General features: G+C 39.8%; 1 protein-coding gene across 1 annotated transcript; it reads left to right on the top strand.

Moving 5' to 3' along the window:
• Positions 1 to 36,606: 36,606 nt before the first annotated feature.
• Positions 36,607 to 102,258, top strand: NCEH1 (neutral cholesterol ester hydrolase 1). Its single transcript, XM_036930889.2, has 5 exons — positions 36,607 to 36,922; positions 84,715 to 84,943; positions 86,828 to 86,897; positions 96,081 to 96,252; positions 98,646 to 102,258. Exons 1-5 carry the CDS (start codon positions 36,689 to 36,691, stop codon positions 99,261 to 99,263), a joined length of 1,323 nt encoding a protein of 440 aa, XP_036786784.2. The 5' UTR covers positions 36,607 to 36,688; the 3' UTR covers positions 99,264 to 102,258.
• Positions 102,259 to 110,950: the final 8,692 nt, after the last annotated feature.

The raw sequence follows: 110,950 nt of genomic DNA, 5'->3' as shown, positions 1-110,950 counted from the left end.
TTGCATGAGCACTTCTCCCTATATGACCAAGTCTAAAATCACCATCAGGTTTACAATTTGGTCCTAGCCTACCTATTCAGCTTCATCCACTAGAATTCCCTAAGTCCTCATACACTGTGATTCTCCAGCCACATTGTACTTCTCAGAATTTTTCAAACACAGATCACAATTTATTCCACACCTACTTATATTTATTAAGTGCTCAATTCTCCACCTACCATATCTTTCAACTTCCAACCCACCACTCTTGGCTCATTCTCTGTGGATTTCTCGGAACCTCTCATGTATAAAAGGACTGATCCGTTATCTGTATTTTCATATTACTTTGCAAATGTCTTACTTCTTAAAGATTTAACAGGACAGTTATGCACAGATTTAGTGCCAATATGACTCTGGACTATGAAAGAAAAACTTGTGTTTTTTTAAGATTCCCAGGACTTAAGAGTTGAAATGTTAGGCAAGCAGGGAATAAAAAGTTAAACAGATTTTAATCAATTAAAATTGGGGTTGTTATGTAAGTTTACTACGTTAAAATAAATGTCCAGAATATTGGGCAAATGTAAGAGGAACCCCCACCACCGCCATTTTTACCTGGAGGTACATATCTGATCTATCTCATCCTTTCCTTTGATTCAGATAAATAAAATACACAAATATCTTACACAAATAGATTCTTAGCAAAGTAATAGTTTAAGTTAACTGTATGCTGTAGAAAAATAATAAGGTATCATTAGCCTGATTTCTGGATGGTGATACTAAGTAGTGTGAAGATATGCACACTAACAACAGACCTAAGCCCAATTGTTAGGTGCAGGTGCACACTTCAAAGTCCTGGCTCAGCTTCCAGTCTCAGCTCTGTACTTAGGTTAGCTTCAGTTTTCACATTGAAGAAAGATGTAATACAAATCAAATACAGTTGTGATGAAAACTAAATAGATGTCTTAAATTCTCATATAATATTCACAATGTGGACACTTCTTACACTCTTACCATACATCATTGTCAATTCTAACATTCTCCAAAGGAGTGCTCCAATAGTTATTAATAAGAGTCTTTATTTAGAATCAAAGTTAAATTCCAGCCAGCCCTTATTTGTTGTTTTAAGTCTCACACTTAAGTGATTTCAATGAAAAAAGACTAGGCTATATATGTGCTTTCATTCAAAGTCTCCTTAAAAGAACATTTGTTTTTTAATGTCAAGAGATGAACTAATCTGATTTAAGGAATGGAAGAGGAGGGAGATTTTAATAAATCAAAAACACTGTATGTTCACATTTTTCTTCTCTGCCTCTCTGCTTAAAGTCCATCAAAACAGGTGACTAAAAATTAAAGTTATCTCTGATGATACTGTATATGATCAATTTATTGCCAAAACAGCTTCAAAGTTTAGAAATAAAGAGCTGCATCGTAAATTGATGACATAATAGCCAACACTCTGATTAGAAACTAATCACTTTTTTATATTCATGCATTCTGTAAATTTTGAAATGAACACAATAGGATCAGTGTTCATAAATCTATACAGTTTGTTTTTCATCCAAGAACATACTCAAGGAGCTTCTGACTAAACTACAACACATGCTCCTTTTCATTCCAAGGATAAAATAGGTCCTTAAAGCAAATAATTCACTTTAGGTTTACTTTTACTTATTTTTCTAGGCAATCATCTGTCAAGAAGGAGGAGCTAAAAAATGCAACATTGCGTATGTTGGTGATTTTACTGACAGTAACACTGCTCACATTACATAACATTACAGCTAACAAATAACATTTATTTAACGCTTAATATATGGCAAACATAGTTCTAAACCTTTTACTTTAACTTTTGCAATAATCCTAAGAGGCAAGTACTGTTATTATCATATTTTTTTAAAAGCCTGGAACAGAGAGGTTAAGTAACTTCCCCTAAATCACAATGTTAGTGGTAATCAGGGATTCAAACCCGGTCTGATTTCCAGAGGTTAAGCTTTTAACCACTAAGCCATATGTATCTGTATCAGGGAGGATGGTGTCGGGGCGGAATAGGCTGGCATTTTTAAAAACTTCCCACAGAAAAGAAGCCAAGAATCCTCGAGTGAAACCACTAAGCACTCTGAGATAAGCCCCCAAAGGCTGCAAGCTGCCAGCGCTCCGAGCCGCAGCGGTTTTATCAAGACACCTTCCCAGCTCCCTGCCTTCACCCAGACACTCTTCCGGGAAACCTCTCTAACCAGGTGGGCGGTGAGGATGCCCAGCCACCTGCGGACCTCGGGCCCTAAGCCGCGTCACGGCCTCGCTGCGGGCAGTGCGGCGGGGAGTCCCCAGGGCCGGGAAGCCTGCACCGGGCGCTCCGGAATTCGCGGTCACCGGGGCGCGGCTGTCGGACCCCAGCACAGCGCCCACGGCTCCGGGGACGCTGGCTCTTTCCCACCTCCCCTACCCACACCCAGAGTTCTCACCACTCTCAGAAAACGCCCTGGAAGTTCCACCTCTTCAGGCGCCGGGTCCTCTCACCGTTAGCGCCATTCCTCGCAGCGGCAGCAAAAACCAATTCAAAAAAGTGAACCACTCTCTCTAAAAGCCATGGCGATTGGCGCGTGATGTCAACCTCCTTCCTATAGGCTGGAGTCTCCAGAGGGACGGTGATTGGTCGCCACTCTTCTCCCGCCTCCCCTACGCCTCCGAGCGATTGGGTTGAGCGTGTGTTTCAAATAAACGGCTCGGACGTCGGAAGGTCAAGAGTGTTTAGAGGAGTGCCCGGATGCACCTAGGAGGCGGTGGGCTGGCTCCCGGGCTTCCCCTGAGGGCGTAGAAAGTGTGTTTGTGGCTACCGCTGGTTTACTCCCTAAACATCCGTTTTCTGAGGAAAGTTGAATGGGTTTTCTCTGCCAACTTTTCTTTCTTAAGCGCCACAAAATCCTTAATCAGTGTCTCCACAGGTGAATTTTTCCCGGCTGGTTGCTGGGAGTTCTAAGATCTTCCTGCCTGTATACTTTTGCATCAGGGATGTTACTGAGAGTTGAGCCAAGGGGTTTTGACTTTGGTGGTTGTGTTGACTTGGCTTGGACCAGAGACACAGCTCGGGGGCCCTCCAGGTGTACTTCAAGTCTGTAGCCACTTAATTATATCCTGATGTATGTAAAGCACTCACTGTGCTCTGATCTAAGGAAGTTAACGGGTGATTGGAATAAATTCTTAGTGTTTCTCGGACTTCTAAAATACAAACTTTAGTTTGAACATATGAAAAAAAACCTAGGAGGTTCTAGAATTTCCTGGAGCCTAAGTAAATTGCTTCCTGCTGCCGCCTCCCACCACCACTAGATCTCTTGTTACTTTCCTCTAAAATCTAACACAGAATGTATCATTTCTCCTGTAATTAACTATTCTTGTTATGTAAAACAATCTATTCAATTTCTAACTATAACACACAATCTCAAGAAAAATACACCTCCCCCAGATAGGTATTGCGTAGTTCCCACCTAATTGCTGATTAAAGGAAGAAAGGGAACCCGTTGCTAAAACCCTAAACCCAGTAAGAAGACGAAAACGTACACTTTGAAACGAAACACTTAAAACATCTCAAACCGATCGTGGGAGTTTACATAGTTTTTTCCTAATTTTGTCAGGCCACGTTAGACATGGAAAGTTTGTGATGCAATCCACAAAATGATTGAAACAGTCTGCTAATCACCGGTTTCCCTGTTGATGAAAGAAAATTTGCAGTCTGCCCTTCAGTAGAATGCCCTGCTAACCGTTAAGGCAAAAGAAGAAAAACAGTATTGAAATTTTACTTTGGAATGTGCTTACATAGTTAAACTAGGGCGTGCCCAGCATTCCAAAAGTTCTCGTCACTGGAAATATATTATGCTAGCGAGGAAAGTGGCATATTTTCCCTGTGCACTGCCCCCTGTTATACAAGCCTTGCACCCAACTCTAATGATCAGCTATACGGTATCACCGCACAAATTGTTTGCTAGCATAACAAAAGCTATGCTTGATTTCTTTGCAGGGATATAAGGCAGTTTGACTAGCAAACAGGCAATACGATCTGTTTCCATTTCATAACCATGCAACCTCCTTTTCCATTTCCTAGCCATGTTAACTCAAGCAAGACATTTAACCTCTCTTTGCCTCAGTTTGTCCTTCTATAAAAGGGTACATAGTGCTTACTTTATAGTGTCGTTGTTAGGACTCATAGAGCTAATAGATATATAATTAAAACATATTCTAGCATATAGTAAACATTCAATAGATGTTAGCTGTTAATACTACTACTACTTTTGCTATTAGTTATTTCAGCTGAGGCCCTAATAGGACTGGTGGTTCTGTACACTGCCTTCTCACTCCTGATCACAGGAGCAATGGCACCTATGCTTCTGTTCTCTGCCCTGCCATACACCTGCCACAACCAGCCCCTCACCCCAACCAGCTTGATGCAGGGAAGACCTCCACTGCTTTCTTTTCCTACCACCGGGAGAACATTCCTTCTTCTGCACCAAAACCTAATCTCCTTCTCTTAAGGGAAACCATGCTGTGCTCATGGCCCTCTTGCTGCTGCCCTTAGCCAGGCCTCTGTCCCCTTCCAAGGCAGGTCCTAGCTAAGATTCTTAATGTTAAATGTTAGACTCCTCCTCCAGTGCCTTCAGTGGGAATATAGTTATTAAATTCAAATGTCAAGGGGACAAAACTCTTCAAAGTTTGAAGGGGGAAGATAGATCAAAATGAAAAGTTCCTTGAAACAATAAACTATCAACAAATTCTTAAGCGCCATCCACAGCTCCTAAGATGCTGAATGAACAGATTTCAGACACAAAATGCTAAAGGAATTGAACTGAATTTAAGTACTTAAAATACTAAAGTGTGTGACCTATTTTCCCCAAACAATAAAAGAATTTCTGAGGTCGGGAAAATGAAATGTGGAAGACAGAACTGCTGAGATTCTCCCTTTAGAGTATCTACTTCCCCACCTCCGTCTCCAAATGGGGTGACCCTCTGGACCATCTTTCCTGTCTCCCATCACACGCTTGTTCCTTCTTGTTTATTTTTCCTCTTTATTCATATTTCCCTTCTTTCCTTTCCCCCCTTGCCCCTCCATCTCCATCATTTTTTGTGTTGTTTTTTTTTCATCTACACTCCTTCAGGGCAGCAGAGAATGAGGAGTTAGGAAAGTTAGTTTGGGGTTATGGAATATCTTTCTCCACCCTATGTCCACCCTCATCCACAAATACGCACATTTCCCATGCAATCATTCTTCAAATGCGGAGTGAACAAGATTTCTCCCACCTTTGTGCTTTGTAGTTTGCACTCTACTAATAAGTAGTATATCTAAAAAAAACTACTAAATTTATTGCAATAAATGGGCAACATTTGTTGTAGTGGACTTTCATTTTATTACCTAAAGTTGTGATTAAATATATTACAATTTTAGACACTATTTTAAAATGTGAAATGTTATCAACCAATAATAGTATTTTTTAATACATTTAAATATTTTATCGTAGGATTGTGTTTTACCGTAACTAAATATTAACACTGTAATGTCATGTAGATTTCATGTAATTGCTTTTTCTCCTTCTACCACCATCCTTACCCCATCAAAGCATTTACGAAGAAAATAGCTACATATAATGCCATACTAGGTACAGATACAAAGATTCAGTCTTTCTAAGAAGTTATCACTTAAGATTTTTATTTCAAAAATTTTTTTAAATAGCAGTGGAATTCTGTTCATTCTTGGAATTATTGAACATTTCTAACTAAAATACCATATTACCAAGTTCATTATAATACAGCATCTTCTAACCTGTCAGCTCTGCATTAAAACAAGCTTTAGAAATTATAATCACTCTGAGCCAGAAGAAGCTTTTGCACACCTCAATAGTCAGTAATTAGGATATGAATCGTTGCTTTATTCATTAGACTATAAATCACTTGACATAGATTTGCAAGACTGTACAAATTTAGCACTTAAAAGTTTCACTTGGACAAATAGAATTAGCTTTCCTTGATGGAGCAAGAGGTTTCCAAATATGATGAGGATATTATTTCAAATTATGTAATTTGATTAGTAAAATTTTAGATGTGGAAAAAAATCTCAGCTCATTAGTCCCATTCTTTATTTTACACATGAATTTTACCAAGGCCAGCAGCATAGAGGTTATATTTCTTTACCAAGGTCAGGCAACTAGTTAGTGACAAAACCAAGATTGCACTTCCATTCATCTTTTTCCATTAATCTATTCTTCTTATTAAAGATACTAATATTATATTTTATATTACACTTACAAAAATACTAATATCTTTATTCATAATATTTACATTTTTTACCTTTGAAAGCATTAAGATGCTTTCAGTTCCGTAAAAGTCTTGTTCACCTATGTATCTCCAGCACCTGGCACATAGTACCTTCTCAGAATTTGTTGCATGAATAGCATTGTAATTGATCTCCAATAATCCATATTTCCCTCTTCTAAACCATCCTCCAGTCTGCATTCAGAATGACAGTATGCAAATCTAAACCATCATATCACCACCTTTTTAAAACACTTCAATCCTACTAGACCTCCATGGTCTGACCTCTAACTGCATTGTCAGCTTTATTTACACCATGTTACCTTTCTTTCTCTTGAATTCTATACCTGCCTTCCTTCCTTCTCACGCATTTTTGCACTTGCTTTTCTCTGATCTCCACTCCTTTAACCTAGAGTAGGCAACTTCTCTTCCTTCAGCAACTGCTCACATACCACTGCTGGGAAGGTCTTTTCTAACTACCTACACTTTCAAAAAACCCCATTTTACAACCCCCGCACCATGAGTATCTCTTTTGTGTTACTTAGCAAAGATATGACCAATATTTATCAAAGATTGGGTTAATATGTGTTTCCTCCACTATCTGAGCTACCTGAAAGTAGGGAAAATGAATTTTTTTCACCATTTTACCCATAATGCCTAGCATGTAAAAGGCACTCAAATATTTGTTGAAATAACAAGTGGACGAATGAACGAATGAATGAATGAATTTTTATTATAACATCAGTATTTTTCCAAAGATACTAAAGAAAGTTTCTATTATATTTTTATCTAACCCATTATTTATGACAATTTTTTAGGACAAATTAAGTGGCACATTTCTAAAATTTATGAGTTTGTATCAAGGATAAAATAATGCTCATCTTTAATTGACATTTGAGTCAATTACCAAGAATCAAATAACTTTTGTACCACAGTTAGTTCAGCCATGAGTGGAAGAGAGTGCTAATGGTACTACACTGATTCAAGTTAAGACTTGACAGTGGCTAAGAACATAGATAATTATCTATATTAAAACTTTAATTTTCCTACAACCTACACTTTCATACATTATTCACATGGGCAGCTATGCCTCTTCCACACCTCTGACTTTAACATCTGAGGTATCCCAAAGTGATACTGTCTGCCAGGTTCGTTTTTGACAGCAACTCCTCCTTTGTAGAGCAGTATTTGCTACAATAATTTGAATGCTTTGATTGTACTTAGCAATAGTTTTATTGCTGCTGTTCATATGACTGGAAAAATGGAATTTCTAGTGAAGTTGAAATAAAAATGGAACCCAGGTTATCAAAAAATGGTGGAAATTTGAACTTAATTTTATGCCCATTTGACATAAGCAGAGTAACTGTGATTTAATTGTGAAGGAAAAGTCACATGTAAGAAATAATAGAAATGCATTGGGGAAGAAATGTAAAGGTGAGATACAATGTTGCAAATGATATTCAAGTGCATAACACATGTAAATCCTGTGCATAGAAAAATTAACTGTAAAGAAATACATGAAATGTTCTTAGTGTCTGTATCTGGGCAGTAGCATTTGGGAAAATTATTTCCCCCTCTCCTCTCAGTTTTTTTGGTACTTTTCCAATTTTCTATCATGAGCACTTTAATGGACAATTGTTTTCCTGGCTATTGAACATTTAATACTTCCTTCCTAATAATAGTCTGATTTCCCTTTTGAGGAATCTCTCATTGAATATGGTTTTAGTGAGAGGTAATGATCATCTGTTACTGTAAATCTGAATGAAGCCACATTCTCTGGTCATGATTAAAGCTCAGCCAGTCAAATGCTCTCTCATAGGACTTTGAATTTTTAGCATGTGCTAAAAATATGGAAATGGTTAAAGATCATGTGTTCTATTAACAAAAGCAGTATGCAGACCAGATTCTCTGTGTCCAATAATCTTTGCTGGTGTTTCTACTGTCTGTGCCTCTGGAACTCTATAGCTCCTGCCCACTTCCCAAGGCTGATCTTTATACTGATTCTCTGAATTTGCAAAATAAATTAAATCTTTGGGTTTTTTTTCCTTCAAATAGTTAGAATTGATTTCTATTTCTCGTGACCTGGAATGCCATGATGTGTTGCTTTTATAAACCCAAGTCATGTTGGCGCTTCCTTTAAAATATATCCAGAATTAGGCCAGTTCTTATCCCCTCCATTACCCTTTTCTAAGCTACCACTTCTTTCACCTGAATCACTGCAATGTCCTCCTACCTCATCTCTCCAGTTCTCCCTTAAATCTTCACTCTTTATTCTCAATAAAGCAACCAGAGTATTCCTATTAAAACATAGGACAGATCATAGCACTCTGCTCAAAACCTATTTCTTCCATACTAAAGCCAATATTCTCACAATAGTCTTCATGACCCCACACAGTCTTCACTGACATCATCACCTTCTTTTCTCCCCCTCACACATTTACTTACCTCTTGCTATACTGCCCTCCTTTGCTACTGCTCAAACATATGAGGGATGCTCTTAATTCACGCGGTTGCCTCTTATTTTATGTTCTTCCCTCATACATGCATGACTTGCTCACTCTTCTCCCTCAATTCTTGCTCAAATGTACCTTCTCAACCTAGGGGATCTCCTCACTCAGTATCACTGTCCCTCCTCAAGCGCTCCTGGTCCCCTTTGCCTTACTCTTATTTTATAGCCATTATGACCAAACATATTATATATTTATTTGTTATGTTATTGTTTATTGTCTGTCTCTCTTTACTAGCATGTACGCTCCATAAAGGCAGAGAGTTTTGTCTGTTTCATTCCCTGGTATATTTCCAGGGACCAGGTCAGTACCTGCTACATAGTAGGTACTCAAAAAATTTCTGAATGAAAGAATAAGCAAAAGGAGAAAGAATGACGGAAGGAAAGATACTCTGTTTGTTTTTACTTTTTTTTTTCCTCTTTGTTGTTCTTTAGTTTTTTTCTTTATTTTTTCAATTTTTTTTTTTGAGTGGGGTAGAAAGATTTTTAAACTTTTTAAATATTGCCTACATATTATAATGAAAATTTAGCCTTTAGTTTATCAGCTGTCTACAGCTTTTTGAGTATTTCTCCAAATGAAATACCACAGTGAACACCAATACATAAAATAGATAAAAGCTAAGCTGAACTGAAGTAGGGTGAGATCCTGATTTGCCTTCATAGAGACACTGCAGCAACTCAAGTTCTTCCAGAACACAGAATTTAAAAACCACTGACCACAGAAAATTGTTTCTGAGATAGAATCTAATCTCTAGACCTGATTAATACAAGGAACAGAAAAACGTAAGTCATACCATGGGGGTGCAATAATCAAGATCTAGACTTACAGAAACTCTACAAGAAAACCTGGTTTCTTCACCAAACAAGTTGTAAAGAGAAAATGAGCAATAAATAGTAATCAATAGATTAGACTTGAGACATATAACCAAACACAATATATAGATTTTTTTTTGATCATGATACAAACTTTTTTGTATTTAAAGACTCATATCCAGAATAAAGAGCATTCACAACTTAATAAAATAAGCAAACCAATTTTTTTTTAAGTGGGCAAAGAAATATTTGACAGATACGGTACCAAAGAAGAGAAACAAATGGTAAATATGCACATGAAAAGCGAATCATTATTCATCAGGGAAATGCAAATTAAAACTATATTCAGATACTACTACACACCTATTAGAATGGCTATAATTAAAGATAAGAACGGTCAGTACTAAGTTCAAGAACAGTCAGATCTAATTTATAATGGCAAAAAAATCAGAACAGTGGCTGCCTATCAGGGGATGGAGAAAGGGAATAAATGGAAAAGGGCATAATGGCAATGGCCATATTCTGTATCTTGATAGTAGTTGGAGTTACATACATATATGTATTTGTCAAGACTCAACGAATATACACTTAAGACTTGTGCATTTTATTCTTGGAAAGTTTACATCAAAACTAAACAAATATTTTACTCTAGTTGATGATACACATGTTGAAGTATTTAAGGGAAACTGTACAGATGTCTGTGCTTTGAAATATGTAAAAAGAAAAGTGGATGAACTGATGGATAAGTAGAGGGATAAATACACACGATAAAACCAGAAATAGTAAACATTAATGTTATATAATCTTGGTAATCTGTAAATAGATGTTCAGTGTAAAATTAGTTCTACTTTACTGTATGAAAATCTTCATATGACAGAAAATATCTGATAAAAATTCATTTTAAGATATGAGAACATCAAAGAAATGTGAATGCAGACTGGGTATTGGATGACATTAAGGAATTACTACATTTATTTTTCTGTGTGTGATAGTGGTATTGTGGTTATATCCTTTAAAGAGAGCTTGTCTTTTAGAGATATATTTCAAATTATGAAAACCAGAGTTTTGATACCCTTGCCAAGTTTTTCTTTGTTCCCCAAATTTATATTTTTTATTCATGTAACTGAACTTAGGGGTTTCCCAGTTGTCTTCTTTTTTCCTACAATCATAATACATTGACCCTGAATATGATATCTTTACTAAATCCTGGGGCAGAAATAGAGCAAAGGAGTGACTGTTAGTACAGGAATTTACAACCAATGGGATGTGAGCTCAAAGGCTCTGGGACCCAAGAGAAGTTTTAAACCCACAATGACTGAGCTACTGAAATTCTAGCAAGTATACAGAACCAAGTAAATTGTGAGATGCTATGGACCAGAGAGGCAGGAAAAGAAATTCCATATTTTGGGCAAAAAAGGTGAAATATAGGAAACTTAAAATTCAGGCAATTGTATGATTCCAAAAGTTCTTAACCTTTACTGAATAGAGAACCAACCAATGGGTACCCTATGATATAGTTTGTGAGTTTTTGTGAGGATTGTACAAAATCAGATTAGTGCTTAGAACAGTGACACATAGAAAGCACTCAGTGAGTGCTAGCTATTACTATTATTATTTATTTGACAAATATTTATTAAGTATGTATTATACAGCAAGCATTGTGGTAGGCACTGCGGATAAAATTATTAGACAAATTGATGTGAACTTCCCCTCTAGAGCTCAGAGTCTTTGGTGAACTCTATCTAGACAATCCCCATTCTATCACACTGCTTTCCTTTTTGTACAACTGGAGGTCACAGGACCATATAGTGTTCTAACCATCCATAATAGGTAATTTTTCTGTTAAGATATAAAATAGAAAAATGCTCCCCTAACGCATACTAACATGAAAGTTGTGATGCTTGATATAGTCACAAACGTGACTATATAAAAAAAAACTATAATATTTTATCTCTCATTATTTTTACCTTCTCTTTCACACACAGTTGAACTTATGTTATAAAGGCTAATAAAAAAATTAGACTATTTTCTCCTTCATTAAGCATAATTTCCTTTAATTTTTCATTAACATTTTGCATGCTCCTCTTTTTTCAGATTAAATAGAGCTGTTATGTATAATATCATAGAGTTGAGAATATCAATATTTTCAAATTACATTCTTTCATTTTCCTAATTAAAATCCTTTATGTTTGCTTTCTTTTCTGTTTGGCATGAATGTGACTGATGAAGGAATTGATATATATTAAATCACTGCTCTTGAGAACACTAATGTGAAATTGGAAGCCAATACATTATCATATAATAGATACCTCTAGACAGTACTTCTATATTGTTTGGTTTTTAAATTGTGAACATCGATTACTTTTAGAATATAAACTTGGGGAAAAACAGCCCTGATTGTGCCTTTGTCCTTATCAAACCTTTGTCTTCTTATTAGGTAACAATAGCATTCATCCAAGCACTTCCCTGTGAATATTCAAGGGCTTTTACCAACTTTACCCCAAGCAGAAAGAACAATGTTTTCATGTATGAAAACAAGGAATATAAGTTCAAAGACCCATTTCCTGGAAATTCTTGGAATACTTACAGTGGAAACCACAGTTCATATATTTGTCCAGAATTTTAAATAAAAAATTAAACCATCTACCCATAAACTTTAGAATACTGTGAATCTCAAAACAACACATGAAAAAACACAAAAAAATTGAGCCGCCATTCTAGAGTCTATCCTAATATCTTTCTCGAATAGTGGTTAATTTATTTACTCTTTTAGATCCTTAGAGATAAATCAAATGTGTTTATCACAAAATTATCATAGGGAAAGGAATTTTTTAGTAAAACAGGCTTTGTACTTCCTCAGCAAGCTCTTTATTGGTTTCTTGAACGTACTTTAGAATTCCTCAACACAGATAAAAGTTTATTATTGGGGTGCAGTTCCTCTTCTTGTACCAGGAGAAGGGATTTCAGCATAGGCTTTGTTTACTGGGCCATATAAATGATGGGCTAGGTTCTAGTTCACCATCCTTGGCTTATACCACATTACTGGGCTTTACCAATACTTGTTTCACTTGGTGGTCCTTGGTGCTCCACAATACTGGGGCCAAAAACCATCATTTTTTTTAGTGTTCTAAATTACATATATATCTGCCTGAGATTGCTACTCATCAGGATTGGTGGGAAATTAATCCATCTTGTTTAGTTGATTATATAATGAGAATGAGGATAAAGCAGATGGGTTTCACCCCCTCTCTAGGATCATAAATACCTGGGACATCATATATAACCAAAAAAAATTGAGGGGAAAGGATTCTGATCTTCAGTCCATTTTGATCACCATGTTAATTACTGATGCCTGCAAAAATTATTTGCTGGCAGCCCCCTCTGCTCCTTTTATGCCATGCTTGGACAAGAGCTCCTTTTATTCCCCCAAATCAAGACACTTGGTGTTCAGTCCCCAGGCATCCTCACATTGCCCCTACTCATTGGCAGGCCCTGTTTTTTCCTTCTCCTCGAGTGCTACGTGGGAGTGGGTCTGAGATCTTCATCACTCTCAGAACTGCCTCCACCATGTTTCGGGGAAAATACACTCAAAGTCAGACCAGAATCCATCTTCACCCCTAATAACTGGTCTCTATCTTATCCCTCTTTCCTTTTCCCCTCTAGAACTTCTGAGACATAAATGGCTTACTTCCTTGAGGATAAAAGGGGAATGCTAATAGTATCTTCAATGTCATGGAATTTTTCATAGCCTCCTCTATGTACTTTGTTTAATGCTAACTTACTGCACTAATTGTTTAAACATGAGTCATTATAAGATACTACATCAAAACAAATTAAATATAAACATTATTTACTTAATGAAACATTAAAACATACAAAGTTTCATAATTATTAGTTAAAAATTGCAAATCTCATATATCAGATTTCCTTAAATATTACATACACATTTATTTAGCTAAAAAAAACAAATTATACTGATTACAAAACATATTGCTACTTTTATACTCCAAACAGTTTAAAAAGTATTAATACTACAGATTTAAATTTGCTTTTCATTATTTCTATTCTGTTCTCATTATTTCTCATTCCTCTTAGGGGTTGCCTTCCTGGGGTTACAGAAATATTAATTACTTTGAGGGTTAGAGTACCAAACAAAAAAATAAAACCATCGATGCAAGGGCACCAAAGTTACAGATTCTGGATTGTCAGCTTATTGGGCCTGATTGTACCTAATCTTCACTGCTGATCTCCAGGCTGTACTTCCTTTCCATACTTATTTTTTTTATTGCAAAGATTCTAATGTGAAATTTAGGATAAGGTATTTTGGCAGAGCAGAGTCAGAATCAATAAAATACAGCAGGGGATAAGTCATGGGATATCAGAGCTAGAGAAAACCTTAAAATCTGTCTCTTCTCCCTTCATTTCCTAAATGATGAAAAAAAGAAAAGGTATCAGATACTGGCAACAAGGAGATTATGAAGATAGCCTTTTTAATAGCCCAGGAATCATGAGTCTATGGCCATAAACAATAAAAAAACAAGGCAAATGTGAGAGGCAGGGTAAACAAAATTGGAGACTTGCTGGTGACTGATTAGATGTAGGAGAATAACAAAGTTAGATTGAAGTGCAAGTTCCTGTAATTGGTAACATGCTACCGGGAGTTAATTTTATAACAAAGCATGGTATTTTTACAGTTGAATTTGCTTTGTTTCTCATGGCAGTAAAATTAGAGCCACTGAATGGAGTGACAGCCATTAAATGGTTCTACCTTATATCCCGAGCAGGACTGGTTATCAAATTGGTTTTTCTTCACAGGCAATAATTTTAGGTGTTTTAAAACAGTGCTCAAAGTGTGGTCTGCAGATCAGAACCAGTCTATAAACTTATTGATTCACAATTAGATAAGTCAGAAATTTTAAGAAACTTTAATAGAAATTTAACATTGCTGTGACATCCAAGTGCATGATCAGAGTAATGTAACAAAAACATTGGTCTAAAAGCATCAAAAAGGACTCTGGTCCTTCATGGACAGTTTGAGAAGCTCTGTTTTCAGAGGACAAGAGAAGATTCACAGAACATATCAAGTTATAAAAGCAGGTGAAAGAACTATATTGTATAAGACTGTGTGCATATACACATTTATCTATAGTAAAACTGGAAATAAACTAACCAAAAAATATTAAATAAAATAACACATACAAAATACATAGAACATTGTCTGGAACATAGAAATAATAGGTGATGATGATGTCAACACTCAACGATGAGGATGCTGGCACTGCTCTGCAGCTACCAGTCCGATTATTGCTGTTCTATAACCATCAAGGATTTCAATTCTATTCCAAAGCTACTGCTATCAACTCCACTATGCTTACTGGTACCTGGCTACTGGTGCAGGTCCCATCCCAGGGGCCTCTGCCTTATCATTGTGCCATTCCAAACACATATTTGTCATTGATCATGGATTCTTCCCATGGCAGGCAAGCCTCCTGGCTCTTCCTCTTTCTAGGTCAGTTTCAACAAGAGTTAACAGGTCATTAAGCCTATAGAGAAACCTGGCACAACCTAGGCAGCTTAAAACTAAAAATGCAGAGAGTTGCTTGCGAAAGTCAGCTTATATCTTCCTTGCACTCTTACCTAGATTTACAACAAAATACAAATTTATATAGAGGGTTATACCTGAAAGAAGTATAAGAAATCACTTAGTGAAGGTTAAGGAGTAAAGCTTTGGTAACAATATGTCTGAGGTCACAATCCAGCTCTGCCATCACTGAACTGTGTGACTTTGGGAAGTGACTTAACCTCTCCTGAGGCATTGATAATATTTATATTTCTCTTTCAGCAGTGACTGGCACAGCATATGCTTGATAAGTAATAGCTATTATTATTGGCACAACTCTCCCATTGACATAGGAAGAAACTAGGTCAAATTGGTCTATAACTGAACCAGGACTAGATGCCAGTCATGTTTCTCATCCCTCAGGCTGCCTGCCTTTCAGAACTCTATTCTGCAATTCTATAAATTCCTAGACTTGCCTCAGCAATGTGTTTATCTTGTCTTCTTGGAAAACATGGGTGAAAAATATATATCAACAGTATATATAAGTGAATGTGCACTCATTCATCTAATTCTGAAAATGCAGTGGTGTGGACCTGTAGATGGATAGGACAGGGTAGAAAGAATAAACGCAACTCAGTTGTAATTCCTGAGGATCCAATAGGTACGCCACCACTAGCTAGCCTCCATCTCCAGGAATTCACATGTAATGAGCTGGGTTTATAAAATATTTAAAATCATCGTAATTGTGAACTTATTCTGTAAATGGCTATATCAGGGCTTTCAGTAGCAAACACAGAACCAACTCACTCTTGCTAGTTTTCACAGAAAAGGGCCAATCATTCTCAAAGGCTAAAGCAGCTAAGCGATACCCAAAGCCATGGGGAGACGGTCCACAGTGCCTCTGAGAACAATGAGCACAGATGCTACCACCAGCTTTCACCTCTGATGCCAGTGAGAGCCCCATGCCTTGCAGCCAGACTGCACAAGGCTTCCTTCCTAATGATGCTCTTTTGAGTCAAAGATACCGGTAAGTGCTGCAAATGGCAGAATCTAGTGCACACACTGGGTGTCTTAGATATGACAGAGACTGGGAAAGTGACATTTAAAGTTTCCAGCTTGCAGTCTTGGGATTCACAATGTGGGAATCACCAACATTTAGAAGCAGTGTTTAGAAGATTCTGGGAGGCCCCTATGAAGCTCAGGCAGTGAATGTTACATTCACATGTCCCAAACATATCACTATGAGGTAGATGAAGAGTCAGATAATTTACCTTTTAAACAATATGGAATAAAATGAATATTTCTGGGGAGCTCTATAGTTTAAATTTTTCCTTTTTATTCTCTTTCCCTCCTACTCTCCCTGTTTATCTCCTACTTTTCTTCCTATTCTCTCTCCTTTTTTCCCTTGTTTTTTCCGCTGAATCTATGATTTCTCTAAATATATTTGTCAATAATCTGTGTAAATGATAATTGTCACTAAACTTAAAGAAAGTGTTGAGTGAATTTACCAATTTTACTTAATAATATTACCAATATTACTTCATATCATTCATTCATTCAAAATATTTAAGCACCTGTGTGTCAGGCACTGTTCTAGGCACTAGATATACAGCAGTAAATAAAGGGCCAAAATATCTCCTTAGTAGATAGAATTAGAATTTAAATTACTTTAAGACCTTATAAAATGTAATCAACAAAGTAGGATAAAGTTCAGTAAGGGAAAAACTAAAGTACAGTACTTTATTTTCAACAATTTTCAACACAATAAAACTCTAAAATAAGGACTCTCCAGACATATTATAAAACAAAACAAAATAAAACAATGGGCAATTATTTTCTATGAGTCACTAATGTCTTATATGCTTTTAAAAATTGCAACAGTTTAGCAATTGTAACTCCAGGGGGGAAAAATCCCGGGGCAAAATACTTTTGAAACTGAAATCAATCAAAGGGAGAAATAAAGCTAAGAAACCTGTTTATTTTTCACAAGCAGTTGTCTTGTCTCTCTCTTGCCCATACTGCAGCAAAAGAGGGCTCCACCCAACCTTTCCGGTCCAGATAAACCCTCTGCATGCCCTGTGATTATGTAGAGGGACTAATTCTCTCCACCCCTAGGAAACACCTATTGATGTTCATATGAACTAAAGCCAGGTGAGAGATTCTGGAAATATTGCCATTTTACCCACAGCAATCCTGTGTATTATACCCCTTTAAAATCTTTCTAGTTTTTTCCACCCCTTCTGCTATATCTTATTCAGAGTCCAAGCTCTTCCCCCTCAGGTCCTCACTTCCAGACTGACGTGCTGACTTGCCTCCTGCCCTGCCCACAATAGCAGGCATTCACTAACAGAATGGTCTCTTTAAATATGTAGATCTGATTATGTTACTCACCTTCCATTAGAGGTCAGGATAAAGCTTAAATACACCTTGATAATCAAGGTTCTTCAGGACATATTTACTGCCGCCTTCCCTTGCCAAGGGGCAAGGATTGCCCTGCCTGAGTTGTGCATGGACCCAGGGTATTCATTCTTTACAAAGCTATATATGCACACTTTGGATCAATGATAATTTTTCAGGATCTGGGTCTCCTTTCTCAAGTTTATGAAAGGTTTCATTTAGAAAGACGATGATAATTATTTGTTTAGTATCTGAGACCATGCAAGATTGAACAATCTTGTACTAACAAGATTAAACTGAAACAACAGGGATTTTGAGAAGAGAAGAGTTTTTCTGTTAGATTGATTAAACCTGAAAACAAGTTGTCAAATTTCTAGAGGTGTTTAAAAACAATTTTGTTTTGAGTAATTAGATACTAATCTACTCAAAGGCAAAAGTTGTAGGAAATAATTTTTTAAGAAACCATATAGCGGAGGAGGCGGAGCCAACATGGCTGCGTGAGTAGGACAGTGGGAATCTCCTCCCAAAAACATATATACTTTTGAAAATACAACAAATACAACTAATCCTAAAGAGAGACCAGAAGACACAGGACAACAGCCAGACCACAACTACACCAGCGAGAACCCAGCGCCTGGTGAAACGGGGTAAGATACAAGCCCCGACCCGGCGGGACCCGAGCACACCGCCCCCGAGTTCCCGGCAGGAGAAGAATAGGCAGAGCGGGAGGGAGACGGAGCCCAGGACTGCTGAACACCCAGCCCCCGCCATCTGGACCAGAGCGCAGACACAGTGCATGCGTGGGGTCCTGGATACTAGGGAAACAGGGCAGCAATACCTCTGAGCAGGTGCCGAAGCTGATGCCCCTGTGACAAAGAAAAGCGGGGACTTTTTGAAAGTCTTAAAGGGACAGGGATTTAACAGCTGGATGGAAACAGCATTGGTCACAGCCCAGTGGCTGGGAATTACAGGGAAAACCGCCACACTAACCCCCTGGGCAACAGCTCTGAGACCCCTCACGGAGGTAAACAGCCAAACAGCCCCCCCCGCCCTCCCCCACCCGTCCATTACCCCTCCGGGTGCTGCCTAAGGCAAAACACACCCACAGAAAGGCAGAAAGGAAAATTCTTACACTTAAGCCAGGAAAGACACAAAGACCCAGCCTACACGCAATTACACAACACAAGCCACTAGGGGTCGCAGTTGTCCCAGTAAAGAAAGGCCAGTAGCAAGTGAAAGGTTTGGCCCTCCCAGCTGACAGTCAATAGCACCTGTCAACATGAAAAGGCAAAAAAATATGATCCAGACAAGACTAACCCAGACAGCTTCGGCATCTGCTACATCTTCCCCTGAGAAGGAATCTGGGGAGATAGATTTAGCCAGTCTTCCTGAAAAAGAATTGAAAACAAAAGTCATAACCATGCTGATGGACTTGCAGAGAAATATGCAAGAACTAAGGAGGGAGAATACAGAAATAAAACAAGCTCTGGAAGGACTTCAAAACAGAATGGACGAGATGCAAGAGACCATTAATGGACTAGAAAACAGAGAACAGGAACGCAGAGAAGCTGATGCAGAGAGAGATAAATGGATCTCCAGGAATGAAAGAATTTTAAGAGAGCTGAGTGACCAATCAAAAAGGAATAATATACACATTATAGGGATTCCAGAAGAAGAGACAGAAAAAGGAATAGAAAGTGTCTTTGAAGAAATAATTGCCGAAAACTTCCCCTAACTAGGGGAAGAAATGGCCTCTCAGACCACAGAGGTACACAGAACTCCCATGACAAGGGATCCAAGGAGGACAACACCAAGACACATAATAATTAAAATGGCAAAGATCAAAGACAAGGACAAAGTATTAAAGGCAGCCAGAGAGAAAAAAAAAGGCTAACTACAAAGGAAAACCCATCAGGCTATCTTCAGACTTCTCAACAGAAACCCTACAAGCCATAAGAGAATGGCATGATATACTTAATGCAATGAAACAGAAGGGCCTCGAACCAAGACTACTGTATCCAGCACAAATATCATTTAAATATGAAGGAGGGATTAAACAATTCCCAGATAAGCAAAAGTTGAAGGAATTTGCCTACCACAAACCACCTCTTCAGGGCATCCTACAGGGACTTCTCTAGATGGGAGCACTCCTAAAAAGAGCACAGAACAAAACACCCAACATATGAAGAAGGGAGGAGGAGGAATAAGAAGGGAGAGAAATAAAGAATCGTCAGACCGCATTTATAATAGCTCAACAAGTGAGTTAAGATAGACAGTAAGATAGTAAAGAAGCTAACCCTGAACTTTTGGTAACCACAAACTTAAAGCCTGCAATGGCAATAAATTCATACCTTTCAATAATCACCCTAAATGTAAATGGACTGAATGCACCAATCAAAAGTCACAGAGTAATAGAATGAATAAAAAAGCAAGATCCATCCATATGCTGCTTACAAGAGACTCACCTCAAACCCAAAGACATGCACAGACTTAAAGTCAAGGGATGGAAAAAGATATTTCATGCAAAGAACAAAGAGAAGAAAGCAGGTGTTGCAATTCTGCTATCAGACAAAACAGACTTCAAAATAAAGAAAGTAACAAAAGACAAAGAAGAACATTACATAATGATAAAGGGCTCAGTCCATCAAGACGATATAACCATTATAAATATATATGCACCCAATACAGGAGCACCAACATACCTGAAACAAATATTAACAGAACTAAAGGAGGAAATAGAATGAAATGCATTCATTCTAGGAGAATTCAACACACCACTCACTCCAAAGGAGAGATCCAACAGACAGAAAATAAGTAAGGACACAGAGGCACTGAACAACACACTAGAACAGATGGACCTAATAGACATCTACAGAACTCTACATCCAAAAACAACAGGATACACATTCTTCTCAAGTGTACATGGAACATTCTCCAGAATAGACCACATACTAGGCTACAAAAAGAGCCTCAGTAAATTCCAAAAGATTGAAATCCTACCAACCAACTTTTCAAACCACAAGGGCATAAAACTAGAAATAAACTGTACAAAGAAAGCAAAAAGGCTCACAAACACATGGAGGCTTAACAACACGCTCCTAAATAATCAATGGATCAATGACCAAATCAAAATGGAGATCCAGCAATATATGGAAAGAAACAACAACAACACTAAGCCCCAACTTCTGTGGGACACAGCAAAAGCAGTCTTAAGAGGAAAGTATATAGCAATCCAAGCATATTTAAAGAAGGAAGAACAATCCCAAATGAATAGTCTAATATCACAATTATGAAAATTGGAAAAAGAAGAACAAATGAGACCTAAGGTCAGCAGAAGTAGGGACATAATAAAGATCAGAGAAGAAATAAATAAAATTGAGAAGAATAAAACAATAGCAAAAATCAATGAAACCAAGAGCTGGTTCTTTGAGAAAATAAAGAAAATAGATAAGCCTCTAGCCAGACTTATTAAGAGGAAAAGAGAGTCAACACAAATCAACAGTATCAGAAATGAGAAAGGAAAAATCACGATGGACCCCACAGAAATACAAAAAATTATTAGAGAATACTATGAAAACCTATATGCTAACAAGCTGGGAAACCTAGGAGAAACGGACAACTTCCTAGAAAAACACAACCTTCCAAGACTGACCCAGAAAGAAACAGAAAATCTAAACAGACCAATTACAGCAACGAAATTGAAGCAGTAATTTAAAAACTACCAAAGAACAAAACCCCTGGGCCAGATGGATTTACCTCGGAATTTTATCAGACATACAGGGAAGACATAATACCCATTCTCCTTAAAGTTTTCCAAAAAATAGAGGAGGAGGGAATACTCCCAAACTCATTCTATGAAGCTAACATCACCCTAACACCAAAAACAGGCAAAGACCCCACCAAAAAAGAAAACTATAGACCAATATCCCTGATGAATGTAGATGCAAAAATACTCAACAAAATATTAGCAAAGTGAATTCAAAAATACATCAAAAGGATCGTACACCATGACCAAGTGGGATTCATCCCAGGAATGCAAGGATGGCACAACATTCGAAAGTCCATCAACGTCATCCACCACATCAACAAAAAGAAAGACAAAAACCACATGATCATCTCCATAGATGCTGAAAAAGCATTTGACAAAGTTCAACATCCATTCATGATAAAAACTCTCAGCAAAATGGGAATAGAGGGCAAGTACCTCAACATAATAAAGGCCATCTATGATAAACCCACAGCCAACATTATATTGAACAGCGAGAAGCTGAAAGCTTTTCCTCTGAGATCGGGAACAGGGCAGGGATACCCACTCTCCCCACTGTTATTTAACATAGTACTGGAGGTTCCTAGCCATGGCAATCAGACGAAACAAAAAAATACAAGGAATCCAGATTGGTAAAGAAGAAGTTAAACTGTCACTATTTGCAGATGACATGATACTGTACATAAAAACCTTAAAGACTCCACCCCAAAACTACTAGAACTGATATCAGAATACAGCAAAGTTGCAGGCTACAAAATCAACACACAGAAATCTGTGGCTTTCCTATACACTAACAATGAACCAACAGAAAGAGAAATCAGGAAAACAACTCCATTCACAATTGCATCAAAGAAAATAAAATACCTAGGAATAAACCTAACCAAAGAAGTGAAAGACTTATACTCTGAAAACTACAAGTCACTCTTAAGAGAAATGAAAGGGGACACTAACAGATGGAAACTCATCCCATGCTCGTGGCTAGGAAGAATTAATATCGTCAAAATGGCCATCCTGCCCAAAGCAATATACAGATTTGATGCAATCCCTATGAAACTACCAGCAACATTCTTCAATGAACTGGAACAAATAATTCAAAAATTCATATGGAACCACCAAAGACCCCGAATAGCCAAAGCCATCCTGATAAAGAAGAATAAAGTAGGGGGGATCTCACTCCCCAACTTCAAGCTCTAGTATAAAACCATAGTAATCAAGACAATTTTGTACTGGCACAAGAACAGAGCCACAGACCAATGGAACAGACTAGAGAATCCAGACATTCACCCAGACATATATGGTCAATTAATATTTGATAAAGGAGCCATGGACATACAATGGCGAAATGACAGTCTCTTCAACAGATGGTGCTGGCAAAACTGGACAGCTACATGTAGGAGAATGAAACTGGACCATTGTCTAACCCCATATACAAAAGTAAACTCAAAATGGATCAAAGACCTGAATGTAATTCACGAAACCATTACACTCTTGGAAGAAAACATAGGCAAAAACCTCTTAGACATAAACATGAGTGACCTCTTCTTGAACATATCTCCCTGGGCAAGGAAAACAACAGCAAAAATGAATAAGTGGGACTATATCAACCTGAAAAGTTTCTGTACAGCAAAAGACACCATCAATAGAACAAAAAGGAACCCTACAGTATGGGAGAATATATTTGAAAATGACACACCCGATAAAGGCTTGATGTCCAGAATATATAAAGAGCTCACACGCCTCAACAAACAAAGAACAAATAACCCAATTAAAAAATGGGCAGGGGAACTGAACAGATGGTTCTCCAAAAAAGAAATACAGATGGCCAACAGACACATGAAAAGATGCTCCACATCGCTAATTATCAGAGAAATGCAAATTAAAACTACCATGAGGTATCACCTCACACCAGTAAGGATGGCTGCCATCCAAAAGACAAACAACAACAAATGTTGGCGAGGCTGTGGAGAAAGGGGAACCCTCCTACACTGCTGGTGGGAATGTAAATTAGTTCAACCATTGTGGAAAGCAGTATGGAGGTACATCAAAATGCTCAAAACAGACATACCATTTGACCCAGGAATTGCACTCCTAGGAATTTACCCTAAGAATGCAGCAATCAAGTATGAGAAAGACCAATGCACCCCTATGTTTATCGCAGCACTATTTACAATAGCCAAGAATTGGAAGCAACCTAAATGTCCATCGATAGATGAATGGATAAAGAAGATGTGGTACATATACACAATGGAATACTACTCAGCCATAAGAAAAGGGCAAATCCAACCATTTGCAGCAACATGGATGGAGCTGGAGGGTATTATGCTCAGTGAAACAAGCCAAGCAGAGAAAGAGAAATACCAAATGATCTCACTCATCTGTGGAGTATAAGAACAAAGGAAAAACTGAAGGAACAAAACAGCATCAGAATCACAGAACTCAAGAATGGACTAACAGGTACCAAAGGGAAAGGGACTGGGGAGGATGGGTGGGTAGGGAGGGATAAGGGGGGGAGAAATGGGGGGTATTAAGATTAGCATGCATAGGGTGGTGGGAGAAAGGTGAGGGCTGTACAACACAGAGAAGACAAGTAGTGATTCTACAGCATTTTGCTATGCTAATGGACAGTGACTGTAAAGGGGTATATAGGGGGGACCTGGTATAGGGGTGAGCCTAGTAAACAAAGTATTCATCATATAAGTGTAGATTAATGATACCAAAAAAAAAAAAAAAGGCAGTTCCTGTGTGGTGACCTCCAATGAATTCTACACAAGGGTATAAAGGGCATATAAAAGTGTAGGCAAAGGGTCTGTTTGTGTTTATACAGAGGATCAAAGCCTAATTGGGCTACCCCGAAAATGAACTAAGATACGATATGAAAAAGAACTTCCAACATCAGCACTCTAGGGAAGACTCATGCCAGAAGATGATCATCAAAAAACCCCAACAAAGATCCATGCACAGCTACAGGTGTAGATGCACTCATCCCACCAGTTTACGGACTTGCCATAGGAATGAAGAAGGAGATATCTAAGCTGGCCTGTGCATTCAGTAAAACAACAAATTTGACTGGATCTATACTGTTGGAACTCAGCCAAGAATTAGGAGCAGTGCAAACTGTAGAGCTCCAAAGTCTTACAACTACAGACTATTTACTGTTAAAAGAACATATGGGATGTGAACATTCCCCAGGAATGGGTTATTTTAATTTGACTGAATTCTCTCAGTCTGTTCAAGTTCAGTTGGACAATATCCACCATATCATAGATAAGTTTTCACAAATGCCTATGGTGCCTAACTGGTTTTCTTGGTTTCACTGGAGATGGCTGGTAATTACAGGTATGCTTTGGTTACATAACTGTACTTGTATTATGTTAGTGTGTGTGCACAATTTAATTAGTAATTTAAAACCTATACATGCTGAAGTTACTCTACAAGAAGATATGTCAAAGAAATAATCAGTTTTCCCAGGTTTTCTTCCACCTGCTACTTCTATAGCTTTTCTTCTTCCTTCCTAATTACAACCCTTTAATAGAATTCATGCCACATATCGAATTTACCGAATATTATAATTCTTCCAAGTGGTAAAGACACCTCAAGACAAATGCTGGGCATAGAAGCCACAGGGCATAAATATGCAAAGAAGTAAAAAGCTAACCTTTTCAAACAATAAGGCTTCTCTCTCACTTGCCAACTTAACATTTCCCTGTATGGCCCCGGAAGATGACTGGTTAGCCAGAGACGGGTAAGATTCCTCAAGGGAGGAACAACCTAAGACAGGCACAGTCACAGGGGGGCCATCAGGTGAGAAATTGGGGATCAACAGAGGTGAGGCTTAGAACCTCACCCCCCCTATTCTGAGAGAAATCTTCTGCATACGTGGATGTTTTATTGCCCGTGTCTAGCTTGGATTAACACATAGTCTACAGGCACACACCTGATCATCTACATTTGCTCTCTTACAATACTAAACTATGTTTTCTACCTTTATCTTGTATCTACCTACCACTTCAGCATTTTATTAAAAATAATAATAATAAAGAGAGAAATGTGGTATCCACATATAAATCAAGTATAAAAATCAAGTGAGTATTCATATTTGAACTGACTGTTTATAGTTCATAATGCATGAGCAAAACCGAAAGCTTCTGTGATGACTGCCCTTGTAATGTTCACCATGTAACTTATTCACTATGTAAGAATTTTTTCTCCATGTAAGAACTTGTTCGTTATGCTTCAGAAGATTGGAGACTGATGAAAATTAGGCTTGGGGTGGATTAATGATTGTGCATTGAGCATTGACCCCTTTATACAGAATTTTATTGTTGTTAACAACCATTTGATCAATAAATATGAGAAAGGCCCTCCAAAAAAAAAATATATATATATATACACACACACACACACACTTGCAATTGTAAAATAAGTAAGTAATCGGGATGTAATGTATAGCATAAGGAATATAGTCAAAATATTGTAACAACTTAGTATGGTGATAGCTGGTACCTAGAATTATCATGTATATAAATGTTGAATCACTGTGTTGTACACTTGAAACTAATGTAATACTATTTGTCAACTACCCTTCAATAAAAAATAATTATCTAAAAAAAATATATAAATAAAAAAGAAACCGTACAGCACTGTGATTTTTTGTGGTGGCAAATTTTGTTTTTCCCCACTTCTGTGCCTGGCTGAATTCTTTTTGCTTCTTAAGGCTCAAGAAAATGTTACTGTTTCTGTGATCACCTACCTGCAACTGGACGAATTAATTGCTGCTACATTGGTGATCTGGCAGTACTAGACTCAAATATGGTGCATAGTGGCACTTCTCACAGACTATTATTCTTGTGTTTTGCTTCCCATAGTGTATTATTTTGAGCTATGCAAGTCTGTCCCCTCCTTAAAGGCAGAAAAATCACCTCTTTGTAAACTTACTGCCCCCTATCATAATGCATGAAATATGGTGTGCATTCAATATATTTTTTGCTGGATTTTACTGAATTGCAAATTAGTGTCTTTAATGCACTGTATCTTGAAGTGTTGAGGTTTTTATTGCTGAATACATGAAGGTGGCTTGTGAAATGATACATTGCTTTACAGTCACATATCTGTATTAACTATGACTTCTCAGAGTATGAGCTAAATTCAGTATTTTTCCAAAGTCAAGTATTTCTGTTCCTTAAAGAATTTTTAAAAAGCATTGTGTTAACTAGTGGTTACCAAAGGGACTGGGTTGGGGAGGGTGCAGGGAGGAGGAAGGGAATCAAGGGCCAAAATAATTCACAATCGCCATATAAATTGGTCATGGGGATAGTAGTACAGCACAGAGAATACAGTTAATGATTCTGTAACATCTTACTACCTTGATGGATAGTGACTGCACTGGAGGGGGTAAGGAGTTGATAATATGGGTAACTGTTGAACCACTGTGTTATGTATTTAAAACCCACATAAGATTGTATATCAATGATACTTATATTTAAAAAAAAGCATTGTGTTAATAAAAACTGGTGAATAGCAATGAAATATTTAAAAGTTTACAAAACCCCTTTAATCACCAGCATCTAAATGAGATGTATAATATGCACCCATATTTGGCATTGTTTTGTTTTAGTGAGCAAATATTCTTGGAATATAGTGGCTCATAAGCCATCAACACAGATCCAACAATCAGTTGTCTAAAAATTGAAATAAAGACATAGGAGAATTAACCTTGTATATTTTGAATCTTGATATTCAATAAAGGAATGGTATTTTTTATCATTAGACTATGCCTTCCATACCGCACTATAAGATCTTTTGATTTTTCCTTTATATCTCAGGATCTAGCACAGTGACACAAACTCAGTAAATATTGTTAAATAAATAAGTAAAAATCTGAATATATGAGTGAGACCAAATAAAAGTCACACTTGAGGATGACAGTAATATAATACAGAAATCACTAAAACTTAATTTCATACTTTTTATACAGAGAGAAACTGCACTCTAAGAAATAAAATACATTATATCATTATCTCCTATGATTGTTATGATCTGTAACCTTAGCATTTCCAAGAGAGATATTTCCAATAAAGATCCTGACTTTAATTTTAGTTGAGCTATATTTAATTTCTGAGGTAACCAGAATATTTCTCTGTCTTGAATGCTTTCTTACACACAATGCATGATGTCTAAAAATTCGACCACTAAATATAAATATGTTTAAGGTTTGAAGGGTTGCTTCAAAAAACTAGGGCTTTTAAAAATACTTTTTACTTGTGAAGGAAGAATAGAGAAGTTATTCTATCCTAAAGAAAGACTTAAAGAAAAAATACTCTTTGATTAGAAAATAAAAATGAAATTACAATTACTTTGTTTGTATTTTACATTACTAATTTCTTCCCATCCTCCTTATCATTACTATGAAAAGGGATTTAAGGGGTAATGTTTTTAAGAAAGTAGAATTTGTCATTAGAACATTGGGTTTAAGTCCTGATGCTGTTTACTCTATGGTGCTAAGCAAATCACTTAACTTATTTGGGCCTTAGTTTTCTCATCCATAACACGGCTTAAAAAATAATTTTTATTCTACCAATCTCACAGAATTGTGTGAATTAAATAGGAAAAAAAATATGCAAGAGCTTTGATCACTGAGAGCTATAGAATTAGAATCTAGACAGTAGTACAACAGTAGTGCTAGTGACTGAAATAAGGAAAATAGAATCTCCATGTTAACATTGAATGGTCTGGCCAGAAAGTAGACAGAAAAGTACCAAATTCCAATCAGTAATTAATTCCTAAGTATGGTAGCTATTCTGGCCTTAAAGATAGTTTTAGTGTTGTTTCTTCACTTTGCTACAAATTCTAGCAGTTATGGTAACCCATGACCTGGCTAAAATGAAAGTTTAGTCTAAAAAGTCAGAAGGTGTTTTGTTCAGCAAGGAATGTGTAGGAAGTAGGTCTTTTAGAATGTCGAGAGTTACCGTAACAAAATTTGATTGTTGGAGAACTAGCTTGGTTCCTGTCAACTCAGTTTAGTTGTGAAAAGCACAAAACACATGGACTTAGATAGCCTGGAAAGGATGAAATTTCATAAAAACAAAAATGAAAAAGTTAACATAAAAGGTAATTCTTAAAAACTTGTGAGATGCAGTTATTGTAAGGTAGCTGATCAAAAAATTTCTAAAATCAATGGAACCTTCATTTAGTAGAAATGGGCCATCATATGCAAAAAATCCTTCAGTATATGAATGTGTTTCAGACTGGCCAGGGAAGTAAGTCTCGTCTTACTTAATTAGGAAAAGAATGTATCTTCTTTTGTTGTGTGCTGAGATATCTACCACTGATTATAGAATTGATCTTGCAGTTCTACTCATTAAGTAGGGCTCTATTTATAAGGTAATTTATAATGAGTTAGTCTTGAGTATTGCAAAAGCTGAATGATCCATTTTAGTTAAGGAAAGGAAAAATAATTTTAGGCCAATTAGGCCAATGAGTCTAGAAGAGTTTAATTATGCTCCATGTTTCTTCCAATGATAGAATTTCTGGCCAAAGATACATTTCTGCGATTTGGTTATGATCACCTATTGGGCTAATACTATATTTTAATCATTCCTGTTTTTTCCCATATAAATTACTTTTCATGATAGCTCTTAACATTTTTTCATATAAAAGTACACTGTTAGAGCCTTTTTAAAAGTTCCTTTTGGAATATGTTTAGCCTCTATTTGCATTCTCATATAACTGGTAGCTCTTAGAGCTAGAAGGAACCTTTGAGTCCCTAGGTCCAAACTACTGTTTTACAAAGAAACTTAAAGTCAAGAATGATAAACAACTCTTCCAAGGTAAAATGTGTTCTTTCATATACAGTAACAATAATAGCATTATACACAGCAGTGATAGTAGTATAACTCCATTCGGGTTTCTGTACCCGATTCCAATGAATGTGTTGTGGGGGGGTCTTCCCACGCATAACACCAAGCAAGTCTTAAACACCAGCAGGGTGTCCAAGAACTCAACTCAATTCTGCCTGGAGACAGCACCAGATTCCCCAGGTTAAGAGCTCCATCCTACAAGACTACCCTCTACCCCCAACTCCAGAGGCCAGTGGTAAGCCCCAGGCTCTTACCTGTGCTTCTGACCTACCGGCTACAGATTGGAGGTTCCCACAACCTCCCCCTTAGGTCCGATTAATTTTCTAAAGGGACTCACGCTACTCAGGAAAATGCTTAATGTTTACCAGTTTAATAAATGGTATCGTAAAGAATACAAGTTAATAGCCAGATGAAGAGATACATACATAGGACAAGGTCCCAAATAAAGGAGCCTCTATCCTCATTGGCTTTGGGGCCTAGCTTGGTAACATGTGGGAGCATTCTGGTTCCGCAAGCATAGATGCTCTACCCAACTGAGATGCAGTATCCTAGAGAGCAGTAAGCTCTTCTCAAGGGGTTTCGTGAGGGCTTCATTGCATAGCCATGACTGACTAAATTATTGGCTCTTGGTTGATTCAACTTCCAGCCAAAAGTCTCTCATTAACATGACAAACATCCATTTCACCTTGAAGACTCTGCAGTGTTTTCAGGAGCTGTGGATAAAGACTAAATATACCCAGGAAGTATATATTTGGTCATCTGAAAGACCAAATATGTATTTCTTATGACTCATTTTATTGCACAAGGTCGTATAGTCTATGATAAAGCCAAGTCTTGAATACCAGCAGGGTGTCCAATAACTCAATTATGACTCCATCTGCCCAGATTCCCCAGGTTAAGAGCTACAAGACTGCCCTCTACCCTTCTTTCTACTAGGATAGAGTATTTGAGGCAAATAGAGGATTGTTTTATGAATAGAATTTTAAAATTAAATAAAAAGATATAAATAGATGTAACTTTCAATGAAAGTCCAGGTCTATCTGGACTAAGGTGGTTTTCTTTGGCATCTTTGTGAACTTCTAAGTTATTTTTAAAACATTATTATAGAGCAATGAATGAAGAAAATTGAGAAATGCAAAGTATTAGAAGGAAAATAAAATAATTTATAGTTCTACTATAGAAACACAAATGCATTTGAGGTTGTGTGTATTTCCCTCCAGTTGTATTTAAATTATTTTGAATTGTTTTAAATATAATTGTTTTTATAACATATATTCACTTACTATAACCTAAGCAGTTGTCTATGGTAGTGTACTGTTCTTTAAGTAATTTTAAGTTAGGTGTTCCATTTATATTTAGACATATCTGCCTATTTTAATATATGGAAGAAACTTATTTTTATATATTTATTTTAGAATAAATCTTTTTCAGCAAGAAAGCATTGATATAATTTCCAAGGTGTTTAAAAAAAATTTTTAAATACCTAATCTTTATTAAGGAATATGCTTTCTACATATTCATACTATAGAATCATTTATAAAAGGAAAGTGGATACTATCTATTTATCTACCTTTGCTAACATCTGTATGATCTATTCTATCTTTATAATTTTTTGGAGGAAAAAGAAGACCCTAGAAATTATTTCACATCCCTTGACTCTTCTTAAGGTTAGCCACTTTCCTATGTGTCTTTTTAATACTGTATTTAATGCTACATTAATACAAACATTATTAAATGTAATTAAACATTAAAATATAAACATTATTAAAAATCCATGTATAAAATACAAACTTTAAAATAGCAGGAATTTTAAATGTTTAAACAAATGCAATAAAAGTCTGTCATATTATGTTTTTACTATGTATAGCAAATTATTATACCTGAGTTACAAACTACAGGGGAAAAAAGTCCTAAAACAGCACTGATGTGATATCATACAGTAAGTTGACCCGTTTCCCAGGAGCCTTAAAATGACAGCTTGCTAAATTAATTGTGAAATACTGCTTTTAATGACACACATTCACATGCAAAAAATAAAATCCTACACACTTAAAAGTGTCACTTACCTGGGCCACACCTTTTCCTGTGGGAGGATCCACCAAGGACACCAAAGAAACAATTACTTCTTTGGAAAGCAAAAAAGTTTTTTAAAAGTGGAATGTGTCTCATTTAAAGCAATGTATTTATTGGTCATAGACCCCAACTTGTATTGCAGAGCACCTCCCTCCCTTGGGAGTACCTGATCTAACACTTCAAAAGATTTTTTTGGTTTCATATGTTTTCTATTGACTTTAAACCTCTGATTTTTACGTTTCATTTTTTTTTATTTTAGATTTTTTTCATTTTTATTTTAAATGGTAGGGTGTGTGTGTGTGTGTGTGTGTGTGTGTGTGTGTTTGTGTGTGTAAATGCCATAGATTATTTGGGCAGAAGCAGGCTTAACGTTTCTACAAAGCAAATAGCCACCAACACAGGCTATGATCTTCCCACATACATTCTTCTCTTATCAGGCTGAAATCTGAACAGTACAGTTATTCTTTTGAGTTACAAAACAAAGTATTACTTCTAAGAGGCCATTAGTCAGTTACAAGGTGCAGGACTACTGGTAGGCATCCCCTACTCTCACCCACCCTTTGCCTCATTAACCTGCATTAGTTATTAGATTAGATGTTAAAAAGAAAAGCCTGAGGTTCAGAAGATGAGCAAGGGGAGCAGAAAACCCCCTGTACAGAAGTTGCCCAAAATATCTCAGGAGGCCTGGGGACCCCATACACAGCCATTTTGGGGGAAAGGGGCAGGATGCCCTGCTAAAGTGCTTCCATTACCTGTTTAACTATTGGGTAATGGACTGGACTGAATGTGCCACATACCCTTCCCAAATTCCCTTCCCTTCCCAGTACCTCAGAATATGATGTTATTTAGAATCAGGGTCATTGCAGACTAATTATTAGGTAATTAGTTAAGATGAGGTCATACTGAAATAGTATGAGCCCTTAGTCAAACATGACTGGTGTCCTTATGAGAAGATAAGAGAGACAAAAACCAACACACAGAGGAGACAGCCATGCAAAGATAAGAGGCACAGACTGGATGCATCTACAATCCAAGGAACACCAAGGATTGCCAGGAACCACAGAAGCCAGCACAGGGCAAGAAAGGATACTCTCCTAGAGCCTTCAGAGACATCAAGGCCCAGCTGACATCTTGGTTTTAGACTTCTAGCTTCTAGAACTGTAAGACTATAAGTATCTCTTTTTTTAAGCCACTCAGTTTGTGGTACTTTGTTACAACAGTAAAAGGAAACAGTTACTATGGGCATGACCCAGGAACCTGGAAGATGAGGCGTAGGAGAGGACCCTGAGCTGTGTTTATGATGGGAGGAGGAGGCAGTGTGATGTTCTCAGTCAGGGAGCAGCACTGCTCTTTTTCTGGAAATGCCATAAGCAGGCCCATGCTGGATTTATTTTATGAACTCTTAGATATTTGGATGGTTGCAAGAAAAAGAAAGACTTCCTTTTGTTCTTTGAACACATGCCAAGGTTTCCTGTCTTAAGTGATCATATTGCTGACCCCACCAGCAAAATTAAGTTTTAAATCATAATCAGGTGAGAGCATTATGCAAATTAGGCACACACATTATAAATATTGTAATTCACAAACTAATTTTCTTCAGCATAATATGTAGTTACTTTGACCTAATCCATTGTTTAACACTGCATTTAGAGCATATTGCTAAGAATATTGCTGAAAATAATTCTGAGTATCACAGGACTGAATTCATCATCTTACTTCCAAGCCTGATTTATAGCTAATATTTCTTATGTCAGTGACATTACCCAATCCAGAAACTTTGAAATCATTCTTAACTCCATCCTCTCTGCCCTCTCAAGAATCCAGTTAGGAAAGCACACTGATTTAACTTCTAAATGATTTATTTCACTTGTACTATGCATCACTACCCCATTTCTGTAGATCAGACAGTTCCCTTTCTGCTATTCTGGGCCTTTTTGGTCGACTTGTCCTCTTCTTTCTCCTGAACAGTAAATTCCAAGGCCCATAGGCCTGCTTTTCTTTCCCCACACCCTGCATTCTGAGCTTCTCCCTCATTTGGCTTCAGTTACAGGATGAAGATTCCCACACTTATGTCCCCAGCCAGATCTCACCTATGAGCCCCTGACTTGTATGTCTAGGAGTCTACTTGGATAGATTTCTCAAACCTAAATACTCCATGCTGAATTTCTCATTTTCCTTTAGACCTTCGACTCTTCCACCATTCTTAATCCAGTTGCTTCAGTGAGAAACCTGGAAATTCATCCTGACTACTCCTTCACCCTGCTCCAAGTCCACCTCTTATATATCATGCAAGCCCATTACCATCACTTGATACAAGTTTAAACTAGTATCATCTCTTCCTTGGGCACCTTCATGGCAACACCTTCCCAACAGCTTCCTCTGTTTGTCCCCTACCAATATTCGCTCTACATTGTCACTAGATCTGATGTAAAACTTTCAATACCTCCCTATTGCCTGCAGGATAGTGTTCAGACTACTGGGCATCACATACACGGCCTTGCACTGTGTGACCTCTGCCTAACTCTTCAGGTTAAATACCACCTCTCTTTGTTTGTTGCTCCAGAAATGTTGAACTACTTGTGGTTCTGTGTTCACACCACATTTCAGGACTTTTACATGTGTCCTTCTCTCTGCTTGGGACCGTCCTGTACCTGATGTCCACCTGTACCCTCCTCTTGAGCCAGCAGAGTCTGCTCAGCCATCATCTTTCCTGTGGCTCTTCCTACTCCTTTCCCCTCTGTCTCTGAATATTATACATATTTGTAATAATATGTTTATCTGACTTTCTCTTTGACTAGAGCAGACACTTTTTGTGGGAATGGGTCAATTTTCATCAATAGACCACCTACCACAGTGTCCTGCAGACTGTGGGACTCAGTAAGCATTTGTTGATATAAAGTTCTGCTTGTCCTTGGGCCAAGCCCACTTCACATGGCATACACAGTATATGACATTTAGGTAAATTTTGTAAGTAATAAAAATGAAGATTTTGTTAAGCAATGATATTGCTGTTATATAACTAGGAAACTTTAATAAAAACTAATTTAATATAATAAAAACTAATATAAGACATAGATAGAAACATCAATTGCTTGATTCAAATCACACCTTGTTTCCTTAGCAGCAGAACATTTTATTGACTTCTCTTTTTATCATCTTTCACAATCTATGAGTATGTCCTCTCCTAGCTCTAAAATATGTCCTAAATCTTCCCCTTTTCTCCATCCCACTGTTACATTGCCACTCCAGCCACCATCACCTCTCATCCAGATTACTGAAAAAGTCTCCTGACTGGCATTCTGTTCTTTACTAGCACCTGGAATGCTTGTTTTCAAATACAGATGAGATTTTGTTACTACCCTGTTGCAAAGCTGTGAATTGCTTCCCATCACACCAGAGTGTTCAGCCTCTTTATCATGGCCCACATTGAAACGATCTGCCCTCCTGCACCCATGCCACCTCTCTAACTGTGCCTGAACTACCACCCCTTGCATGCTACTCCTGTCTCACTAGCACTGTCTGATCCTTGACATCTTAGGTCCTGGTCCTCATTAGTACCTTAGAGCCTCTGCTCTTGTTTACTGGCCTCTAGATTCCTACATGACTGTTTCCTTAGTTATTTAGATATCAGTTCAAAGGGTATCTCCTTAAAGAGGTCCCTTTCATCACTCAGTTTAAGGCAGCAAACAGTCACAGGGTGTCACATCACTCTGTTATATTTTCTTCATAGTCCTAATCACCTGGCAGCAGAGTTGATTGGTGAGGCACAGGAGCATGAAAGCCAGACTCTGTCAGCTCCAAACCCAGTTACACAGCTCACTAGTAGGTGTGTGTCTGGGCAAAGCATTTCGTCTTTCAATACCTTTGTTTCCAGAATAATATTTCTTACTCCATAGAATTGCTGTGAAGATTAAATGAGCTAATACATTCAAAGCACAAACCACAGAACCTGGCTTATTGTAAGTGCTCCATGCATGTTAGCTATTATTATTTGTATATTTACTGGTTGGCTCTCTTTTCTGTACCTTACCTATTCTCACTCCCCACCCACCACCACCATCACCACCAAACATATAAAATCAAAAAGGGCAGAGACCTTCTGGCCTTACCCCCACTCCTTTATTTCCTAGTGTGGGCCAGGTATATTTGTTGAATAAATGTATTTATTGGAAACAAATGATGAAGGTGTTTATCTCAAATTGGTCTTATTTTTTACAATTCTCAAATCTACAGAAAAAGCACTGAGAATTGTAATGGTTTCTTCGTTCCTTCTTTGTTTCTGTCTCTTACTGCACCACCTCAGGAAAGCTCCCTGTACTGGGATACCAGAGAAGTAAATATTGGGTCTATCACTTACAAACTAGATGATGAACAAGTTGCTCTGGGCCCCAGGAGGCTCATCTGTAAAACCGAGATTGTTACTACTGGCTGAAGAGGGAGGAGAAGTCAGGTGTGGGGCTTCTGTTGTTTGTTTGGTCATCAGCTCTAAGATGCAAAATTATATGTACCAGGTGCTATAAGGCCTTGACCAGTAAGTTTGGAATTGTCCTCTTATCACCTCCTTAAAACGGTTCTTCCAAATGTTTTCCTTCTGGATCTCTGATTGTAATTCTGCTCCTGAGGTTCTCTTTGCGATTCCATACCCCACCCCATCTTTAATAGGAAATCTGGATTCACATGATTTTTCTTCTAACATTGACCCACTGAAAGAATTTTTTTCAGGTGGTGTTTCCCCATTCATTTATTCATTTATATTATCAGGGTTTTTATTTTATTCAGTGGTTTATAGTCCATTATCATTTATTTTGATGCTTAATTATTCCAGCTTTAGGTATTGGGGACCCTTCAAGCTGCCACCTGTGTCCTTTTGACCGGTCGCCATCATTTTTGAGCACTTCATTATCTTCGAACACAACAGGCTCATCTTTACCTACCCCAGCTTTGGAATCAGCCAAGGAACCGTGTGAAGAGTTGTGTTTCCTTTTATTGGAGAATGAGATTTGGAAACCAAGACTTGGGTGTTAGATGCACTACTGGCTTGTCACTGCTTGAATTGTGAGAATTATCTTTTTTCACCACACATCATCTAGAATTTACACTCCATTGCAAGTGGGGTTCTAGAAAACAGTGGATTTTTAGGATCTTTCTCAGTATCTCCATTTTGAGTCAGAATGGCCCACGTGCTTTGGGTAGAGACCCATCACACCGACTCTATTCAGGGTTTCCGTTTGGGAGCCTTCAGGAGGGCGCCCTTGGCCACAGGCGTGCTGTACAGACCTGTGTCCTCCAGAGTCCGCTGTGCGGCGCGCAGCGCAGCCCCAGAGCTCTCTCAAACCTGGAGTGTGTGCTAACACTTTGCAAGGACGCAGGAGAAGGGGTACGTCAGCGCTCCGACTTCCTCCTGACGCCGCCTCTGATTGGTTCCTGGGCATGTAAGAAACGGGTGAATGAGCGGCTGGCACTTGCAGAAACTTGCTGGAGGTCTTGAGGTGGCATCTCCCCGACCTCCTCGTCCACACGCTGGCGAGCCGAGCCGGGGGAGGATGAGGTCGTCCTGTGTCCTGCTCACCGCTCTGGTGGCGCTGGCCGCTTATTACATCTACATTCCCCTGCCCAGCTCCGTGTCCGATCCCTGGAAGCTGATGCTGCTGGACGCGGTTTTCCGGAGCGCACAGCAAGTGGTGAGACGCAGCCCAGCGCTGATTCTCTCTCCCTGGCTCTTAAGCAGTATTTGAAGAGGGAAGCAAAATTTCCGGACCGTGTCCCACGAGAATGCTTATTTTTCTAACGCAATGAAGCGATCGCTTTTTAAGGTGGTTCAATCTGGCATTTTCAGGGTGTCGCATTTGTCTCCCTTAGCTACCATCGGGCTGTCTCTGTGTCTCCTTGTCTGCGTTGGTGACAGGGGTGAAGTTCTAGAATAGAATTTGACAACAGTTTAATCCTTCATCTGCGCTAAATATCCCCGTTTTGGGTTTGCAACGTCAAAAAAAAAAAAAAGACAGTTTTTCCAGCATTTTATAAACTACCCCCTCTCCTATTTTCGTGCTCCTATACGGGCTGGCAAAGAGTGAATTAAAGGTTTTGGTAAGACTGTGGGAGAAGCAGGGTCTGAATCCAGGAGATGCAGCGACCTTAAAAGCAGAAGCGGGCGCGGGCTCGGGCTCGGGCCGGCTGACAAGGTCCCCGACTGCGAAGCTCGCCATTCCCGAGGGCAGCAGGGAGGGCCTCCCTAAGTACTTGAGGGACGCATGGATGTCCTGTTTCTTGTGTGGCCGGTACCAGATAGTCCAAGAAAGGAGGCCAGGCAGCCTGCCTGGCTGGAGGAGAGGTGGTGGGTGGCGGCGGCTGCTGTTTGCATGATGCATTTGCTTTCTGCCTGCCCTGCAGCATTTGTATTAGGTCCTCGGCTGTGGAGGAGATAACCTTTGCCTGAGTTCACCCGGGCAGGGTAACATTTCTCTATACTTGCCTTTCTTTTCCCCAGCAGACAAGAAAATATAACTGTTTCTGCTTATTTTATGGCAAGAGGCATTATTTTTAGTGCCAGAGATTCTAAAATCTAAATTACAATCTACAGCCAAGGCCGAGCCCTGTGATGGAACAGTGTTTCTAAGCAGCCAACTCTGACTCCTAATGCTCCTCCAAACCAAGTCTCTTCCTTTTCCCCAACCTTGGGCTTCAATCTCAGGTTATTTTTGAAAACTCCTCCCCTCCCCACCCACCCCCTCCCCCACCAAGGAATGACTAGAGAAAAAGAGGGAAAAAAACCATGATTTTCTGAGAGGAGGGTTGATGTTCCTTTTCCCTGTCCATTCTAATAATGTGTAGGATTAGTCTTTGAGGCTTTGTCCTGTCAAAAACAATCTTAACTGGGGAATTGTAGCATATTCCTAGTAGGCATTTGCTTCTCTTGAATCCTGCATGTTCTCCACCCCCAAGTCTCCTGTTGTCTCTTAGGAAATGCCTGTGAAGCTCTAGGTCCCCTCCCTTCCCGCCTGCTTACTGTAATGTTGACATGGTAGAAGAAATGGCCATCCCTTCTCTAGCGTTGGTTCCAAGAAAGGCAGTTTTTGTGTAGGAAGCCCTGCAATGCTGCTCTTTCTCCAGAAATCATATAATTTGGTAGTTACATCCTTCAAAGATTCTGGACTGCAATAGTATTTACCTGGGGATTAAATAGCCTTCTACAATAAGAATAAAGATTAATAAGAATAAGGAAAACAGGAAAAAAATCAACCTATGTTGGCCATAGTGATTATTCTTAATTTTCAGGTCACCAAGGAAGTCTGCCCCATCACAAGTAAAATGGGAAAAGCTAGGTTTGGAGAAAAGCCTTTCTTCCCCAATTAGGCTGCCAACCTATCAAAGGCAAGGCTTTTAGACTCTATGGTCCCCTACAGAATGTTCCCTCAGACGGTGTTTGGGAATGATTAAATTAACATGTGTAACGCCCGGTCACAGAGATATATGAGGTAACAAGTATCCTCGCCTGACACCGTGGCCCGGGAGTGGGCTTGCCCTCATTGCTTGTCTTCTGAGTTGTGAATTATCAGAAAGGTGATTCAGACAACATGGAAGCCTAATCTACCCAGTAAAACAATTTTTATCATTGTCACTTCAAATTGTTCAAGGAAAAAGACAATGTGACTTGACATATTGTAAGTAAATAAGAGCATGAGTGCTAGAGTTATACCTTCTCGACTCTCATTACAGTCAGGTCACTTCATGGCTGTGAGGCCAGGCAATTTACTAAACTTCTCTGATCCTCAGTTTTCCCTGTAAAGTAAGGAGAATAGCGACCTTATAAGGTTGCTGTAAGGTTTAGGAATGTATTTAAATGCCTGGAGCTTGTCATCATATTCTGAGTTGTCCCAAAGGCCCACTATTGATGGTAGAGGAAATCTGGCAGATTGCCTGACTTTGATGCCACAAAAAGCAAATGTGAACTAGAAGGAACTTACCTCATTGAAACCCGGAGAGCTACTGCTAATTGCATGGCCTAAAGTTTGTTACCCAGATAATTCTAGTTCAAGCTGATAGGCTCAATTACAAAAGCAACTGAAGCTACTTCAGAGGGGAAGCTTGGCCTACTTAATACAGTAGGCATGTGCCCAGCAACAAGAAATACAAATGCTACTTTTATTCTATTGTCATTAGCAAATGCTTCACCCCTGGGTGCCCCTTCTTATCTCCTTTATCTATCTTGTGCAGATGAGTCAGGTTATTGAGATTATGTTCACTGTCCTTCCTTAGAGTTCTCCAATATATCTAAGAAGGAGCTACTTGAAATGTTGAAGTCATCTCAAACACAGATGCTACATTAGGATCATTTAGGGAGGTTTAAAAAAAACCCTATTGCTCAAGTCATACCTTATACCAAGTTCATTCAGAATCTCTGGGAGTGAGTTCCAGGCATCAGTGGTTTTTAAAAGCTCCCCAGGTGATTTCCCAGTGTGCAGCAATATTTGAGAACCATTGTTCTTTGAGGTAAATAAAATGCATTGCAGATAAGGTATTTTCATTAAACTGCTCAAGTTAAATTGCACACTTACTGCTGGAAGTGAGCCCCTTTATATTAGCATGGCTTAGTTTATCAGATTAATTTGTTGATACTTTGGCTGTAAGCCTAAGGGGATAAAATACTAGCTAGGCAAATTTTAGTATTACAGGAAAGCCATCATAAACCTCTAGTAGTAGAAGAGCACAAACAAGTAGGTCTGGGAAGGGCAGTGGAGACAGAGGTTTAGACTGGGCAGGAGACTAGATGGACAAAAAGAAGGAGTTTGGGAACCTCTGAAGACTTGTTTCAAAGTGCTATTCAAGCAAATATTTTTAAAAATGGTAACCCCAGTACAGATGCAGATACTGAGGAATATACATTGCTGAGTTTGGCAATATCCATATAAACAAAGCTACAGAAGCATATTTGTTCTTTGACCCAGAAATCCCTCTGGATGAATTTCTGCAATCATGGATATAGACAAAGCTGTAGCTGTAAAAATGGAGACATTTTACAGGATCAAAAACCTTATTCACCTAGCCTAAAAAGCATTGCTATTTATGACAAATATGGGAGAACATTCAGCAAACTTTTTTTCTCTTTTTTTGCAGTAGCACTTAAAAGAATGAAAATGTAACAATAAGAGGTTAAATTATGACAAACCCATATTTTGGAGTCCTATGCAAAAAAATTTAGGTTGTTAAATTCTTTATTATTTTACTTTATTTCACATTTACTACAAGAGATTTATACTGTACATTAAGTGGGAAAATACCACAAAACAGCAGATGTGCCATAATCCCATTTAAAATATCTGTCTCAAACCATAGTTTTGTGTGTGTGTGTGTGTATGCACACACACATAGAAAAAGCAAAAGGGTTATAGTGATTTTTTTACCCGCCTGGGCCATAAGTGTATAACTTCAGTTTTCATATCTGTGTATTCTAGTGATTCTAGGACATATAGTAATAAATTATTATTTTTTAAAATTTTGTAGTAGGTTTCCTACATCTAAAGTAGAATTGATGTGCATACAGATAATAATTGATTATTTTAGTAATTGATCTATGAAGAAAATAATCAGGTTTCTTTAAAAAAGGCATTCTGTATTCCCTGATACAGCCATCACAGTGGCATGCTTCCTGCTCAGTCACTTGCATGTAACATAGATTGGAAGCCTACTGGGTGAGGTTTTAGGGAGATGCCAAAATGAACTAAAAGTACAGCCTAGTAGAATGAACACGCCGTGTTAACATACATAAGCATATACATTGTTATCATTGTTATATACATGCAGCGTATATATTAATATATGATGAGCAATACTAGATTGCCTTTTTTATAGGGGTTGGCTGAGAGAAGGTGGGGGGGAGGAGGGTAAAAAGGCCATTCCAGCCCAAAGGGACATTCCAATAGGAGAGGATGATACAGCTAAAGAACTAAAAGTGGTTTAAACTGGCTGGAGCATAAAGTTTAAAAGTCAGAGAGGTGAGGCAGGAAGGTTAATAAGATAGGAGCTCACAGGTATTGCAGAAGTGGTACAATTAGAGAAGCTCATGGGAGGGAGAAATTAGGTACAAGAGGGGTGGTTAAGATGGTGACTAAAGATAATAGTATCTGAAGGTAATTCAGAGAAAGAGCTTGCCTTATCTTATCTTGATTATTTCCTAAGTTACTAGTTCTTATACTATGTATCATTTTGGTAACATGATGTAATGCAGAGATTGTTGAAATGTGTATTTCTACTGTATATGCCCCCTTTTTCTTATGGATGGATGACAATGATCTTGGACTAGTTGAGCAAGATTTTTCATCTTGTAAAATATCCCCAAACTTGTTGAAATCTGAAGTGCTCTCTCCTGAATTTTCTGTACATGATGTACCTTTGGGCTGTGTAGGTGTGGTTTAAATGACAGCTCAGCTAGATGCCATGCAGAGTTCCAACTTGCTAACCTTTTCTTTACCACTTATGAACTGGAATGTTTACTAATGCCAGGTAAATTTAAATTGAAAACAGTAAGTAATAACTTTTCTCTATCACCTTCCAGACTAGCTTTGATATGTATTTCTTTATATACATTAGAGATCGCACCAACCACAATACTTTTTAGCTGACTTGAAGGGATTTTCTTCAGACACCTAGCAGCAGAAAGCCTTTAAAAATAGCTTCAGGGGCAGTATTTAGTGAGTATTAGTTCTGACAAGTGAGCAATCTGAGTTGGTCTCTGTAGAGAGCACTTTCTGGTGGAGCCAATCAAACATTAAGGTGAGATTGATTTCAGCTACCAGGTGTGTTAGAAAATGCCTGATGCATAGCTTTCCTTTTTGTTTGTCCTAGAACTCTGCAAATATGGCCCTGAGCACAAAAATGCCATCAATATTTCTTTATCTTAATAGGATATCCTATTTGTGGCTTGAGCTTGATTTGAAGACATTTCTGTGAGATGTAAAAATGCAGTAATCATTCTTAAACATTCTATTAATGCATAATTACTTGTTTTAAAATAGTGAATATATGTTTACTTTTACTGCCAAATGAAACCACTTGGGAAATATCTACCACTTATTTTCTCCTTCACTTTATGTTTATAAAGAATTAAGAAATGTATTTCAATTTACAATGGCAAACCTAGGTATATTCTCTACCTAATCTGTGGCATATCATGAAATGTTAACAATCTGTCTTCCAGTGTTTCCAAAATAAAATTAAAGTCTTACCATTCAGAAATCATCACTCATTCAATACATATTAACACTAATGCTAGGAACTGGCAAAACAAAAATGAAAAAGACACTGAGTTCACAGTTGAGTGAAGAGGAGATAAACCCATTGACAGCTACAAAGAGAAGGAGACTTATGATAGAGGCATTTATGGGTTGCTGGAAGAGCCTTGAAATGGACATGTAATATAGACTCAGGCATTGGGGATGTTTCCTTTTCACATTAACATCTAATCTGAGTTATCAAGGCGGAGTGTTTACAGTAAAAAGTAACATTAATAAGCATATAGTATTTACTCTGTGTGACCGTGCTGTCTGCTTTGATGCCATTCATTTAGTCCATGCTATAGTTCCCTAAGGCAGGTATTCTAATTTTCCATCTTAAAAAGGAAGAAACTGACATGCAACGAAAAGTAACTTGATCAAGATGACAGATATTATAAGTGGTGCAATAATGATTCAAGTCCAGCCTGTCTTACTCTCAGCTCAAGAGCTTCACCATTGTACCAGATGGCCTTTTCACAGGAGCTAACTGAGAGAAGGTGGGAGAGCAGAAAAGGGGAAGAAAGGAGGGTGAAGAGGTCATTCGAGTTGGAAGGGACATTCCAATGGAAGAAGATGATACGGCTAAGGAACTGAAAGTGATTTAGCCTGGCTGGAGCATAAAGGTCAAAAGTCAGAGGTGAGGCAGGAAGGAAGCACAGGCCAGATAATGCAGGGCTCTGTGGGCCAAGAAAGGAGCCATGGAAAGATGTTTAGCAGGGAAATCACAGGGTCAAATTAGTGTTTGAGAACAGTCTTTCACAGTGGCGGGGTAGAGACTAGAGTTTCAGAGAGCAAGTGAAGATGAGAGGGGAGAGCATGAACTAACACCATGGGATTGGTTAGGAGTGCAGCTGACCAGGCTTGCTGGAGGGAGAGTACAGAGTGAAGGAGAGAAAAGAGTCAAAGATGTCACCTGGGACAGACTGGGGAGTAACAGGGTGAATGGTGACAATGACCCTGATTTAGGAAAAGGAGCATATCTGAGAGTGAAGATAATAAGAATTTTGGACCTAGTTTTGACATGTCTCTGGCACAAGTCCAAAGATAGCTGTTCATAAATAGCTTGCGTACACAAGACCAGTCAGTGCTCAGGAAGGCTGGAGAGAGCTGGCCTGGAGGCATGGATTTAAGTGGCCAGTGAATGGGTGGTGGTGGAAGTAGTGGGAACAGGTGTGTGTGGAGTGAGCAAGGGGGGGCGGGGATTGAGAGATCCTACCAAGGGTACTCCAGGGGGATGGATACCAGTGGGAGAGGAAGAGGAGGCAGCCCCAACAGAAATGAGACCCTAAGTACATTACTTTTTATTATGCCTTAGATTTATATAGCACTAGGTTTTACAGAGAGTTTCATTTATCTCATTTTATTTTTACAATAAAGAACTGGTTGGCATTAGTCAAGTGAGGAAACAAGTTCATAAAGGGTCAGTTACATCCCCAAGATCACATGATTATTTATACTGGCAAGACAGGGACTGGAATCGAAATCCCTGGACTCCTAGTTTCTGCTCTCACTGCTGGGCCAGACTGGTGTGAAGCCAAAGTCCTGCATGATCGATTTGCCCCTTTCCGCCTCTGGCGCTGTCTCTCTGGCAGGCCTCTCATAGCTGTGGCCATGCACATGGGGCTGCTCATGACACCTTGTCATTAGCGCATTGTATCCTGACCTCTTGGTGAGCTCCCGCTGTTAATTCTATCTACACTAGTGTTTCCCAATCTTTTCTTCATGCCACAGACTTGATTACATTTGTAAAGTGTGCCAAGGGAAACTGGAAGGAATATGAGGTGAATCTGTATGGGCTTGAATGACAGAATTCTCAAGATTGATAAAGAGAATTATACAAATGGTTTTCAAATAGAATGCCAACTCTGATAAATTTTGAATACTTAGAAAAATTGGCTTTAAGTTTTTACCTCTCTAAAATACCTAAACATCAATATTTTGTGGCCTACCTGTAGCCCATTTGTGGCATACCTATTGGGAAGCTCTCCTCTAGTCTGTAGCTATTTATACACATTTATTATAATTGCTATTAAATGCACAGATAGTCCCCAAGTTACATATACCTAGGTAGCCATGTAATTTATTGTCCAGGACATTTTTTTTGAGAGTGATATAGGCTGCTATTAATCATCATGCTAGAACAACAATTTAAGCCAAAATTATTCCCAGACAAATCTGGACAGATGCTAGGCCCACGTTTATTTGACGAGCAAGCATTCATCATAATTAAGTCAAAGTTGTGGAATGATACCTGTATGGCCTGGTCTACTTAAATCTGAATGTTAAATCTGTATTGAGCCATCCCCCATTGCTCACCCACTGGCTTCCTGTCCACTAAGACTAGTCTGCCTAGTGACAGAGTCAAAGTACAAAGTTCCTTAGCTGACACTTAGGGACTGCTACAACCTGGTACCCCTCTGCTAAATCTAGCCTTGAAGTGTTTCCATGACAGTCTACACACTTGCATCTGACACCTTCCTCCTGTTGTCACCTCTACCTTGCACGCCTTCTCACCCTTACTTTGACAAAAATCACATCTTTCAACACCTACTCCGAAATCATCTCTTTTGGAAACTTCCTCTTTTTCCCCAGTCAGAATGAATTTCTCTCTCCTTTATACTCTGCTAGCATTTTTTCTTTTATAGCCAGCCTTTGTATGTTTCTTCCCTTATGTTGATATTTCTTTGTGTATATGCTTCCCACCAAATCTTAAGATTTCTCCTCTATCATAGACATAATTTCCCTCTCACTGTTTGAGTGTTTTTTTTGTTTTTTTGTTTGAAGATCATTCATTATAGAGAAAATAGAAATTCATGGTTCTGCTTTCTTTCAGTCTTACTCCATCTGCTCCAAGAGGCAGACTTAATGCTTCTGTGTGCTTCTGACTCTGAACTTACCCCAGAATGGCTTTCTGATGTTCTTTGCAAGTTTTTTTGCAAGCCTTGCTGTTTTCTGGGTTTCTAACTTCCTCATAATGTATTTGCAGATTTATGCTTGATTTTTAAATTGTAATGAATTATGTTTCTGTTTCTAGCTGAAGGTTAGTTACAATTACAGGCCATTTCCTTAAGAGATCATTGGCGAATTCCATATTCATTTGATAACATCCACCTTTCTGTTTCTCCTCTTGAATTGATGAATGCTCCATGAGAAAAAAGTTTGACCCTCTTCTTTGCTGCCTGTCCCATAATTTTGTCCCTCCCGTGGGACTCAAATTACCTTTTCTTTGACTGTTCTGAAGTCTGCTTTTCTAAAATGCGAGATGTTTATCTCCCTACTCCTACTTCATGCGTCAGTTCTAAGACAGGGCCAGTCTGTCCCAAGGTTTCAGTCACTGCATTTCTTGGCACAGTTCTTCCCTTAGTGAGAAGCAAGTCCAGAACAGCAGCAACAATCAATAATAATCTTGACATTCATCTCAAGGCAAGGCAGTCCTACTTATAAAAATAATCTGCTTTTAATTGAGTACTAGAATACTAGAGTAGAATAGACTACTGATGGATATCTGCATAATAATGGATCTATTTACTGAGTAATAAACAGAGCCATCATGTGAAATAGTAATAAATGTCCTCATATAATGATAAAGGAAGCTCAGTGTGGATAAAGTGAAGGTTCCTATGGCCAAGATTCTCACCTTGCCCTGGTCGGCTAGCTCACTACACACGTGTGGGCAATACATTGCAATTGACTCAATATAAAGAGCTCCACCCAGTGCTCTGGTGGCACGGCTGCTGCAATGCTGCAGGAGAGCAGAGACGAGAATGGAGTGCTGGCACTGCTGAGGACAGAGACTGAAACAGCTGCAGGGGCAGAGAGGCCCAGAGGCAGAGACTGGCCTGCTCCATGCAGACTTGCTGTGAGTGGATGGGATTCTAGTGATTGACCTGACTTCATAGGAATGAAGTTGGGTATAAACCCTTTCACCCCAAGAACGTTCCATTGTCATTTTTCAGTCTCATTGAATCCATAGTGAACTTTCCCAGGGCTGAAACCCCCTGGCAAGACACTGAGCAAGGTTAAGTAACTGGTTCACAGACACGTGACTGCCTAGTGAGGCTGCTTGTGAACTAGGTCGCTGGATTGTGTAGCCCTTTCAACTGTATTCCACAGCTTCCTGTTATGATTGTTCAGTCTCCTCTCCTCCCCTTACACTCCACCCCACACCCTCCACTCTGAAATATTTTGTATTAGCTGTGCAATCCACAGTAAGAAAGCATCATGCAGGGAAGGAGTGTATTATGTATTACAGATTTTAGTCCTCGAGGACTTTGTATCACACATTAAAAAGGGTTCTATGGTTAAATAAGGCTGGGAAATGCTGATTAAACAGTTAAACAGTTAATCAAGATTTTTTTTCATTGTAGAACATTTCAGAATTCCTCCCATACTAATGTGTATTTTGAATCTTAAAGGGAACATAGACTGAGTCCTAAATTTAATTGACTGGAGATCTTTATACCTTGAGTGTCATGAGGTTTTTATAAAATATTTACCATATTTTGGGGATCATTTTTGTAGTGTTTAAGAGCATGGATTTTGCAATCAGGGAGACCTGTATTCAAATCCAGACTCTGAGCTATACTAGCTGTGTGACCTAGAAAAGTATATTTAACCTCTGGTTTTGTTTCCCGATCTAGGAAGTGGTCATGATACTTAGCCCATGAAGTTATGTGAAGATTGCATAAGAATATGTGTATAAAGCTTTGTTATTTGTCATCCTCATACCTTAACTAGTATGTAAAACACTTGGAACAGTACTTGGCACATAAACAATCTATTTAGTCCAGACCTGATTTTTGGCAGTTGTGTACAGTACACTCCACTAGTAATGTACTGGTTTTTATTCTTTTATTTTCACCATTATTTTTGTCAGTCTCCTACTGCTCTCAGGTTAGTGGATCTCAGGACAGGTGTAGATCTTAACCTGGACTGCTGTTGACTGTGGCTACTGGGTTAAACCCTAGATTTGGCCCTTACTGGTTTTGAGGCTCATTGGGCAAGTTACTTAAACTCTCTAAGCTTTAGTTTCTTATCTATGAAAGTAAGATAATGACAGTGCCTCCCTCAAGGCTTACTGTATGGATTCATTGTCATTGTATTTATAATATTCTTAACACCATGTTTGGTATATAGCAAGAACGAAAACCTCTTCCTATGTTTAAATTTTTGGAGTCCATGGGCTTCATTTGATGATGATCCATCTGGATACATGAATCCTCCTCCTCCTCCTAGCTAACTCATACTGTTCTAACCAATCTTTCTAACAACCCTGGGACAAAAGTACTGCTATTATTCCCGTATTGTAAATGAAGAAATTGAGGCACAGAAAGCTTAAGTAACTTGCCCAAGGCACATGTCTAGAGCCAGAACTCTAATCAGGCACTCTGGCTTTGGAGTCAGTGCTCCAAAAGTTGAAGAAATTTCATGTCTCTTAGACTATAACTGTCTTATGTCAAAGATCTCCATGGGACTTTGCCAAGGTATCAGTTTGTTTTAGAATATTATGTGCCACCTGAAAAGACTTCCTTAGACTTTAGGTACCGAAGGTACAGTTTGTTATACAGAGTGCTTAACTCGAATTCTGTCCTAATGCTGGGCTATCTTGCCACAGTGCAAAGGTAGTGAAGAAGTACTTGTAAGCAGGGTTTATATTTTCCTCAATAAAGGGCTTTGGATTTGCTCAAATGATTGCTCTCTGTTGGGCCCAGAGATCTCTCTTATGACTACGGAAAAGATGACTTTGACTTCTAAAGCTATTAAAGGTAGGTGTCTTCAGTTGACCACCATAATAGAAGAAATTTGCTGTGGCCTCTATCAGTCATTAATTGAACAATCATATGTGCCAGTCACTGGGGTTATAGCAGTTCACGGGACAAAGAGAACTTAGCCTTCCTAGAGCTACAATCCATGCCAAAAATATGTGATAAGTAATTATGTAAAGGAAAATATGGGACATATGAAGAAATGAGTTGGCAGGTCAATGGCAACTGGAATCTGGGAAAGACATGAAATCCCCAAAGGAAACAGTGTTGACTGAGAATAAAGCAGTTTTAAAGTTGCCAAGAAGAGATAAAGACAACAAAGAAGACAGAGCAGTCAGGGAAAAATGAGGAGAACTGGGAAAATAATGACTAGTAAACCACCAACGAGGACCAGCAGGAACGGGTGGTCAAATGTGGCATTCTCCAGAGACTGTGGAGCCAGAGGATGGACTCTCGTCGGCTCATGTCCTGGTGGGCCCCTCGGTGTGTCAGCCGGACCACGTGCGCCCAGATGACTGTGCCTTTTCACATTTCAGTGCCACAACCTGTAGCTGTTTGTTGGAATGGCTTCAGGGCTGTTTGCCAAAATTATGTTTTGAAATTGGCAGTATTGATACCAAACTATCATTTCTGGCATGAAATAGCCGAAATATACTTGATAGCTTATCATTAAAACCTAAGGTGGAGGTTACATATGGATATTACTAAGGTACAGAATAATTTTATATATAAATAATAGTTACATATAGCTATATAAAACCACTTAGTACATTAAATATATATATATATTTCTTTAAAAACAAGGGGAAGAGAAAAGTAGAGAAACTCCCTCTTCCCCAAATAACTAACTTTAAATTATATTGTTTGGTTTATCTATGTAGAAATGTATTTTAAAATTTGGACTCTTGCAAGCTAAATAGCTTTTCCTGTCTTCCTCAAAATGAGGTTCACATCAGAAAAGTGTTGAAGTTGCTTCCTTGTAGAATGACACCTATTAATTCTGTTGATAGTTGTTTGTCATTTAAATGCACATACTATACTTGTGTCCAGGACAGTGGGCCAGTATTTTCCCGGACACCCAAATGCCAGTTTTGGTTCTTAACAGGCACAGAAGCTCCTACTGACCAAAACCAGTAACTTGGAAGTCTCATTTCCTCACATAGCCAACTGAGATTGTATACTTCTGCAGTTTAAATGTATAATCTTGGATGAAAAGAAAAATGTTGTTATTAGTTAAGTCTACAGAAGGAACCTGTTTTGAAGTGATTTTCAATTATTCTAAAACCAAACATGATTTCCTGATTCCATGAAAGCATATTGTTAGGCAAATCATATAACTTTAACTGCTTAAAAAATTGGACTTTCATTTGTTTATTGTCAGTGGTTAAAGGTCTTTATGCCATTCTCTGTCCCATTCCCCACTCTGGCTTTCCCCCCCTTGTTTTCAGGTTTCAGAGAATGGCAAGCAACCATTGGAAGCACTTTTAACTGTGATCCCTCAAGCTGGTGTAATAAAGAGTGGTGGTTTTATGTGAAACTGGGTTTACTAAGTAACCTAAGCCAGGTTTATTTAGGGACTTTTTATAAACACTGAAGTTATCCTTAAATGTACAGTGTTATACTGTTACACCTCTTCCTCTTTCTCTTCACAGAGGAAAACCATGTATTATTTGTTCTCCAGAACAATGATTTTGAGCAATTTATTGATCACCCAGAATGTGCCAGACACTGCTGAGATCTTGAGGTGCTCACATTCTAGTTCAGAAAACCAAGAACATGCTGAGTGCTGTAGTGGGTGGTTCATGGCGGGTGCTGGCAAAGGACACCCCTTTTTGTATGTGTCGGGCACTCAGGCAGATGATCCCAGAGGAAGTGCTGGCTGAGCTGAGTATGAAAGGGTGAGAAGAAACACATGACACAGTTGGGGAAAGAGGGCTTTCCAGGAAGACAGCAGTTGGCAGACCTGAGGTGGGGTGACAGCACGGCACATACGGCGAGCTGTTTCTACTGAGTTCCTGAAAGGTACAAAAAGTTTGAAGGAGAGTTTTACATTTGTGAACCATGGGTGGAACTAGTCTGTCTTGTGTTGTTAAGATCTATTTCACTGTTTTAATTATGGTTTCTTTAAGTAAGTTATGAGGAGGATTATGAAAGCACACAAATACTTAAGGTTTTTAAAAAGTGCTTCTTGATGAAGTAAACTTTAAACTACTTACTAAAAAATGTTCTCTGTTCCCACCCTGTAGAGTTAGCATTTAAATTTTGGTGGCCAAATGTGAAATTTGATGGAAAACAGTTTGTTTTTCTATTGTTATTTGATTTCAGTAGCTTTTAGTCTTTGCCTGACTTAACGTTTTTGTTGTTCTTGTTATGTCCCCAATGCAATGCTTCAGAAAGTCATTCTTTGCTTGAAGTTTGGAACAAAACACTGCAGCTTTTGGCAGCTGTGGTGCCCTACCTGAGACAAAAGGATCTTGCTTATTCATCAGAGGGGTTGGGCCCAGGGTTAGAGACCTTGTCTTAACCACCCAGACTAGTTTCTGTCTCACCCCTATTTTCCTCTCACTCCACCCTGTTCTTTCCCTTCATAGAATATACTGCTGTTGGTAATTGTTTAATTACTCCTAAGTCATTTGCCTTCCTAAGTAATTCTGTCTCCTTTGCCAGGCTGGAAGCTCCCTGAGGGGAGGGGGCATGTCTATGTGTACCCAGCTCCTAAAATTACTTGGCCCAACGTAAACACTCACATGTTTGCTGGGTGAATACATGGTGAGTGACCCAAAGTCCCTGGACAGCTTCTACAGTAAAGAGGGGGTGGTGATAACATCCTGACAGGAAGTATTCCCCATACCTCCCACTTTTCAAATAAGGCCTCACCGGCAGAATCAGCCAGCAAAATGTGCTCACTTTTTGCTTGGGTTCATGGAGAGCCCAAGTTGGAAAATGAAAGGGGCAAGCTGCCTGCTTTTTCAGAAAATGCTGAAGCAACAGTGAAAGGAAGCATTATCAACAATATATTCATTCAACAATTATATGGAGCACTCATGGTGTACCAGGCAGTATGCTGGCCTAAGGAAAAAAGGTGACGGAGGTAGATGTAGAAACTGACAGTGACAATATAATAAGTATCAAAAAATAGAAGCTTGAGTCAAGTACGGGAGAGCATTGAGGCAGGAGCAGCTGAGGAGTGAGCTGCACAGGGTGCCGAGGAGGAGGGGCTATTTGAGATGAACAGCAGAGGATGATAAGGAGTTTGGTTGTGAGAGGAAGCAGGAGAAATTCCAGTAGCAAATGAACCCTACAGTTCAGGCCTCTGTATCTTTGAGGAAAGTATATACTGCATGGGCAAGTTGTCAAGCTTTTTGTGTTCTGGGAAGGTGTGTTCTGGGAAGTGGTGTGTAGGGATATGAGTAGGTAAAGGGTGTGTTTGCACAGTGGGTGGATATCAGAGGGTGGAGAGAGTTCTTTAAGTTCAGGAATCACTGGCTTTCACAGCTGCTTTAAAGAAGCATAATTCCTTTAGGAAATTGAAGGACTGAATTTTTTTCTATATGTATCGTAAGAGGCATATAATGCTACTGAAGATACAGAAAATAGAAAAGCTTAACCACAATCTCTGCTTAGTACAGCCGTCACTTGCTTTTTGTTCTATTTCCTTTCAACCTCTCTGTTTATGTATAAGCTGTCTTACTCTTTTAGATGCTATGCTGTACATACACAGGTTTTAAGCACAATTTAATTTACTTATAATTTACTAGATGGGTTTACTACATTATTACTGTGTAGTATTCCCTCTTTGTAGTGGATGTATCATATAGCATGTGCCATTTTTAATCTAACTCTTTCTCTATCACCAGAAACTTAGACTGTTTAGTTTCTTGCTATTATAAATAATATTACAGTGAACATATTTGTGTATATATTTTTCTATTTTTAAGGTTTTTCCTCAAGAAATTCCAATAGAACTGTTAGAGCAAAGAGAATATCAATCCTTTTGACCATCCTGTTTCTGATTTCCAAGTTATTTTCCTGTTTAGATGCATAATGGCAATGTGAGGGAATGCCAGTTGTGCTATGCTCCTTCCAGCTAGAACTCTTGCAATTGATTTTTAAACACATATTAACTTAATAGCTTAAATGGATACTTTGTTTAATTTTAGTTTGTTGACATGAGAATTCTTGTTCATTCCTTCAGTGACTATCCCACATCCCCTTTGTATCAGCTCTGTTCTGGGGGAAAAGTACTAAATAAGTGTAATTCCTACTCTCACCCTATACTTAAGGAAACCTCCATGTTAAAAAAAATACTTGAGAGGTTAAATGTTTTTGCAAAACTCATATAACTGGTAAATGGTGAAGAAGGGATTCCAGCCTAATCTTTTAGTTAGTCTCATGGTCTTTCTAATCTGCTACCCTACCCTGCAAAGGGAAATATTGGGGCTTGTTAGCAGAGGGCCTGTGGCTCCAAGTATCTTTCCTCTGAGCTTCATGTAATGACGATGCCATTGCTAATACCGAGAGCATCAGATGATTTCTTTAAGAATTTCATTCCAAGCCATTTCATAAGGTACACATGCACATCAATCTCATTCCTTAATAGCCTCACCTTGTTGATGAAGAAATGCAATCCTCGGCTTCATCACACACCTTGTTACCTAGGGGAACTTCGGCTTTCCCAGGAACTAAATTCAACCCCAGGGAAGCTCCCAATTAAAGGTATATAAACAAAGGAATGAACCAAAGTCTCTGAAATCAGTTGTTAAAAAAAAAGTCAGTAGTAGCAACGCTGGATCACACATATGAGCTCCCCACTTCTTTGCAAGGGTTAAGACATTTACATGCCCTAGAGGTTTTGGTTTTCAGTTTGTATGAGGATTGTCAGCTTCTACTCCTGCTTATGTTGTAGGGCCCTGCATGTCCAGGACACCAGTGGGTTATCACCAAGTGTTTAGTAGCCTGTCAACATCTGTCAGCGTCAAGGAGAGGGGCCAGTGTTTCTTGGTGCCATGTTGGGCACCTATCATTGTAACACCCTGTTCTGACTTCCTGGCATCCTTGATGGGAACTAAAGGAGACAGCATTTAGGCAGCTTGGACTTTCATATTTATGTGATAATGTGATGTGACATATTCTGAACATATCTCTTTTGTCTCCTAACTCTAAGCCAGTTGATCGTGGCTTGATAAAGATAAAAAAAATTAATCTTTATGCCCCGTTTCTTTTGTAATCTCCCAAGAATGACCACAATTACTTCTGACAAAAAAATCTACTCCAGTCGAGGAAAAGGAAATCTGTGAGTTTTGAAGGGAAAAGAAATTTTAAAGAAACAAGTGCAGCAGCCTCTGTAGCCCATGAGAGAGCCCATACATGCCATTCAGAATTCACCATGATCCCACATCCATTGTCATTGCTCTCTAATTAAATTGCTTCTGTGCATCATCATACTTTAAAATATAAAACAAAACCAAAGAAAGTCAAATATTTCTAATTCGATGTCTTGGTTTTGTTTTTATTTTCCAGGTTTCGGGATAGAACACTGTCAGTGATCCATATTGTTTGTATTTTTGTATGAAAAAAATGTGATTTTTCAAACAACCAGCTTCAGAATCAGGATATGTTATTTTTGCCCTACATCTATATATTAAACATTTTAAAATTCATTGCCGACACTTAAAAATGCAGGACAGTTCACACAGTGATCTGGGCTTCCTTCTTCTCATGAAAAATCAGGTCATCTGGCAACATTGGGCCGGAATTTCCACATCATACAATCATGCAGCTGCTGGGGAAGAGCAGCAGTTTTTTCCTAATTCAGGGCATTGTTTCTCCAGTTTGGCACAAGCCTCCCCACTCCCTGATGTATTATGCATATTTTACTCATTTGCATTAGCTGCTCTGGCCTCTGAAGACATGAATTTATGACCTATGATCTACAGTTAACAGTCATTTACTCTTTCATGTAATTAACAAGTATTTATTGAACAATTTTCATTTTGCGCAGTGTTCCAAATGGTTCCTATGCCAAGGGGATTCAGAATCTATTTGGGGAGATGAGACACTGTTGCATTGCTAATAAAGTAAGACAGAAACATAAGCCTAAAGATGTCAGGAGGCAGTAAGTACATGGGTAATTTTCAAGTGGGCAGTACAGTTAGCAAGGGCTGTGAAATCAGAGCAGAGTGAAAACTGAACTAGAATAACCCTGAGAATGTTAAGATCAAAGCTATATGTTGATGAATTGTTCAGAATACATTGCAGGGGGGTTGAGGGAAGGGAGGGGAGAGGGAAATAATGCAAAATATGAACAGAAGTTGGTACGAAGGAGCATTTGGGGGAACTGTGAGTAGGCCTGTTTGGTTGGGTAAAGGAATTGTTCAGAAGTGTATGGGCTACTAATCATCAGTGAGAACTATCTGACATCCATCCTTTAATTCTCTCCATCATTGTTCCTTCACTTTTCAATTGTTCTGGAAATCCCCAAACAGACAGCATGCAGTTTGTACAAACACTGGCCCACCTCTCTTTACACAAAGCATGTTTCCATTTTCTTAAAACTCCTCCTTTGGGTTAATTCTTCCTATTTATCCCTCCCCCCAAGAAAAAAACGGAGAGGAGACCTTGATTAATGACATAGTGAGGTCTCTAGAATCAACTGGGAAAACTTGGCAAAAATGAAAAGGAAGCATGGAGGGGAAGGAAGGGCAGTTTGGCATTTACCACTAAACTTTTGGAGGGGCCCGTGTTTGCCCAACCCTTTGACCTAATGATGAGGAGCCCCATCTGAAAAGTCTCATCTTCAAGTTACCTCCTGACACTTTGTTCTGGGCCTGGAACCCCTGAGAAAGATCCTTAGGAGGGCTTTGCAGGTTCTTGTCCCAGTGTTTAGTGTTGCATAGAAGTGTAACTGAGGAAACCGAGTTACAGGATCAAGCTGAAATAAGATCAAACATCCACCTTCCCCCACAGGCACACTGTGAACATTTGCAGTCCATCTTGGGTCAAAGGGTTGGATATTGTGTGTGCTGAAGACCAGAAAGAATTGGATCCAGCAGAGGAGAAATAATGCTTTTCAAGTAGGTGCTGGCCTGGGCCAGAGCTGGATTGGAGCCCAAGCTCTGGCCCCAGAATAGAGCTGACCTTAGTAAGTCATTCACATGTGGGTTCTGTTTTGATTTGTAAAGGGGGCTGGACTAAGTAAGGTTTAAGGGAAGTTCGTAGGTGTGAAGAGATTAAAGACTAAGTAGAGTTAAATAAATGTCTCATTTTCTGCTGGGACTTGTCAGTCTCTCGAAGAAGCAGTTGTGCTTGTGAATCTCACAGAGAAGACTTGATATACAGACATTTCCCAAACTCAGTCCATCATAGGATCACAAAACCCTTTACTCTTTGTGCAGAATTATCTCTTCAAACTGCTGTTCGAAAGAACTCAGCTTGGGAAAAGCTGCTTTGTAGTTTTCCTTCCAGGTCTAACATTCTGTGTAAAAAGGCAACAGAAGCCTAGAAAGCCAGACATGACAAAACAAACAAAAATCCTCAAGGATCAGGTCACTGGACATACTAAAAAGACTGCAGAAAGCAAGGATTCAGCAGGATGCTGTTGAAACATGGATATTTTAGCCCTAGGTCTGGGAGGCAGATGGAATAGTAAGGTGGGAATGTGGAATTAAAACACCAAAAATAAGTGCAGAGATAAGTGATTTTGCACTGCAGGAGACTAAAAGAAAAGTTAAGGTCACAGAAACTTTGAGATAAATTGGAACTTCTTTTTAGTAGAGATGTAAACCCTGCTGCTAGGATCTGCTGTCTCAGGGTCTAGTTGAAACATGTCAGTAGCTGGGTGATGTGGGGCTTGTCACCTCACCTCTCTGAGCATCATTTTCTTCAGTTTTCAAGGAGAGTCTATATATGTGCACTCTTTAGGTTTTACAGTTGTGTGAAATTGTTTGCATTTGGTTTAAATTAGTAAGGATTGAGCCCTTCTGAAAGGGATTTGGTGAGCCAAGAGGTATGAAGAAATGAGGGCTGAGAGATGAAAGAGAAGTAGGTCAACAGAAGCCCTTTACAAACTCAGAGAGGGTGAAACTTTAATGGTGCTCTGTGCAACTCTGAGTTTCAACTCCTGGGCTTTCTCTTACATAGACTGGATGGTATCTGCTGGCTTCTTAAGTTAATGTGGCTAAATTTCCCAAATAAACCCACGAGACATCTGAACCAGATTGAATTCTCATGAACTCTCCTAAGGAACTGATGTACTTGATTAACTTTCACCCAGATGTATACTTTTCTGGTTAGTAGTCTGGATAATTGCACCTTGGTAAGCTGCCAGTTTTTGTTTGTTTGTAGTCTTGTGACACTGTTTAGAATTGATTTTCTTGGGCACATGCTAAGTTAAAATTAGACTTAATAATCTCATACACAGTAATGTATTTCTCGGTAGTTTCAGATATATGGGAAGCACCAGTGTATTTCTTTTTCAAGCATTACATGCTTTAAGTGTGATTATGGACAGTCATTTGGTGTACACATACTGTATACCAGGCAAAATGCACTAAGTGCTAGGGAAGAAGCAGTGAGCAGATGCACCGTTATTATGTTTATGACCTGTGTGGAAAGGCACCTAGCTTCAAACAAAGAACTACTGCCTGTTGCAAACATTCTTCCCCTCATTTTTATTTAATGACCCTATTTGTTTTAAGTCATACAAGAATGATAAAATGGTAACTTTCAGAGAAGCTTTACCAGAAAGAAAATATGCTTAGACACCTTATTTACCCAATGCCCGATATGGGAGGAGGAAAATGTTTGATAAATACTAAGTTTTATTAACACCACAGTGGCAAATAATTTATGCTTATGTCCTTATAAATCCTGGGCCATACACAATTCAAAACTCACTATAAAACTAAAAGTCTTCAGACTGAACATGTTCTTCCTGAAAATCCTTTAGTGCTGTATGCCAGTCTATCCACAAGCAAAATGTGATTGTGAGCCATTTTGTATTTATATAGCAAAATAATGAGGGCACAACTAATGCAAAAAAACTTAAACCTTTTCTACTTCTAAGCCGGAGGGGGACCTGGGGGACACAAACTTGGATTGGGGGTTTTCCGGCCTCTTAACAGTATTGTTCTGATCCCGACACAAGCTTCCTCAAATCCATCACTCTCCTCTCAAGTAAAGCTGATCTCTAGGTTCTAAAGGCAGCATTTTTCTTGGATTCTGCTTTTTCGGCACTAGGCAGTTTCAGGGCTGAAAGGGACTGAAGAATTAAGCACTGAGAACATGTTCAGTTTTTGGCTGGGGTGTTTCATGTGTAGTGTGATAGTATGGGGAATGGGTTTCAAAGTGCAAATCTTTACTTCATACTTGCCTGACCACTTTTATAAACCTCAATTCCCAGTCCTCACAGAAGAGATTGTGAAAAAAATAGTCTCCATTTTAACTCTTCTTCACCACTTACGGATATATTGTTTTCAAAATGAAAATCAAATTCAAAACTAGGGGTGGCCAGGATCTGATTGCTTCCATTTAACAGATTTTAGAAACAGGAATGTCAGAATAGAGTCACATTGTTATTTTATTGTTGTTTATAGTTCATAGCACATTGTTATATTCTTTTAAAAACCTGGCCCTTTTTAAAGCCCACCAATATTTTCAAATGTTTCAGTGGATTTTTTTCCTTCACTTTCTTTCTCCTTTTCATTCTTGCTGCCTCTTATGTCTCCACGTGTTCAGACCCTTCTGAGTGGGTATCCTTATTAGATGCCACCTCTTCCACCTCCCCTTCCTACCTCTTCGGGTCCTCAGCCTCTAAGGTTCATCGTTTCCCTCCATTTTGCCAGTGGAATCATAGATCTTGTCAAGCAAGGCTTTATATAGATGGCACTACACGTTCTTCCGGAGCCTGAACTTCCTTACCTAGTTTGGCTTCCATCTGGTCCTGCTTTGCAGCATTTCGCAAAGACTGGCAGGCTGTCACTAAAGCCGTTCTTAGGCTTTGGTGCATTTTCTGCCGGGCCTGGGACTCCTCTGCCGAGTGACCACGACGCTCAGTGTACACCCTGTGCGGCGCCTTCCGTTATTACCTCCGCGGCCGGCGGCAGAGCTACTAGGTCCTTGTGTCCTGAGAGCAAGTGGCAAAGGGGAAGGGTGTTCGCGGAGGCTGGTGGCCCGCTGACGCGGAAAGAGTGGTTCCCATTGCCGGGAGGGGCTGGGGCCGCGGGAGGGGGCGGCTGGGGTGCAGCTGCCGCAGGAAGGGGGCTGCCTCCGCGCGCCAGGCCTCCGCGTCCTCTGCAGCCTAGGCAGCAGCCCTGACGCCCGCCTCCCTTCATCTCTACCCGCCAGCCGCGCGCCTGTCTCGGTGCTTGGATATGCAGATAATTGCAACCCGGTTTCTGCCTTTACGGAGTTCACAGGGGCGATGGAAAAAAGGAAACCTCACACTGAGAAAGGAGAGGTGCAGAAATGGAGATGCGTTCAAGTCACGTTTGACCCCGAGAGCAAGACACACCGAGCATAAAGGAGTTAGCTCTCTGTAAGGGAGGGGCGCCGGTGGTGGGGCGACAGGTGGAAGCCGGCTTCACAGAAGAGGTGTCTTGAAGATCAGTGGGAATTAGGGTAAGGGACCATTCAGTCCAGAGGGAGGCCTGCAGTTGTCAATGAAACGCGAGTCATTCATTGCAAAGCACTGCGTTTCGCAGCATTTAATGCAGATGGGTTCACCCGTTTTTGTTGCCAAGAAAATTAGTAATTACAAATACGGCCTAATAAAAGACTGTTTAACACTTAGAATTAATTAGGCCAGTGTTTCTCAACTCTAGGTGCAAAAGACCACCTGGAGGGATTCCTTAATGCCATCCCTAGAGATACCAATTCAATAGGTGGAGTTGGGCACAGGAATTTGCATTCAGATACTTCCAGTCTGTGAACCACCCTTTGAGTAGCCTTGGACTGGACAGTTTTGATTGTGGAATGGTGATACTACAGATGAGAGATAAAAGGACTAGTTCTCAATAACCTCTTAAAAGCCGGTGAATTTTAAAAATTAATGATTTACTAAGCTACTGGTGAGCCACAATCCTTTTGTCCTTTCAGTTGGGCTCTATCTTTTTTAGTGGAATCAGACTTTTACTTCCCTGGGTTTTGTCATGGTTATTGAGAGGCAAGGGGGAGTTGGAGACAGAAAAGGGAATAAATGTTCTTAAAAAGTATTATAAAGACCAGATTCAAAGCCATCAATTAAGAATGTTTTGATATATTAAAATACAGTGCCAACGCTATTTCTCTCAGAGCCGCAGAAGAGTTGTTCATCCCAACTTTCCAACAAGCCTTGGTCTTCTGTACCTTTAAATATTACCATACTCTATTCCACTGTATGGAATACCATTCTCCCCCATTTTCTTCTGGCAAATTATTTAACCTTGGAGACCCAGCTCAGATGTCACCAATGCCATGAATGCTTTGCAGGCCCCTTGGTGGAAATTGTTACTTCTTCCCTGTGTATGTTCCCATGATACTTACCGCACTACGGCATTGCAGTGTATGTATATCCACCTTATGCACTGTCAGCTCCTTAAGCATGGAGCCCATCTTTGTATATACCCTTGTCTCAATACCAGTTTTGATGTCTGTTATGCAATAAGCACTCAAATGTTTACTGAGTGGATGAAAAGTAGATATGGACCCTTTTCTTTGTGCAAGTTTTATAAATTCACCTCAGGAGGGCAATACAGTTACCTCATCTGTTGTATAGCTATTTTGATATAGACTCAATATGTTAGACATTATACCTGTCAGATTCTTTGTTGTAGTTGTGGATCTTGACTAAACGTTTGTGAGGACCAAATTGTTTTGATTTCCTGAATCTGGTAAATCAAGAAACCTCTCCTTGGGTAGATGTAAACCTTACATTGTTAGGGACTCAGATTCTAGCACAAAAGCCTATGACTACATTCTTGAGCCTCTGGGACTGTTGGGTTGTCATGTCTCCTTATGCCTCCGGCCAGGAATGATTGAGCTGCTGGTTATAGAAATTCTAATTGGTGTAAACCCACTGGCTTTAGTACTAATGCCAGTTTTTTTTTTTTTTGAGAGGGCATCTCTCATATTTATTGATCAAATGGTTGTTAACAACAATAAAATTCTGTATAGGGGACTCAATGCTCAATGCACAATCATTAATCCACCCTAAGCCTAATTCTTGTCAGTCTCCAATCTTCTGAAGCATAACAAACAAGTTCTTACATGGAGAACAAATTCATACATAGTGAATAAGTTCTTACATGGTGAACAGTACAAGGGCAGTCATCACAGAAACTTTCGGTTTTGATCACTCATTATGAACTATAAACAATCAGGTCAAATATGAATATTCGTTTGATTTTTATACTTGATTTATATGTGAATCCCACATTTCTCCCCTATTGTTATTATTATTTTTAATAAAATGCTGAAGTGGTAGGTAGATGCAAGATAAAGGTAGAAAACATAGTTTAGTGCTGTAAGAGAGCAAATGTAGATGATCAGGTGTGTGCCTGTGGACTAAGTGTTAATCCAAGCTAGACAAGGGCAATAAAACATCCACAGATGCAGAAGATTTCTCTCAAAACAGGAGGGGTGAGGTTCTAAGCCTCACCTCTGTTGATCCCCAATTTCTCACCTGATGGCCCCCCTGCAACTGTGCCTGTCTTAGGTTGTTCCTCCCTTGAGGAATCTTACCCGTCTCTGGCTAACCAGTCATCTTCCGGGGCCATACAGGGAAATGTAAAGTTGGTAAGTGAGAAAGAGGCAATATTGTTTGAAAAGGTTAGCTTTTTACTTCTTTGCATATTTATGCCCTGTGGCTTTTATGCCCAGTATTTGTCTTGAGGTATCTTTATCACTTGGAAGAATTATGATACTCGGTAAATTCTATTTGAGGCACGAATTCTATTTAAGGGTTGTAATTAGGAAGGAAGAAGAAAAGCTACAGGAGTAGCAGGCAGAAAAAAACCTGGGAAGATTGATTATTTCTTTGACATATCTTCTTGTAGAGTAACTTAAGCATATATAGGTTTTAAACTACTAATTAAATTGTGTACACACATTAACATAGTAGGAATACAGTTACATAACCAAAGCATACCTGTAATTACCAGCCATCTCCAGTGAAACCAAGAAAACCAGTTAGGCACCCTAGGCATTTGTGAAAACTTATCTATGATATGGTGGATATTGTCCAACTGAACTTGAACAGTCTGAGAGAAATCAGACAAATTAAAACAACCCATTCCTGGGGACTGTTCACATCCCATATGTTCTTTTAACAGTAGATAGTCTGTAGTCGTAAGATTTTGGAGCGCTACAACTTGCACTTCTCCTTATTCTTGGTTGAGTTCCAACAGTATAGATCCAGTCAAATTTATTGTTTTACTGTATGCACAGGCCAGCTTAGATATCTCCTTCTTCATTCGAAGGGCAAGTCCAGGAACCAGTGGGATGAATGCAGCTACAACTGCAGCATCGCCTGGATCTTTGTTGGGGTTTTTTGATGATCATCTTCTGGTATGACTCTTCCAGAGAGTGCTGATGTTGGAAGTTCTTCTTCATATCGTATCTTAGTTCATTTTCTGGGTAGCAAATTACGCTTTGATCCTCTGTATAAACACAAACAGACCCTTTGCCCACACTTTGATATGCCCTTTATACCATTGTGTAGAACTCATTGGAGGTCACCACACAGGAACTGCTTTTTTTTTTTTTTTAAGAGAAAGGAATATTATCAGAAAAATGTACCTCCATAGCCGATCATCTGACACCCTTTAAGTGATCAAAATTAAGGATATTTAAAGCATGCATTAATTGTTGATTTGCAGGTAGTTTTATCCTATCAGGGAGTAATACCCCTTTTCTTTCTTTCTTTTTTTTTGTTATCATTAATCTACACTTACATGAAGAATATTATGTTTACTAGGCTCTCCCCTATACCAGGTCCCCCCTATAAACCCCTTTACAGTCACTGTCCATCAGCATAGCAAAATGTTGTAGAATCACTACTTGCCTTCTCTGTGTTGTACAGCCCTCCCCTTTCTCCCTCCCCATACATGCTAATCTTAATACCCCCTTCTTCTTCCACCCCCCCTTATCCCTCCCTACCCACCCATCCTCCCCAGTCCCTTTCCCTTTGGTACCTGTTAGTCCATTTTTGGGTTCTGTGTTTCCGCTGCTGTTTTGTTCCTTCAGTTTTTCCTTTGTTCTTATATTCCACAGGTGAGTGAAATCATTTGGTATTTCTCTTTCTCCGCTTGGCTTGTTTCACTGAGCATAATACCCTCCAGCTCCATCCATGTTGCTGCAAATGGTAGGATTTGCCCTCTTCTTATGGCTGAGTGGTATTCCATTGTGTATATGTACCACATCTTCTTTATCCATTCATCTACCGAAGGACATTTAGGTTGCTTCCAATTCTTGGCTACTGTAAATAGTGCTGCAATAAACATAGGGGTGCATCTGTCTTTCTCAAACTTGATTGCTGCATTCTTAGGGTAAATTCCTAGGAGTGGAATTCCTGGGTCAAATGGTAAGTCTGTTTTGAACATTTTGAGGAAACTCCATACTGCTTTCCACAATGGTTGAACAAGTTTACATTCCCACCAGCAGTGTAGGAGGGTTCCCCTTTCTCCACAGCCTCGCCAACATTTGTTGTTGTTTGTCTTTTGGATGGCAGCCATCCTTACTGGTGTGAGGTGATACCTCATTGTAGTTTTAATTTGCATTTCTCTGATAATTAGCGATGTGGAGCATCTTTTCATGTGTCTGTTGGCCATCTGTATTTCTTTTTTGGAGAACTGTCTGTTCAGTTCCTCTGCCCATTTTTTTTTTTTTTTTTATTGAAGGGTAGTTGACACACAGTATTACATTATATTAGTTTCAGGTGTACAACACAGTGATTCAACATTTATATACATGATAATTCTAGGTACCAGCTATCACCATACCAAGTTGTTACAATATTTTGACTATATTCCTTATGCTATACATTACATCCCGGTTACTTATTTATTTTACAGTTGGAAGTCTGTTTATATATATATATATATATATATATATATATATATATTTTTTTTTTTTGTGAGGGCATCTCTCATATTTATTGATCAAATAGTTGTTAACAACAATAAATTTATGTATAGGGGGGTCAATACTCAATGCACAATCATTAATCCACCCCAAGCCTAATTTTCGTCAGTCTCCAATCTTCTGATGCATAACGAACAAGTTCTTACATGGAGAACAAATTCTTACATAGTGAATAAGTTACATGGTGAACAGTGCAAGAGCAGTCATCACAGAAGCTTTTGGTTTTGTTCATGCATTATGAACTATAAACAGTTCAAATATGAATATTCATTTGATTTTTAAACTTGATTTATATGTGGATACCACATTTCTCTATTATTATTATTTTTAATAAAATGCTGAAGTGGTAGGTAGATACGAGATAAAGGTAGAAAACAGAGTTTAGTGTTGTAAGAGAACAAATGTAGATGATCAGGTGTGTGCCTGTAGACTATGTGTTAATCCGAGCTAGATGAGGGCAATAAACATCCATGTATGCAGAAGATTTCTCTCAGAATATGAGGGGGGAGGTTCTAAGCCTCACCTCTGCTGCTCCCCATTTTCTCACCAGATGGCCCCCTGCGACTGTGCCTGTCTTAGGTTGTTCCTCCCTTGAGGAATCTTACCCGTCTCTGGCTAACCAGTCATCTTCTGGGGCCATACAGGGAAATGTTAAGTTGGTAAGTGAGAGAGAAGCTTTATTGTTTGAAAAGGTTAGCTTTTTACTTCTTTGCATATTTATGCCCTGTGGCTTCTATGCCCAGCATTTGTCTTGAGGTGTCTTTACCACTTGGAAGAATTATGATACTCGGTAAATTCGACATGTGGCACGAGTTCTATTTAAAGGTTGTGATTAGGTAGGAAGAAGAAAAGCTATAGAAGTAGCAGGCAGAAGAAAACCTGGGAAGATTGATTATTTCTTTGACATATCTTCTTGTAGAGTAACTTCAGAATGGATAGGTTTTAAACTACTAATTAAATTGCGTACACACATTAACATAATAGGAGTATAGTTACATAACCAAAGCATACCAGCATATAATTACCAGCCATCTCCAGTGAAACCAAGAAAACCAGTTAGGCACCTTAGGCATTTGTGAAAACTTATCTATGATATGGTGGATATTGTCCAACTGAACTTTGAACAGTCTGAGAGAATTCAGATAAATTAGAACAACCCATTCCTGGGGACTGTTCACATCACATATGTTCTTTTAACAGTAAATAGTCTGTGGCTGTAAGATTTTGGAGTGCTACAGTTTGCACTTCTCCTAATTCTTGGCTGAGTTCCAACAGTATAGATCCAGTCCAATTTGTTGTTTTACTGTATGCACAGGCCAGCTTAGATATCTCCTTCATCATTCCCATGGCAAGTCCAGGAACTGGTGGGATGAGTGCATCTACACCTGTGGCAGTGCGTTGATCTTTGTTGGGGATTTTTTTTTTTTTTTTTTTTTGCTGATCATCTTCTGTCATGAGTCTTCCCGAGAGTGCTGATGTTGGAAGTTCTTTTTCATATCGTATCTTAGTTCATTTTCGGGGTAGCCAAATTAGGCTTTGATCCTCTGTATAAACACAAACAGACCCTTTGCCTACACTTTTATATGCCCTTTATATCATTGTGTAGAACTCATTGGAGGTCACCGCACAGGAACTGCTTTTTTTTTTTATCATTAATCTACACTTACATGACGAATACTTTGTTTACTAGGCTCTCCCCTATACCAGGTCCCCCCTATATACTCCTTTACAGTCACTGTCCTTCAGCGTAGCAAACTGTTGTAGAATCACTACTTGTCTTCTCTGTGTTGTACAGCCCTCCCCTTTCTCCCACCCCGCTATGGAAGCTAATCTTAATGCCCCTCTTTTTCTCCCCCACTTATCCCTCCCTACCCACCCATCCTCCCCAGTCCCTTTCCCTTTGGTACCTGTTAGTCCATTTTTGGGTTCTGTGTTTCCGCTGCTGTTTTGTTCCTTCAGTTTTTCCTTTGTTCTTATATTCCACAGGTGAGTGAAATCATTTGGTATTTCTCTTTCTCCGCTTGGCTTGTTTCACTGAGCATAATACCCTCCAGCTCCATCCATGTTGCTGCAAATGGTAGGATTTTCCCTCTTCTTATGGCTGAGTGGTATTCCATTGTGTATATGTACCACATCTTCTTTATCCATTCATCTACCGAAGGACATTTAGGTTGCTTCCAATTCTTGGCTATTGTAAATAGTGCTGCGATAAACATAGGGGTACATTGGTCTTTCTCATACTTGATTGCTGCATTCTTAGGGTAAATTCCTAGGAGTGCAATTCCTGGGTCAAATGGTATGTCTGTTTTGAGCATTTTGAGGAAACTCCATACTGTTTTCCACAATGGTTGAACAAGTTTACATTCCCACCAGCAGTGTAGGAGGGTTCCCCTTTCTCCACAGCCTCGCCAACATTTGTTGTTGTTTGTCTTTTGGATGGCAGCCATCCTTACTGGTGTGAGGTGATACCTCATTGTAGTTTTAATTTGCATTTCTCTGATAATTAGCGATGTGGAGCATCTTTTCATGTGTCTGTTGGCCATCTGTATTTCTTTTTTGGAGAACCGTCTGTTCAGTTCCTTTGTCCATTTTTTAATTGGGTTATTTGTTTTTTGTTTGTTGAGGCGTGTGAGCTCTTTATATATTCTGAACGTCAAGCCTTTATCGGATGTGTCATTTTCAAATATATTCTCCCATACTGTAGGGTTCCTTTTTGTTCTATTGATGGTGTCTTTTGCTGTACAGCAGCTTTTCAGCTTAATATAGTCCCACTTGTTCATTCTTGCTGTTGTTTTCCTTGCCGGGGAGATATGTTCAAGAAGAGATCACTCATGTTTATATCTAAGAGGTCTTTGCCTATGTTTTTTTCCAAGAGTTTAATGGTTTCATGACTTACATTCAGGTCTTTGATCCATTTTGAGTTTACTTTTGTATATGGGGTTAGACAATGGTCCAGTTTCATTCTCCTACATGTAGCTGTCCAGTTTTGCCAGCACCATCTGTTGAAGAGACTGTCATTTCGCCATTGTATGTCCATGGCTCCTTTATCAAATATTAATTGACCATATATGTTTAGGTTAATGTCTGGAGTCTCTAGTCTGTTCCACAGGTCTGTGGCTCTGTTCTTGTGCCAGTACCAAATTGTCTTGATTACTATGGCTTTATAGTAGAGCTTGAATTTGGGAAGTGAGATACCCCCTACTTTATTCTTCTTTCTCAGGATTGCTTTGGCTATTCGGGGTCTTTGGTGTTTCCATATGAATTTTTGAATTATTTGTTCCAGTTCATTGAAGAATGTTGCTAGTAATTTGATAGGGATTGCAACAAATCTTTATATTGCTTTGGGCAGCATGGCCATTTGATGATATTAATTCTTCCTAGCCATGAGCATGGGATGAGTTTGCATTTGTTAGTGTCCCCTTTAATTTCTGTTAAGAGTGACTTGTAGTTTTCAGAGTATAGGTCTTTCACTTCTTTGGTTAGATTTATTCCTAGGTATATTATTCTTTTTGATGCAATTGTGAATGGAATTGTTTTCCTGATTTCTCTATTGGTTCATTGTTATTGTATAGGAAAGCTACAGATTTCTGTGTGTTAATTTTGTGTCCTGCAACTTTGCTATATTCCGATATCAGTTCTAGTAGTTTTGGAGTGGAGTCTTTAGGGTTTTTTATGTACAATATCATGTCATCTGCAAATAGTGACAGTTTAACTTCTTCTTTACCAATCTGGATTCCTTGTATTTCTTTGTTTTGTCTGATTGCCGTGGCTAGGACCTCCAGTACTATGTTAAATAGCAGTGGGGAGAGTGGGCATTCCTGTCCAGTTCCCGATCTTAGAGGAAAACCTTTCAGCTTCTCGCTGTTCAATATAATGTTGGCTGTGGGTTTATGATATATGGCCTTTATTATGTTGAGGTACTTGCCCTCTATTCCCATTTTGCTGAGAGTTTTTATCATGAATGGTTGTTGAATTTTATCAAATGCTTATTGAGCATCTATGGAGATGATCATGTGGTTTTTGTCTTTCTTTTTGTTGATGTGGTGGATGATGTTGATGGATTTTCGAATGTTGTACCATCCTTGCATCCCTGGGATGTATCCCACTTGGTCATGGTGTATGATCCTTTTGATATACTTTTGAATTCGGTTTGCTAATATTTTATTAAGTATTTTTGCATCTACGTTCATCAGGGATATTGGTCTGTAATTTTCTTTTTTGGTGGCGTGTTTGCCTGGTTTTGGTATTAGGGTGATGTTGGCTTCATAGAATGAGTTTGGGAGTATTCCCTTCTCTTCTATTTTTTGGAAAACTTTAAGGAGAATGGGTATTATGTCTTCCCTGTATGTCTGATAAAATTCCGAGGTAAATCCGTCAAGCCTGGGGGTTTTGTTCTTGGGTAGTTTTTTGATTACCGTTTCAATTTCTTTGCTCGTGATTGGTTTGTTTAACTTTTGTGTTTCTTCCTTGGTCAGTCTTGGAAGGTTGTATTTTTCTAGGAAGTTGTCCATTTCTTCTAGGTTTTCCAGCTTGTTGGCATATAGATTTTCATAGTCGTCTTTAATAATTCTTTGTATTTCTGTGGAGTCTGTCTTGATTTTTCAGTTCTCATTTCTGATTCTGTTGATTTGTGTTAATTTTCTTTTTCTCTTAATAAGTTTGGCTAGAGGCTTATCTATTTTGTTTATTTTCTCAAAGAACCAGCTCTTGGTTTCATTGATTTTTGCTATTGTTTTATTCTTCTCAATTTTGTTTATTTCTTCTCTGATCTTTATTATGTCCCTCCTTCTGCTGACTTTAGGCCTCATTTGTTCTTCTTTTTCAATTTCGATAATTATGATGTTAGACTATTCATTTGGGATTGTTCTTCCTTTTTCAAGTGTGCCTGGATCGCTATATACTTTCCTCTTAAGACTGCTTTTGCTGCGTCCCACGGAAGTTGGAGCTTTGTGTTGTTGTTGTTTGTTTCTATATATTCCTTGATCTCTATTTTAATCTGTTCATTGATCCTTTGATTATTTAGGAGCATGTTGTTAAGCCTCCATGTGTTTGTGAGCCTTTTTGTTTTCTTTGTAGAATGTATTTCTAGTTTTATACCTTTGTGGTCTTAAAAATTGGTTGGTAGAATTTCAGTATTTTGGATTTTGCTGAGGCTCTTTTTGTGGGCTAGTATGTGGTCTATTCTGGAGAATGTTCCATGTGCACTCGAGAAGAATGTATATCCTGTTGCTTTTAGATGTAGAGTTCTATAGATGTCTATTAGGTCCATCTCTTCTGCTGTGTTGTTCAGTGCTTCCGTGTCCTTTCTTATTTTCTGCCCGGTGGATCTATCCTTTGGGGTGAGTGGTGTGTTGAAGTCTCCTAAAATGAATGCATTGCCATCTATTTCCCCCTTTAGCTCTGTTAGTATTTGTTTCACATATGCTGGTGCTCCTGTGTTGGGTGCATATATATTTAGAATGGTTATATCCTCTTGTTGGACTGAGCCCTTTATCATTATATAGTGTCTTTCTTTATCTCTTGTTACTTTCTTTGTTTTGAAGTCTATTTTGTCTGATATTAGTACTGCAACCCCTGCTTTCTTCTCACTGTTGTTTGCCTGAAATATGATTTTCCATCCCTTGACTTTTAGTCTGTACATGTCTTTGGGTTTGAGGTGAGTTTCTTGTAAGCAGCATATAGATCGGTCTTGCTTTTTTATCCATTCTATTACTCTGTGTCTTTTGATTGGTGCATTCAGTCCATTAACATTTAGGGTGACTATTGAAAGATACGTACTTATTGCCATTGCAGGCTTTAAATTCGTGGTTACCAAAGGTTCAAGGTTAGCCTCTTTAGTATCTTACTGCCTAACTTAGCTCGCTTATTAAGCTGTTATATACACTGTCTGGAGATTCTTTTCTTCTCTCCCTTCTTATTCCTCCTCCTCCATTCTTCATGTGTTGGGTGTTTTGTTCTGTGGTCTTTCTAGGAGTGCTCCCATCTAGAGCACTCCCTGTAAGATGCCCTGTAGAGGTGGTTTGTGGGAAGCAAATTCCCTCAGCTTTTGTTTGTCTGGGAATTGTTTAATCCCACCGTCATATTTGAATGATAGTCGTGCTGGATACAGTATCCTTGGTTCAAGGCCCTTCTGTTTCATTGTATTAAATATATCATGCCATTCTCTTCTGGCCTGTAGGGTTTCTGTTGAGAAGTCTGATGTTAGCCTGATGGGTTTTCCTTTGTAGGTGACCTTTTTCTCTCTAGCTATCTTTAAAACTCTTTCCTTGTCCTTGATCTTTACCATTTTAATTATTATGTGTCTTGGTGCTGTCCTCCTTGGATCCTTTCTGTTGGGGGTTCTGTGTATTTCCGTGGACTGTTTGATTATTTCCTCCCCCAGTTTGGGGAAGTTTTCAGCAATTATTTCTTCCAAGATACTTTCCATCCCTTTTCCTCTCTCTTCTTCTTCTGGTTCCCCTATAATACGGATATTGTTCCTTTTGGATTGGTCACACAGTTCTCTTAATATTGTTTCATTCCTGGAGATCCTTTTATCTCTCTCTCTATGTCAGCTTCTATGCGTTCCTGTTCTCTGGTTTCAATTCTATCAATGGCCTCTTGCATCCTATCCATTCTGCTTATAAACCCTTCCAGAGTTTGTTTCATTTCTGCGATCTCCTTTCTGGCATCTGTGATCTCCCTCCAGACTTCATCCCATTTCTCTTGCATATTTCTCTGCATCTCTGTCAGCATGTTTATGATTCTTATTTTGAATTCTTTGTCAGGAAGACTGGTTAGGTCTGTCTCCTTCTCTGGTGTTGCCTCTGTGATCTTGGTTTGCCTGTAATTTTGTCTTTTCATGGTGATAGGAATAGTTTGCAGAGCTGGGACGAGTGACGGCTGGAAGAACTTCCCTTCTTGTTGGTTTGTGGCCCTCCTCTCCTGGGAGAACAGCGACCTCTAGTGGCTTGTGCTGGGCAGCTGCGCGCAGACAGGGCTTCTGCTTCCTGCCCGGCTGCTATGGAGTTTATCTCCATTGTTGCTGTGGACGTGGCCTGGCTCGGGCAGCTGCTCCAAAATGGTGGAGTCGGTTGGAGGGGAAGCTGCCGGGAGGCTATTTATCTCCGTAAGGGGCCTCCGTGCTCCCTGCTGCCCAGGGGATTAGAGTGCCCAGAGATTCCTGGATTCCCTACCTCTGGACTAAGTGTCCCGCCCTGCCCCTTTAAGACTTCCAAAAAGCATCCGCCAAAACAAAACAACAACAACAACAAAAAATTAAAAATAAATTTAAAAAGAAGGAAAAAAATAAAAGGCATCTCGCTTTTCTTTTTTTTTTCTGGCACCGGCCTCTGGTACCTGCTCACCCGTCTTGCTGCCCTGTTTCCCTAGTATTGGGGTCCTTGTCCCTTTAAGACTTCCAAAAAGCACGCGCCAAAACAAAACAACAAGAACAAAAAGAAAAAATAAAATGGCCGCTCCGTTTTCTTATGTCCTCCGGCGCCAGGCCTCCGGTACCCGCTCACCATTCTTGCTGCCCTGTTTCCCTAGTATCCAGGGCCCCACGCATGCAGTGTGTCTGCGCTCTGGCCCCGATGGCTGGGGCTGGGTGTTCGGCAGCCCTGTGCTCCGTCTCCCTCCCGCTCTGCCTACTCTTCTCCCGCCGGGAGCTGGGGGGAGGGGCGCTCGGGTTCCGCGGGGCCGGGGCTTGTATCTTACCCCCTTAGCGAGGCGCTGGGTTCTCACAGGTGTGGATGTGGTCTGGATGTTGTCCTGTGTCCTCTGGTCTTTATTCTAGGAAGAGTTGTCTTTGTTATATTTTCATAGATATATGTGGTTTTGTGAGGAGATTTCCACTGCTCTACTCATGCTGCCATCTTGGCTCCGCCCCCTAATGCCAATTTTTTAAGGCAGTGTTTAGGTAGTCAAATTGTTCTAACCAGCCCAGCAGATCTGCTGACTAATAGGCTTTCAGCAGGGTAGAGTTTGGGATACATTTCCTGACTTGCTTGCCTTTCCCACCCTGATTTTGAACCTTTGAACACTCTTGAATGTTTAAAACCTGTGTAATAGGAGAAGCTCAGGTTTAAATAATGATTTGTTTAGTTATTTTCCTCGGAGCTCTGGGCAGTAGCATTCAGAGTGATTGGATTCAAGTACTTGCCTTGTCACATAAGAGCTTTATGATCCTTGGCAAGGCATTTAACTTCTCTAAGCTTCAAATGAGCATAAAATGAGTATAAAATCTGCTCTAACCTATTGTACAAGTCCTTGTGAGATTCAAACAAATAAAAGTTCAGTCACAAATTGTGAAGCACTAAAGAGTAATTATTATAATTTATTATCTGTGTTACATAGTATATATTTATTAGAAATCACATTCTGAATGTACACATAGGGATCTTAATTTATTATAATCACCTGAATCTAACTCTTCAGACATCTGTAGATATCTTTCCAAAATCAATTGGCTTGTATCTTTGTGTTTGCACTCCATTTAAGAAATAATTTTCCAAAGGTCACGTCTAATTTGCTGCTTCCTTCACTTTACATAAAGCAGCAAATTAAACCCAACTTTTGGAGTATCCTGTGTAACACACTGTGAAGTCAGGCCAAGGGCATGAGCAGGCAAAGCTCTGAATTGCCATATAGCAGAAGGGAGTTTGGGAGGTTTTGTTGAGAAGTTCAGCTCTTTTGTGCTGCCTTTAGTCAGCTGCTCTTTGGGACACAGAGATGAAAACAAATGCGGCTTGTCCTAACAATCAAGGGAGGCTTTTAGCAGCCTGAGTAGCCTCATGAAGGACATTTGTTTAAGGCCAGCTGTACATGAAGCTCTTTGGAAAACAATTTGATCCCCAAGTCTCAGACCTTGTCCCAAAGAGCTCACAATCTAGTTACTGCTATTTTAGGCAACTGAGATGTGAATTAAAAAAAACTCAAATCAATTTTTTGAAGTCTCAACTGTCATGTGCATTGTCTCTGGAAGGCAAGGAGAGTGAGATAGGACTGAGAAAGCAGTGTTACCACTCAATAAGGCTTGCGAGAGAAATGTGCTGTTGAGGGCAGGGAAGAGGGGGATGCCTCCTGCCCCCAGAGCTGTCAAGGCAACAGCTGCTCTCAGGAGCTACTGACCTTGTGCAAGTCATGGAGCCTTTCCCGGGCTCAGTTTCCCTTTGTGTAAAATGGGAGGCTAAATGTTCATTCCAGATGTAAAATCTTCCAGTTTTATGATACAGGTTTGAGAATAAACTGACTTGGGAGTAGCAGTAGCAGGGGATGGTAAAGGGTTCTGGAACCAAAATTCTTGGTTTAAAATTCATTCCACCACTGGATCCACTGGACCACTCTTGGTCTAAGACTCCTTAACTCTGAGAACAGTGACTGGCAGAAAGCGACAGTCAGTACATGTGAGCTATTATTCCCCCTGACATATCCTGATGGAATATAGGAGGCTTTTGGAACAAATCTTTTCATAATACAGAAACTGTCTGTCTTCTCTGTGATTGTAAGAAAGGTTAGGTTACAGAACTGGAACAAGACAAGCTTATTCTTTTTGTGCCTCCCTAGATTGAATCGCAGCCTGGGGAGTGAGAGAACAAGCAGGGAGCTTTAGGGCGATGGGGTTTGGGTGTCAGATCCCTCTCTGTGCTCTTCCCTTTCTCTGTTCTAGGTCACCTTGTTAACTGAGTGATGGAGGGGCTTTCTTCAGGTTTGCTTTGTAGCTTGCAATGTAATCCTTGGATACTGGGCTAGATAAATTTGAAATTTTGTAATAGAGCAAGCTCCTCAGAGAACCCTGCTGTTACATAATTATATTTGTGCTTCACAATTTGGCTTAATAATTCCCTCTAGTGCTTTACCATATGGAGAGAGTGCAGCTGTGGCTCACACAGAACTCTTGGTCCATGACTACTCTCAGAGTGTGGGACAAAAGGTTTATTTTATAGAAGTGCTGAGTTAAAGATACAAGAAGGGAAGGGCAGGTGTAGCAAAGGCCTGAGCAAGGCTGCTGCCAATGAAGGGCCTCCAGAGAGGGGGACAACCGCAGGTGATGTGCACTCTTGTTTTCCTTCTTTTTTGGGAAACTCAGGGCTAGAGGACGTAGGAAGCTTGCCCAGGTCTTGCAGCTAGTAAAGGATAGAGCTAGGCCTTGCCTCTGGTCTTTGCCTAAGGTCTGCACTCTCTTTTCTCCATCATGTATTTCCTGAACCCTTTGGGCCCTTGTTCAAAGAATGTCAAAGCAGGAGGATGGCAAATGATTCTTTATGACCATTTTTCCTGGCAAAGCCTTGAGGATGGGCTTACATCACTTAAAGGACCTCTTCTACCCTAGAGTCCTTGTATATCTCTCAGTTTAGGAACATGCAACTGGTGAGTCAGCCTGGCTGCAAACTTAATGTGAGATTTACTCTATGCGTTACCATAGCTAAGCTAAGGTAGTGAGACTTCATTCTATGACACACTGAAATGCTATGAGGGCCTGACATGAGCAAATAAAAAGAGGTAACATTATAAGCACTTATGATGTCGGAGTTCTTATTTGTGGAGTCCAAGGATGAACTTAGCAAACAGTCAAGGGAGGAGAGCCAGGGCAGAGGCTTTTATTTAGAAATAAAGTGAGAGGACAGAGCTCCTGGCTCATGCCAGGAGGGGACAAGAGAGCCCGGGGTGGTGCATTGTCTAGGGGATTTATAGGCAGTTGAGGATTTTTGGGAATTGAGGGCTTAGGGTGTGGACTTGTACCACCTGCCCTGCCCTCAAGGTAGGCTGGGTTATTGTCTGTTTGCTAGGGCTGTTTACAGTAAAGTCACTGATTATGCTGAGATACCCTTGCAGAACACTCAAAGGTTCTCCTGGCCTTTTGACCTTTGATGTCACTGAAGATGTCTATATTCCTAGTCTGGTATCTTTACCCTAGAGAATTAGTGTGACCTTGACTTTGCATAATGCAGAACACAGAGTTTTGATAGGGACTTTACATTGTTACATTGCTTTGACTGTAAATATGTTGCCTTGCTTTTTCCAGAGGCCCTCACCCTACTCTGTCTAAGCCCATGGTCCCTGTCTCACTTGTATACTAAATTCTATGCCAGGTATTCCTAAAAAAGCTCTACAAAGTAGGTATTTTGGTCTCTCCAATTTTACAGATTAAGAAACTGAGGCAGAGAGGGGTTTGGTGACTTGTCCGGAATCACCAACTAGTAAGTGTCAGAGTCAGGGTTGAACCTTGGCTGGTCAACTTCATTAGTGTACACTGTAAAGTACTGTGCTATGCTCTAGAGAAGCAGGGAGAGAGGAGGGGTGAGCTAGAGGCAATGGAGTGCCCTACTGAGGGTGGGGAGTGAAGAAACCCTGATTTGTAGCTATTGCTGATTGCCATCACGTAAATACTCCCGCCATGGCCAATTTCAAGCTAATGACCTGAATGTCAGCTGACTTGTATATTTAACAATTGGTTTTTGTGACCTGGCAGGAACTGGGTCCAGCATACCAGTGAAGGGCATTGCCAAAGACAATAGCAGGCACAGAAAAAAATAAGTTATGCAAGTTGTGCTTGAGTATATTCAACTCTAGAGAACTAGAGAGTATAAAGGGCTGGGGTAGTGAGAAATAGGGTTGGAATGGAGAGTGAGGTCAGACTGGAATGCCAAGTTCATATATTTTTTTTTCTCTGTAGAAAACTGGAAGTCAGTGGAAGTTTCTAAGTGACCAGGTAATGTGATCAGCCTTTTAGCATAAGAACTCTAACAGCAGTATGCAGCAGGTTATAGAGAAGGAAGGTATTGTCTAAAATTCCTGTTAGTAGGCAAGCACGGGAAATAATGAGCATCTCATCAAGGCCGCAGTGTGAGTGGGGCTTAAGGCTGAGGGTAGAACTAGATTCAGAACATGCTGGCAGGTGGAATTAGCATGAATTGGTGATTGACTGGATATCACATGAGAGAAGAAAAGAGCCAAATAAAGGTTTCTAGCTTGGAAGTTAGATTTGTGGTTAGATCATTAATTGAGAATTTAATGGAATGAGTTGCTGAGTTGGGAGCAGAGGAGGAAGAGTGGAGCATGTTAATTTTGAAGAGCTTATAGGCAGGATCCTGGAAGTGGTTGGAAACAAGGGATCTGGAGCTTAAGAAAGATCAGGGACTGGAGACAGAGATTTGGTAGTCCCCAGCATACAGACAGAGGTCATAACCATTCAACCTAATAGGCTCCTAGTAAGCACTTCCTCTTTGCTAGGCAATGTGCCATAGGAGTACATTGTCTTGCTCAGGGAAAATAAGAATTGTGAAGTTAAACAGAATTAAAAATGGAACTTTGGAACACAGTCATTTAGAAGGCCAGTGGGCTTGAGAGGAAGAAACAAACAATGAAAAAAAAAAAAAAGAAGGAGGACTTAATTACTAGCCTGGCTAGAGTAACAAGAGACTGAAGAAGTTAACGGGGAAGGGAGTCTCAAGAAAGAGCAAACTGTCAAATGCCTGCAGGGAGGCCCAGTAGGTCATTGGTGAGGGCAGTGGGGTGAGGGGATCACTGGGGAACCGAATAAGGACTTGTTAGTCAGAGATTTGGGGCTGGAAGCCAGGTTGTAATGGGTTCCCTTTGAAGAGGGCAGTCTTTGAAAGGTCCCTGTCTTTAGGGGAAAAACAGAACTGATCTCAACGGAAATGGGGTTCTTTTGGAGATAAGCCCTCTCAGCTTTCCTTCCAGCCTCTCTATAAACTCACCTGCTAGTCCTCCCCCAAGGCCAACCCTTTCATCTAATTTCCAGATCCTGTCTCCTCCTTCCAGGGTCTCAGTTCATTGTCATTTATTTCCTTCTCTCTTTGTCTCTCCTTGTTCACAGGCCCGTTCCTTAAAGGCGTGCTTGATTCTCTTACCTTAAAAGGTTTTCTTTACTCTTTCCCTTGGCCCATTGTCCTACTGCTTTCCTTATCTCCACAGCAGGGAAAGTACTGCCTGCAGTCAATAGTCACTCTCTATTTCTTCCTTCCCACCCACTGTGTGACCTGTCAGTCTGGCTTCCAGCCAATATCTCCGACTGAATGTCCTTACTCCTTTCCCCAGTGAGCCCCTCACCCCACTGCCAGCACCAATGACCTACTGGGCCTCTCTGCGGGCATTTAACAACTTGCTCTTTCTGAGACTCCCTTTCCCCCTTAACTTCTCCAATCTCTCTTGTTTCTCTTGCCATGCAAATAGTTCCTCCTCTTTTTGGGGGGTGGAGGCAGGTGGAGTGGGGTGGACTGGGGTGTGTCTTTTAATGATTGGTTCTTCCTGTTCTGCCTATTGTCCCTTTTTTCCCCACTGCCCCTTTGAATGATGGTGTTCCTAAGGTTTCATTTTTAATTTTATTCAACTTTACAATTCCTGCTTTCCTTGAGCAAACTGACTTTTCCTCTGGTGGAAATTATCATATAGCCTAAAGCCTCCCAGAAATGGTGTTCAGACAGCTATGTCCTTTCATCAGAGTTGGGTTAGATTAGAGATCCAGCCTCCATCCAGCAAGTGAAGGAATGTTTTTATCCTTGCCCTCTGGGTAGGAATAGGAAAGATGCCTTTGATGCCTTCCTGCCTTTCCTGGAGCAGAGTGACACTGAACACTTGTAAAGTGTGAGGCAAGTGTGGACCTGCACTGCACCCAGGAGCATCTCTGTGCCTTTCCCCTTCCTCTCCTCCAGCCTACTGATCATTCATTAAAACTTAGTGCAGCTCAGCTGATACTGTCTCTAGGCAGCCTCTGTCTCTTCTCTCCCAGGCTGGGCCACATAACCTGTGTACCTATCTCTATTCTTGAAGTTTCTGCATCATGTCGTAATCATCTATTGTATCTAGGATGTTCTCATGTTTGTATAGTCCTCAAAAATGGGCCCTTGTGCTTTGTTCATCCTTCATCCTTGGATCCCCAGTGCTTAAATAGGTGCTTAATAAACATTGGCTGAATGAATTAGGTGACTTAATTTACTCAGTGATTCTCAACCTTGCTTTATACTGAAATCACCTAGAGAGCTGAAAAGAGACCTGTGCCTAAAGTCACACTCCTAGAGATAATTATTTAATAGGTGTGGGATGGGACTCAGGCACTGGTCATTTTGAAAAGCTTCTGGGTGATATTAAAATACTGCCAGTTTTGAGAACCATTGGATTAAGTGAACAAATATATCAATATCTGCTGTATGCCAGATGTTTTAATTAAATTTTATCACAATGACTCCGTGAAAGGAGATGAGACTCAGAGCGATGTAATAACTACATAAACTACAAAGTTGGTAAGAGGCAGGGCTTTGCTCTGACTCTGTTTGCTTGCATTGCCTTTATAGCTTCCCTGGCAGCTTCCTGCGAGTTGGTGGGGAATCCATTCAGTCTGTCATCCCCTCTCTCAGACGTAGAGCATTGGCCAGCTGGCTGAATCGTGTAGCATTTGGAGCAATGTGGCATTAGCTCTACTCTACCTCTAAGAATGCGGTTGGATGGGAATCAGCCTGTGTAAGGGTGTGAGGTCTTTCACATTCATAGGACAATCCTCCCCTCCAGTCCTGACATGAGCCTATAAATCTTAATTTTCCTTTCCAAGTCATCTAATAACCTTAATTCCTTTAAGGTTTGGAGGATCGTCTTTGATGTCTGTAACACTGTTTCTCCTTCTCCAAGTTCTATATACTGTGTATTTATTACAAAGAGAACTACAAAAATCACTTAGTTTCTGGAGATCTTCAGAATCTCACTTTCACTAGAAGATATGTTGGAAATCTCACAAGTTAAAGCATAAGTTACAAGTCAAGTTAAGAGTTACTGATAGTCAAATTGTTATAAATATTTAAGTTGTAAATTTTAATAAGTTAAGCAAACATTCCCTAATACTCTAGTTACTCTTCATTTACTACACATAAATATTGTTAGGTTTATTTTGTGGAATATAAACTGAAGTAACACTTTTATAATATAAATTATTGGTTGGTGAGCATAGTAATAAAGTTATATAGTATTTAGCATGTGCCAGACATTGTTCCAAGTGCTTCGCATATGTTAACTCTGCAAAACAACTCTATGAATTTGGTATGGTTATTCAGTCCCATTTTACAGATGAGGAAATTAAGGCTCAGGAACTTTACCTAAGACACCCAACCAGTAAGTAGTAGCAAGGAGATTCAAACCCAGGCAGTCTGGCTCCCTTGTCCAAGCTCTTAGCCTGTGTTCTATATTTGCCTGAACACATAGCTTGGGAATTAGGCCAATTTTGTGTGTTGAGGGAGAAAAATTGATATGGTGATGTAACTCCTGCTTATCACTGAGCCTGGATGGGCACCTTTGCCACTTGGCCTGAGACACCGTAAGTATGGGAATTCTCAGCCGACTGAAATGGGAGAATGGTAAAATCTCAACATAGCCAATGATGAATGTAGCCTCTGAACCTCTTAAGGGGGCAGTAGTCCAAGTGCAGAGCTGGACTATCTTGCGCGTAGCAAAGATAATGATGCTAAAACTATTGAAATAATTGGTTTATGCCTCTATGATGCATCTAAACCTTATTTTGGCTGCTAGTGATGACTTCCTAGTTATGTTAATGGCCATTTTTCAGTCCTTCCTTAAATTGCCAGATTGTCAGCTTTTTAAAACAATTCTTTCAAATTTGATTTCTGTACTATGATTCACTATTAGTTTTCTTTTTGCCACTCTGTAAGTTGTCTCTCTGTAAGGCTGTCTAACAGCCTGTCAAAGAATGTTTTCCTCCATGGTCTGTCTTTTGACACCATGTTTTGTCTCGTTGCTACCTTTCCTAAGTGTTACTATTATTGGAGTTGTTAGCAGTTACCTCTGACCTCTTCCTCCAGGTCTGACCTTCTTGAATCCCTGACCACCTTTGCTGTCTGCCTTTTAGACCTATCTACTGAGATGTCCCATTGGCTTTAAATGGAAGGATACTACAATGGATCTTACATTACCTTCCCTGACTGTTCTGCCTGTGTTCTCTGTTTCTTAAACCCCAAGTGAAGAGCCTCCATACCTTTGAATCTTTACGTGGCCCACTAGTGTACCCTACCTGGTCCCAGTCCCTCTGCTCTGAGTGGTTGCCAAAGCCCATCAACTCTTCCTCAGCGATCTTTCTTGTGTATGTTCCCTCCCCTGTGTTTACCTGGGGCAGAGCTTCATTTTCTCTCCTGTGGACAATTGCCAAGTTCTTACAGCTGTTGCCCTTGCCTCCTTCAGTCTCCTCTCTCATCAATAGATTGTGTACAACGTGGCTGCATAATTTTTCCCAAAGTATAGTCTCATGAAAAAAAAAGTGTCCAAAATATGTTGTTTTACCATTGGCAACTAAAGTCCTTTCTTAAGAGCATTTAATCTGCCATCTTTCCAGCTGCACCTTCAGTCGGACTGGATCATCTTCTACATCAGAAGTTGCAACTCATAGCCCTTATTTCAGATTTGGCCTGCAGATGTGTTTTGTTTTGTCTGTGATTTAAAAAAAAATTTAATCTGAATCAATATCTCACAATCAGAGATTTCCTTTAAGAGTTTAAGCCTTAGAGAAAGTTCAGAGAACTGTGAAAGCTTAAAGAGATGGAAATTTGTGGAAAGGGAGGGAATCAGTCAAAATTTAAATTCCTGACTACTTAAATGCTCAGTCCATTTTGTACCCACTTTCATATTCTTGGAACATGTAACAGTCTTTCCATATAGTAGGTGCCTAATTAATACTTGTTGACTTATAGTTATTTGACCTTTGGTAGTTTCTTGCCACAAACATTGAGGTTTTTGTGGAACAAAAATTCTGTGTTAGTGAATCACAGGTAATCTGTACAGTGGTCTTCAATATAAGTCATGTAATTTGCATGATGATAAAAAAAATTAAATCTGCATTTGAAAGTACACTCAACCTTTGCAATATTTAAGAAAAGACCATCAATTTTCATGCAGATAAATGTTCCATGATTTTTCCCCCCATAATTGTCAGGAATTAGAATCTGAAGAGAAAAATTAAAAAGCTGTTTGACAGGATGAAATGGCCATCACTGGAAAAATTGGAGAACCACTGACAAAATACAAACTTTCGAATATGAGAAATGAAGCAAGTAGTGACTTATAGTATATGCCCTAAGTATTGAATGTGGTTGGTTCATGTTGACATTTGACCACATGCTAAGTTATTGATGTATGTGGAATATCAAGTGTTCTGTGGCTTTTCTGATACTCTCCCTTTGACATGAGCATAGAAGTGAACTTTTTAGAGATAATTATTTTACATCTGTTTAACCTGTAATAGTTTCAGAATTTGGTAATAAATGTGATCCTAATAACAGATGTACAAAATGGGAAACAATGATAGTCTCAGCTTCTCTAGAGACGTTGCCCTCTCTGTCTCTGGGCTTACATCCTTCACGCAATGATGTTCTGGATCAAAGGTATAATAATAACAATAATCAACCTGGATAAGGCTCTGTTGTTCAAGGTGCTGTTCATGTATATTTACTTTTTTTTTTGAAGTAGTTAGTATTATTATTTCTGTTTTATAGATGATAAATCAAGGCACATATAGGGTTAGATCCCAGGCTGGTCAGAGAGGGATCTGGGATTTAACCCAGACACCCTGGCTCTGGGGTCTGTGTTGTTGACTTTGGTGCTGTACTTGCCTTAGATTGAGCCTGTTACTGCCATGCTCCCCTTGCCTCCCCTTCCCTTATTTACCTTACCTTCCCAGAGGCATTTGGATTATAACACTTGATCAACACTTTTACATCTTAGTTTCTGACCCTTTCGCTTGCTACCCATGCTTCATCTCCCATTAAGGCAGAATTCATTTAGATGCCTTACTGGATTTCATCCCAGAAAGAACAGACAGAAGAAATGCCTTCCTTCTCTGAGCTTGTGCAACCCTTTATTTAGGCCTCTTTTACTGCTCATATTGCTCGCTAACTAACAACAGCTATTCATTTGCAAGTCTTGTTTCTCCTCTGTTTCCCTAAGCTCCAGAAGATTGTCTCTTTCTCTTGCTTAAGATTCCCTGCCTATAGAATATATTCCCTAATTTAGATGTATGAATAACAGAGAACAATGCCATTCACAAACAAAACAACTAACATGTATTAATAAGCAGAGTATAGTTTCTGCTTGGTTTCCTTTGATGCTTGCTTGTCTTTTGATTCTCAGCCATCATACCTGGGTAGCGAACCAGTGGCCCACCTGTTTTCCTGTGTCTGGTTCCACTGAGGTGCAGTGAGTATCCTTCATCCCTCTACCTCTTCAAGCAGAATTCCCCTCCTAGATCCTGGAATGGTTATGGAGGCAAGTTTGACACCATCCTAGAATACTTCATTTAGCTAAGACTCTGTCAGTTCTCAACCTGTGGGGCTTTTAACACTTGGCCTGCTTTTTTGTGCTACTGGAGTTTTCCATCTACTTCTAAAGAGGTTTCAGGAAACTATTATTTCGAGAATGTTTCTTGGATGGACCTGAATCTCTTTTCACAAACTCAAGGATGCAAGAAATCTTATTTGATCTATGTTTTGAGCCTTCATTCTTTAGGTAGAAGTTTATCCCAGTGAATTTAGGCACTCCCCTCCATTGATGTTTATCTGAGATTTTGGAGGGTCTTATACAATGTTGAAGCATAACGAGGTGGAGAAACCATCTTGGCAGTCATCCTTAGCCCGCATCATTGTTCTACCATTGTAGGCATTCATGTTTGAACCTGGTAAGCTGCCCTCGAACATCCTTTGTTCTTGCCTGTAAGACCCCTTCAGGTTCATCAGTGCTCCCTTCTATTCCTCTTGGACCCTTGAGAACAAATAATGGGCTGTGGGTAATGGAGAGGTTGCCTCAGGTCCATCTGCATAATACCCATGCAGCCCTTGCTTCTTGTACACTTTAGTGGAGAATGGGACCATTCTGTCGCTCCCGCCCTAGCTGGAGCCTGGGCAACTCTCTGAGGCCCTTTGAGGAACCACCATCCTAGACATACCTTGCAGCCTTTCTTCCCTAGGGTCTTGCCTCTGACTGTGGTTCTCTCTGGGCATGGGGCGCATGTCTACTGCTCTGAAATCCCACAGACATACCTGGGGTTGCTGCATCCTAGGATTCTTTTTTCCCTAGATCTCAGATATCAGCCCATATTGTCCCCATTTCATCTCCAGCACCTTTTCCTCCCCTCCTCTACCACCTTGTTTGGCAAATAATTTTCCATTCTATCCATTCTAGGAGTCTTCTTATCCATCATGTAATCTTCTAAATCATCTTTTTTCTTTTAATTCTCCAAAGCATATAGGCTTTAGGGGAAAAATAAAGAATGAAGACACTCCTGTTTCTTTGCTATTTGTTATCATATCCCTTCCCTAAAGTAACAGCTACAAAAAGGCTTAGCTACTCATTTTATTTGCTGGGCAGTAGTGATGGGAAGGGAGTAGTGAAAAGAACTAAAGGAAGCGTTAGATATTGGAGAAAAAGGTTAGATAATATTTACAGTTTTATCATGCCACAAATTATCACACAAACATGTGAAAGTCATGCCATACTGGACAGGACTCAGAGCAGCTTCCCAGGCCTACATGTTCTAATTCAGAATCTTTAGGGCAATTCTGTAGTTCCTATTCTGTAGTTCCTCAGGAGCTTAGAACATGTAGGCCTGGGCAGCTGCTCTGAGTCCTGTCAAGTATGGGCTGACTTCTGTGCTGGGTACCTAGTCTTAAAGCTTTTCTTCTCTCTTCTTCACAGGGAGGATACAGTATCTAACTCAGAGACATATAGTCAGAATTCAACAACCTACCCTAGCCCTGTAGGCACTCAGACTGATAACTGTGATAAGAAGTGGTTAATGACAGGTTATTGCTTGATTCTCTCCATTTTCAAATTTTGAAACAATCTCAATATTGTCTGTAGGATAACTATTTTTCATTCTCTAATGTATTAATACAATGCCAAACATTAGCATGGTTTTATCTTAGGAACTTTCTGGGTTCTTTTCCCACCCCTCTACTCTTTCTTACTCCTGTATGCTTGTCTTTTTTTCCTGCCTGAACAAACTGTCCCTTTCTCAATCAACACTTCTTCCTCCAGGCCACCTGTCAGTATTGTAAACAATGTAGGTGATCAGAAGTTCTGTTAATGCAAGTGATCATAAGCTAACACAGCAGAGGTGTTTCTGCAAAGGTATGAGCAAATTGAGTCGAGTCTGCATGCACTCAGAGCATGCAGTACATAAAGGAAACATGAGGTAGGTTCTGTACAGTGTCCTGCAGACTTCATATAGTGTTGATTTCTGCCAGTCACCTTGTTTCCTTGATCTTATGATGGCATTAAATATTTCCCTAATCAGTGTTTTGTTTTCATATTCTACAGAAGGGTGCTGCTACTCTCTAGCTGTTCCCTTCCCAGGTCTGAGAGCCAGTAGGAGACACAGTATCTAAATTCATGTGCCTGTGCCAGGAAAGTTTCCAATCCCTCTTTGACGCTTCTGGGCCTCTCTAGCTTGACTAGTAACTGGCTTCCGGACAGCTTGCAGTTCTCTGGCTTTGAAACATGGCCATTAAGTCTAGCAGGGAGGTCAGTTTCATAAATGTCCTCAGTAGGAAGAGCTTGGATAACAAGCAGAAAGGACTACACTCCACAGGATCTTTGCTGGGTGGATGAAGTGGGTCCCTTCTCTCTATGCTCCTTCTGCAACCAAGTATCTTTCTGTGAACGCTTAATGCAGAGCCTGATGCCTCAAGGTTCAAAGGGGAAAGGACAGCAGGCTGTATGTTCTTTGCACATTTCTGAACAGCTCCTGATTTTGTCTGAGTTGGTCAGGTTCTAAATGCCAGGGCCTCAGTTGACCCAGCTCCTTCCCTCTCACACACTCATTTCTTTCTTCTTAAGATAGACACTCTTAAATACATAAGCTTAAAACACTTTTAAAACACTTACACAAAATGTAAAGCTTTCCTTTTATTTGCATTCAGATAAAGTATTCCTTTTGCACTCCTAGTGTATCATTGGAACAGTGATGTGTGGCTCTAGGGGGAGAAAAAGGACTAAATCCTGTAATTCATAAGTCATAGGTTTCAGTCCCAGAGCTACACTCATCCTGCAAATGGGCAAGTTCATTTCATTTTAAGCTTTCTTGATAAAATGGGTCTGAATGTACCTGTCCCCACCCCCTCTCAGCACTGATCCTAAAATCAAAGGAGAGTAGGTCTCCTGAATGAAAATACTTGGTAAACTCTTAGAGCAAAAGGCAAATTCAAGTGAAAGTAGCCAGGGGTCCTCAGCTGCAGCTGCAGTTGCTTGCATGAACTCAAGATTCGTAGAGTTGGTTTGTGTGCCTCTGGTGGTTGACGCGTGCTCCCCCTCTATTTCTGCCCTCACCTGCAGAGTAACCTGATACACTTCCTGGGCCTGAGTCATCATCTGCTCGCACTCAATTTTATCATCGTTTCTTTCGGCAAGAAAAGCGCATGGTCATCTGCTCAAGTGAAGGTGACTGACACGGACTTTGACGGTGTGGAAGTCAGAGTGTTTGAAGGCTTCCCAAAGCCAGAAGAGCCGCTGAAACGCAGCGTTGTTTATATCCACGGAGGAGGCTGGGCCCTGGCAAGTGCAAGTATGTCCGGTGGCCTTCAGGTGCCTGGGGGTTGTGGCTGGCCCTGGGGGGTGTGCGTGCTGGAATCTGACTTTCTTTGGATAAGGAAAGGAGGCACATTCGACTTGCTTTCCCTGGACACTCTCAGTTACCCCTGTTATATCAGCAAAATTATTAATAGTGTCCCCTTTTCATGTTAAGAAGGGTGTAGGTTTGAATAATTAATTATATGATTACCCTACAGTAATAAAGGCTTTTGCCTCCTTGTGAATTCAGGCAGACTGTTAGAAAATATTTCCTGTGATCTAAATCATAGACTAACTTACTGTGACGTGCTGAGGGTAGCTCTCTGCACCAAAACAAGGTGAAGTTTCCCTGAGCCAGAACATGCAGAATTATCTGTAGTTCTTTTGCCAACTTGGGTTTTGTAGGCATCTTTCTATGTAATAGAACAAATATTTCTGAATATACATGTTAACTCATTTCATCTGCTTATGAGACCAAAGATGAAAATTTAAAAGGTATGCCTCTATTAAAAAGAAACAGTCTTGCAAATTGAGGAATATTCTCTTTGGTGTTGGATAACTTCATGAGCAGAGCAAAACATGGCAGGTAGCCCAGGGGAGCAGCCCCATGGGAGTGTACCAAGGAGGAAGTAAGATGTTCTTCTCTGCCTGTAATTAGCATGGAGCTACTTTCTCTTCTGCAGCCCAGAGCCTTCGGCATCCCCTATGTTTAAAGGCAATGGCAACTTGTTCTAATTTGTTTGTGTTTTTAAATAACATTGTTGTTTTAATGAGGCAAAGACCAAAAAGTAAAACTTTTCTACTAATCCCACTTCATTTAACTGCATATTCATCATTTATTCTTTTATTCATTCCCTGATTTGTTCATGTTTTCAACAGATGTTACTGAGTATGTAGGTTCTGCCAGGACTGAGGGGGTTTCCTGGGGTGCAGGACTTCCAGTACAGAAACTCAGACAGTAGTGTACTGAACTGGACCATAATGTGTGCTAGGTGATGAGGATGTGAAAATGAATAAGACAGAGTCTCTCCTCTAGAAAAGACTTTAGCATTGGACACTTGCCAGATGAGACATTATGGTAGAGGCCAGGAAGTGTAAGTGCCGGGAATGGTCTAGATTCCAAGAGTCACCCTGGCCTTTTCACATAATTTTGACTGATGACTCCTGTCAGAACAAGAGCTTGGGCTGGGGGAGGCATGCGGATAGTTATGTAGTTATTAAGGTTCTCTTCTAAGACTGCCTTGGAAAGCCTATGAATAAGATAATAGTTGGCTTTCTGTTGACACAATCCAGCTCTTAATTTACTGAAAGAATACCTAAGGATTAAATCTTTACATATGAAAATTGCTTCTGTCACTGTAAACCTTTGGTTCTCTTTCTAAGAAATGCTAAGACTTCCTAAAATTCTAGTTTGTTATGTGTTGGCTTACACAGAATACCATATTCTTCAAATTTTGGCTTTCCTGAATTGCAGCAAATGAGTGTATTAAAAGAGAAAACTTTTATGGTTCTAAGCAGGAAGCTGCTTATTTGCTGTGACTTTTGGAAAGACATACATTTGAAAAGCTACAGAATCAGAATTACTTTGGTGCATTTCATATAGTCCATTATGAAATAAATGTTAGTTAAAAACACATTCAAAGGTATTTTAGTATAGATTTCCTATCATTTTATAGTAATTGCATTTTATCACAAACCATATTTAATTTTTGCATGTACATATAACTATTAATGATATATATGTTCACATTTGTTTTTTATTGGTTTCATTACTAATAATTTAAGTCCAAGTCTAAAAACAATTCATAATTAGCAGAATTTGAAAATGGACAGTATTAAATAACTTGTTTATTAGTGATTGCTCCTTTGTCTCTTTTAGAAATCAGATATTATGATGAACTGTGTACAGCAATGGCTGAGGAATTGAATGCTGTCATTGTCTCCATTGAGTAAGTAACTGATACTAGTCAAGAAAAAAAAATTAAGAGAGCATCCTAGGTAACTGTCTAGTTGTTGACAAGCAGTAAAATAAAGTAAAAAATAAAAGTTCAGAGAGGTGAAATGATTTTCCAAGGTCACACAAAATGATTTCTGATGAAACTTAAAATTGTATTGAACTAGCTTTATAACACATCAAATCATCTTTTCATTTTAGTTTTGGAAACTTCTGGAAAAGGAATTAACTGAAATTGGGAGAAATACATAATCAGTTATACACAGCAAAAAAGTTTACCACCTTTTTAAATCTAAAAGTCAATCAACCTTGTAACAGAATCTCTCCTGCAACCAAGAGTTGCAAAAGTTAATCTCCTAGAGTCAGGTTCTGTAAGTCAGACCTTGTAAACAGTAACGTGTTCAACAAATCTTAGTTGATGTGTTCTTATTATTGGTAATAGTATTGATATTAATGTTTTTGATAGAGCTGTTTCTACCAGTCTATATTAGCCATTTTTCTGGGAAACTATGAGGAATGTGAATAATAATAATAATAACAATCGTGGTGATAGTAACAGTACAAAAATCATGGTACCGATCTCATGGCAGGTATTGTGTAGATGCTCTTGCTTACCTTGTCTTTCCCTCTTAAGATCTTTGTTCAGACAGCACCCTTTGGTAATACCCTTATTTAAAATGACAGTCTACCTTTCCTCTACTTTATATTTCTCCCAAACTGTCATCAACATCTGACAGGCTATATATTTAACTTATTATGTGTGTATTGTACTGGTTGGAAATAGACAATGTAAATTACATGAAGGCAGAAATTTTGGGGAATTTTGTCTGTTTTGTTCATTGCTAGTCATTACTGCCTGGAAAAAGTCCCTGGCAGATAGTGGGCATTCAATAAATATTTATGGAATAAATGAATAAAGAGCCTTGTTTGTTTCTCATATAAATCATCCAAGATAAATATTTTGATATTTTCCTCCTAGATAAGGAAATTGAGGCCCAAGAATTTAAGTAACCTGCATGAGGTCCCATAGCCAGCTAGTCACATCGATGGAGTAGGGAACTGGGACCAGGTCAAATCACTCCTGAGGCTCCTGTACGTTTTTTGAGCCCATATCAAGTCAATACCAAAGGAAGCTGATAATGCTGAGTCACAGGGTTGTGGCCACATCGTTCACTTTCTGCGCCCTGAGGTTATCCGGCCCTCCCCCTCCCGCTGCCCTCCCATTCACTGCTCATCTCTGCGCCCCTGCTCCAGGCCAGATCTGAGAGCTAAGGGAATCTGTCCTCACCGTCTTGGGAGGGCTGGGTTATCATTTGGACAGCTGTGAACAGAGCTCTTAGCACCACACAGAATGGTCCTGCGGCTGCCTTGTCTGAGGATTTGGCTCCTCCCTGGCCTCCCTGGTTTCTCAAGGAGCCTGAGTGCAGTTTTGTAATGCAGGAACCTTCAAGGAAAGGATGGCACCATCTGGCTTGGGCCGCTGGGCAAAGCAGGGACTATCTAAGCAGCTGAGTCCTCGTATGGAGCAAGGCCCTACAGCTCTGTGCTGGAGAATGAGCCTCAGGGCCCTTGGAGTGGTTTCCTTGTGTAGCTCTAGCTCCTCAAAGGCCCAAGGGAAGGAGCAAAGTTGGCCTTGCTTTACCTGGCATGGTGATGGTTCTCCTCACAGGCCTTACCCTCCAAAGTTCCAGTACAAGCAATTGGCAAGATGCCTAAGCTTTTCCTACTTGCCTTATCCACCTGTCAACATCTGTCTCAAGTAAAACGGGTGTTCTTTTAGTCTAGGCTTGTTGTAAAATACACAAGGATGGATGGGATTTTTTAAGTAGACTTAAAACCTCAAACAGAGAGGTACTGCTTCATCTTAACTTTCTAAGAGTGAGCATACAGAAGTCTATTAACTGGGAGGCACGGCAGCAGCGAGCAGGTATCATTACCCACAAGCGTGTTACCTGAGGCAAGTCATTCAACCTAATGTGCAAAATCAAGTTAGGGACCCTTCCTGTGTGTCTGGATGTGAGCTTGTCTTCTTTCCCTTGGGTCCGCATCACCCAGGACAAGGGCTTGGAACATGTATGCTAAGTAAATACACTTGGAGTTGGGTTGATGACTTCAGAGAGTTGTCATGAGAATTAGTTTGGACAACTGAAATAAAAGGGGTTTAGATACTGTAAAGCACTAGACAAGTCTGGAAGATTAGTGCTTCCATAGAATGGAAAGGTCTTGCTTGCATATTTATTTATCAGTGTGGAATTTTAGCCCTCTTCCTGCAGAAAATGAGCAAAGGTGGTTAGAATCCTGGCCAGCCAGCCCACAGAGAGTCACATAACCTACGTGCTAATAGAAGTATAGTCCATATCAGATGATCGTGATATTTCACTTAGATAGTATGTCAGAGGTCTAACTTGGGAATATATTTCCTCTCACTCCTCACCTCTTTCCTCTTTCTTTTATTCCATAGGTTTCTGTTGAATTCCACTTGTGTGTCAGTTGCTATGTTAAGTTCTAGTGACATAACAGTATAAGACATAATTCCTGCCCTCATGGAGTTTACAGTCTAGATGAGAAAACCACCCTTGAACAAATAATGTTAAGTGTGATAAGTGATGTAAGTAGTAATGGAGGCATCTAATAGGTAAGATCTTACCTAGTTTGAAGAGTCAGAAAAGGTGTCTTTGAGGAAGTCATGTCTGCATGGAGCTCTGAAGGATGAGCAGAACCTAGTTAGGCCAAGCGGGTTGGCCATGGAAGGCCCAAGTGGTGTGATGAGAGGGCCTCAGAGAAAGGGGAGGAGGCAGAGAGCATCAGAGGAAGGAAACGTGAGAGAAGACAGATGGAGGGACTCACACCTCTGGGGGTGACTAAGGAGAACAAATAAGAGTGGATGATCCTGAGAGTGTCCAGGAGTATGGGAGACTCTTGGTTTTCCTGGAGTTCCACCTTTTCCTGGCAGGGAGGCTGTCAGCCGACGGCTTCTCCTTATCCTTGAGGCCACAGGAGTGCGTGGTGATGGTCCGGCTCTGCTCCACGTGGGGTGTGGCCTGGGGAAGGGTGGAACCTTAGGAAGCTGGTAGGCAAGGCTTGGGGACAGTCCTGCTGATGGAATCTCCTCACATAAATGAGCACCAGGAGCTGGAACGCCTCAGTTCATGTTACTGGTGCTGGTGATAGACCCAGCAACTGAGAGAAAAGCCTTAAGGCATAAAATAGGCCATGACTTCTACTCAGTGGCTTATACAACACTCCTCTGTGTTTACATGATAATTGCACAGTATTTGTTAAATGAAAAAGTTCATCTATAATACCTAAGATACATGATGTATCCTCACTTGTATAACTAGGAAGGTCCTACTTATATTCATAAACTTATTCTGATAAACTTCAGTGAGATTAACTATAACAGGGTAACCTTTTACCTGTAGTTTATATAATAAGACACAATATTAGAACCCTAAGACATAAGAGAGAAGGAAGATTTAATTTAATTTTTTAAAAGGCAAAATGCCTTTTAAAGATAATAAAGTAGGCATGTTGGATGTTATTAAATTTAATCTAATACATTCGATTTAATTCTATAGATTTAATTATAGTGTTAAATTCTACAGTTAATTTCTTTATGTTGCTTTTTTTGGGTGCAGAAAAATTTTTCAAGTTGTGTTTTGCTATAGTCATAATCTCCCCATTTTATGTAGTGAGACCTATTCCCATTCCACTGAGTGTCAGGTAGCACTGTACACAGAGAACTTAAAACATTCCAGAGCTGTGAAGAAGCATGTTGCTTATGTAGACAGAAAAGAAGCTGGAGTACTTGTCATACATGATTTCTAGCAGTTACAAGCAGTGGGACTTTCATGCCTCTTTTTTCCTTCCATAAAGTTAGACGAGTGCAAGCTGACAAACTCACAGCACCTGCAGGAAGCACAGTGCAACACACATCTGGATCAGCAGTTGTGCAAATAAGATACTCTGAGAAACCCTGAGCAGTAGTCATCTAGCTGTGACTTTCCCTCTGCTCCTTGCCCTGTTTTTCCCCTAGGTGCTGAGCTGAGAAAGCCTCATGCTTCACCCCCACCTGGCCCAACCAAATCCCTAAGGCTTCCCCCCTCCAAGAAAGGGAAGATTTCTCAGAACTTTTCTTTTGCTCAGTCCAGGCCAACCTTGGCAAATCTAAAGGCCAGTGTCACAAATAATTTAATACGAAAGAAAGATACTGGGGTGGCATGTTTTAAGTCATTTTATTTTCTTCTCCATCTTCATCTTCTTTAGCTAATGAATCTGTCCTTTTTAGACATATTTAATTAATAGCTTCTTGGTTCCATTTTCTACTAACATAAAAAAGCCACTGATTTCTCTTACGTGGCACCGAGCCTGCCTGGAGTTCAGCGGCACCTGGGAGTGCTCTGGCTCCCTGTTTACTCTTGAGGTCAGAAGAGGATGCATCAGCATGGGAGGAGGCAGTTTAGATAAACACAGGAGGCTGGGAGCTCCCTGCTGTGTACATAGATATGTCTCTGGACATCTCAAAAGTGAACACAGCATTACAAAATTACACTGTTTGAATGGATCGCAATTTTAGGCTCAATCACTCCTAGGATTTGGGTCAGGCATCCTGACATCTGTCTGTTTTTAAAAAAATATTTTTCTTATCCACTCAGCTCTCCCTTGCTGGATGCCATGGTCAAAGCTATCTCAGGGGCCCAACTTTGAGAGTAGAACCAAAGGAAGACTCTTCTTCAATGTTTATGCACAAACCACATTTAAGAACAAAAAGAGAAGCAATCATCTGTTCACAGTCCTTTCACTTATGTGTTGTTTTACTCTATATTCCTTTAATGGAAAGGAAGCATTTACCTGTTAGATATATAGATTCTTCCTCCAGATAGAGAACACAGTATGGATGTAATTATCGGTCCGTCTTAGATGAGATTGTCTTAAATTTGTTTTAGAGAACCCTCATTGAAGGTATGAGGAGAATATTGACCTTTTTATGTTCTCAAGATGCATCTATTGGGGGATGGTGAAAAAGAAGGAACAGCAAAACGGCCCCAAAAGGAGTGAGATTATTATCTCATTCTTGCCAAATCTAATAGTATAATTGCATTCCAGGATGTCCCATGCACCTTTCACCTACCTGGCACAAGAAGAGAACTCAGTGTCCTTGTTCGCAGCTGGAGATTGTACACAGCCTTCTGGGTTAGGTTATTTTGAGGGAGAACGCGCATTACAAAGCTCTTAGAACACTAGTGTCATTCAGGGCTTCAGCTTCCAGAGGGTTGGAGCAACTCACATTTCCCCTGAGCTCCCAGCTTGTGTACAGTAGCTGCCTTTGACCTCATGAGTAAGTTGTCAGTCTTTCTGAGAACTGCTCAACTCTTTGATCACTGTCAGTAAGTGAGGTCATAAAGTAACAGATCATAGAAATGGTGCAGCTTATTCCAGGGGGGTATACAGCACACTCTTTAGTACATAATTATGACTTTCCATCTACATCTAGAGGAAGTTGAAGTGTCTGTGTTATCACCTGTCAGACTTTGAGCACTCCAGCAAAGGAGGGTTCCTCTTGTCTGGGCTCTCAGCAGGTTTCCTGGAAGAAGGGGCATTTGAGATGAGACTTAAAGGCTGGGAAGGTGATAAGGAGCTACTGGGGGAAGGGCATAAGGGGGTGAAGACAGACCAGTGCATTCAAAACAGGAGCAGGAGGATATGTTCAAAGAAGAGTGAATACGGTGGACTCAGTGATATATCTGACCCTTGCCTAAACATTAGAATTGCTTGGAATTTCTCTTCAAATGTAGATAATACTGGGCCCCACCCCAGTATGCTTTGTAGAAGGGCTTAACCTCAGCGTTTTTGTAAAGTTCCCAAGATTATCTTGAGGTGCGAGATGAGATGAGAAAGTTTTTCAGAGATGAGAAACTCTGGACTATGTGTGGACCAGGAAGTGGAGTCCTTGGAGATGTGCCAGAAGAGTAGGTGGGTTAGAAACAGTTTCTTTTTTTGTGTGTTTTTAAAGCCATATGGATTATTACTTTTACCACAGATAATGCTATTTGACATATTTTTTATGTAAAAGTATAAAATAAATGTTTTAATTTATTTAAAGGTATAAAATAAGTGTTAAAATTTATAAAATAAAGTTTCATTTAGAAGGAAGAAAATATGTTAAAGATGTACCATGTGCCAGGCGCTGTGCTGCATGGTTTATTCTGAGAATATTGCAAAAACATTGAAATCATGAGAGAGATTCTGAAATGTCAGAAATCTGTAGTTTTGAGAATTTACCACTTTGATGAGGTAATGAGAACACACACACATATTTAAAAGGCTGTGGGGTTTTGAAAAATTCAGATATTTTAAGAAGGTGGGGGGAAACGTGGGTTTTGAAGTCAGTTGTAAATTTAGATCACAGCTTTGCCTCTTACTAGCTCCTGTAGATAAGTTACACTCCTTGAGCCTCACATTCTCGTCCTTGAAGCCACTGGTTTGCTCTGAGATTTGAATGAAATACATCTATAGAGTGCCTGGTGAGTTACCCCCCCTAGCAGGAATATGATAATTTTTATAGAGTGTGCACATTTATTAAATTGATGAAACCTCATTCCTGAGTTTTCACCGAATTTTGTTTTTCTACTAAGAGGCATGCGCAGTAATAGATGACTGTAACGGCAGCACCCACCTATCTCGGCAGTGAGCTGGACAAATTGAGACTCTATTTTCAAGTTCATCAGCTTTAACTACAATTCTGAAATTTAAAAAAATGTCAGAATCCCCTCAGTACTTTGCAGGGTCATAGCTTTGAACAAAAGCAGCAAATATATTTATAAGCGCTTTCTTTGGCTATACCACTCATACATTTCCTCCTGACTCAGTTTTCTGGCTCTAGAAAGACACCATAGAACTTTTGTGATACTTCTCAGGTCAACGTCAAGCTACTGAGAAGGCTTGTCTTATACTGGCTGACCTCAGAAATATCTGGTTTTGCTATATTCTCCAGTCTATGAAAATAGTATCGTCTCGTACTGAATAAAACTGGAGAAAGTTTCCAGCTTAAACAAAGATAAGGGGAGGTGTTCGAGATAGATTTAAAGGTACCAGGAAGACTGTTACACCACAACCTATTTAAGTATGTTTAAGTATATTTGAGTCTGTTATCTGAGCCAGTTTTTAATTGACTGATAACATTTGAGGCAGCATATTTTCAGATTACCTTCTCTTAATTCAAAGTCACTAAGACCTTTTAAAAGTGAAACAATATCTGAAAATGTAATTCATGTATGTGTACTAGTAGAATGTGCTCTGTCCTCCTGGGCTACCAGGGAAACAGTTTATCATAATATGTGGAATCTTGCTGAGACAGAATAGTCTTTATTTTCACAAATTGAGCCATGAAATGCATTTGTTTTTATTTCATTGAAAGATTTAAGCATTCATCTTGGTAATACTGAGGTTAAAACATTGGGAACCTCTTTCCAAAACCGGGTGAATAAAATGATAAGAGATGGCTCCACCTAGTGGACACACTGGTGTAACCCTACTCCTTTCACCGGTTATTAACAGCACAGCAGGTTACCAGAAGCTTTAGTACTTAACGAGAAAATAAACTGGAGAAAAAACATTTTGGATGATTAATTGATCACCACAGATGGAAAAATAAGGAAGAAAATAGAAAATTATTTTATCTGTTATGAGGCAACCACTAAGGGAATTTCTTACTGTATTTAGATTTTTTAAATGTAGTAATTCCTGAATAACCAGATCTACATTTGCCACCTATTAAAGTTTTTCACAAATATTTGTCTATTTGATTGTATCTGCTCTTACTGTCAGGATATTAAATTAACTAGCTGGATTTTATGTGGGGGAAATAAATGACTTTTTATAGAGTAGCTTAGAAAATAATAGTTTCTGAGACTAAGTATGCTACTTATAAAACAGAAAACAAAAGATCTGAGTTCTTAAATATTATTAGATTTTAATTAATAAATTAGCTTCTAATTGATCTGTTTGACTTACTTTACAAGTCAAGTAACTTTATTGTGCCTCAGTTTCTTCATTTGCAGAGTGAAGATATGTTAATACTCAAAAAAGGTTTACTGGATGGATGATTATGTGCCTAGCACAGTGATAGATACTGGAAACACAGTTCCTGATATCAGAGAACACACTATTTAGAGGAAAGAAATAAATCATTTTAAGATGAGATGTTAAGAGCAGTAACATACCCCAGCACATAAAAATTTGAAGGATTGGTAGTCAGCTCAGCCACAGAAGCAAGGGAGTTATAGTCAAGGAAGGGTGCCTGAGGAGGCCAAACCCTCAAGTAAGTCTTAAAGGATGACTGAGAATTAATAAGGAAGGAAGGTGAGACTGGGAGGGCACTTTAAGCCAAGACTGCCAATATGGATTTGTAAGATGACATTATAGGTGGGGCATTTGACAAAACCAGGATTCTTTGGAACCCTTAAGGGAATATGAATCCTCCTAAGTGTGCAGAAGCCCCAGGAGTGCCCCAGAAGGCCTGCCCTTGGCCGTCTCATAGACTTGGCTTCCTTTTTGCTGGTTGATAACTGGCCCTTTAGTTCCAGCTTTCCAGGGAGTGAATGCATTGCTTGGGTTTAATGTCAGGCTGACATCATCTCTTCAGTGGACTATAATTTCACTGTATTTATCAAGTAAATCATGAAGAAAACCACATGATTTGAACAAACATGAGACCGGTGAAGCGATTAATACTGCCAAGTCACCTTTTAACCCAGAGGTGGTGTGACTGGAGCACTGACTTCCAGAAATAAAATTCCAAAATCTATGTGGTTCTGTCTATACCTTTATAACCAGCATCTGCCTTTTATTTTGAAGCTTCATTTCTGCATTGGTGGTGGTCATAGGTGTGTATGTTTCTGTTTGTTTTGTTTTGCTTAGTGGCTGATAGTAAAAATAAAATTCAAAAGAGGATTAGTGCTCGTACAATTTTTAAACAAATTTTTTCATGTGCAATTTGATTTCCAATTTTTAAACAACGTATTTGATTTGCAAGAAAAAAATGAATGGTTTGTTTTTATATTTTAATTTGTTAAACTGTTCATTTCTGGCATCAAAAGAACCAGTTTCTCCTTAAACTTTAAACAGCCTGTGAAGATGTGGTGCAGTTCATAAATCAATACAACTTTTGTTTTCACAGATACAGGCTAGTTCCAAAGGTTCATTTTCCTGCACAAATTCACGATGTTGTACGTGCCACAAAGTACTTCCTACAGCCAGAAGTCTTACAGAAGTATTCGGTTGACCCAGGCAGAATTGGCATTTCTGGTGACAGTGCTGGTGGGAATTTGGCCGCTGTCCTGAGCCAACAGGTAACAGACTGTCCTGAGGTGCAGGTGACAGGATAATGTGATAATGGCCAACACACCACACATTCTTCCTTACACATGGCAAAGGCTTAGCCAGGTGGCCTTGTCAAGTGAGTCAGACGGCTGTTCTTGCAGAGTGCTCAGAGATCTTTTTGAAGTAGGAAGAAGGGTCATTGAAAGAAGTGTCATCTCTGAGTCCTTATAAAGGCCCTGATTATAATTCATGTGAAAGGGGGGCTAACATTTTACAGGCTCCCCTGCTCATCAGGGATATGAGTGGACATTGAATATCCCCTGGTCCTTTTCTGTATTGGACTTACAAAATGGAGTATTTTTGCTTAAATTCCAATGCTAAGATTGTTTCCTTTGAGTTTTCAGCCAAAGCAAAAAGTTGAAAAGTGTTTCCCGAAGTTCTTTTTGTTTTCAAATATAAAAAAAAAGAATGAAATGGTTCAGCCACTTGAAATGTTAAAAATACAGGTTAATCTAAGCTTTACCTGGTTAAATTCTTGAAAACTGTCTAGCTCTAATAGCACCCAAAAGTTGGGCTGTTGTGTAAACTCAAAGGTAAGCACATTTTCTTCCTCTTACAGATTAAATAACTTGAGAATGCCATCTCTATCTTCTCACCTCCAAATTTCTTAAATAGCATCTGCCCTTTTGTTTGTGGTGTACCCTGGTTTCTTCTTTGCTATATTTAAAGAACTCAGTTCTCCGCTTGGCATTGGCAGTTTGCCATCCATGTGTCCATATGGGGTAAGAAGAAAAGTCCTGGTGTAATGGGGAGAGAGCATCACTGGCTTTAAAAGCAGACAGAACTGGGATGGAACTCAGTTCTCCCACTGTGGGCCACTGGGCAAGTCCCTTAACCTCTCTGAGCTTCCAGAAAATGAGGATAATGCCTTCTGACTGCAGGGCTGTTGCCAGGACTTATGAAGATACATGCCAAGAATTGTGTAGACATATTATTAGTACTATTAACTGATCATTTCCTCTTGCTTTTTAAAAAAAATTTTCCTGGACAATGCCAGCATTTGGATTTTTAAAATTAAGGTATCATTGATATACAATCTTATGAAGGTTTCACATGAGTAATGTTGTGGTTACTACATTCACCCATATTATCGAGTCCCCACTCCAACCCCATTGCAGTCACTGTCCATCAGTATGGTAGGATGCTGTAGAGCATCTTCTCTGTGCTGTACTGCATTTCCTCTTGCTTTTACAGAGCAGTTACATCTTCCCTCATTATAATTCATGTGGGATGCTGGCTAACATTTACAGGCTCCCCTGCTCATCAGGGATATGAGTGGACATTAAATATCCCCTGCCCCTTTTCCATATTGGACTTGTGAAATGGGATACTTTTGCTTAAATTCCAATGCTAAGATTATTTCCTTAGAATTTTCAGCCAAAGTGAAAAATTAAAAAGTGTTTCCCAAAGTTTTTTTTTTTTTCAAATATAAAAGAAAAGAATGAAATGGTTCAGCCACTTTAAATGTTAAAAATGCAAGTTAATCTATTAGGGATGGGGGTTCTATAAAGTCCGGTGTGATACAGAATTGTAAGGCCGAAGTGACCTTGATGATTGTTTAGCTGCCTATGAAACACAGTGATCTGGGTAGCTGCTTTTAGACATTACATGAGATATATCACTGTAGACACTAGAATTGCAAAATGAGGCAATGCATTCACATTTCTGGGAGGACAGGGGAATTGAGATCTGAGATGGAGGGTTCATTCACATGCCCATTTCAACTTCAACTCTGGGGCACGTGCTCATTAAGTCAGCTGGAGGGTGCACTGCCAGCACTATTTGAATTCTTCCTCTCTCACCAAGCATAAGACTAAATGCTCATCAGAAGTGATACCTGAAGTCTTACCATAACACTTTGGAGTCCATCATCTTTTCATTCAGCTTTTCCTACCCATCTCCTCTGGGAGAATCAGGCTAGTTTTTTTTTTTTTTTTTTTCTGTCTAGTAAGCCATTGCCTTTTGGGGCCTTGCAGGGAATATGAAATTAAATAAGGTTCACACATTATCCACCCATAATACCCAGCAAGGTGTGCTAAGTGCCAAAGGATAGATATCAGTAAAGTGTTTGTGGGGGTTTAAAGTCCTAAGAAATCATGTACCTTGGAAGTGTACCTCAAAACCATGAGTTGCAAATAACCTTTCTTAGTAAATATTCAATAGCTTGATGGTGGTGGTGGTGGTAGTGATAGAGAATTATTTATTTTTAAATTACATTACTTAATACCATGACTGGTAGAAATTTAACACTTACACCCCTTTGATTGGTTTACAGTAAGGCATTAAGCTACTTTGTATGGTGTGGTTTTTGTTAAAAGGAGCCAGGCAAAATGAAAAAATGTATTTGCTTCTTCTTCTCCAGTTTAATCAAGATGCCAACCTAAAAAACAAGTTCAAAGTGCAAGCTTTAATTTATCCAGTTCTTCAAGCTTTAGATTTTAACACACCCTCTTATCAGCAAAATGTCAACACACCAATCCTGCCCCGTTATGTCATGGTGAAGTACTGGGTGGATTACTTCAAAGGCAGCTACGACTTTGTCCAGGCAATGATCATTAACAACCACACTTCACTTGATGTGGGTGAGGCTGTTGCCCTCAGGGCCCGTCTAAACTGGACGTTGCTCTTGCCTGCATCCATCACAAAGAACTACAAGCCTGTTGTGCAGACCACCGGCAGTGCCAGGATCATCCAGGAGATCCCTCAGCTGCTGGATGTCCGTTCTGCCCCACTCATTGCCGACCAGGAAGTCCTGCAGCACCTCCCAAAGACCTATATTCTGACATGTGAGCATGATGTCCTAAGGGATGATGGGATCATGTATGCAAAGCGCTTGGAGAGTGCAGGAGTGGAGGTAACCCTTGATCACTTTGAGGATGGCTTCCACGGATGCATGATTTTCACTAGCTGGCCCACCAACTTCTCGGTGGGAATCCGGACTAGGAATAGTTACATCAAGTGGCTGGATCAAAACCTGTGAAGAAGCAAAATTTCTTGAATGCTTGAACCCCTCTTGACCTCCTGCACCTGCTTTGTGAAGATATGCACTTTTTAGCCAGCTAACTTCTGCTTATTACTTGTGAGTTATGGAGTCTCTTCCCTGCAGACTTTATGTTAATTTAATTTTATAAAATGCATTTGACTAATGTTAAGGTCAGAAACATCTAAACTGGTTCTCAAAGTGGGCCAGTCTCTCTCTTACTGTTTTAGCTAAACTATTCTAATACCCACCACTGCAGAAAGCAGGACAAGAAGCTGAAAATAGCTTTGGGTCCTGCCTTGATGAAGTTCTTCTCAGAAGAAATTCTTCCAGCTGTGGATGATACAGTGACCTTTAATGAACTGAGAATGTGGGCTCTTCAACTTGTTAGAGTTTACTTTGCATTCAGAGCAAATGTGTGCACTTTAATGTGTGCACACTTTGAGTGTGCACATTTTCTGGGTACCAAATGCCCTCTGTTCTTTATGGATAGATAGTTTTGTTTCCTATGGGAATCTTGGCAAAGGTGTTCTAACAAGGACAAGTTTTTCAAATGGCTTTCTTCCTTTAGAGTATTGATTTTATGAGATAGCTTTAAGTCCAGTTGGATTATAGTGATACTTGAAAGTTACTTTCTACCACTATTAGAAAATATGAGGTTGCATGGACTGGATACCTGTACGTTGTTAAGTTTTTTGGTTATGCTGTCTCCTTGGGGGATATCTTCTGGGAGCAAATTTATTTAGGTATAGAATAAATGTTCCATTACAGAACAACTAAAAACAGACAAGTGAACCAACCTATTGTTTTCATAATGAATACTTCTGACATAAATTACCAACATTAGTGTGTGTATTTGGCATAGTTAGAAAAGAAGACACATTTAATATTAAAATTATGAAAAATGCCTGAAGATGGTCTAGTTTATTCTTGAAAATTCAACTTTTTCACTCACATGGCTTCAAAATGGGGCTATTTTGGTATATATAATGTATTGTTTATTTTTTTAAGTTATTTAATGTTAGTATAGGTAGTAGCTAGTCTGAAGATTTTTCAGAATAATGTCTGTAATGACATTAAAATGATATATTTTGAAAAACTACCTTAGAATTATATCCACTGTAATTTTATGGAAAGAGATAAAGTAGCTAGTAATACTACTATACATTAGGCCTAAATATTTTGGTGTTTATATGCATATAGAAATTAAAATACTTAGGTACTATGACTACACCTAGTAAACTTTCTGGTTCAACAACTTAGACAAGACACACACTGCTGATTTCTGTTCTCTGTGGTCGGAAGAACACCAGCTCATATTCTTCTGGGTGAAGGGCATACACTGGTACTTGATGCCAACCTCCCCCACCCCCCCACCCAGGTTGAGAAGTTGCAGTAACCCAAGCTTAAGTTTGTGTAGAGCCTTCACTGCTGGGGGGATCCTCTTTGGCACAGCAAGGAATTCCCATTCTAATCTGAGTTGAGTACCTCTGCCCACCTTCCTGCCAGTCTTCCTGCTCCCAATCCACGCCACCTTCAGGGACTGCAGAGAGGAGCAGTGTGGCCAAGCCATAATACAATTCATCAGTGGCAAGAAAGAACTTTTTTGCTCATTTAAAATATGGGTATTTCCCACTTCTGGCAGTGTAATAACAAATGAAAATTTGCATGCTTATTTTTCATTTATTGTATAAGCCAGTAGCAATTTATGTACAAAACAGAAGTAAATGTAACAGTGTGTGTGTGCCTGTGTGCTATAAAAATAATCGTACTGTGTGATGTGCTAATATACTCAGGCAAGACCTCACCATCTCTGGGCCTCTTTCCCTTTCCTCTAAATCAGAGAATTGAGTTAATTTATGAGGTCTCTTCCAACAATATATTCCAACCATGTTGTCAGACTGGCAAATTGTATCGGTCTCTTCGGCAATAGTTTTTTTGTAGATCGTAATTCCACATACTCAGACACGTGCATTATCAAAGATTTTTTTTCTTGAAAACTGAAATTTTAGTTCTTATTCTATGACAGCTACCCTCCTCATTTAATACTATTCTTTTTGACATCATTTGAAGAAACAAATGTTTGGACCTTATTTTGAGGCTATCTACCTCTAAGAAAGCAAAGAAAATACAATACATGCAGAGTTCCTTAAAATGGAATTCTCTACCATCCCCCCCCCCCACACCCCAGGAATTGTAAGCCAAACCCTATAGGAATTATAGACAGTGAATGATTCTAAATGTCTAAAAGGTTCTCAAATGAAAAGGGAGTGAAAGAAAAAAAGGGTCAACCACTCTTTCTGATGAAACTCTAGAGTTTCACTAAAGCTGTTATAAATGTGAATAATTTGCCTAACGACTTACACTGTATTCCACCTCAGACCTTCCTTGAAGGTCTTTCTTGAAATTCTCCTTGGAATAATAACAGTTGGAAATCTTGATACACAAAACCCAGTAGATATAAGAGAGGCTAAACCAATAAAAAAATCTGAGAGCTAACAACACCTTTGGGAAGCCTACAGAGTTTATGTTGAAAATATTTTGGTTTGGGATTAGATTGTTGTCTTTAATTTTTGTTTTTATAAGAAAGTTTATGCTCTGCAGATTATTTGTCTGTTTAGTGTTATGGCTTTGTTTTCCTATTTTATGAAAAACTTGATAGTCTTTTTATAATGTTGTGAAATATGAACATAAATATATGAAGAAAAAAATCTTGAAGTGCTGCAAAATATAGTGAAGTGTAAATTAGTCTTAATGTTTTATCACTGATTTGTGAAGAATTTAAGATGATTGTATTATTATCTTAGTGGATATATTTTATGCATGACCTTCTACCCTTTGACTTTTTGCTTATTTCCCATTGTAAAGGGGAAAGCAGATTTTATGAAGGATTTTGGTGGCAAATCTATTTTACAAGATGAAAATCCAGTGTGGAGGTAGAAAGTTTATATTTTGAATCATATTTAGAAATAAAATGGCTCCATCTGGAAATGTGCCTCTTTCTCTTCCTCTTGTCTGATTTCTGGTTTCTATCTCTTACTGTGTCCCAGATCCTTAGCCACAATTCTGCCCAAATCTTCTGCCCACTAGGGTCCTCTGGCTGCCTTTCAGTCACAGAGGGATGGCTTAGTGGCCTCCTTGATGACATTCAGCTCATGTCTGGATACAGTATGTGCTGCTCAGAGTGGGGAAGCTTGCCTTGGACTACCTAGAATATTTATAAAAGTGAGATTATTTGGAACTTTTAAAGCACATTTTAGGAAGTTGATGATCTTAGTGCAAATGAATTTGGATTTGCCACTAGTTCAGTCTAAGTGTTATAGTAGGTAGATAGCCAGACCTAAACAGGGAGAAGGGAGAGGGCTTTGGTGTGATGCTTGCTTACATTCTACACATTCTGTGGAAGCTGTTCCCACAGGATGTGGAGTGAGACTATAGATAACAGACTGGCCAACACTGCCTAGTTACAACATGGAGGAGAAATTGAGCCAAACTTCACCCCCAAATCTATTAGCGTAGTAAAAATCACACCTCTCCCAACACTGTCCCCCCCCATGACAGTACTGATGGAGACCAAATATAGTCAAAAATCCCTCTGCCCTACTTGAGGGTGGAGCAAGCCTGAACTCCCAGACTCCACCTGCTCCCTTGGAAACCTAATCCCACTTAGTGAATATCCATTTCCCTTCATATGATAAGGGCTCCCTCTGGTTCCCTCAGTGCAAACCCCCTTGGGTCTGCCTGGGATGTGCACTCTTTTCCTGTCTTTAAACTCCACATCCCCAAATGCTCCAAGGCTTCTCTGCATCTATTCTTGAATTCTTTCTCCCAAGGAGACCAAGGACCATCCTGGTAACAAAAGAACTATCAGTGTCACTGAAGTGACCCTGACATTACAGCAAAGCTAACAATTTCAGACTTGAGTTTATTGTGCTTAGTTTATGTCAATATCATAGAAATTTAGAAAACCTTTTTTTTTTAAGTGAATTGTTTGTATTGATTCTAAATTGTCACATGTGTATGTTGGAGGGGAAATCGGTTTGGAGATGCAGGGAAGTCAGAGTACAAGTTGAGGAAATAATTTTTAAAAATAAGAGTACCAGGGAATGACAGAACAGAATGATAAAAGAAGTTCATCGAACTGCTGCTTAGCTTGGAGCACATCCCTTGCAAACTCCTTAAGCCAGTATCACCTGGCGTCCAGTCTCTGCTTGGATCTGCATGGCATGGGAACTGAGTCCCTATGACCCCAGGATTTGGGGGAGCCACAGAGCACTGGATGGAGTGAGATTGTGTTCTGCGAACTGCCTGGAGGCAAAGAAAGGAGACTTTCATGCAGGCTACTAAGAGCATGACTGTAAGCAGCAGTTCCATCCAGGTCACCCAGGTGATGGTAATTTGCAGGCCCAGATCTGAGCTCTCAGCAGCCCCTCCCTACTTATCTGATACAGGCCAGAGAGAGTGAAAGTTTGAACTGAAATCCAGAGGATTAGAATGAAAAAGCAAAGTAACAAAGACACCACTGGAAAAGCGCAGAGACGAAATGTTATAAGTTGAGCAGTGAGAGGTTTATTTAAAGCAAAAAGGTGCACACTCAGAGAAAGGGGAATGTGGGCTACCTGAGAGAAGAGGCACCCCTAAGTTTTTAAAGTCTGGGGTTTTATAGGGGGTTGAGGATTTTCAAAGGGCTAGGGGTGTGAACTTGTTAAGTGGTCCCAGAATCTTCATCCTTGATGAGTCATTAAGCCTCTTTTCTTATTCTCTAGGTGATTCTGCAAAATTAACATAAGAAATTTACTGCTTATTTCTTCCCAGAATAGCAGCTTTTTGGTCTGGGAGTATATCAATTAAGACCACTTGCCCTGCCCCCAAGGGTGGGCTGAGTTATTGTTTGCTAAACAGTATGTTAAGAATGTTACTTCTTAACTACCTGGATTTTTTTTTAAATGCAATTTTGGCTTTGAGGTGGAATGTTCCTGTCTTTATTATGCTGTTTAAATCTGGGCCTTTTAGCAGGCTAAAGTAAATTTTACAATGGCATGATCTAATTGACACAATGAAGACATGGGTTATCCTGAGATATTTTTCTTTATCTGGGGAATATTCAAACCTTCAAAGCCAAGTTGCTCCTGATCTTTTGAGCTTTAACTGATTAACTCATTAACTCAGTCTTTTCTTGCTTTCTAGTTTTAGCTGGTTAACTGAGTCCTTTCTAGTTGGCTTTACTGACCTTATTCTCTTTCCACCCCTCTCATCTATTTTTCTGCCTAACATGTAAATTAGATTTTCCTATTTATTTACATAAATTTATATATATAAATCCAATTTCCTATTCACCATCTCCAACAAAACATAGCTGTATTTTGCTGGAGGGATTCACTACCAGTTTCAGTTCTCCTTTGGGACATTTAAAATGTACTTTGTGTTTTAATGTTTTTCTTGTGATTTTTTAAAAAATCCCCCTTGGTGTTTTTTTTTTAAATAACATCTCTTATTTCCCAATGGATCCCCTATTTAAACAACTAGAAGATATTTATATCAGTACCAGATTCCCCAAACCCTAGAGGTTGGAAATGTAAATATAATTCCTAGTAGACATACATGGATTTCTCAGCCCTCCCACTCAGCACCAACATTTTGTGTCAGAGAGATTTCTCACCACTGGCTCATTGCTGACACTTCAGATTGAGAGCTCCACCTTCACAGATTAACTGATCAGATTTGCACCTAACCCCCCAAACACCACCCCTTTCCAGCACCAGGCCCTTGACATCTGACTGGTAATTGTCTACTTCCTATCTCAAGTCTGTGTGTGCAATTCTTACTTATATTTGTGTTTTCCCCATATTTAAATGTAAACTCCATGAAGGTTGGGGTTTTTTCCATTCCTGTTTGCTCAGCATTTAGAACTGAGCACATTGTGAACTTTAAGAACATGTTTTTGAACAAATAAATCCTTACCAAGAAAAAGCTCAGCTTATAAGAATTAGAGTACTATTTTCCATATGTTTCTTGTAGAAGTAAAGTAAGTTCATGTCAAATATAATAAATTAAGACTAAAATTAGTGTCCTAAAAACCAAATATTTCCAAGCAAAATTAAATAATCCAAAGTAATTTCAGCCCTATTTTTTTTTTAACTACCAAAATTTTAAAGCAAAAAATTTTTGAGTGAATGTGAGGCAGAGTAGGGACATGGGACAAGTATCATGATTAATTTTCCCTGTCTATGATAAAAAAATGCTGATGTAAGTAGTAAGAACAGGAGGGACTTCATCTTAAGGCTAAAAACACTGGAGAGTTAAGAGGTAAGATTCCTACGTAATGATTAGCCAACAACCAGCCCTATCTTAAGGCAGGGCGAGCAGTTCTAAATGGTATGTCCCCACTGCCTGAGGATAACCATTATCTTGGAGAAGAACAGGACCAATAAATTCTTTGGGTTATGTTTATTTTACAGAATATCTAGAGGACTGACTATGGATGGTGATATAATGCCTCTCGCTGGAGATAGATATTATGATGTTATGGCATGAGTTGGTTCTCCTCAGTTCTAGTCCCTGCTGCAGGTAAGAATTGAAAGGCAGAGACACAGTAGTGAATCAGAGGATAGTTTTATTTGAATACACTCCAAGGGAGGAGCAGGCCAGAGTCAAGATAGACAAAGCACCCCAACCCACCTTCAGGGGAGGGTCTATTTATTCTGACCTAGCTGTGACTGACTTCTTTTGATTGACAGCATTAGGCAGAAGACTAGATATGAGCAGGGCTTAGATATGAATAAGGCCATTAAAGCCCACTAAAAGGGACTCAAAGAGTTAACCAGTTAAAACTAGAAAGCCAGAAAAGACTCACAGAGTTAATGAGTTAATCAGCTAAAGCTTCGGAGGCGGGAGGGAGCAACTTGGAATATCCAGATATTCCCCAGGTGAAGAAAAGTATCCGAGCACATAGCCCATGCCTTCATTGTGTCAATTAGATCACGACATTGTAAGATTTACTTTAGCCTGCTAAAAGGCCTAGCTTATTCTTTAACTTAACCTATATGCTGTTTTTTTTCTCCTCCAGCCCCTAATCAAGTAATTTGCAACCTGAGCAGGAGACAAGCATCATGATTAATTTAGCAAACAAGCCCAACTATAAACAGCATGTAAAAACAGGAAAGATTCCATCTTCAGCTAAGATTGCATTTTAAAACCCAGGAAGTTAGGAAGTAAGATTCCTAACCTATTCTTTAGCAAACAGACAATAACTCAGCCCACCTGGGGGCAGGGCAGGTGGTCTTGATTGATATGTTCCCAGAAGGAAGCTGCTATCCTGGAAAGAAACCAGATCAGTAAATTTCTTGTGTTAATTTTGCAGAATTACCTGGAGGACTGATAATAAAAGAGAAGAAGCATAATGTCTCTCATCAAAGATAAACATCTTAAGACCACTTAACAAGTCTACACCCCCTAGCCCTTTGTCACATTCCTGAAAAATCCTTAAAAGAGGGAACCCCCAATCTTTCAGTGTACCTCTTCTCTGAGGTCACCTGCACTTTTCCTCAACCTTTCAGGGCACCTCTCCTCTCTGAGGATGCCCGCACTTCATCTTTAAGTGTGTAAGTTTAAATAAAACTTTTACTCTGCTTCATTACTGTGTCTTTGCCCTTCAATTCTTTGTTGCAACAGGGACAAGAACCACCTAACAACAGGGTGAGGTCATTTGACTGACAGCTATAGTTATACACCTATTCTTGTTAGTGCACATGTCATTTTCCAAAATGCACACAGAAAAAGCCCTTCGGAGGAGAGCAAAACCACAATTTTACTTTAATGAGATTATGATGAGGTGCAGTTTGGGTGGTTTAGTTTTGTTCAGTGGCATCTGTGTTGGGACTTGATTGGGACCAGTACGGTCTGATCCTGGTAAGCAAGAAGTTATTTCTCTGCAAAGCCTTTGTTGTCTTTACATGGGACCCCCTATCTGAGCAGAGTTTGGGTAGTTTTGTTCCTGGAACCTTATCTTCCCCTTCTCCTGCTGTTCATGTCTATCTTTCTACCTAACAGTGAGACCACAAGTCAGCCTACACTCCCCTGGTGAGACAGGGACTGTGAGTTTAGGCAGAGTAGGGTGAGGGTCTCCGGAAAAAAGCAAAGCAGAATAATTACAGTCAGAGCAATGCAACAATGTGCAAAGAAGCCCCTACTGAAATGCCAAGTTGAGCATTATGCAAAGTCAGAGTCACATTAATTCTCTAGGGTAATGATACCAAACCTGGAATATAGACATTCTTCAGTGGAATCAGTTAAAGCTCAAAAGGCCAAGAGCAACTTGGCCTGGAATGTTTGAAAGTTCCCCAGATAAAGAAAAGTATCTCAGCATAGCCCATGCCTTCCTTCATTGTGTCAATTAGATCATGACATTGTAAAATTTACCTTAGCCTGCTAAAAGGCCCAGCTTATTTTTAACTGTATCTATATGCTGTTTCTCTTTCTGTAACCCTAATCAAGTAATCTGCAACCTGGGCAAAAGATTAATTTAGTCAGCAAGCCCATCTATGAACAGCCCAAGAAGTTAAGAAGTAAGAGTCTTACTTAACATACTCTTTAGCAAAAAGACAACAACCCAGACCACCTTGGGGGCAGGGCAGGTGGTCTTAATTGGTCTGCTCCCAGAGGAAAACTGCTGTCCCGAGAAGGAATCAGAGCAGTAAATTTCTTCTGTTACCTAAAAAAACTGATAAGAAAAACTTAATGTCTCATCAAAAATGAGCATTCTAGGACCACTTAACAAGTCTGTACACTTAGCCCTTTACCACATTCCTGAAAATCCTCCATCTCCCATAAAACCCCTAGATAACACACAACCACAGTGTGTATAAAATGAGCATTCCTGTGTCCAGGATTCTCACCTGGCCATGGTTGACTAGCTCACTGCACACCTATGGGGTATACATGGCTGTTGACTCTATAAAAAGAGCTCCGCCCAGTGCTCTGGGCGCAGCATGGTGGTAGGGCTGCAAGGCTGCGGGAGAGCAGAGCAGAGGCTGGAGTGGTGGCAGCACCGAGGACAGAGGCCCAGAGGATGGCTGTGTGGGACGACTGTTCAGAGAGGCCTGGGGGACAGCTGTGCGGGACGGCTGTGCAGACAGAGGGGCCCAGAGGCAGAGACCGGCTTGCTGCATGCACACTTGCTCTGAGTGAACGGGATTTTAGTGACTGACCTGCCACCTGGAAATAAAGTTGGGTATAACCCTTTCACCCCAAGAACATTTTACTGTCATTTTTTTTGGTCATACTGAATCCATAACAAACTTGCCCAGGGCTGAAACCTATTGGTAAGGCAATTGGGGAAAGTCAGCAGGGTTCACTGTTGACCAAGGAAAAAGACAGGCTGCCCTTATGGGAGGGGTGCTTCAGCGGGCTGCCGCTGTGAATGGGGAGACAGTGGATCGTCCCCTAATGGGTATGTGGTCTGAGGTGGCTTGCCTCCTAGAGGACTGGGCCCCACCCCAGGACTGGAGGCAAGTGGACGTGACATCTGAGGTAGTAGGGGTAGCCTTTGGTATAGTAAGCAGAGCCTTTGAGAAGCAGAGTGCCCGTGAGGCAGCAGGGACTGTGGGTTGGCTGCTTCTCACAGTCTTAAAAAGGTCTACAGAGGAGACCCAAGAAATGGCAGCATGAGAACGCAATCTGCAAACTTCTGTGGATTCCCTGAGGAAGAAGATGGCATTGATATGGGACGATGCAGCACGAGAGTGCCAGCAGCAAGGTGCCATTGGAGACGAGGCAGCAGTGCTGCCAGGTGTTCTGAAGGAGGAAGAGGCCATCAAGGAAAGGGACGAACTCTTGAGGGAAGCACAGACAGAGGTGGCATGAGAATGGCAGCTGTGAAGCATTGAGCTGAAGGTAAGAGACCTTCTGAAGACTGAGCTGGCATTGTTGTGAGGCACTGTAGCAGAGGAGGCACTCGGGGTAGTGGAGAGAAAGGTGCCATCAGTCCCAGAAATGGGGGAGCTGGGGAAGGATGAAGGGGTGGTGCTGGAGGCATAGGCCCCTCCTGTATTGAAAGCATGCCCAGTGGTTGTAAAGAAAATAAAGACCCAGCAGCTGAAAGTTCCTCAAAGAGAGGAGCAGCCCCCTCCCCAGGTCATGGAGCACTCTGTGGTCCACCCCTTTACTCAGGCTGAGCCGGGGGCTGTGGGACTTAGGGGTGGATGGAATTGTTCTGTCGGGATCAGAGATGGGAAAGCTGTCTTCCCTGACAGTGCAGCCTGCCTTAAGGCAGCGATTACAAAATGGAAGGTGACATGTACAGTAGCTGAAACAATGAGAACCCAGAAAGAAATAAGACCTGTTACTCACAGGAGGAATTTGAGGGGCCTCATGAGGGTTATGAGGACCCAGATGTGGATTGATTTGATATGGGCAGGAGGAAAGGAAATTAGACGGGAAGCCAAATAGAATCTTACTGAAGCTATGGCAACAACTGAAACAAGAGCAGCAGATCCATCCATTAAGAACAAAGAGGCAGAGGTCAGAGACAGAACCACGAGTCCGGCCTGTGTGTCTGCAAGACGTTTTGCTGGAGAGGCTGGTGAACAATGTTCGAGCTTTCTTGCACAGGGACCACTGCAGAGGACTAAGGGCACATAGATTGAGAGGAGAGAATCCTGGAGGGGTAGAGTGTGGATAAAATGAGAGTTCCTGTGGCCAGGATTCTCACCTGGCTGTGGTTGACTAGCTCACTGCACACCTGTGGGCAATACATGGCTGTTGACTCTATAAAAAGAGCTCTGCCCAGTGCTCTGGGTGTGGCACGGTGGCAGAACTGAAAGGCTGCCAGAGAGCAGAGCAGAGGCTGGAGTGGTGGCAGCGCCAAGGACAGAGGCCCAGAGGATGGCTGTGCCAGACAACTGTGCAGAGAGGCCCGGAAGATGGCTGTGTGGCACGGCTGTGCGGACAGAGGGACCCAGAGGACAGCTGTGCTGACAGAGGGGCCCAGAGGCAGAGACTGGCTTACTGCATGCAGACTCTCTTTGAATGAACGGGATTTTAGTGACTGACCTGCCACCTGGAAATAAAGTTGGATATAACCCTTTCACCCCAAGAACATTTTGCTGTCATTTTCTTTGGTCACACTGAATCCATAGTGAACTTGCCTGGGGCTGAAACCCATTGACAAGACACAGAGACTGTCTTGTCCCTTCCTGGTGTGAGCCAAGAGCTCTGTTCTCTCACTTTATCTCTCAACAAAAGCCTCTCCCTTGTTCTCCTACCTCGAGTGTTTGCAAAGTTCATTCTTCAACTCTGTGAACAAGAGCCCTGGTATCAATGTGGCCCTTTGCCACATTCTTGAAATCCTTACCCAAATCCTAAACCTTTAAGCACACCTCTTCTCTGAGGTCACCCATGCTTCTGAGTGTGTACTGTCTTATCGAATAAACTTTCTTGTTGCATAGGCCTACTGCACCTTATCTCTGAACTCTTTTTCATGATAAAGACCAGAACTTCCCAACCTCCACCTCCAGTGATAAATGTCTTCATCACTGTTCTATTTCATTAAATTTTCTAGCCTTAAGCACAAGTCTTCTCTCTCTGTTCTACTTCAGATAAGGAGGGAAGGGCTACTAAGATCTCTGATTTGGGCTTGCAGGTTCTCATTGCCAGGGTGACCCAGATGTAACTGCAGCTGTACGATCATG

Source organism: Manis pentadactyla, chromosome 1, assembly GCF_030020395.1.
Source record: "Manis pentadactyla isolate mManPen7 chromosome 1, mManPen7.hap1, whole genome shotgun sequence".
NCBI classification, from domain to species: domain Eukaryota; kingdom Metazoa; phylum Chordata; class Mammalia; order Pholidota; family Manidae; genus Manis; species Manis pentadactyla.
Note: the sequence above shows the minus strand (reverse complement) of the source record. Positions and strands in the feature narration are given on the sequence as shown.

Coding starts and splice junctions, on each gene's coding strand:
- NCEH1 (XM_036930889.2), top strand. CDS start 36,689: ATGAGCGGCTGGCACTTGCAGAAACTTGCTGGAGGTCTTGAGGTGGCA. Junction 84,944..86,827: donor CTGGGCCCTGGCAAGTGCAA/GTATGTCCGGTG, acceptor TGTCTCTTTTAG/AAATCAGATATTATGATGAA. Junction 86,898..96,080: donor GCTGTCATTGTCTCCATTGA/GTAAGTAACTGA, acceptor TTGTTTTCACAG/ATACAGGCTAGTTCCAAAGG.